Raw genomic sequence first — 132,256 nt, 5'->3', positions numbered from 1 at the left:
GACACTGCGGATGGACAGTGAATGAGATGCTGCTAGAAGATTTGGCTGGTAAATTTGACATATGCTCTTCTTATATATATATATATATATGTATATATATATATATATATATATATATATATATATATAGTGAATTTCAGTTAATATGTTCTTATTATGGTCTGTCAATGTGCACACAGACTACAGGGGACTAAAAGGAGGTCATATGTATTCTGCATTACATTCTAGGTGCGCCTATAAATGTATACACCTTGCTTGCTTACAATTGCCTATATTTTGTGTATATATATATATATATATATATATATATATATATATATATATATGATATCCCAAGATCATTAAGATATATATATATATATATATATATATATATATATATATATATATATATATATAGATAGATATTTGTGTCCAAGCGTGTGTGTGCTTATAAATACATATATTTGCATACATGTAGTTTTCATACACACAAATAATGTATTCATATATGAATGCATAGATGTGATGTAATTATATATACACTTATCTATCTATCTATCTATCTATCTATCTATCTATCTATCTATCTATCTATCTATCTATCTATCTATCTATCTATCCCATATCTATCTATATATCTATCTATATGTATATATGTATGTGTCTATCTATCTATCTATCTATCTATCTATCTATCTATCTATCTATCTATCTATATACATATATATTTATATATATTTATGTATATATATATACATGAACCTATTTTTTATTCATTGTACATATATATGTATGTATGTGTGTTCACCTTCCTCTTATCTGCCATTGTGTGCATAACATTAGGCTTTTGCTTTTGTTATAATAACAACATGATAGGCATTTTGTTTGAGGGGTCATTGCCAAGTCTATTCTTTGTAGAATTAGGATATTTTTTGGGGGTGGATTTTTTTCAAATTTATTTATTTTATTTTTTTTCCACACTAGAAGAAATCAAGTCTGATACTCCAACCAGCAATTGGTTAACTGCAAAGAGTGGCAGGAAGAAGAGGTGCCCGTATACTAAACACCAGACACTGGAGTTAGAGAAAGAATTCTTGTTTAATATGTATCTGACTCGAGAGCGCCGCCTAGAGATCAGTAAGAGCGTCAACCTCACTGACAGGCAGGTCAAAATCTGGTTTCAAAATCGCAGAATGAAGCTTAAGAAGATGAGTAGAGAGAACCGAATCCGCGAACTGACCGCCAACCTGACTTTTTCTTAAAAGCAACTCTTGCTCCCCTTGAGGAGAGACTGTGACCCCCCACATCCCATCATTTCCTGTGATCTAGAATGTGATTCCTCATTTTATAGTGCTGCAAGTGTCTCTATGTATTTTCATGGGTATATAAATAATAATAAAGATCCAGCACATGTAATTTATTATTATTATTTTCACCGTATGGCAGGGTAAAAAGAAAATAAAGTTTATCATTTTAGTCTTAAATTATTGGGACTGGTCAAACATCCAAACAATGTGACTTTTTTCATGATTTTTTCTAAGGAATAGTCTTTCTGCGTGTTACTTTATGGACCTCAGCATTTTAACATTCATGTTTATTCTTATTGACTTTTGGGGACAAAATAAGCACATTTTCTGTAAATGTCTCTGCTCCAAGTAACTGAGAATCTGTTCGTCAATGTGTAGTTTATTTGAGTCGTATTCCTGGTAGAACTTTTCTTGTGATATGTGGCAATATCATGGAGACAGCTGTGTCCATATTGTGCATGTTCTGTGCATGTCTTATGCAATAAACTGTCTGAACGCTTCATGTTCTCAGCCTATTTGTATGTAACATGTAGATAAATATAATTACTGTAAATGTTGTGTATGTAAGGACACTCAGTGCTAGCAGTAACCTCAGTGTGCTCAGCATGGTCACCACAATGGCTATCCCTGCAGACTAACGTATTGATGAGTGTTCTCAGATATTACACTCACAAAGCAGTGGATACTGGTGGTAGGAACCACTTACAGGTAAGTCTGTGCCACTGAAAATTCAATTTATATTATCCGATGTGTAATGAGTATACGTCACTGCTCTGAACTTGTATTAATTTTAATTTGTGAAAATGTATACACAAATATTAGATATATAGATAGATAGACAGATAGATAGATAGATAGATAGATAGATAGATAGATAGATAGATAGATAGATAGATAGATAGATATGGGATAGATAGAAAGATATTAGATAGATAGATAGATAGATAGATAGATAGATAGATAGATAGATACATACATACATACATACATACATACATACATACATGATAGATAGATAGATAGATAGATACATACATACATACATGATAGATAGATAGATAGATAGATAGATAGATGGATAGATGAATAGATAGATAGATATGAGATAAAAATTTTAGTAAATAAATATGAGATAGATAGATATAAAACATAACAAGATAGATAGATGGATAAAAAAAAATATAGATATGAGATACCTGGATATATAGATAGATTTTAAATAAATGTTTAGATAGATATGAGAGGTAGTTAGATATAGAAAAAAAAATAATGTAAGATATATAGATATATAGAAAATCTTTAGATATTAGATAGATAGATACATAGATAGATAGATAGATAGATAGATAGATAGATAGATAGATAGATAGATAGAAAAGAAAAAAAAAATAGAGCAGCACAAAAGAAAAAAAATCCGGGTGCAACGTTACCCAAGGCAAATACCAAACCTCAAATTGTAGAACTCCAACAAATCAGAGGCAGCACACCTTAGTGCTGCCTCTGATTTTTTTTTAGCTCTAGATAGATAGATACATAGATAGATAGATAGATAGATAGATAGATAATAGTGTATTTAGTAAATATAGAGCAGCCTTTTATTTTAAGAAATGAGGGTGTAAAGCTTCTCTGATACATACCAAATCATCCAGATTTAAAAAAAAAAGAAAAAGAAAAAAAAGTGAAGGCAGCCACCAAAAGAGTGTGCAAAAGTTGATTGTTAATATATAAGACCATTGTGGCGACGTTTGGTTTCAATATGTGACCCTTTTTCAAGCTTGTCAGTAACTTCGCCACAATGGGCTTATACATAAACAATCAACTTTTGTACACTCTTTTGGTGCTCTGCTTCCAGTTTTTATATTTTTTCTTAATCTAGATCATACGTAGATAACGTACCAGACGTTAGCTAGAAATTAATTTATAAATACATTAATTTAGATAGATATTGCGCATATAGTGGTAAGACAGCAAAAACTAAACAAATAAATTCATAGAAGTCAACACAATAATTAACATGTATCATTGTGTTTAATTTTAACATCTTTTCTTATTATAAGTTTTGAAAGTATCTGCAGCATTTGGCGACCTTTCCTTTACTGCAGTAAATCCTATGTGATGTGTTAGTATTTTATACTGTATATAAAGTGCAGAAAAAAAGTAGTTTGTAAACAAAAGTAAATGGCATAGAAATAATCCTGGTCATGGTTCCTGACATTGCTCTCTGTTGAATGCTGCACATTATGAATTTGTATGTTTAGCACTATCATGGGCGAATTGTGATATCTGCATTGCTAACAAGTCCATTGTGAGATACAATTCCATTATATTTCATGCAAAACAAATCTCTATGTATTATTATTTATTTCTATAGCACCATTAATTCTATGGTGCTGTACATGAGAAGGGGCTACATACAAACTATGTCTGTGCATTGATCTGATCCCCTGGCTAATAGAACATACACATGGGGAGAGGCTGGAATTGGTCATCGCTCTCAGCTCTCCTTATATCCGAGCATCATAATAGAAAAGCTTCAGATGAGGACTTTGTAACATGATTTTACAGCATTCATCTCCTTCTGTGTAAATTGTGGACACTGCCTGGAGTGTTTTTTTTTTTTTTTCTTTTTATTTTTTTACATTTGTTGTTGCCAAGCATGGTCGTTTATGACAGAACTCCATAGACCTTCTGTAGCTTCAGATAAACTCTCTTTTATTCCAGGAAACAGCCCCAATAAACTTAGAGTCTTCCTGAAAAAAAGGACATCACAGCCTCACTTAACGCTGAGTTTAAAAATTCTTTATAGCTGAGATCCTCAGGGACAATGATTAAATCCTATTTACTCCAGTGTTTCATGTAACAGTAAAACAGGTTCCATAAAAAAAAAAAAAATCTCAGATCTGCTTTCTCTGTCTGGTCACCTTCATTCTGTTGTATATTGAAATGTGAAGGGAAAAAAGTTAATGTATTTATTGTAATTGTCTGTGTGTATTATACTATCACTGTGTATTCTATGGGTGTGTATTATATCACTGTGTGTATTATACTATCACTGTGTATTCTATGGCTGTGTGTTATATGGGTGTGTGTTATATCTGTGTGTTTTATACTATAACTGTGTATTCTATGGCTGTGGTTATATGGGTGTGTGTTATATCAGTGTGTATTCTATGACAGTGTGTATTATATCACTGTGCATTCTATGGCTGTGTGTTATATGGCTGTGTATATTATACTATCACTGTGCATTCTATGGCTGTGTGTATTATATCAATGTGTATTCTATGGCTGTGTGTTATATCACTGTGCATTCTATGGCTGTGTGTTATATGGCTGTGTATATTATACTATCACTGTGTATTCTATGGCTGTGTGTTATATCACTGTGTATTCTATGGCTGTGGTTATATGGGTGTGTGTTATATCACTGTGTGTATTATACAATTAGTGTGTATTATAGGGCTGTGTATTCTATGGCTGTGTGTTATATGGCTGTGTGTATTATACTATCACTGTGTATTCTATGGGTGTGTATTATATCACTGTGTATTCTATGGCTGTGTGTTATATCACTGTGTATTCTATGGCTGTGTGTTATATGGCTGTGTATATTATACTATCACTGTGTATTCTATGGCTGTGTGTATTATATCACTGTGTATTCTATGGCTGTGTGTTATATGGGTGTGTGTTATATCACTGTGTGTATTATACAATCAGTGTGTATTATAGGGCTGTGTATTCTATGGCTGTGTGTTATATGGGTGTGTGAGTGCATACACTAAATAAAAGGAGTAAACGATTGATGAGATATTGGGCCAAACAATAGCAGGGTCCAGTAGCAGATGATTTCAGCAGAGGTTTTAATGTTCTTCTTTAGACCATTTGATTACAGGGCACATTAATGTATAATCAAATGCACCTCATAAAATTTTTTATTGAATCCCATAAAAATCATGATAGTTCTCTTCCACCTGTTTCTCTTTTTTTTGAAGGTTTTATGCATTTCACACATTACAGCCTCTTCTATGTAAATATGAACTGTTGCTGAACGAGAGGGCAACAACAATGTGCTCCTGCCCCTCTCCCTTCCTTTCTTTCTCCCTCCCTTTAATTTCACGATGGCTTCTTGTTTGTGGCTAGTAAAACAAGTTTTATACCCAAAGGTCAATAATCAGAACATGCTCCCCCCTAGTTCTCGTGTGAGGGTCCCCACAGTTTAAAGGGTAATTAAACAAATTCTGCAAAGTGATTAAAAAAATGAATGGCAGGGGAAGCAGGGCTGGGAGCTGAGGAAGAAATAGTCCCTGGTAGCCCTGCTCCAGTGCTGAGCCAGAAGCTGCGCTTCTACGCCCCAAGGTGGCCTCAGCCCTTGCAGCCCTCCCCTGGGCGCCTCCTTCCATACATCTCGGCATAGTTACACTTTTAGTTTTAATTGTATGTGTTTTTAATCACATCAGCCCCGTTAAGCGGATTGATTTACTCTGTATTGGTAAATATGATCACGTGGAGCCCACAACCAATGGATGGAGGATGCAGCCTGCAAAATACTATGATTGTTCTCAGGGAGGGTATTCCATACAGTTAAGAGGGTAACCTTTTATATGACTGAGAGGGGAGCCTAAAATGTCCACCGGTGGTGCCATAAGTAACTACTATGTGGATTCTCTCATAGGACATGAGAATGAAGAGGTGTACGGGGCCAGATTCTCCCAGGGAGGTCACACGACGATCTCTAGGCCACCACCAGGTGTTGGGGACACTTCAGACTTCTCTTCTTGCAGCTTTGCGTCCAAATCCAGCGTGTTCCCAGGTTCTTGGTCTGCGGTGCATCCTCAGCCCTCTCCAGGAATGACCGGGATCTACCACCCCTACATGGGCCAGTCCCACCTGGGCTCAGACAGCAGCAGATACACGGTGCGATCCTGGCTGGAGCCCCTCTCCAGCACCGCCACCTCCTTCTCTGGATTTCACCCCAACGGGCGCAGCTATGGCATCAAACCCGAGAGCGCCCCAAAAAGGACCGAGTGCTCCTCGTTCGACTCCCAGGGGATGAGTCTGGCCGAGTACTCGTGTCATTCCTTCACAGAAAGCCCAGAGAAGCCTCCACTCAAAGACAGCACTGCCCCTGCAGCAGCTGCGGCAGCAGCTCCCAGCGAGGAGCCAGAGACCACCGAGCTCAAAGAAGAGAAGCAGCAGCCGCAGCAGCCGCAGCAGCAACAGCCGAATCCACAAATTGATCCAAGTAAGTACAAAAAAAAAGAGAGAGAAGGAAAGAAATTGCTGTTTGATTTATAGCCTAAACCTGCAAGGCTCTAAATGTGCAAAACTGATAGTTTTACTAACCTATAAAACCGTCTAGACGGCCAGCATATAGCCCGAGCTGCAACAAGAGGCTATAAAATGATTCTATTACTCACATAACCGCCTAAGATCAAGACATCATGGCTACTGTAAACACTCCGGCCGCATTAAGACGATTTTAGATGATAATTCTTTATAAAAGTGCAATGAGTAAGGTCGTCACATCTCCAATGCACATCCGCTCGGTTCTAATTCCAAACCTCAGCCTGTTCTTTTTTTTGTTTGTTTCTTTTCTATTCCTTCCTTTTTTAGATAACCCTGCAGCAAACTGGATCCACGCTCGATCCACCAGGAAGAAGAGATGTCCCTACACCAAATACCAGACTCTGGAGCTAGAGAAAGAATTCCTGTTCAATATGTATCTCACCAGGGATCGTCGCTATGAAGTCGCCAGAATACTGAACCTCACAGAGAGACAGGTCAAAATCTGGTTTCAGAACAGAAGGATGAAAATGAAGAAAATGAACAAGGAAAAAGGCAACAAGGACCAGTAACAACCACATTCTTACCACATTGGGATACGCACTGAGTCTTCTCTGTATTATCCGGAACACTGAAATATATATATATTTAGGGCTTTTTTTTTCTTCTTGGAAATAGATGTAAATGTTGTTGTGTATTTTGCAAACTTGCCAGTCAGTGCGCATCTGAAGATGCAACATTTTGGGACTATTTCTGATAATATTGTGGTTGCACGCTAGACATTGCCGGTAGGTACTGCGACATTTCTGAAGCATTTTATGGATCTGTAGGAAGTAGTGTAGTTCCTTAATATTAGCACTAAAAGAAATGTAATGTAAAAGTTCCATTTGGCCGAAATCGGTAATAATCGTGTTTATAGCCTACACAACAGATCTATGACAAAATGCTTGTTACTGAAGGAATATTTGGTCTGCATGTGACATGACACTAATATTCATTGTATTAGTGGAAAGAAATAAGGCGCATGCATAAACTAGATCGTTTTAGCAAAGGCCTAGGATTCAGTTTACAAATTATTTTTTTTAGTTCATATATATATATATATATATATATATATATATATATATATATATATATATATATATATATATATATATCAAATGTTTGTGTTTTTCCTCGATAGCAAAAAAAAGGACTATACTTAATTGTGATAATATTCTTGATTTAAATTATAAAGCAACACCTATCATGGAGATAACAAAAGTGTGCGGGAATGATCACAGCAGTGTTAAGTGTTTAGAAATAGATTTTTGTTCCTATATTTGTGTTTAGATTGGGAGCCGATTTTATTATTTAATTGCAGAGGAGAATTCAGGGATACTGCACTTAGCAAATTGATGTTGTCACCCAAAAAATCTAATTTTATTGTCACCCAACCAATACACCCAATGCATTGTTATAGGGTGACATTTTACAGTTAGTTTTATATAGGCAGAATGCACCTTTGTTGACACCATTGACTTCTCATATGTGTATATATATATATATATATATATATATATATATATATATATATATATATATATATATATATATATATATATATATATATATATATATATTCTGATTTTGACTAGTCCACTTCCACTCATGCTCCTTTCCATGACAAAGCACCGCTCCTCTCATTATCTGGTTATGAATTATGTTTACATTGAATTGTAGCTTACATGCCTATGTTGGACAATCTGAAATTCTAAAGGAAAAAAATAAAAGTTTTTGTCCTTGTCTAAGAATAAGGTGTTGTATTTAGAATGCCTCCATTGCCGGCTATATACCTCTAAATTCTTTTAAAACAGGAAGAGCTGTGGTGTAATAAAGTAATTTAAACGGCTAGACGTCTGGACTTAATGGTTTTATGGTGGTCCAGGGCGCTTTTTTTTTCCTTTCAAAGGGTCTTATTTGGATGTTTGTGTCACTTCAAAACAAAAAAAAAATTCTGGGAAACTTGGACTATTCTTTGACTCGTCCAGATGTCCAGAAACAACACCAGGTTTAAGGATAAGTAAACGAATTCACATTCAAATGCGAGCAGGCCCTTCATTCTGATAATAGATTCTGAACTAATATTCTGACATTACCACCTCAATTACATTTTTTGAGCACCTGATTTTTTTTTTATTATCACATTTATATATTTATTCATACTTTCACATGTGGGAACTCTAACCAAGGTTTGTATATTATATGTGTGTGTGTGTGTGTGTGCGTATATATATATATATATATATATATGTATATATATATATATATATATATATATATATATATATATATTTATTTATTTATTTCTATATAGTGCTAACATATTCGCTTTACAGTTAGTATACATTATCATTGCTGTCCCCATTGGGGCTCACTATATATATATATATATATATATATATATATATATATATATATATATATATATATATATATATATCTACATATAAACACATATGTGTATGTATATAGATATAAATATATATATATATATATATATATATATATATATACTCACATTTGGTACAGGCATGTTTGTTATACAGTGGTATAGATGTATTGACAGATAGGTACGTATTTATATATGGGTTGGTATAGATATGCATATAAATACATAGATATATTTGAATGTGTGTTTGTGCATATATGAACAGAAAAAATCTACATATGTATATATATATATATATATATATATATATATATATATATATATATATACATACACACACACATTAATGAGGTCAATGTGGACCAGAGTTCATTTGGCGTTCACTGCATATATGTATATATATATATATATATATATATATATATATATATATATATATATATATATATATATATATATATATATATATATATATATATATATATATAAGAAAATGAAACTAGTGAAAGTAAAGAACTGGCAGCATATGGTTTTAAACCTCGTCATTTGAAAGTTATAAAAATGACAGGGTTTGTAGCGTTATTCCTGCAATCCTGATACCAGCAATAATTTCAATTGCTGTGAAATAAACATTTATGGTAAGATAAACAAATTTATGACACGCGAGAACTCTACGTGACCGCTAGGTAGCGCTCCTACTCCATTTGTTTTATTGTGGAACTGTCATGTTCTTTTCTTTAGTGTCACTGCTAACAATGACTACTCATTAATCTCATCTGCTAAAATCACTTCTTATATATGCATGGTTATTCTATAGGATACTTCTAATATATATTACATATAAATATATATATATATATATATATATATATATATATATATATATATATATATATAATAGATATTAGCAGCATCCTACAGAATATCCATGCATATATAAGAAGTGATTTTATATCATATACTAGACTCTCTCTATATATTATATACTATATATTACTTTATACTATGATTATATTACCGTATACCATATATACTATATATTGCACTAAATACTATACTGTATAACTATAGGCTATGCTAGTTATAGCGTATATATAGTTATTAGAAATCCACAGAAATCATATATATATATATATATATATATATATATATATATATATATATATATATATATATATATATATATATATATATATATATATTTAAGAAATCCATGCACAGTTGATTGCACAATTCTAGGGTATCTATTATTTACACTGCTCATGTTCTCCCGCACCCCCTGCACATATCACATTACTGGAAGTCCCTGCATTATGCCTATGTCGCATAGTCTTTGTAGCCTTACATCATAGTTATCTGATATTTTGAATTAATTTGTCATAATTATTTAACCTTCATCTCAAACATGGTCACTATTTTCTACATGAAAACCATTCCTGCATCACACTCATTTTTTTCATCATTCTTTTCATGGCACTTATGTGTCCCAACTACCAGGACCCACACTGTAACTATTTACATCATTTGCATGAAAGCTTACTTTTTTTTTACATAATCTACATTCTAGCTCTGACAGAGTAGATGGATTGCCTTTAGGATATTACTAGAATTTCTTCTTCAGAGCAATGTAACATTCTTAACATTGCCTACATCACAATTATACCACATGGCTGGTGTTACCTACATCACACCTGAGACAGTCTACATAAGTAGTGGAATCTGTCCCATTGCTTTTTCATAAATCTGACATCATACTTAGCTGCCATAACCTATCATTAATGCTTCACTTGACACCAAGTACTTGTGGTACATAGCATACATCTTAAGTTTACATATATGATAACTTCCTGGTGATACAGCTGGCATTGTTCACATAATAACTATGGCATAGACAGTACCATCTACCTTATAAGAAGATGATATTACTAGCATTGTCTGCTTTATAAATGTATGCCATAACTTGTGTAACTGACATTATAACTTCACGACATAACTGGCATTATCTTTATTATAACAATATGGCATAGTTAGCAATACCTGCATTATAACTAAATGGCGTAGAAGTTACCATTATCTACATTATAGCTATTTGAAACAACTAGTATAATCTGTATTGTAAGGTGCTTTTATCATTACAATAACTACATGGCCTAGCAAGTATCTACATTATAACGTTATGTCATAACTCTTATTATCTGCCTTGTACTATAAGTTACACCTAACATAACCTGCATTAGAACTCTATAATCATTATATTATACAATACATATCATTATATTCTATAATAATTAGTTATCACTATTTGGCATTACTACTATTTTTTACATGATACAATATTATATACTGGCTTTATTTGCATTATAACGTAGCTAGTATGATCTGTGATATATCTATATTGCATAACATGTATTAAGTTCATTATTATTACAGTATATGCTGCATCTAGCATTATATACCTCTTACATAACAGGTTTAGTATTAACTGCATTATAGTTACATTATCTACTTGGTACGAGCTCCATAATAAACATATAGTGTAACTGGTGCATTATAGCTACATGATGTACCTGGCATAATCTATATTAGAGCCATATAGCATAACTAGTGCATTATAGCTACATGATGTACCTGGCATAATCTATATTAGAGCCATATAGCATAACTAGTGCATTATAGCTGCATGATGTACCTGGCATATTCTACATTATAACCATATAGCATAACTAGTGCATTATAGCTACATGATATACCTGGCATAATCTATATTAGAGCCATATAGCATAACTGGTGCATTATAGCTACATGATGTACCTGGCATAATCTATATTAGAGCCATATAGCATAACTAGTGCATTATAGCTACATTATGTACCTGGCATAATCTATATTAGAGCCATATAGCATAACTAGTGCATTATAGCTACATGATATACCTGGCATAATCTATATTAGAGCCATATAGCATAACTGGTGCATTATAGCTACATGATGTACCTGGCATAATCTATATTATAACCATATAGGATAACTAGTGTATTATAGCTACATGATATACCTGGCATAATCTATATTAGAGCCATATAGCATAACTAGTGCATTATAGATACATATACCTGGCATAATCTACATTATAACCATATAGCATAACTAGTGCATTATAGCTACATGATGTACCTGGCATAATCTATATTAGAGCCATATAGCATAACTAGTGCATTATAGCTGCATGATGTACCTGGCATATTCTACATTATAACCATATAGCATTACTAGTGCATTATAGCTACATGATGTACCTGGCATAATCTATATTAGAGCCATATAGCATAACTAGTGCATTATAGCTACATGATGTACCTGGCATAATCTATATTAGAGCCATATAGCATAACTGGTGCATTATAGCTACATGATGTACCTGGCATAATCTATATTAGAGCCATATAGCATAACTAGTGCATTATAGCTACATGATATACCTGGCATAATCTATATTAGAGCCATATAGCATAACTGGTGCATTATAGCTACATGATGTACCTGGCATAATCTATATTATAACCATATAGGATAACTAGTGTATTATAGCTACATGATATACCTGGCATAATCTATATTAGAGCCATATAGCATAACTAGTGCATTATAGATACATATACCTGGCATAATCTACATTATAACCATATAGCATAACTAGTGCATTATAGCTACATGATGTACCTGGCATAATCTATATTAGAGCCATATAGCATAACTAGTGCATTATAGCTGCATGATGTACCTGGCATATTCTACATTATAACCATATAGCATTACTAGTGCATTATAGCTACATGATGTACCTGGCATAATCTATATTAGAGCCATATAGCATAACTAGTGCATTATAGCTACATGATGTACCTGGCATAATCTATATTAGAGCCATATAGCATAACTAGTGCATTATAGCTACATGATATACCTGGCATAATCTATATTAGAGCCATATAGCATAACTGGTGCATTATAGCTACATGATGTACCTGGCATAATCTATATTAGAGCCATATAGCATAACTGGTGCATTATAGCTACATGATGTACCTGGCATATTCTACATTATAACCATATAGCATAACTAGTGCATTATAGCTACATGATGTACCTGGCATAATCTATATTATAACCATATAGGATAACTAGTGTATTATAGCTACATGATATACCTGGCATAATCTATATTAGAGCCATATAGCATAACTAGAGCATTATAGCTACATATACCTGGCATAATCTATATTAGAGCCATATAGCATAACTAGTGTATTATACCTACATATACCTGGCATTATCTACTTTATAACTATATAGCATAACTAGTGCATTATAGCTACATATATCTGGCATAATCTACATTATAACCATATAGCATAACTAGTGCATTATAGCTACATGATGTATCTGGCATAATCTATATTATAACCATATAGCATAACTAGTGCATTATAGCTACATATATCTGGCATAATCTACATTATAACCATATAGCATAACTAGTGCATTATAGCTACATGATGTACCTGGCATAATCTATATTATAGCCATATAGCATAACTAGTGCATTATAGCTACATGATGTACCTGGCATAATCTATATTAGAGCCATATAGCATAACTAGTGCACTATAGCTACATGATGTACCTGGCATAATCTACATTATAACCATATAGCATAACTAGTGCATTATAACTACATGATGTACCTGGCATAATCTATATTATAGCCATATAGCATAACTAGTGCATTATAGCTACATGATGTACCTGGCATAATCTATATTAGAGCCATATAGCATAACTAGTGCACTATAGCTACATATATCTGGCATAATCTACATTATAACCATATAGCATAACTAGTGCATTATAACTACATGATGTACCTGGCATAATCTATATTATAACCATATAGCATAACTAGTGCATTATAGCTACATATATCTGGCATAATCTACATTATAACCATATAGCATAACTAGTGCATTATAGCTACATGATGTACCTGGCATTATCTACATTATAACCATATAGCATAACTAGTGCATTATAGCTACATGATGTACCTGGCATAATCTACATTATAACCATATAGCATAACTAGTGCATTATAGCTACATGATGTACCTGGCATAATCTACATTATAACCATATAGCATAACTAGTGCATTATAGCTACATATACCTGGCATAATCTGCATTATAGCCATATAGCATAACTAGTGCATTATAGCTACATGATGTACCTGGCATTATCTACATTATAACCATATAGCATAACTAGTGCATTATAGCTACATGATGTACCTGGCATAATCTACATTATAACCATATAGCATAACTAGTGCATTATAGCTACATATACCTGGCATAATCTGCATTATAGCCATATAGCATAACTAGTGCATTATAGCTACATGATATACCTGGCATATTCTACATTATAACTATATAGCATAACTAATGTATTATAGCTACATGATGTACCTGGCATAATCTATATTATAACCATATAGCATAACTAGTGCATCATAGCTACATATACCTGGCATTATCTACATTATAGCCATATAGCATAACTAGTGCATTATAGCTACATGATGTACCTGGCATAATCTGCATTATAGCCATATAGCATAACTAGTGCATTATAGCTACATGATGTACCTGGCATAATCTGCATTATAGCCATATAGCATAACTAGTGCATTATAGCTACATGATATACCTGGCATAATCTACATTATAACCATATAGCATAACTAGTGCATTATAGCTACATGATGTACCTGGCATAATCTATATTAGAGCCATATAGCATAACTAGTGCATTATAGCTACATGATGTACCTGGCATAATCTGCATTATAGCCATATAGCATAACTAGTGCATTATAGCTACATGATGTACCTGGCATAATCTGCATTATAGCCATATAGCATAACTAGTGCATTATAGCTACATGATATACCTGGCATAATCTACATTATAACCATATAGCATAACTAGTGCATTATAGCTACATGATGTACCTGGCATAATCTATATTAGAGCCATATAGCATAACTAGTGCATTATAGCTACATGATATACCTGGCATAATCTATATTAGAGCCATATAGCATAACTGGTGCATTATAGCTACATGATGTACCTGGCATAATCTATATTAGAGCCATATAGCATAACTAGTGCATTATAGCTACATGATATACCTGGCATAATCTATATTAGAGCCATATAGCATAACTAGTGCATTATAGCTACATGATATACCTGGCATAATCTACATTATAACCATATAGCATAACTAGTGCATTATAGCTACATATACCTGGCATTATCTACATTATAGCCATATAGCATAACTAGTGCATTATAGCTACATGATGTACCTGGCATAATCTGCATTATAGCCATATAGCATAACTAGTGCATTATAGCTACATGATATACCTGGCATAATCTACATTAGAGCCATATAGCATAACTAGTGCATTATAGCTACATATATCTGGCATAATCTACATTATAACCATATAGCATAACTAGTGCATTATAGCTACATATATCTGGCATAATCTACATTATAACCATATAGCATAACTAGTGCATTATAGCAACATGATGTACCTGGCATAATCTATATTATAACCATATAGCATAACTAGTGTATTATAGCTACATGATGTACCTGGCATATTCTACATTATAACTATATAGCATAACTAGTGCATTATAGCTACATGATATACCTGGCATAATCTATATTATAACCATATAGCATAACTAGTGCATTATAGCTACATGATGTACCTGGCATATTCTACATTATAACTATATAGCATAACTAGTGTATTATAGCTACATGATGTACCTGGCATAATCTATATTAGAGCCATATAGGATAACTAGTGCATTATAGCTACATATACCTGGCATTATCTACATTATAGCCATATAGCATAACTAGTGCATTATAGCTACATGATGTACCTGGCATAATCTATATTATAACCATATAGCATAACTAGTGTATTATAGCTACATGATGTACCTGGCATAATCTGCATTATAGCCATATAGCATAACTAGTGCATTATAGCTACATGATGTACCTGGCATAATCTGCATTATAGCCATATAGCATAACTAGTGCATTATAGCTACATGATGTACCTGGCATAATCTACATTATAGCCATATAGCATAACTAGTGCATTATAGCTACATATACCTGGCATAATCTATATTATAGCTATGTAGCATGACTAGTGTATTATAGCTACATGATGTACCCGACATAATCTATATTAGAGCCATATAGCATAACTAGTGCATTATAGCTACATGATGTACCTGGCATAATCTACATTATCGCCATATAGCATAACTAGTGCATTATAGCTACATGATGTACCTGGCATAATTAATCTGCATTATAACCATATAGGATAACTAGTGCATTATAGCTACATGATATACCTGGCATAATCTGCATTATAACCATATAGCATAACTAGTGTAATCTGCAGTATAACCTCATGGTGCACCCAACATTACCTGCATTATAACTATATGGAGCAGCTAGTATTACCTATATTCAGGCCCTTGTGCAGATCTGGGCCCCCAACCCCACTGTATGGGCAGTACTGGGCAAAATTCACTTGATTAATTCTTTACAGGAAAAAGCAGCATCTCATCATTCATTAATATAACTACCCAGTTTATTATTATATAGAGGTATAGGTAAATTTGTGAATTAGGGTAGAGTAATATTTACATGCAGGTGAAAAGTGGACCCCCAAAGTCAATACTACTGGTGGGCCCTTGTCACCCCAGTCCGATACTGCCAATATTATATCTATAAGATATAACCAGAAATAGCTCCATCATAATATAACATATAATCTAATAGGGTCATACAGAGACAATTTTGTTTGCATTTCTTATCATAGAAATAATTGCAGAATGGACCTTTACCCAGTGAACCTCATCGTATAATCCCCCACATAATCACATCCCATGTGTGTCTGTGCCTTTATTTGCACTGATAAATAATAAATTCCAGACTGTAAATCATTCCCCAGGTTGATTCTTATGCATAATTCACTATTTTAGGCTCTCCTAGGTTTTTTTTTTTTTTTTGTCAAGGGCTAATGATGGGAAATATATTCAAGAGCATGAATTTCATTTAGTATCAATTAACCTGCAAATTCCAGTCAAGCGTTCCACAAGTCAAGGGTAAATTGCTCATTGGGATTGCAAATGTGGAGATGTGTTTTCTTCCTTTTCAGGTTTGAATGAGCTACACAATTGCACAAACATAAAATAAATGTCATGGACTTCTAGATGTGAGTGTAAATGCACAAGGCTCAGAGCCTGGAGAATGGAGGCAGAAGGGATTTGATTAGAATAAATGAGGAAAGTGCTCCTGCTCTGCAGTCCTGGGCTCAGCGCGCATGAATCTGTGGATCGAACCCACAGAAAACTTGGCAGTATCCCTCCGCCGACTATCTTGCTCAATCACTCAGCCCACTGGTTTGTGGACTGGATCTACGTCCTGGTGGGGGGGTTGGTGCCTCAGGAGGGGTAAATGTAAACTACAGCCAAACATCTAAACTGGGTGAAGTTTTTTGTGTGTGCTATGTGCCTAGTAGGAAATGGCAAAGGCAGTGAGGCAAGACCTGAGTGTGGCTCCACATCCCCCAGTAAGCAGCAGAGTACAGTGGGATTGCTGCTATGGTTAGTGGGATTGCAGGGCTGTAGAAAAAGGGCAGTCACTTTTGCTCTCAGCTTTTTTTTCCTTCCTTCTCCTTACTGTCTCCTGATCTAACCCAGATGAGTTCCTATTTTGTAAATCCGCTGTACTCCAAATACAAAGCAGGAGACGCCATAAATCCGGCTTACTACGACTGTCACTTCGCCCAAGATGTCAGCAGCAGGCACTCCCTGGTGTTCAGTGCCAGCCCAAGCCTCCAGCACCCAACCCAGGACTTCTACCACCACCACCATGGAACCCCAGCAGCAGGCATCCCGAGCCCTGCAGGCTACCAGCAGCCTCCTTGTGGGATTACTTGTCATGGTGACCCCACTAAATTTTACGGATACGATAACTTACAGAGACAGCAGATTTTTACGACACATCAAGAGGCCGAGCTGGTCCAATATCCTGACTGTAAATCGTCCAGTGGTAATATTGGAGGAGATCCAGAGCACTTAAATCAGAACTCTCCTGCTTCTCAAATGTTCCCCTGGATGAGACCACAAGGTTGGATGCAGCTTACCATGTAACTAGAATAAAATGCACTGAGGTCACCCAAATTCTAGCTTACATTCTGGAAACATGGAGTGTAGCTAGATATGAGATAGATAGATAGATGGATGGATGGATGGATGGATGGATAATAGATAGATAGATAGATATGGGATAGATAGATAGATAGATAGATAGATAGATAGATAGATAGATAGATAGATGGATGGATGGATGGATGGATGGATGGATGGATGGATGGATGGATGGATAGATAGATAGATAGATAGATAGATAGATAGATAGATAGATAGATAGATAGATAGATAGAATGGAAGGAAGGAGGGATGGATGGATATTAAATAGATGTAGATAAATGTAGATAGATGGATGGATAAAGTGAGTCCTTTATTCTAACTCTGTGTGTACCGGTTTATTTTTAAAATTTAAGCATATTTACAAATATACAGATAACTTTATGTTGAAGTTCTATCCATATAGTTATATATTATTATGGCTTATCATTATTTTTCCCCCCACATAGTCTGTCCATATAGCTATATAGTATTAAGGCTTATCATTATTTTTCCCCCCACATAGTCTGTCCATATACTTATATAGTATTATGGCTTATCATTATTTTTTCCCCCACATAGTCTGTCCATATAGTTATATAGTATTATGGCTTATCATTATTTGTCCCCCCACATAGTATATCCATATAGTTATATAGTATTAAGGCTTATCATTATTTTTTCCCCCACATAGTCTATCCATATAGTTATATAGTATTAAGGCTTATCATTATTAGTCCCCCCCACATAGTATATCCATATAGTTATATAGTATTATGGCTTATCATTATCCCTCCCCCCCCCCCATAGTCTGTCCATATGGTTATAGAGTATTAAGGCTAATCATTACTTTTCCCCCCACATAGTATATCCATATAGTTATATAGTATTATGGCTTATCATTATTTGTCCCCTCACATAGTATATCCATATAGTTATAGAGTATTAAGGCTTATGATTATTTTTCCCCCCACATAGTCTATCCACATAGTTATATAGTATTAAGTCTTATCATTATTTGTCCCCCCACATAGTATATCCATATAGTTATATAGTATTATGGCTTATCATTATTTGTCCCCTCACATAGTATATCCATATAGTTATAGAGTATTAAGGCTTATGATTATTTTCCCCCCACATAGTATATCCATATAGTTATATAGTATTAAGGCTTATCATTATTTGTCCACCCACATAGTTGATAACACCTTTTTTTAATAGCTACCATACTCGTGTATTGCAGTGGGAATATTGCAGTGGATGTTTGAATTAATTAATTTATTTGTATTTATTTATTTTGCCCTCTGTATGCCACTAAAGTCAGGGTTCCCCCCTAGTGTGTATAGGTTTATTTATAAGATATTTACGATTTGGGCGTCTGCTGATCCCAATAAAATCTTTTACGACTCTTTAGATCCCTGAGCTTCCCATGCAGCAGCCTTGTGACTGCAGAAGGGGGTTGATGCTGATGTGCAAACATCCTAAATAAAATACTGTTGTTACTGGAGAGGGGGTGGAGAGATTGTCAAAAATACAAATTATTTTTGTTATTTTTTTAGTTTTGTTTGCTTTGTTTTCATTAGTAGTCCCTGGTAGAAGGAGAGGGAGACAGACATACAGCCGATTCCAAACGCTGGAGCTGGAAAAGGAGTTCTTATTTAACCCTTATCTGACCAGGAAGAGGCGAATTGAGGTTTCTCATGCACTAGGACTGACTGAAAGACAGGTCAAAATTTGGTTTCAAAACAGAAGAATGAAATGGAAAAAGGAGAATAATAAAGAAAAATTCCCAGTCTCCTCCCAAGAGGGCAAAGAAGATGCAAAAGCAGAAGCAGACAGAGGAGGAGACACTAACTGACTTTGCTATTTCAAGACTTGACATTTATTAAATGGTATGGGGAGTATACAATTGTGTAATCGAAACCTAATCTGCTAATCTACAAAATCGCCATGAATTGTACTACCTATTTTATCAACCAGCAGCACCACTACGGATTTCTCAGTACTATGGAACTACAAGTCATACTGGGAGTTGTAGTTCCACAACTGCTGTGAATGCTGCTGATTTAACGACTGCTGTAAACCCATGTCCTTAAAATTTCACATTTTACTATCTATAAAGAAAAAATAGCACAATATAGAAAATATGCATTTTTTTATTGTTATTACAAACCAGAATAAATATTTTAATTATGAATGTTAAAGAATAGATAACTTATATATCTATATAATTTAAAAATTAGACAGATTTACAATCAGATCAATGTGCACTCTTTAATGATTTAGTGCATTTGTTAAAATATACAATATCGACTTTGAATGGATATTATTTGTATTTTTATATTATTATTTTTTTCAATGGTGTTTAATCAAGAAAATGGCATGAAACACTGTCAATTAAAAGGGTATATAAATTAAATTTTATAAAAACAAAAATTAAATAACACATGTATGTATTTTTTTTATATTTGTTTGCATTTTTCTAGGCCTCGGTGCACACTACAGATTGACCCAATATGGAGACAATATGTAGTCTGCAGAAACTATACTACCAAAAAAATCACCTGTCTTATGAGGTCTATGAGGTACATATAGATACATATAAAAGCTGATATACTGATTTGGTGCACATATTTATACTTATGCTCTGATTGCTCCACTCCTAATTTTGTCTTACTAAGGCTGCCGTCACACTAGCAGTATTTGGTCAGTATTTCACATCAGTATTTGTAAGCCAAAACCAGGAGTGGAACAAATAGAGGAAAAGTATAATAGAAACATATGCATCACTTCTGCATTTATCACCCACTCCTGGTTTTGGCTTACAAATACTGAGGTAAATACTGACCAAATACTGAAGGTGTGAACGAGGCCTAAGTTCGCTGGTTAGAAAAACGCAGCAATGCGCAGTCTGGGGCAGCGAAACAAACGCACCAAGAAACACGAGATCAGCTCTCCTGGCTGCCATACGTGACTGAAGCTGGACTTATTTTTTCTTATTAAATGGATTATGTACAATATTGGAAAATATAAAACACAGAAACAACACAAAGCTAAATAAGTCTGCCACATTGACATAAACACATATGAGAGACATGAATCATTCATATGTCATGTCCAAATGCTCTATACTCTGCTCTGCTATGTATGATTATCACTCATGTGCGTGAGACTTTCCTTATTTTAAGTCCAATATTCCTACCAATGTTCCTATCTATCTATCTATCTATCTATCCATCCATCCATCCATCCATCCATCCATCCATCCATCCATCCATCCATCTATCTATCTATCTATCTATCTATCTATCTATCTATCTATCTATCTATCTATCTATCTATCTATTTATCTTGGAAAAGAAAACAAAGAACAGCACTTTATAAAAATAGCAGGGTGCAAAGCTCTTTAGGTACATACCAGTCCTTATAATATATAGAAAAATGTAAGGCTCACACACAGAGCCGAAACGTGGCATGATGGGCTATTAAAAGCTACCTTCTTTTGCACAATGATGGTGTGCTGCTTCAATTTTTTCTATAAATCTATCTATCTATCATCTATTTATATATTATGTATCTATTTTTGTCCATCCATCTATCTATATGTAATCTATCTATCTATCTATCTATCTATCTATCTATCTATCCCATATCTATCTATCTATCTATCTATCTATCTATCTATCTATCTATCTATCTATCTATCTATCTATCTATCTATCAATCTATCCATCCATCTATCTGTCTATCTATCCTCACCCTTTATTCTCTTTGTCTTCCTAGCTGTGTAGTCCATGTACACGCCTCTCTTCCCCTGTCTTATTCTCTCCCTCTCTCCATGTTTATATATTCTCTCCATATCACAATACACACACATATTTTGCTATATCTATAGCTTATGGATGAGTTGGGAAGCCACGATCTTTCACAGGCCTTGGTCATTGTATTGCAGTAATAGTTTGCTTGAAAGAAATCAGTAAAGTATATATAAAAACATATAAAAGGTTAAACAATAAAGCTTACATTTAGCAAAGTCTTCAAAAAGCTGCCCACTACTCCTGCAGTGCAAAATATATTCTCCTATATATTCTCCTCTATCTTATTCTCTGTAAACCTGCATTTACCCACACATTACATGTTAATGTAAAGCTAATAATAATTAGGATTAGTATAAATAAATACACACGGTATGCTTTTTTTTTCTGTAGCAAACACAAGGGCTACTTTATTATCAATCTTATTATTTATATGCAGAAGTCCTTATTCTGATAATCTCCTACACAATGAATGAGACTACTGCTGATAAATAAATCTATAAATGTCACAGAAATAAAGGAAATAAAACTTTTCTAAATTAAACATAATGAGAGTTTGGTCATATTGCTACAACTCGTTATAACCAGGCAATAAACTGGGGGAGTGAATGCTGTATTTATGTCCTGGAGAGAGCAGAGCTCTCTATGGCTTTCCCACACTGAGGCCTCATGAAGGAGAATTAACAAGAAACACAATATAGTTGTATTAAAGTAATCTTATTATTAGTTTAATAAATGTTAGAAAACTGGAGCTATAATATGTGCCATAGTCACCCTCTACCACATTATTACAGTGCAGCATTGCACATAACAAAGACTCTGCGTCTCTCTGCCGCACACTCTGCGGCACCGCTGCGGCTTCACCCCGCCTCTGATCGCCATCTTATCGCCATAGTACAGATGTACGCACACAAAATCTATGTGTGTGTGTGTGTGTGTGTGTGTGTATATATATAGTAAAATAAAGGTTCTAAATCACACAACAGATGTGACAAGCACACAAACACATATATACATATACATATAGATAGATATTCTGTGCAAATATATATACAATGTACACACAGCATGTATGATGTGTGTATATATATGTTTATATATAAAATTAAGTGAACAAATAGCAATCAATAACTAAAAAACAATAGTTCTACATCATACTTACTATGTATATATATGCACATACTCACATACATATATACATACATTCACACACATAAATATATACTGTATATACACACACATATATGTGCGCACCCGTACTGTATACATTAAATAGTCTGTATTTGTATGTATTTTATAATTTAATGTATTTTAATAATCAGTGCTACTAATTAATATTGCAATACTCTCCTCACCTACCACACATATTTCTTCTCCTGATAATCAGCATCTCTTTTACCTCATTCTTTTTCAGTGTGTAAAAGTTGGATGGATTTTACAGTTTTTTGTTTTTTTTTGTTTTTTTTTTAACTTTTTCATTAATTTTCCACAATTTCTGTCACTAACATAATTGTCATATTAACATATTAACTTTTAATCTCAATTTATTTAATATTCCAACCACTAAAATAAATTAATCTGAGATTTCCAGCAATTGTTTTCTTATTTCTTGTGCTTTTTTTTTTTCGGAGGGTGGGTGTAGTGAAAATCATTTGAAGGTCATTTTGTTTATAGTCTTAAAAAAAAAACAACAAAAGAGACAGTGACACAGAGATGCTGTTCTGAACAAATATACACTTTATATATATAGTTCACATATATATACATTTAACATAATATATCACTTTATTTATTATTTTTTTACATCCCACACACAATCTATATACACAGACACACGGCTTTTCTCTCTTTATTCTTTCTGTATATCTGCAGCACATATTATGGATTCCCAATGTTACAAGTGTTTGCTCTTCTTGCTGCCTGGTGTCTGTGTCCTCTCTACTGCATCACTGCATATGGATGGTTCAGAGCTCCCTGTAATTCAATGGAAAAAAATACTAAATATAATATGATGTAATAACACAAGCAGCAGCTCACAGCCAGTAAATATTAAATGTGTTTATGCCCTTGTTAAATGATCCTGCAGAGCCCTGTGTTCGGGGTTTATCCACTTTTCTATGAATCTGAAAAAAAAAAAGCCTATAACAAGAGGTTTATACAAGAGCCAAGAAAAATGGCGCTGGCTGGCAATATGTCCAAAATCCGCAAGGAATTGCAGTAAATTCCTTTTTTGTTTGAAGAAAATTTACAACTTGGTAATAGCCCTGGTTATGACCTCCCTGGCTCCCCCATTGGCTGCTGCCGGTCACATGGCGCCTGTGAGATTCTTCATGGCCTTCTGCCTGGGTTCCCTGGATGAGTTTTGCTGCCTTCTGCCTTTAGAGAGTCTCAAACCTCCTTTTTGTAACCTTTGTCTCAGATGAGGTGCATGTAGTGTTATGTGCGATCCTGAACCCCTCCTTCCCCTCTTTATTTTATCTCCTGCTTCCTGTTGTGGTTTGTTTTCTGCTGCTGATCCCTTCCCAGAGTCACCAGCACCACTGACTGATCAGTCTGATGCTCCTTCCCACTGACGACGTTTCTCTGCTGGTGCAATAGAGAAGGAATCTGGAAAAGCTCAACTAGAGTCTAGTCTGGGAACCACCAAAATGCCACCTGGATTACAGCTCCATCCCCTGCCCTGCCTGCCTGCCTGTGCTCAGCAAGGGTAAGTGCTGCCTGCAGCCCATTATCTGCACAACACCCTGCTATAGCGCTCTGCTCAGCCACACTGTCAGAGTCAGCTACATTCGTCTGCAGCTGTGTGCTGGACATTCGTCTGCAGCTGTGTGCTGGACATTCGTCTGCAGCTGTGTGCTGGACATTCGTCTGCAGCTGTGTGCTGGACATTCGTCTGCAGCTGTGTGCTGGACATTCGTCTGCAGCTGTGTGCTGGACATTCGTCTGCAGCTGTGTGCTGGACATTCGTCTGCAGCTATGTGCTGGGCTGCTGCACTGTATGTAGATCACAGCTGAGGCAATGGGCAGAGAGTGAGATACTGATCAATACAAGGCATTGCTGGGAAGATGTAATATTATAATTAAAGGTTCATTTCTTATGGAACTTATTGGTGGTCATCCACCTTTAGATAATGCTACCATATATGATAGATATATAGATATGGGATAGATAGATACTAGACAGATAATAGATATATAGATAATAGATCGATAGATAGATAGATAACAGAGAGATATTTCATTTCAAGCATACAGTGAGCATAATTACTAATTACACTGATTATGTTGCAATGTTTCTCAAGTGTAAATGATCGTTAATAAACTAATTTGCAGACAATCATTTCATGCAGGGGGCAATCTGCTTATGAAAAATGCACAAATGCTTCTCCACCAGATAGTAAGCATACTTTGTATTATAGATAGACAGAAAAATGATTGACAGATGATAGATGAGCTTTTATATATATATATATATATATATATATATATATATATATATATATATATATATATAATAATTAGGTATATATAAAAAGGTAACTTCATGAAGCGATGCATTGATAAGTTAATAGTGTAGCTGCATGCATTTTCCTTATATATATATATATATATATATATATATATATATATATATATAATGAGGAAATTGATTATATATATATATATATATATATATATATATATATATTAATGGGGAAATGTTTTATGTACATATATTTATTCAGTTTCTGTAAAGAATCGTTTGTTTGTTTTTTAATGTAATATAATGGCTAGTGTTGTAGAAGACGAAAATAATCGGTTCCATATTGGTTTGCTTTTATCTGAGTGCATAAAATACATCTTCACAAACATCTTCAACTTTCACATTGAGCAGCGAATGTCTAGACGTGCCTGGAGGAATAAGAATGAAATGTCTCATTCTGCAGCATGCAGTCAATTCACTGGCTTCATACAGATGCTATAGTTTTAATTTTGTACAGAAGTTTCAAATTTTTCATACCATTGTGTATTGGTATCTATCTATCTATCTATCTATCTATCTATCTATCTATCTATCTATCTATCTATCTATCTATCTATCTATTTGTTTTTAACACTATATGACATGTAAACCCCCCCATTATCTGGAATGACACAGTGTGGCCCCCCGTGTGCAGTGCTGTAATATTGGGTTATTAGCTAGTGAAGGTTGTGCTGCAGGAAAAGCAGAACAAAGAAAGTATTTCAGCCTTGTTCGTCAGACAGCTGGGAAAGGTATTTACTGCTCCTCTGCAGTGCGGCAGAACAGAGCAGCTGGCATCATCACAGGAAATAGAGGAAGTCCAAGAGACAGAGGAAGCCTCCATTCACACTAGTGGCGATGAGGTGTAATCCGCAATAAAGCACTTCACAAAGTAGACAAAGGAATTCACCAGTTAACTCACATTGCAAATCTCCGTAAAGGGGCAATATGGGCAATAAGAAGTCTCATTATATCCCTTTCCTACATGGTAACCTACACTAGAAACCTTCAATTACTTCCTTTTATCCCATTGTTGAATACCTCTAGATTCATAGATTAATTACATCGAATTAGTCAAGTGGGTGGACTTTAAGATTCTGTGTAGAATTATGGAGTCTATGGAAAATTAGATACATGACAGACAGATAGATAGATACATACATAGATAGATACATACATAGATAGATAGATAGATAGATAGATAGATAGATAGATAGATAGATAGCTATATAGATACAAATAGACAAATATAAATTGATACATTGCTAGCTATACATGGGTAGGCAAGTGAAAGAAGATAGATAGATAGATAGATAGATAGATAGATAGATAGATAGATAGATAGATAGATAGATAAGGCAGAGAAATACAAAACAGGTATCGATCTATCTATCTATCTATCTATCTATCTATCTATCTATCTATCTATCTAGAATTGGTCTATTTCTAGATACATAATAAATGCTAAATAGAATATAGACAGATACATTTGAAGAGGTCACTATCATGCAGCATACATTACATTATTTATGCTCTCTTCGCTGTATTTTCACTGCAGAGCTTTTATACAATGTCATATGCTTTATTAACAATGGGCTTACAAACTTGTGGAATAGATTGGTTGAATGATTGTGCAAATGTGCATTGATTGTGTATTAAATATGCTGTTATTGATAAGTAATCTACCCCAGGATGGTGGATAGACAGATGGTCAAATAATTAGAAAGATATTCTGCTAGTAATAATATATAATAGGTAAATTTTAATATAAAGCAAGGAAAGTCTTATGCATATATCCATAAATGGCAACGTGTGCAGTAAAATAGGACATGCAACATGTATGATTAAAGTGTATATATACATATATATATATATATATATATATATATATATAGCCACTATTCAAAGTGATTTATATTATGACATAACATGTATATATATATATATATATATATATATATATATATATATATATATATATATATATATATATATATATATAATGCTAATGCATGTTATGTTAATATATTATAGGTCAATTTAAATAGTGGCCATGTATATATATATATATATATATATATATATATATATATATATATATATATACAGATATTAATCATACATATTGCATGTTCTATTGCATATATACACATATATATATATACCCATCACACATTGAAAAAAATATATATGTATTGACACATAATCACAGTGGAGACAGAGTAACAAATAAACACACAGTTGATATATATATATATATATATCAAGATTCTATTGAGTCAGAGACAATACTGTGCAGCATACTTAATGTTACATATATGAAAGATTTGAATAGAAAGCATATAGAAAACTGAAATATATAATTGGGTAGCAGTAATTATGGCCACATTCTTATTTACCAGTTTCTGCTTATTTTTATATATGAAGTCTTCATAACTGATTAAAAAAGAGTAAAAATGTCTTGGTTGCCATCATTTTTGGTGCAGCACTTTATGGGGGGTGAATAGGATGGACAAAGTATCTGGTGTGATGTGGGGTGTAACCTTACTGGGAATCTGTAGTGGGGGTCTCTGCTGCTCACCCCATCTTCCTTGCAATGCAGATTCAGATCTGGGGGTAGACAGAGCCTATTGTATCCTCGGGCACAATGGCCAAAGCAGCAAGTGCCCACTACAGGTTTTCCTCACTACACAGAGAAGCAATGCATACAACCTTTTTTTTTGTTATGTGCAAGTGTGTTGATTATTCTGTGTAATTTGGGGTAAAATTGATTTTTCCTAAAAGCTCTTTCACAATTGCTGACCATTGTGAACTCTCTCCTGGTAGATATGTACCCACATTGATGAGAGCAATATAATGATAATTGTGTGTACAGAATTGTGTTCAGAGACAAAGCACTAATGCAAACTGGTCCTGTTGAAATGAACAGGATTCATTAATGTTCCCACCACTTTCATTATGTTAAAACTAGCATTTACGACCTGAGTGTAAATTCAACCTGAGGCCACTTTCACCTTCAGGCCTTTTTACCTCTTATAAAGTTATTAGACATTGAAAAATAAATAATTAAGAAACATATTTCACTCTTGTCAATGATGTGCTACTTTACATGTCATGATGTACTATGTATTTTGTTGTTGTTACTAAATTAGTTAAATGGATACTTATTCCAATTTTTTTACAGCACGCCCCATATTCTCATCTAGATCCTTACACCCATATATTACTATGTACTATGTACTGGAATCACACATAGAATTGACAAATGCACAAAACACATTCAATATATGTTTTTTTTTAGCAGGGCTTAAAGCCAATGCACACATTTCAGAAGAGGATGTGAAGATGCCTATACTGTAGAGGAGACTTTTTTTCACTGCAGTTATTGTAATGAGGACCATGTGAGCTACAGACCTGACTCCTATGAAGATCACAATGTTGTGTCCCCTGAGTTCTCTGGTCTGCAGATAATCATCAATCCCCATGTTGACATTATGGAATTTTCAAAGTGCAACTCTGATCTCTTTAGGTTCCTAGCTGTGTGTAAAATAACCAGAATTTCCTTACCAGGACACAACTATCACTGAAGAATGTTTATAAGGAATCTTGTAATAGTTTGCATACAATCCTCATTGGGCTGGAGATGTCTATCCTGACAGGGTAAAACATAAACAGATTCCTCTCCTGTAGACCAGGTGTTTGTATGGCTGCCAGAAAACTAGCTCCTTCCAAGGATCAAAGATTCTCATTTAAGCATGACCTCTACCTCTAATCCTTCCAAAATCTATCTATCTATCTATCTATCTATCTATCTATCTATCTATCTATCTATCTATCTATCTATCTATCTAACATCTATCTATCTAATATCTATCTATCTATTTATCTATCTAACATCTATCTATCTATCTATCTATCTATCTATCTATCTATCTATCTAACATCTATCTATCTATCTATCTATCTATCTATCTATCTATCTATTATCTATCTATCTATTATCTATCTATCTATTTATCTATCTAACATCTATCTATCTATCTATCTATCTATCTATCTATCTATCTATTATCTATCTAACATCTATCTATCTATCTATCTATCTATCTATTATCTATCTATCTATTATCTATCTATCTATCTATCTATCTATCTATCTATCTAACATCTATCTATCTAACATCTATCTATCTATCTATCTATCTATCTATCTATCTATCTATCCCATATCTATCTATCTATCTATCTATCTATCTATCTATCTATCTATCTATCTATCTATCCATTATCTATCTATCTATCTATCTATCTATCTATCTATCTATCTATCTATCTATCTACGTATCTATCTATCTATCTATCTATCTATCTATCTATCTATCTATCTATCTCATATATATCTATCTTTTTATCTAATGTTCTATCAATATCTGTCTAATTTTTTTACATTATTATTTTTCTCTATAACTCTATATTTCTATGTTCTGATATGTCACTGATTGCCTAAAGGCTACTATAAAAAAAAGCCCCCCTTTTGGCAAAAATGCCATACATAGTATGAACAGTTTCAGTGTGAAAACCAAGAAAGAAACAACTGAGTGAGGGACAAATCTAAACAACAAAATTTTCTTTATTGGTATATTAGTATATGTATGATTAAAAAAAAAAAAAACAATAAAACCAAGCTACAAAATAGACACAAAGGAGAGAGGTTGAAGGATTACACAGGGTTACATAAGGCAATACCCATATAAGTAGTTACACAGTTAAAGTACTGAAGTCAGGCATGAAAGAAAACAATTCATTGCTAAAGAGAAAGTGCTAAAGTATATTATACAACTTCAGATAATAGTAAAGAATGAAAAACACTAACTCATAAAAACCTGTGAGGGTATGTGTCCACGTCCAGGAAACGCTGCGTGTTTGACGCTGCGTGGGGCCGCAGCGTCAAACACGCAGCGTCCAGATGTTCCAGCATAGTGGAGGGGATTTTATGAAATCCCGTCTCCACTATGCATGGTTAGGGCTGACCCACACGTCCAGATAATTCCGGTACCGGAATAAATCGGTACCGGAGTTATCCGTGTCCGTGTGCCTGGGAACTCACGGAGGCCATACCTGCGGCACACGTGTGCCGCCCGTATGGCGAGTGGGTACCACACGGAGCGTGTGGTACCCACTCTGCATGGTGCTGAAGCTGCGATTCATATCATCCCTGCAGCAACGTTTGCTGCAGGGAAAATATGAAGAATAGTGTTTAAAATAAAGATCCATGTGTCCGCCGCCCCCCCACCCCCTGTGCGCCCCCCCCGCTGGTCAGAAAATACTCACCCGGATCCCCCGTCGGCAGTCGCTCCTTCCTGGTCTGGCCGCGGCTTACTGTATGCGGTCACGTGGGGCCGCTCATTTACACTCATGAATAGGCGGCTCCGCCCCTATTGGAGGTGGAGCCACATATTCATGAGTGTAATCGGCCGCATACAGTAGGAGGCGCGGCCAGACCAGGAAGGAGCGACAGCCGACGGGGGACCCGGATAAGTATTTTCTGACCAGCGGGGGGGGCGCACAGGGGGTGGGGGGGCGGCGGACACATGGATCTTTATTTTAAACACTATCATTCATATTTTCTCTGTAGCAAACGCTGCTACAGGGAACATATGAATGGCGGCTTCAGCACCATGTGGGGGGGGACAGCGCTTACTGTAGCGCTGTCTCCGGCACGCCACACGGACCCCAGACGGAGAATGTCCGTGTGAGGTGCGTGTTTTACACGGACCCATTGACTCTATTGGGTCCGTGTAATCCGTGCGCTCCCACGAACACTGACATGTCTCCGTGTTTGGCACACGGAGACACGGTCCGCACACGGTCCGCACAAAATCAATGACATCTGAACAGATGCATTGATTTTTATGGGTCTACGTGTGTCAGTGTCTCCGGTACGGGAGGAAACTGTCACCTCACGTACCGGAGCCACTGACGTGTGAAACCGGCCTAACACGCATCCGGCGGCCCTGCGACTCCAGACATGCTGCGCGTCTTTTAAGATCGCAGCATGTCCGTGTTTCTTGCGGCGACGCTGCGCCGCCGCAAGGAATAACACAGGGCCCTATGCGAGGGGTGCGATGATGCCGGATGTGTGCAATTAACACATCCGGCATCATCACGTCCCAGAAGGGGGCGGGGCTTAGCGCCAAGCGGGTTTGCCGCTCCGACGATACCGCCGGCCATCCTGATCGTGGACACGTACCCTAAGAGTAAGAGGTAAGTAGAACCAAGTGGCTGAGATCCTGGCTTCACTCACCAAGCACACTAGATATGTTTCGCCAATAGTTTCGCCGGCCAAACATACCATATACACACAGTTTCAATGTAGCAACCAGCTAAAAAGCTTGTGAGTTTGTCATCACCCATTGCAAGCGATTGTTCACATACATTTTGCAAATTAGTCAAAATTGGATTTGTATTTGATGTAAATCACCTGTTCAAAGGTTGAATGACACAATGCGCATGCGTAAACAGATCAAGTCCAACCACATCTAACAATCATAGTGGCTTGCGATTAAAATGTATCAGACATGAAAATAATGTTTGCTGTTTTTATATAATTCTATTGCAAGAGGTATTTTGACAAAATAACATAAGCTCATAAAAGTCCCATATCTATTTGAGAACACCGTCATATCCACCTTACATATAATACCCTACCTTACCCCATACCCATTAAATGAAAAGTGTCTGCCAATGGCCACCCATCTAATATGTATGGAGACCTCCTGACATTGCCTCTCACAGATGATTTTGGGGTAAAGGAGGAGCAAGCATTTGAAATTTCAACAGCCAATTCCTTTGTTTTCAGGAAAAATAAGCCTCTGTCAGGGGCTTCTGCCAGTGGATTTCTCCTCTCTCCCCATTGAAAACATTAAACTTTCAGCCACGCTGAGCACATTTGTATAGCAGGTCATGAGTGATGGTTGTCTGATGGATTCATTTTTTGCTGACCGTTATCTCATGAGTATGGAAAACTTTAGAAAAATAGGAAGCGATTACTTAAAGAGTAATCATCATTTTAATTTTTATTTCATAAATCAATAGTACATATGAAAATAAGCAACTTTGTAATAAACAGTGGTGTAAAAAAGTGTTTGCCCCTTCCTGATTTCCTATTCTTTTGCATGTTTCTCACATTTAAATGTTTCAGATTAGCAGACAAGTGTAGATATTAGACAAAGATAACACAAGTAAACACAGAATGTAGTTTTTTAAAGGAAGGTCTTTATTATTAAGGGAAAAAAAATTCCAAACCTACAGGGCTTTGTGCGAAAAAGTGATTGCCCCCCTCCCATTAAAATATAAATTAACTAGTGTATCACGTCTTTGGAAGCTGAGTTTGTATTCTCTAGCAACACTGAGGCCTGATTAATGCCTGTTCTCAATCAAAAAGTCACTAAAATAGGACCTGCCTGACAAAGTGAAGTAGACCAAGAGATCCTCAAAAGCTAGACATGCCGCGAAAATCTAAAAAAAAATCTAGAACGAATGAGAAACAAAATAATTGAGATCTATCAGTTCTGAAAAGGCAATAAAGCCATTTTGAAAGCTTTGGGACTCCAGCGAACCACAGTGAGTGTCATTATTCACAAATGGCGAAAACATGGAACAGAGGTGAACCTTCTCAGGAGAGGCCAGCTGACAAAAACTACCACAAGAGCACAGTAATGTCTCAACAAAGAGGTCGCAAACAACATCCAAAGAACTGCAGGCCTCACTTGCCTCAGTAAAGGTCAGGGTTCATGACTCCACCATAAGAAAAAGACTGGGCAAAAATGACATGCATGGCAGAATTTCAAAATGAAACCACTGCTGAGCAATAAGAACATAAAGGCTCTACTCAGTTTTTCCACAAAACATCTTGATGATCCCCAATACTTTTGGATGAATACTCTGTGGACAGATGAGACAAAAGTTTAACTTTATGGAAGGTGTATGTCCCATTATATATGGCATAGAAGTTACACAGCATTTCAGAAAAGGAACATCATACCAACAGTAAAATATGGTGGTTGTAGTGTGATGGTCTGGGGCTGTTTTGCAGCTTCAGAACCTGGAAGACTTGCTGTGGTAAATGGAACCATGAGTTCTGCTGTCTACCAAAAAATCCTGAAGGACAATGTCCTGCCATCTGTTAGTGACCGCAAGCTGAAGCGCACTTGGGTTATACAGCAGGACAATGATCCAAAACACACCAGTAAGTCCACCTCTGAATGGCTTAAGAAGAACAAAGAAGAACACAATTAAGACTTTGGAGTGGCCTAGTCAAAGTCCTGGCCTTAATCCGATTGAGATTGAGATGCTGCGGCATGACCTTAAAAAGACGTTCATGCTCAGAAACACTCAATTCTGGCTGAATTACAACAATTCTAAAAAGATGAGTGGGCCAAAATTCCTCCAGAGCGTTGTCAAAGGCTCATTGCCAGTTATCACAAAAGCTGACTGCAGTTGTTGCTGCTAAGGGCGGCCCAACCAGTTATTAGGTTTACGAGGCAATCATTTTTCACACAGGGCCCTGTAGGTTTGGATTTCTTTTCCCCTTAATAATAAAGACCTTCATTTAATAACTGCCTTTTGTGTTACTTGTGTTATCTTTGTCTAATGTTTAAATTAGTTTGGTGATCTGAAACATTTAAGTGTGACAAACATGCAAAAGAATAGGAACTCAGGAAGGGGGAAAACACTTTTTCACACAACTGTATGTTATCAGAAAAAGTAGTTGCTTCTTTCTCAGCTAGAATTGATAATTGATTGTTAGAGATAAATATATCAGTGAAAGTTTGGGTTCTGGTACCCGACCAAAACTTTAGCCAAAAGTTCGATTTGGGCACCAGAACTGTACCTGAACTTAAACCAGATCCTGAACACAATTGAAAACAATGGAGACCGGAACTTTGGATCTGTAACTAAAAAATACTCTCTCTCTCTCTTCCTCCGGAACTCTGAACATTGCAATGGGCTTCCAGGAGAAATCCATGTTCGGCATTTGACACCGGACACTAATTGTCCTGTACCCCGAACTTTTAAGTTTGGGTTCTCTCATCTATATTCAGTATCAAAATTCTCAATTCACAGGTAAAATCTGTATTCAATAAAGCCAGACTCCCGTTACTGACATAGGAGATGGCAGCTGCTTCTAATGAATTTCTAAGTAGATGGGAAGTGGAGGAGCTAGAGACAGCGCTCCACCCTCCTTCTACCCTAGATACAATCTTAGGCCGGTTTCACACGTCAGTGGCTCCGGTACGTGAGGTGACAGTTTCCTCCCGTACCGGAGACACTGACACACGTAGACCCATAAAAATCAATGCATCTGTGCAGATGTCATTGATTTTTTGCGGACCGTGTCTCCGTGTGCCAAACACGGAGACATGTCAGTGTTCGTGGGAGCGCACGTTTTACACGGACCCAATAGAGTCAATGGGTCCGCGTAAAACACGCACCTCACACGGACATTCTCCGTCTGGGGTCCGTGTGCGTGCAGGAGACAGCGCTACAGTAAGCGCTGTCCCCCCCACATGGTGCTGAAGCCGCGATTCATATCTTCCCTGTAGCAGCGTTTGCTATAGAGAAAATATGAAGAATAGTGTTAAAAATAAAGATTTAGGTGTCCGCCGCCCTCCCACCCCCTGTGCGCCCCCCCGCTGGTCAGAAAATACTTACCCGCTCCCTCGCTCCTTCCTGGTCTGGCCGCGCCTCCTACTGTATGCGGTCACGTGGGGCCGATCAATTACAATCATGAATAGTCGGCTCCGCCCCTATGGGAGGTGGAGCCACATATTCATGACTGTAAATGATCGGGCCCACGTGACCGCATGCAGGAGAAGCCGCGGCCAGACCAGGAAGGAGCGACAGCCGACGGGGGACCCGGGTAAGTATTTTCTGACCAGCGGGGGGGGCGCACAGGGGGTGGGGGGGCGGCGGACACCTAAATCTTTATTTTTAACACTATTCTTCATATTTTCTCTGCAGCAAACGCTACTGCAGAGAGGATATGAATCGCAGCTTCAGCACCATGCAGAGTGGGTACCACACGCTCCGTGTGGTACCCACTCGCCATACGGGCGGCACACGTGTGCCGCAGGTATGGCCTCCGTGAGTTCCCAGGCACACGGACACGGATAACTCCGGTACCGATTTATTCCGGTACCGGAATTATCTGGACGTGTGGGACAGCCCTTATCAGTGGCAGCAGCCATCTTCTCTCAGTAATGAGAAAATCTGTCTTCGCTGAATACAGATTTTACCTGTGAATTGAGAATTTTGATAATGACTGATCAGTCAGAAGCAGTATTCTCTGATAAGATATATGATAAAGTTGCTTATTTTCATGTCTACTATTGATTTATCGAATAAAAATTAAAATAAAGGTCACTCTTTTTTTTTTTTTTTTTACTATGTTCAAGTCCAAAATGCTACCACTTTCTACACAACAGCTAACTGGTTGCATGTTAAAATAAAAAGTAGTCTATTACGTTAAAGGGAACCTGTCAGCAGGATTGTGCACAGTAACCTACAGACAGTGTCAGGTCGGCGCCGTTATACTGATTACAGTGATACCTGGTGATGGAATCCGTCTTGTGGTTGTGGTTTCATCTTTATTTGCAGCTTTCAGTTAATGATCTGCTCGTGCTCCGGGGCGACCTGTGGGGGGGGGGGTCTTCATGTGTTGCTCTGATTAGGTAGTCATCTGTATGGCTTCTGACTGGTCACTGATCCCTCACTGACCTGCACGCTAGTTTCCATAATTAATTTTATATTTATTTAAAAAAAAATCACCTTCAGCAGGCAGGTGCTGGAGCCAGAGCCTGGGCTCATGTATAATGTGCATTTAATTCTTTAACTTGCTTGTATAAATAAATAAATAAATAAATAAATAAATAAAAAATCTGTCTCTAAACGGCGCCAGCTGCGCCTGTGCAGTATTAGCTATAGATGATGCAATAGATGCTACTGCACAGGCGCCATCAGCGCCATCTTGCTAGACAAAAAAAGTGTCTCCTCCAAGCCGGCGCTGACTGCACCTGCACAGTAGCATCCATCACATCACCTATAGCTAGCTGGCGCCGTTTTGAGACAGATTTTTTTTTAAATTAATTTATGTATGTATCAACTTTGTAATTAAAACCAATTTTATTTATTTATCTTTTTTTACTCAGAGATTTTCAGTATAGTCTGGGTTTCCATTTTTCAGTTGTGTCCTATGTGAGCTCCAATGGGGACAGTGATAATGATGTGGTCTGTAAAGTACTGTGGAATTAATGGCAACATATAAGGCTGGTTTCACACTTGCGTAGGGCAGAGCTGCGGAGGGCTGCGTACTTCCTCGTACTTCCTATGTTAAGCCCCGCCCCCTGCTGCGCCTCTTCCATTCAGCTCCGCCTACATCGGCATGCGTCCTGCGCACCTATCTTATCTTTAACATTGGGTACGCAGGCCCTGTGGATGTATGCAGATGCCTTCGCTAGCGTTGTCATGACGCTGCGGTGACCGCAACAAAATGCAAAATGTTGCGTTCGGCGCAGTTCAGCGCAGCGTCATAACAACGCATGCAGAGGCATCCGCACACATCCACATGGCCTGCGTACCCAATGTTAAAGATAACAGAAAAGCAGGTGTGTCCAGCGAGTGGTGAAGGTAAAAAATAACTTTTAAGGAAAATATATTAAAAATATCTACGCGTTTCGACCTGGTGGTCTTAGTCATGATCGTCATTAGGTTCTATAGCCAGAGTGTACTGAGTGCTGGATACCATATATATGGATGCATTTTTAATATATTTTCATTAAAAGTTATTTTTACTTTCACCACTCGCTGGACACACCTGCTTTTCTGTTATCTTTAACATTGGGTACGCAGGCCATGCGGATGTGTGCGGATGCCTCTGCATGCGTTGTTATGAAGCTGCTCTGAACTGCGCCGAACGCAACATGTTTCATTTTGTTGCGGTCGGTGCAGCGTCAAAAAAATGTATGCAGAGGCATCCGCATACATCCACATGGCCTGCGTACCCAATGTTAAAGATAAGATAGGTACGCAGGACGCTTGCCGATGTAGGCGGAGCTGAATGGAAGAGGCGCGGCAGTGGGCGGGGCATAATGGAGGAGGAAATACGCAGCCCTCCGCAGCTATGACCTACGCAAGTGTGAAACCAGCCTAAGAGAGTAAAATAAATGCATTTTTAAGTCTGAGCGAGACACGACTGATGCAAAATGTGTGCACTTTGTGAATATTGGGCTCGTGCGTTGAGGTTTATTTGATGTTTTTGGGCTTAGGCACAACTACCAGTGAGAGTCCTCTTAAATTCCATTTGTTCTTTACATTCATCAATAACTACCGTACTAACTTTTCTTTGGCAGTTCTTGATTTTGAAGTTGATCAACCAAAGATTCCTTCATCAAGATTTATGATCAGCTCAGCATTGCTGCAGGAAAATCTATTATTATATGGCACCTACTGACATCAATGGCTTCTATGTAAGATGTGGTTGTGATACGTTCTCTAGAGCGAGGGATGATTTTGCTGTTGCTTTGAGTCCCTGAGTGTGGAATATCTCCCGATAATCTTTATATTGTTAGTTCTTGCCCTGATGTGACATCCCCCTTATACTACCGTGTCTTAGACACTTTTTATACTTCCTTATATATTTCTTAGAAGTGACCAAAAAGAGGATGTGGCTAATTGGAGTTCTGTCGAGTTAATGTCCTTGGGTCGTTTAGATTGAGGTGTATGACATGTATCTATATACTTAATTTGTTTTGCAAATAAAAACGAAGCAGGATTCTGTCCTCAGATTTTTGAAACCTAATCTCAGTACAGCAGTCTAGCGATATGTCCCTTACTGGACTGCTTGCTGTAGTTTTGATAAAATAATTTATCAGGAAGAGATTATCACCAGAGGATTAGAAAACCTGCTGCCCTGTACCCCTTCATATTCGCGAGCGCTGCATAGCCCCACCCCCACCACTGATTGGCTTATTTCTGCCTATGCACAGTGTACACAGGAAGCTGCTAATCAGTGTTGTGGGCGGGGCTATACAGAGCTCAGCATTGGGAGAACTGCTAGATCAGGGTTATACAGAGCTCAGCATTGGGAGAACTGCTAGATCCGGGGTTATACAGAGCTCAGCATTGGGAGAACTGCTAGATCCGGGGTTATACAGAGCTCAGCTTTGGGAGAACTGCTAGATCCGGGGTTATACAGAGCTCAGCATTGGGAGAACTGCTAGATCTGGGGTTATACAGAGCTCAGCTTTGGGAGAACTGCTAGATCCGGGGTTATACAGAGCTCAGCATTGGGAGAACTGCTAGATCCGGGGTTATGTAGATCTCAGCATTCAGAGAACTGCTAGATCCGGGGTTATACAGAGCTCAGCTTTGGGAGAACTGCTAGATCCGGGGTTATACAGAGCTCAGCATTGGGAGAACTGCTAGATCCGGGGTTATACAGAGCTCAGCTTTGGGAGAACTGCTAGATCCGGGGTTATACAGAGCTCAGCTTTGGGAAAACTGCTAGATCCGGGGTTATACAGAGCTCAGCTTTGGGAGAACTGCTAGATCTGGGGTTATACAGAGCTCAGCATTCAGAGAACTGCTAGATCTGCAGCAGATTAAACAAAGTTGTTAGCAAAACTACAGCAAGCAGCCCAGTAAGTGATACATTGCTGCAATCAGGATCTCTGCCTCTACATCATGCTGCTCTCAGGTGGGTTGGCAAAAACCATGTGACAGATTCCCTTTAAAGAAACACTACCTAAAAATGACTTATAAAAGAAAATAAGACAAATTGCTTGCGCTGATAGTAATTTTACAGGGTTTCCTACATGTACCTGAAACAAACAGTCCTGCAGAACTCCTGCAAAAAAAAAATAAATTACAGGGTTAATTTCCTGCTGATCTCTTTTATTTGTAGCTTTGAGTCTTGGCTTTGACAAGGAGTGAGACTTCATTACCTTTGGGATATATTTATTATTAATATTTTAAAAATAAAGGGGCTTATTAATTATTACTGGTGCTTTGAATGCCAGTTTAAATAGAGGAAGTGCTGAAGATGCTCCAAATTCATTAAGAAGCGTGTACTTTAGAAATTTGCCATATTAAATGGTCAAGGATGTGCAATCTACATTTTGCATAAGAGTAAATATATAGGAAGGAACAAATTAGAATTCTCTGCGCCCTTCTGTATGAACCCATTAAATATTTGGTATGGGCTAAATAAATTGTGTCAATATCATAATATTCTTCTTTTTTTTTAATCAGTGGATCATTACACTGGTATAAGGTTTAATGCTACATTCCCATGTTGTAGAATTTCTACAGCAATTTCTGCACCAGTTAGATACATTATGTTCCCCACAAAATTTCTTCATTGCATTTTTAGTTCATTTTTTACCGTGCTTTTATCACTGCGGGGTTTTTTTTTGTCTTTTTTTGCATGTAATGTTTTAAATAAAGCTGTTTATTTTTCTTTCTTTTTTATATTTCTGGTTTTGGAAATGCACTAAAAATGCTTAGGTGTTTTTTTACTTGCAGATTTTGTGCTTCTTATGCCATTCTATAGGGAAAATCTACGTGCCTGCAATAAAAATTGACATGTTGCGGATTACAAACACACGTCGTGGGTCAGTTTACGCAGTGTAAAAGTGAAGCACTGTGGGCATGATATTTTTTAAAAATCCCATCAACTTTGCTGGAGCTGTAAGATTCTGCATTTTTTTTTTGTGCAACGAACATACACAGTGTTAAAAGCTTGCCAAAAACTTATCACGGGAACTAAACCTAAGTCCTTCCTCTGATGGCCACCAAATGTATTTATTTATTTTACTCACTTATATAGCACCATTAATTCCACAGCGCTTTACAGGCATTATCGTCACTGTCCCCATTGGGGCTCACAATCGTATGCTAAAGAATGGGTCAAGGAGGCTATTACGAAATTGGTGGACTTCATATATCTGGACCATGGGCACTTTGTGGCCCAAATATTTCTGATAGCAACTGAAGTGAGAAGTATTGACTTCACCAATCAATAAAACATTGCATGGCACAGGTGAGAAGTGATTCCCTGAATAGTTACTATAGGCTTCTCCTCCACTTCTCCACTTGCACTTGTTTTCATACACATAGCCTATTATATTATACCATACCATATATTCCCACATTCTGTTCCATCCGAACCACGCACATTATCAGTCTTCAACACTGGAGAAAGCTCCCTTTGTTTTCTGTGGAATTCATCAGAAAGCTGGGTTGAATATTTTATCCTAAGCCCTCTTCAATAAACTTTATAATTACAGTTCATAAGAATCCTGTAAAATCAGATTGAGAAAAAAAAAATCATCAAAATGCTTGGGAATGTTTGTTGGCCCTAATATAGCAGATTCCTAGTCTTTGCATATTGACTTCATTTGCACATAATCACTTACATGTGACTGGGAATCTGTGGGTTTAATGTCATGTCCTGATCCAGTTTAATTGTGTCTTTTTTTTTTTTTTTTACATGGAAAACATGTAGGGAACGTGATAACTGAATGGTCCCTATATTTTCCTATGTATTTTATTTTTATTGTAAAAATGGTATTAACATCAGACATATTTTTAGCAGTTTTGCTTGCTGTTTCATGCTCCATTTCCATCAGGTGGAGCTTTAAGCCATTAGTTTTGATGCTCCACTGGACAGAAACAACCTGCAACACATATGGATCCATTGTACTCATCCAGCAGGATTTTTAAAGGCATAGAGAACCCATGCCCCACCAGACAGATCCTAACAATTCAAGATCTCACTGACCCAACTATGATGTTTTAGCTACAGGAGCCTTCCTCAAGCTGAATGAAGCCATGCATTACTTACTGTGCATTTTGCAAGAAAGTTACAATTCTTAAGAACAACTTTTACTTGGTGCTGAAATATGTAAATGACCACCAGCCTAGGACAGACCTGAAAATGGAGCACTGTCCTGTTTGATGTCAGAATGCAATAGTTCACCAACACCATTCCAACATGAGCAATAGTGGAGAAATGATATTATTAATGGTATTTAATGCTAATGGTAAACCATAGTGCTTTTACAAACTACTTTTTTTTTAATTAAATAGTAAATTACTCTCCATATACTCCAGAACACATGTTGGAGATAGTAAGAAAGCAAAAGTAATCACTTTTTTTTTTTTTTGCAAAAACAGTTGTTTATAAGTATGGTATATCACACATATAAGCATGGGATGAAATCATGTGGCTTTTATATGAGCCACAAACCTTATTAATAGTTATAAACTGAAATAGTATCTCCAATCTATTGTTAATTATGCCAAGATTTACTGTGCAGAGCAATGGAAGTTTTCATACCTGTACATCTCTGGAGAGAGAATGGTTGCTAAAGTCAAGCAAATCCTTGAGTTAAGTCAAAGATGAAGTGAATGAAGTGCATGTTCCTTTTTGTTTTATGGTGTTATTCCTTTCTGTGCCCATAGGAAGGCGCTGTTGGACAATTCTCTTGTATTCTGTGAATTAGTGTGTGACTTGCCCTTTGGTTAACCTGAAGGGGAATGGAGAGCACATGATCCCTGCTAATGTCCTTTATTCATTATCTTTAAGACTTGGCATAACCCAAGGAGTTTAATCTCTTAAGCATCAGTTAAACTGCTCCATAAAAAAAAATGTTGGAGAAGAAGATTCTTCCTTCTACTTACTGTACTGTTTTACAATGCAGAAATATATGATATAATTGTGAATGATAGATAGCACAAAATGCTGCTCTGCTGCTGACAATAATTAATGTTCTGGTTAAATAATGCACCTGCTTTGCCTATGTGCAGAGTTGTCTTCAAACATGATGGCATACATTAATTCCCATACCTTTCAAAGGAAATAATACCCTTCAGTTACTAAATGATTTGCTGTACAGAGCAAAAGGGAAATGCAAGCGCTGAACAATATATATATATATATATATATATATATATATATATATATATATATATATATACAGAATGCTATCAGTTACTTTACAAAACAAATAGTCACACACACTTTAATCATTAATGAATCCATTAGTTATAATGTTCAATTCTTAGTCACAAACTCACTGATTAATAAATCTGTCCAATTAGTGGAGAAATTACATAAAAAATATAGATTTAACATCGAGACTAAACAAACTGTCCATAAATCCCCAATGTATCTAACCGCCTAATGACTAGTTATAAAGGGCAATAAATGCATAAACATAATTTTTGTAATTTTCAGTTCTGGTTGGCCATATATTATAGGTATATATTCTCCTGGATCATAATTGAGATGCATGTTCAGCCTCACATATGGTGCTTCTGAATCGTGTGATAAATTGTGCTTCTTCTGTATCCTGGGGTCTCCTACTTCACACTCGCCCTTTAAATTCATTCTTGTGGAACCTTGAGTGAAAAAAAATAAACACGAAAACTATTCACACTGTTTGTTTTATGACGTTACACCAGATTCTTCCCAACCTCCAAAGTTCAAAGATGTTTCTCACTACTAGAAGTTGTAAACAGTTTGTTGCCTTGTAATTACAAGTGACACCAAAAGCACTAAATAAATATTTTAGCTTTCTTGGGCTATCGCCCATTTGCCACTTCTTTATATACTTCTTTTCCTAGGCTGAATTCTTCCTCAGATGCTTATCTGATTCCTTTCTTGAACAATGCCTGTATAATAAGAGTTAAAGAAAAGAAACATTAGAAACAAGAACATAAGAGACAATATAGAAAACAACAACATAAAAACTTGTGCATTCTCCCCTACTGCCCTCATCATGTTCACAGAAAAAAAAAGAACATAACATTCTAAATGGAAATATCCTTCATCTTGTTTGTAAATATTGATAAATTATTAATTGTTAGAACAAGAAATCTATTATCTATCTATCTATCTAATATCTATCTCATATCTATCTATCTTTCTATTTTTCTATCTATCTATCTATCTATCTATCTATCTATCTATCTATCTATCTATCTATCTAATATCTATCTCATATCTATCTATCTTTCTATTTTTCTATCTATCTATCTATCTATCTATCTATCTATCTATCTATCTATCTATCTATCTATCTATCTATCATCTATCTTATCTATCCTGGCTTTACATTTATATATTTATATATCATACTTTTTCTCTTGGCTCTGTATGACCTGCACTGCAGTAGAACTTTCACTTTTTAATATTCCTCCTTTTATTTGGTGTTACTATTAGAGGCTTCTGGGAATCTCAATCTAGTGAATAGAAGTTTAAAGCTGATGGTTATTTATGGTTCCATTGAGATGAGTCCTGAGTGGCTGGATGGGAACACGTGATTCCAATAAACTTTGTTTTATGGCTTGAGAGTTGACAAGCTAAAATATAATTCCCACCATAAATTAGTTTAACAGCATACAAGTGCAGATGCGTTGTGTTCCTGCATGTAGTAATAAGGATCAGTGTTTAGAAAGGATCATTTCTGTCTGGATCTCCTAGCACTGAAGCCTTTCTATCTGCTGGATCTACTTTACAAGAAGAAGAAGGAGAAAAAAAGAATAGAAAGTAAGTGGTTCTCCATGTAATCCTGGGCTAGATGGGGGAGCTGGAGCAGGGTATACACGTGTTTATTATGGTCATGCTTTACTTTTCGATAAAGTACAGATCCCCCATTGTGGCTAGTTCTAGATCTGTAATTACATTTGATCAGGTTTATTTCAACTGTGAACTTGAAAGGAATATAATGTAAGCAGACAATGCATTTTATAGCGTTGCTGAAAACAATCCTCATGATTATTATTATATTATTTTATGTTCTCTTTTTTTTTCTTTATTACCCCAATTACATAAAGACTTTTTTTTTTGCATTTTTTTTTAAATGTTATACTAAATATATATATTTTTTTGCAACAGGTTACACACAATGGAAGGACAAATTGGGTGAGTTTACTACTCTGAATTGTAATTGTTTTCATACATAGTGTCAGTGTGATTTGTCAGAAATTGTATCTATTATTATCTGTGTGATATCATGCACCAATGCAATCTATTATACATATATTGGAGTGATCTTCTTAGATCCCTTGTTTTATTTTTGGGCATACTAAATAAAGTTGGGGTTTGAGAATAGCTGATGTGAAATATGAAATGTATGAAATGACTTAGTAGTTAATAACTGAAGATGTAAATGAGCTTGGAGCATTCTGGGAGTTTATATGATCCCATATGGCTGGGTTATTTGATGGGGTACAGTATTGACTGGAAGTGATGTAATTATATTGAAGACTTTTATTGATTCTGGACATTTTCCAGATGTCTGTCTTGTTGGGTTTGGATGAACTATAAGTCACTGCTTGTTGGTTCTGTTGTACTGTATAGCGCCTCCCACAGTTTGGAGTGATGATATGCATTATAGCACAGATTCATAGCACGACTTTATGTGAATGAATGATTATATTTGATAAAGTGCATAAGTGGCTATAGGATTATAATCTGTGCAGTCTTTATAATGGGATTAGCTGATTTCTGGGGCTACCTGCAGCGGTACAATGCGGGCAGCACTGGCTTCCTATTGTTGCAGAGTATATAAATACAGATTGGAGCAACTTCTTCATAATAATATGAATAAACAGAGATATTTAATACACGATATTCGTTTCCTTCTATTTTTATAACACATCTTTTACATAAATATCCATAAGAAAACTTGTCAGTTACAAAAAAAAAAATACATGAATATGTCTGTCATTTTCTAACTTTATGAAAATATATATAAAATCAGACATTAAAAAAAACAACCAATTATATTTATTTCCCATTTATATACTTGGATATATATTGTCATTTTGCCTCATTTAGTTTTTTTTTTTTTTTTTTTTTTTTTGCATCTCATCATTTTCATCAGCGGCAAGGAATTAGTCCTATGAAATAAAACATTAAATGATAGAATTTTTGTATGAATTAGACCCCAGAAAAATAAGTTAGATCAAAAGCAGCTCTATCGGCTGAGGAGCAGGAGGTGAATATTTAACGCTTTTGTTCATCAATAACACTGTGGCTTTGACCTGTCTGAGCAAGTCTTCCCATAAGGTGAAATGCAGGTCACAACGTCTAACTAATATGAAAATGTCAGCTCTCTGATAGCTTTTCTTTACTAAATTGTGTTAAGTAAAATCCTAACATAACATATAAATTCAATATGTAATACTTGAAAAAAAATGGCCTCTTTTAAAAGAATCTCAGCTGCAAAGATATTGTAGCTTTTACCATTAATATTCTAGAATGTAGAATCTTTGTGTGCAAAAGAAAGGTTTGTGCAGATAGATATATAGATAGATATGAGACAGATGATTATATATATAGACAAATAGATAGATATTTATTAGTTAGATATGCATACATGATAGTGTCTGTATATTATATTATATATATATATATATATATATATATATATATATATATATATATATATATTTGTGTGTATATCTCTATTTGTGAATCTATAAATACACACAAATGCATTATATATACATAATGATATGTATGTATAAGCATACAAATTTATATATACTTGTATATATGTATAGATCTCTCTCTCTCTATATATATATATATATGTGTAAACATATATATAATGTGATAGGGATACATACAGTAGATATATTCTCATATAATAATATAATTATCATACATGCAAAGTGTTTGTATCAAACCACATCAGAACAAAACAAAACAAATATTTTACAAATAAGTAAATGATTGAATGAATGAATGAATGCATGCATGAGAATTTGGCAATACACACTTACCTAACAAGTGTAGAGCGGTCTCATGTTTGAGGAATCCCTGGTTGGATTATTGAGGATTTCTGGCTTCGGAAGAGGGGAGGACATTGAGTTTGCACATGAGTCAGGAACAAATCGTGAACTTTTGTCCTCTGCTGTGTGACTGTCGAGCACTAAAAATAATGAAACTTTGGGATATGTTTGCTAATGCCCTCTGACCTGCCCTTCACCATAAACGCTACCACACTCAGTTCTGGGCATAGTGCAACGTTTGGCTGCTCACAAGAAACATATCTGGTATGTAATGCACCATGTATATTTTTAATTTCTATTATTATAATCATTGTCTGATGGAAATGATGTGACGTTTCTACACATTGAAACTGCTGGATGTAGGAAATACTGAAGTCTGATTACTGATTATTATTGGGGCATTTGATATAATTTTGTATCAAACTATATCACTGTGGTTGTTTTGTGAGTATCTTTGGGTATTTCTGCATTCACATAATGTGCATACAGAGGAGGTAGAGCTGAATTGAAGAGCTTTGTGAAGGCGTCCTAAATTAGGATCTCAACAGTCTATCTGATCTGCAGTCCTATGTAAAAGCATATATTGCTGCAGCTTAATAATTTCACTATGAGTTGTCCTAAATGAAAACTGAACACTGCTGTATGAACAACCTTAGCTCTGCTAAATCTGCTTTTTTTAAATTAATATTTTACACTGTATGAATTTCTACTGCTGCATTGTATCTAAGGGTTTAGCTTGCCTTTCGGGCATATGTACCTGTGCAGTAAAAAAACATTGACCATGTCTATCAAATATTTACGGATTTGAGATGAAATATGGTCGTTGTGGATTTCGTTTTACATAATAACATATAATGGCTGTATATAATAGAGTGTTCATTTTAATAGGATTTCCATGAAGTGTAGAGGTCAATACCAGCGTCGGGTTACCTGCTGAAAACTGACCTAGTATCATCACACATCCTATGGAATCAGCATTTATTTATCTGTTTCCCCCCATATATTGGACCCAATGTATGTATATATATATATATATATATATATATATATATATATATATATATATTTATTTATTGTGTACACACAATCTTGTCCTTTTTGCCTCCATCATCTCACACCTGCCACCATCCTTGTCACATAGGTGATTCATAGTTGATTCCTATGAGAACACTGCACTAGGTAGAAGGATTGTCTATACGTTGTCTATATGTACCCTGTAGAACCGAATTTGTGTGGTGTTTACATAGTCACAGATTCGATTCTAGGGGAATATATGGTCGATGCAAAAACTTCGAATCCGCCTAGAATAGTTATAATATTTTGCGGCCATTTATATGAGAATAGAAAAACAAACACAGATTCACTCTCATATTCTTGTTTTCCTTTCAGTCTATAGTTAATATTTCTTCTAGCTTTGTTGTTTGTGGTCATATGTATCCTTTATCATATAAACACACCATCCCCTATCATATTTATCCTATATACCATCTTTACCTTATCACATATATACATACACACTCATAAACAGCATTTCATGGATATATAATCTAATCCCTGTGAAACATCTCATTGTATCCATATTACACAGTATGTAACGCCTCCTATATATACTATCTAGTCCTAATTTTTAATGTATATACATCTCTTTCCCTATTATATATATATATATATATATATATATATATATATATATATATATATATATATATATATATATATATATACTGGGCATTTTACTTTATTTCTGTTGATTTGCATGCCCTAAACATTTTTTTTTCATAAGTAATGCATCACTTAAACTTGAATTACATTAATTTATTGTAGACTGATTTATGCTTCAACTCCCTCATGTAAGGGTCAAAAGTAAAATAAGTTTATACTTTGGGGAATCTTGGTAGATATTAAATAATTGTTTCTTGTTTTATTGAACCCTGTGAAAAGTAAACCACAAGTTACTGATTATCTAATTTATTTTCAACCTGACTAGATTCTGGTAACTTTTAGATGACCCCTTGAAAGACAAAGGCAAGACAGGTCTATTGTACATGTTATAGAGCCCCTGATGTCCCCCTGACAACATAAGAGCACTGGCTCTCCCTCCTCACATTAGATACCAGCAATAACTACACAGACATGTATCTGTTTATAAAACCTATGCTTGTGGCAAACATTCTTGTAAAAGAATAAAAGGTGAATTATTTGTGTAAAACAATATTTTCTATTCAATAGTTACTACATGCAGTTGTAATCTAGGGATCAAGGAAAGATTTCTTGCATTAAGACATGCAATGTGTGATTAAGGGCAGGAGAGGGGATGGAATGTTCATAATGATCCAATTAAATCAATATTATTTTGTTATTTTCTGGAAATTATGAGCTACAATTAAAATCCAGTGATAAAGTTCCTGCCCTGTGATTGGCTGGATTGGTCACGTGGCCTCCTAACTTTATTCAGTTGACAGCAAGTAGGAGGGCTTTATGGAGGCAAGAAAAAAAAGACAAGAGCAGAAAAATTAGTATTTTCTATCCTGAGAAATTAATGGCCATGAGTTCTTATATGGTAAACTCTAAGTATGTGGATCCTAAATTCCCTCCATGCGAGGAGTATGTGCAGAGCAGCTACCTAGCAGAGCAAGCCCCTGATTTCTACAGCTCCCAGCAGGGCTCTGACTATAACCAGCATCCAGCTCTCTACACCTCCCGGCCAAACTACAGCGAGGAGTCCTCCTTCAGCTGTGGCCACCATGCACCAGGCTCCTCTGCACTGCAGCCCCGGGGCCACCATGGGCAGGAGCCACAGAACCCTTACCCTGCTGCAGAGGAGCCCTGCCCAGCTCCTGCCCAGATCCCCAGAGCCTGCAGCCAGCAGCAGCACCCTAAAAATGGAAGCCTGGCCAAGCAGCCTGCAATAGTGTACCCCTGGATGAAGAAAGTCCACGTGAACTCAGGTAAGGAGACACTTCTTCCTATTACAGGGTATAATTCTAGGAAACTAGACGAGAAAGCTGCTGAAATTATTATTTATGGCCATTTAAGCCTAGGAAGCCATTACACTCATCATAAATTTTTATGGTTGAGGGAATAGGCCATGTGGCTTTGTTGTTTCTACTGAGGAGCAAACTCCATCATCAAAGTGTGTGCATGCTTTAAGAATTTAAGAATAGTAGTCCTACTTACATACAAACATATATATATATTATATACTCACATACATATATAAACATGTATGGTTTAAGCATAGTAGTGTTACTTACATACAAATATATATATATATTATATACACACATACATATATAAACATGCATGCATGCTTTAAGCATAGTAGTGCTACTTACTTACAAATATATATATATATATATATATATATATATATATATATACATTATATACACACATACATATATAAACATGCATGCTTTAAGCATAGTAGTGCTACTTACTTACAAATAATAATATATATTATATACACACATACATATTTAAACATGCATGCTTTAAGCATAGTAGTGCTACTTACTTACAAATAATAATATATATTATATACACACATACATATATAAACATGTATGCTTTAAGAATAGTAGTGCTACTTACACACGCACATACACCTATATACCTATATACATATATATATAGATACACACATGCACCTATATATATATATATATACGTTTATATATGTATGTGTGTGTGTATATGTGTGTGTAAGTAGCACTACTATTCTTAAAGCATGCATGTTTATATATGTATGTGTGTATATATATATATATATATATATATATATATATATATATATATATATATATATGTGTATATGTATCATTTATTTGTAGCTCCTTCTATAAGGATTACATTTTTACAGATCCATTAGATTTCACAAAGTATATTTTTCGTTGCTTTGTTTCAGTCAACCCCAACTACACAGGTGGAGAACCCAAACGTTCCAGGACTGCATACACCAGGCAGCAAGTTCTGGAATTGGAGAAAGAATTTCATTTTAACAGGTATCTGACCAGACGTCGGAGGATAGAGATTGCCCACAGTCTGTGCCTCTCTGAGCGCCAGATAAAAATCTGGTTTCAGAACAGGAGGATGAAATGGAAAAAAGACCACAAGTTGCCCAATACAAAAGGGAGATCTTCCTCTGCTTCTTCTCAGCACATACAAACTCTTACCAAGGAGCATCAGACAGACCTCACCTCTTTATAAGAAGAATTGCAGATTATTATTATTATTTTTTTTATTGTTATTTTTCTGGGCTGTAATTTACATAAAATATTGCCAGGACTTTAAGTGTGCAGCAGAATCAGAACTAGAATGCTCACAGCTATCAAGAATGTCTTCTCAGTAGAAATTCTGGACATCATAAACTGTGAGGAGGACATGTTTCTATTCTTTTTTTTTTCGATATCAAGAGGATTCTACAAAAGAGACCTATGGAAATATGTCTTAGGTAAATCTGTCTGTATGTTCTGTCTAATAGCACAGGGCAGCATTGGGTTAACAAGGAAATTGGAGAGATAAAACATAAATGTGGGGACCATATGGGAAAGCTCTGCCTTCATTTCGTTGTTTCTTCTTTGTTACTGCCAGGATTATAAATGACACGATGCCAAATTACAGGAAAATTATTATTATTATGAAATAAACGGGTTATTTTATTTGTAAAGTGTGTTCACTTATTTATTTAAAGGGAAACTGATCTCATAAAACACACACAAAAATTAATCAAAATAATAATAATACAAGTACAAAGCCAAATATACACAAAGGAGAATTGTTCTCATGAATAGTGTGGCGGGAGGACTCTCTCTACCTGACTATTCTATATATTTATGGTTGGTTTAGTATAAGATTCCTGCTTGAAGGTAATTCAGAAATAGGATTTTAGTTTGTAGAATAAACAAATGTAATTTTGGGGGTTTTAAATGAGAGAAATTTGATAAATGTGATATTTTTATGGGAAAAGAATCCACAGGAACAATAAAATGTCCTAGCAAACTGTACAGTTACATGTAGCATATTCTGTTTTATTTGTATTATTTTATGTAGCAATATAAACTTACAATAAAATAAAAGTATTCTATAATTCACACTGTAGAATGAGTCTTCTTTAAGGTAGAAAGCGTTCAGGTTCATCCATTGGAAAATAGTTGTACCTTAAATATGAAAATAAAATGTATTTTCTGCTTATAATTTTTTTTCCAGGTTAGATTTCTTTTTTTTTTTTAAGCAAATTTGTAAAAATGTAGATATTAGCTATTCACCTATGTGAGCAGCAGAAGGAAAAGAAAAATGACCGTACTTGCAAAGATTGTTTTTCATTGTTATAGAGCAGCAGAATGTTCTTATTTTTATTAACAAATAAAACATTTTAACATGTATGGATTTGTTACACTTTTGTTGATTTGATTGTGACAAGAAATTTCCAGGGAACCTTTATTGGTTTATTAGATGCATTTTGTAACGATTGTAGTCTAGAAGTAACAATCAGTAGCTGTTTATATATAAAAATATAAATTGATGCATAAGACAGGAAACTAATTGTACATGGGGTGTGTGAGGAATCCTTATCTGGGGCATAGAGTATTTGCTCTCACATCTGTAACACACGGACAGGAAGATATGGGGGAATTCTTTGTTTGCTCCTAAACTGGAGCTCTGAGGTCTCAGGCTGCCGAAAGCTGCAGATAATATTAGAGATGTCTCATCCATGTGTTATAGGAGCATCATTGTCCCCATGACAGATCATACAGGGGAGAAGCAGCTCCATGTTGAGAGGGTGAAAAGGTATTTTTACTAAAGTTCTGCTCAGCCAAAAACCACAGGTTCATCCTGAGGACACATTTTCTATGCGATTAGTTGGATTTCAGCCGAAGGATCTGACCTCTAAACCCTTGACCTCTTGGACCTTAACTCCCTACTTTAGACATAGGAGCCTTTTAGATTTACTGTGTATAAAGGACTTCTTTGTACATGGGTTACCCTGATAAAAGGGGTTCACCAGGTATATAGATACAGATCCAGGATCAATGATGCAGCTCGCATCTATCTATCTATCTATCTATCTATCTATCTATCTATCTATCTATCATGTATGTATCTATCATCTATCTCTCTATCTATCTATCTATCTATCTATCTATCTATCTATCTATCTATCTATCTATCTATCATGTATGTATCTATCTATCTTTTATCTATGTATCTATTATCTATCTATCTATCTATCTATCTATCTATCTATCTATCTATCTATCTATCATGTATGTATGTATCTATTTATCTATCTATTATTTATCTATCTATCTAATTATATATCTATTATTTATCTATCTATCATGTATGTATCTATCTATCTATCTATCTTTTATCTATCTATCTATCTATCTATCTATCTATCATGTATGTATCTATCTATTATCTATCTATCTATCTATCTATCTATCTATCTATCTATCTATCTATCTATCATGTATGTATGCATGTATCTATCATGTATGTATGCATCTATCTATCTATCTATCTATCTATCTATCTATCATCTATCTATCATCTATTATCTATCTATGTATCTATCTATCTATCATCTATTATCTATCTATCTATCATCTATCTATCTATCTATCTATCTATCTATCTATCTATCTATCTATCTATAATCTATCTATTATCTATCTATATCTCTATCTATCTAATATCTATCTATCTATCAATCACCTACGTTTGTGCATATTATAGACAGACAAATAGATAGATATTAAATAGAGAGATGGATAGATAGATATTCCCATAGATAGATAGATAGATAGATAGATAGATAGATAGATAGATAGATAGAGAACACGGTATTTCAGAAAATAAATCAATCCCAATTTGCTATAAAATAATGTAACTTTATGATCATTATAAATATAGTGGACTAAACTTTGGTGCATTTCATGAAGGTTCTGATTAAAGCCTTATCAAGGAAAAAAAAGATGAAAATTAAACTAGTTACAGATTGTCCTGTGATAAAACATATCAAGATGGGGGAGGGGGTGTAATAAAGGAATACATGGGCTGGGCAGGTTCATTCCTGCATGCACATACAGTATGTAGGCTGTGTGTGCACACAATACATACGAGAAGGTGAACTCTTCCTGATATATGTACAGTGAAGCTGAATATATAGATATATATATTTGGCACCTATTGTACAGTTTGCTGCCTGCATTTATTTTGTATATGTCTTTGTGCCTCTAAGTTAATAAAATAATGTGAATAATTGTCTCATCAATCTTTATTCACTGTTGTTGGATGTAGTAGATATGTAATAATGATCACACCTGCACTGTGTTACCAATAGATATAGAGATGCAATGTTCTCCTATATGTTGTATGGGTTTTTTTTTAGAAAATTTGAAGTTATATAGACTGACTTATGTATAAATACTCAACATATCTTTAAAGTAGAGGAGACAAAACCCAGGGAAATGCTGGTTAATATGGAGGTATCACACACACACACACACACACACACACACACACACACACACACACACACACACACACACACACACACACACACACACACACACACACACACACACACACACGTATTGTAGACTTTGTAACCTCAATAGAAACGTACTTATTTTACTTATTTCACTTTATAAAAACAATCAAATTATAATTTAACTGTACATAATCAATAAACAAAGATTATAATACACACTCATATGTGTGTCTTTATATATGTGTATGTGTGTATATATGTGCATATGTACATATATGTATGTGTATATATAGATATGTGTATGTATAAGTGTATATATGTGTGTATATGTAGACATATGTATATGTGTGTGTATCTATAGATATGTGCATGTATATATGTGTATATATGGATATATGTGTGTATATGTAGATATATGTATGTATGTATGTATGTGTGTATATATATACACGTATATATATGTGTGTATGTAAATGTGTGTATATATGTGTGCAGGTGTATATATGTGGATATGTATATATTTGCATGTGTATATCTATGTGTATATATGTGTATATATATATGTGTATATGTATGTGTGTATCTATAGATATGGGTATGTATATGTGTGTATATGTAGCTATATGTATGTGTGTATATATACACGTGTATATATGTATGTAAATGTGTGTTTATATGTGTATGTGTGTATAGATATGTGTATGTATATGTGTGTATATATGTGTATGTATATGTGTGCATATATGTGTGTTTATATATAAACAAACACACATCTATTTATAAACATATATGCATATATATATATATATATATACCTCTCTCATATATATATATATATATATATATATATACAGTGTTTGTGTGTATGTATGTGTGTATCTATAGATATGCGTGTGTATATATATATATATATATATATATATATATATGTGCATATGTGTATATGTATGTGTGTATCTATAGATATGTGTATGTATATGTGTGTATATGTAGATATATGTATGTGTGTATATATATGTGTATGTTTGTATATAAACAAACACATCTATGTATAAACATATATGCATATATATATCTATCTATCTATACCTCTCTCATATATATATATATATATATATATATATATATATATATATATATTTACAGTGTTTGTGTGTATGTGTGTGAAGCAGCTGTGTCTGTGCTGTTTAATGGCTCCTCCTCTGCTACTAACAATACATCAATAAAATAGTGTGTATTATATCACCACTAGTCGTTATGGAAGGAATGAAGGGCAGGCTGAGTGAGTAGCCAGCAGCTCCCACTGTACAGTACAGTAAATCCTGGCTGCAGAGCCTCGCATCTTCCCTGCCATCTTCCACCATGAGGCTTCTGCATTGATTTACTAGCACCCATAGAGGAGGCATCAGCAGCACAGGGGGCTCTAGAAATGTTCCTTACATGTTCAATATCAAAGTGGATGCAAGATGCCAGGAATAGGTTTCTTCAACTCCTGACCCACGTGATCCAGCAAATAATTAATTCAGCACGTCCCTTAAGAAACACAGCGTCGTCATTAATTTGCCAAGCAAAGGACTCTATCAGACTTGAAAACTGAAGAGATCCCAAGAATATTATATACAAAGAGAGCAGACTGTATACTGTGCACTGTGTGTGTCATATAGCTGAGGAGAGGAGCCCTGTGCTGCTGGTGGGTATGTTCTTACCATCATCATCATCATCCTTATTATTATTATTATTCTTACTATTTCTATTTGTATTATTGTTACTTTTATTTCATTTCTTCTTCTCTGATCCAGGACTTGGCTGTCATCACTGGGGTGATAAATAGGAGCCTTTGCCTGTTCCTTGCAGTAGTCAGGAGATGGAGTGACCTTTGTTTCACAATGCTTAGGGTTTATAAGAAAATTAGGATGATGTATGCAACTGCTCCTGGAGCCCTGCTTTGGGGAGAGCCTGGGCAGTAAAGGGAATTGAATGGATTTACTTTAGATTTGTATGAGGGCTCAGATTTAGTGCAAGCCCTGGGAACAATACTGAACTGTCAGGGCATCTGCTGCCTTTTCTTGAGACACTGAGAAAGGGGCCCTGAACTTCTTTTCATTCTGAATCCTGGGTCGTAAATTTTATCTTGCGTCATAATAATAGAATTGGGGAGAAAGCTGAAATGTTACCCAAGGCAAACGTTAGAGCCCATAACGATTTCCGAGTGTCCGCCATAGTCATTACTATTACACTTAGAGGGGATCATTTTCTGCCGGACACCGCCATTTATTCCCACCATTTGCTGCAATCTATAAAAGTAAATGGATATTTACTGATCTGCCTGTGGATCCCAACAGAGAGGGAGAGACAGCAGAATAGATATCTTTCCTGATTTCCAACATTTTTCACATTAAATAACCCCGACAATTCCTATATATAGCTGATAAATGGCTCACTGATCACATCCATTCATTGTATCATTGGGCAGTTTATTAATCTGGACAATTTCTTAACTTGTACATTTTGCACTTTTTTTTAAGAATATATTACTATTATAATAATTATTGTTATTATTCTTTGCATTGTCACGCATTTGTTCAAATGTATTTTTTTCTACATTTTTGATCATTTATGCAGCATCATCCAATGTTTATTGTACGTGAAATATCAATCTTTTTTTGTTTGTTTATCCCTGCATTTAGAATAATAGAAATAATTTTAAAATGAGAAGAAAATGTATGCACAAAATAGTAATCATATAATCTAATAATATCTTGGGCTCGGGATAGAGAATTTCAGCCCTTGTAATAATACCATTTATTTCCTAGCTGTAGCCATGGAGGTTTTATCTGTTGACAATGGGCCAAGTTGTTGTTATAAATCATAGTAAGTAAAGGGTTCTAGGCTGTTGGGGGCGGCTGAGGGGTGTAAATCTTGCAGTTTTATTGCCCTGTGCACATTATGCTGCGGTTCATTTACTGTGGATCTTCTGCTTGAATTGGATTGTGTAAAGTTGCATTCTCACCATCGGGCAGGAGAACACAGCACTTTATTTTGGGTTCTTCTCTGCTGGAAGCTGTTGGAGCCTTTTTTTTTAACATATGCGGCTCTGCTGTCAGCACCACTGATAAAGTGTTATTTTTATTGCTCTTTATATTTCGGTGCAATCATTCTGCAATTTTAAAATTAGGAATATTTTACAGGTAGCAAACAAGAAATAGTTAACAAGTCGTCGGTATAACAATATATTTAATATAATATCTGTACAATTCACCATCGATCTCCACACACAACAAAAGAAAGGAGACATCAACATAGGAACCATATTTATTAGATTAATACATTTGCATTCGATTGTGCATCAAAATCAACAAAAGATATTTATTTCTGTGAATATAGAGTGATTATAGGACTACCTGCAGAGACTGGATTTTGTCTCATATTAATCCATTGCATTGTTCGATTGTAACAATTATTATTTTTGGTGCAATATTTGCATTCAGATCAATAAGGATTATGCATAAGGGATTGAAAATATGTAAATTGTTTTGATTGGCAAAGTCGGTGCAATCCTGCACTGCGATGTGACATTTCTTATTGTATATATTGGCATCAAATAACAATCGGAGGAGGTGAGAAAGATGAAGGCAGATTGGGAATGGGCTGGAAATATATAGGTTATATACAAACCCACAGCTGCAGGGTTTAGTGTAGAGATCACGTGAACAAATAGGTTTAGACGTTAAGGCAGAGCCTGGGACTTGTAGTGATTATTAGGAGGACATCAGCAGCCTAGAAATGGTTCCTCATTAAACCCTTCACAATGGAGACTCTCGATTAATTTGGCCAAGTAGTTTGATTTCAAGCAGTATGAGAGAAGTTCATTGCCCTGACTGTAATTGGTAGGTGAGTGCTAGCCCATTGCCTCTCTATGGGAATACTGTGCTGTGCTGCTACTGTAGGTGGAAATGTCTGCAAATCCGCAAGATCAGGGTCAGGACAGAATCTTCCACACACACAAAGGGTGAAGGATACATCTTAGCTCCATCCAACAACCAACCATAGAGACTGGAGCAGCCCAGGGTTATGATAAATTGATACACAGGTAAGATCTTGCATGACAAGCCAGAGCCTTTGTATGGAGCCTTTATGGAGCTTTATTGGAGCTCACATTTATTGTGTTTTCAGCATTTTTTGTAGGCATAGGGGATTTTTACAGGAAAGCACAAATAAGCATTTTATCATGATTAATCCAGGTATATGCTATGTTCACATGTGTACTGCACAGAGCACTGACAGCAAGGACTTTACATTTTACAAGTGAATATGTGTTATAATGACAGACTATGTAATACATAGAGGACATCCTATTACATTTAAGGGATGATACTTTGAAATACATTGAAATAAAATTGCCTTTATTTTCTCTCTGTCAAAAGAAGATTGAACATCACATTAACAAAGTGTCTTGGGCTATTGGGCTTGCAAAAGACAAGCTGATTTATGTATATGTACAGTCGGTATAATGCTAACATCTTTTCAATAGGTGGAGGGGTTTCAAAACAATATAGCAGATATATGGTAAAATGTTGTAAATGCATTGTTAGTGGTTGCAATTAATTGTCAACATAGTTTGTGTAAGCAGTAGCTTTATAGATATTATATGTTTATATATATATATGTTTTTAAATATAAATATATATATATATATATATATATATATACCTATATATAGTTTGTGTAGTCAGTAGCTTTATAGATATTATATGGGATAAATATATATATATATATATATATATATATATATATATATATATATATATATATATATATATATACACATATATATATATATGTATATATTGCCCATATAATATCTTTAAAACTACTGCCTACACAAACTATATTGACAATTAATTGCAACCACTAAAAAAATATATATACAGATGCGCACACTGTGCCTTATATTATATTATATCAGGTCAGTACTTGCCACATTGTCGGTCTGCAAATGGGCAAATAGTGTGCGATACATAAATATATACATAGTTAATAGCATTTCTGTGTATATTTTATATATTCCTGGACAATTTGATCTAATAATTAATATAATTGCTTAACATTATACAATTGTCCATTGACTTATAATCACATAATTTATCTTTCCAGAATTGACCAAAAATAGTTTATTTAATAAAGGCCCTAGCAACCCAAATTCCAATGTGATGCTGAGTGTGTATTAACACTAACCAGCGTAGGTGGGCAAATCCAACATTTTTTTTTTTTTACACAAGCCAGTGGCCACTCCAGTGCCATTGTTTGCCCTCCAGCCCTCATCAGGCCAGTTAAATCACATTGCAGCAAGCCCCCTTCATTTAATTTGGCTGAACCTACACCCACACCATATTATTAATACACAAAATAATGAACTGCCTTCTAACTTTCACACTTGTAGGGGTTTTTTTTCTTTGTAATCTTCAGGATTGTGTCCAATTTGAATTATACAATTAAATCAGGACTCTATTACACAGGAATATATATATATACATTGTATGTATACACAGCTGTAGAATTTTAAGCTTAGAGGTTTGGAATGATGCAGCAACAGATGACACCAGCCCACCATATAATTTGCTTCTAGGAATACATTTGGTTATAATAAACAACCATGATAAAAAAAAAAAAAGAACATTGACCTCCGCCCACCTGAATTGGGAATATCTAGTGTTTTGGGCTGGCCTCCTACCAGGGACCCTCCACAGTTCCCAGTCCTTGACTAATCCTCCTGCACAAGCCGCACTCCTGTACAGTCATTTTTACCTGGTTTCATGGGGTGTCTGAGCTGAGATAATGAGGATTTGCAGGAAAGTTGTTAGCACTATTCTGCTAGAAGCTACTGCTCACTGCTCACTTGGTTGTTCATTAAGTGGTGAGTTATTACTATACAAGCCAAAGGTCATTGGAATGGCTTATGGTAGCTGAATTTGTCTCTTATGTGGCCTAGCTTGTCTTTGTGTGGGATTTTTTAAAGCTACTTAGTCAACACATTAAGGATAAGATACATTTTTTTTACTCTGCATTGTTGCTTATTATAGTCTTCTGGATTTTTGCATGTTGAGATTACTCACTTCTTTGACAAATATGTAACATTGAACAATATACATAGAAATTCTCTTTATGTAACATTGACCAATATACACAGAAATTCTCTTTATGTTACATTGTCCAATATACATAGAAATTTTATTTATGTTACATTGTCCAATGTACATAGAAATTCTCTTTATGTTACATTGTCCAATATACATAGAAATTATCTTTATGTAACATTGTCCAATGTACATAGAAATTCTCTTTATGTTACATTGTCCAATATACATAGAAATTCTCTTTATGTAACATTGTCCAATGTACATAGAAATTCTCTTTATGTAACATTGTCCAATATACATAGAAATTCTCTTTATGTTACATTGTCCAATATACATAGAAATTCTCTTTATGTTACATTGTCCAATATACATAGAAATTCTCTTTATGTTACATTGTCCAATATACATAGAAATTCTCTTTATCTATATTGTCAGACATAAAAAGCTACAATTTAACTTTGTGTTTATTTATATTTACAAACAATGAGCTTCCGGTGTATGACACATTCTGTATGGCTTCTTCTATATATGTATATGCACCTATAAATGACACATCACATTGTATGATGCAATGAAAATTGTAATATTTTGCAGCCCTCCATGTGGGATTGGCAGAAATAAGAAGACAGGGCGTCATCTAAAAAAAGTCAGATACAAGACTAGAGCCTAGAAAGCCAAGGTAAGTCCCTGACTACAATTACCATTGAATATAAATGATGTATAATCTGCTATAATGATTCCACTATAGAGGCGCCCTGCAGACTACACAGCGGTAGAGCTGCGATAGCGCACCACTATGCAATGAATGTAAACCTCTATGTATCGGTACATCAGCAACATCATACTAATAAAACGAAAAATTGGGGGAATATTAGGTGATCCTCTGCAGAATTACATTTATAATTTTTGAGCTACTCTTAAAAAAAAAATAAATAAAATTAGAGCAATTTTCTTATTTTACTATCTGTAGAATAACATAACAATAACACAGCGACAATAATGACAATGACATAAACATCCCCAGGTATTGTACATTTCATCTCAGCGCAAATATAAAACAATTGTATTTATTCCAATGGAAGCAAATATATTCCCAAAGAAGCACTAGAATATTCTGTTGGTGGTATCATGAAATCCTGCACATGTGGAGAGCAGATCCCTTTAGATCCGGTTATCTGATGATGGCAGACTCCCATTATGAGGCCAGAAGTTTAATCCAAGATTTTTTTTCCTCCATATTTTATCCATTTGTGTTTATATCTATATTTTTGTATGTAATCCAGGAAAGGGTCAGAACTTTGTGCGCGTCCTAGGAAAGTGCTGCCGAGTTCTAGTTACACACAGGGCTCAGGGCAGCTTTTATAATTCTGCTCTACAGGCCTTTAAAAGAGAAAAATTTGCGGAGTAGGGGATTCTTTTCTGTCTTCCTCCTACGCTTGGCCTGTTTTACATTTGTGAAACTTCTAGGGATCTTTTCCCCCCCTTAGTAAAACACTAGGAGTCATAAATTTCTTTCCAAACCCCAATGACAGGTGCATTGATATGCTCTGTGTGGACTCAGCCTGTTTAATAATCAAAAGACTCCTGCTACTTATATTGAATAAATCTCATATTTATTATAAAATATTTCCCATACATTTCACTACTAGTTTTGATCGTTAGATTTCATTGAAATAAAAAAAGAAAAAATATGTAGAGTTTAGCTGATCATGCAAAGGAAAAACTGGAACCAATGTTTGAATGTTGAATTCTAAAAAATAAATAAATCACATTATATTCTCCCACAATGGTGCTTGAAGGCACAGAAGTGGGAAAGTGATGTCTTAAGTCTTGAGAGGCCCCTTTTCGCAATGGTTATATATCAGCTCATGAAGTATGTTGATTATATTGCCCAGATTAGATCTGTATGTTGATTTCAGTAGTATGCATATATATGTGTACTCTAGGCTTCTGCTTTTTTTTTTAATCTGTATTTTGCTTGTGGTGGTAAAGAAGAAGCACAATGCATTTGCCCATTGTCCAAGTGATTTATTGCACATTGCTCCTTATTTAGGTTCAAGCAGAGTTCAGTAACAGTTGGATCTTTCTGAACAAGAATAAGCCTATTGCCAGTCTGTTACTAAATATGATTCTATGGAAGAATCCATGCATTGTTTGTGTTGTGCAGGCAATATCGAAGGAAGCTGTGCATAGCTGATAGCAACCCATTCTGCAATGCAATCAATTCATACCACTCACTAATGAAGTTTACTTTAATTTATTTCATAATATCTTACGAGAGTAGATGTATGATGCCACTTATAATGATCTACTTGTTTATAATAGCCCCAGTATCACTATAAGATCATGCAGATCAAATCATAATGTTTACATTGACTCAATGTTGTTGTAAACAAACATTAATTCTCAGGATAGATTCAGAATATTCCCCTTATATTCAGTTTATTGTGGGATATTATTGTACACTAATCAGAATTGGACATAAAAATATGCAGTTAAAGTAATAATTAAAATTACACTTGTGACAAGTCCTAGGCTGGCCTGGCACTATTGAAACAGTCACTAAATAAAAGGTGAATTAGACTGTATCACCTAGAAGTAACTCAGTAATAATGTAAAGAGGAGCTTGCATTAGGCTTTACAGTTTGATGTGATTACACTATACTGTTTGTATAATTGCTTTCCATTTTCCTTCAAACCTTATGCTAATATGGACAAGATAATAAATCTTCTGTATATTGGCAATGGTGCTGCTATTAAAACAATTACTGTCACAACACACAGGCTCTGCTTGTACCTTGCAGTGAGAATACACAACGCACAGTTTAGTGCAAATCTCTTATAAAATACATCAAATAATTACATTTCACAAAAGCTGACATAGCATTTTCTCCCCCCCCCCCCCCCCCCAAATGGATCAAACAAAAAGATGTTGAATAGAAGTAGTTATATTTTAACTGGGCAGTAACAAGGCTTGGCTTACAATGGCCATAGAAGGGTTTTCTCTGCTAGTTTTTCGGGTTCTGAATGTAGTTCAATCCATCAAGCTATATACAGCTCACCCAAGCTGGAGGGTGGCGGGCAAGTTAATCTTTATCCAAATTTTCTAAGGCATTTCAAGTCTGGGCAATGGGAACTATTGCAAAACATATTCTCTATCTGGGAAATGAAGAGTGTTTGATCACAGAGAAGAGAAGAGGTTTAACAGTTGTTGAAAGAAGCAGAGACACATATTCATATTAGTGAACAAAAACACAATATATACAACAGTGCACGCATATAATACATGCTATAAGCCCCACACATAATACCCATATAATACATGCTATAACCCCCACACATAATACCCATATAATACATGCTATAAGCCCCACACATAATACACATATAATACATGCTATAAGCCCCACACATAATACCCATATAATACATGCTATAAGCCCCACACATAATACCCATATAATTCATGCTATAAGCCCCACACATAATACCCATATAATACATGCTATAAGCCCCACACATAATACCTATATAATACATGCTATAAGCCCCACACATAATACCCATATAATTCATGCTATAAGCCCCACACATAATACCCATATAATACATGCTATAAGCCCCACACATAATACACATATAATACATGCTATAAGCCCCACACATAATACCCATGTAATACATGCTATAAGCCCCACACATAATACCCATATAATTCATGCTATAAGCCCCACACATAATACCCACATAATACATGCTATAACCCCCACACATAATACCCATATAATACATGCTATAAGCCCCACACATAATACCCATATAATGCATGCTATAACCCCCACACATAATACCCATATAATACATGCTATAATCCCCACACATAATACGCATATAATACATGCTATAAGCCCCACACATAATACCCATATAATTCATGCTATAACCCCCACACATAATACCCATATAATGCATGCTATAACCCCCACAGATAATACCCTTATAATACATGCTATAACCCCCACAGATAATACCCATATAATACATGCTATAACCACTACAGATAATACCCTTATAATACATGCTATAACCCCCACACATAATACCCATATACTACATGCTATAACCCCCACACATAATACCCATATACTACATGCTATAACCCCCACACATAATACCCATATAATGCATGCTATAACCCACACAGATAATACCCATATAATGCATGCTATAACCCCAACAGATAATACCCATATACTACATGCTATAACCCCCACACATAATACCCATATAACACATGCTATAATACATATCACTATAACATACAACTACTGATTACATGCTATAGTTGAAACCCATTTAATATATGCTATAATACATATATATATATATATATATATATATATATATATATATATATATATATATATATAGTTACTATGTCAATGCATAAATACAATAGTGTTGTATTAGGGATAGCAAATGTATCTGCAGGGACTGGTGTTCTGACCGGTCAGAAAACATATGCATATAAACCTATAAAAGAAAACAGGAAAGATGGTCAATGATGAGGTGCATAAAATACATGGTAGAATACACACATATGATTCATGCTATACGAACCAACCATGTAGTAAATACTATAAAACACACAGATTATAGATGCAATAATACACATTAATAATTGCTATAACACACACTGATTACATGCTATAATTCATATCCATTTAGTACATGCTATAAAACACACATTTAACATATGATACAATATACATATATATGATATATGCAATAATCCACAGCCATAATACAGTGAAATAAATGCAGGCCCTACATAGGCATATATGGGATTTTCCTATACACAGTAAGGGGGCCTTTGTAGCCACTTTGACTACATTGTCAGGAATAGACAAAATACTTTGAATGTAAGAAAACAAGGACACAGTGCACAATGTTATAGAATGAAGGAATATATGATTTGATTAGTAATGCATCTTTTCTATTTTATTTTTTCTTAAGGGTTTACACTAAGAATATTGGACAGAAGAAGTCAATGCTTATTGATAAGGGTGCAGAGTCCCTATCACTGAGAGACAGCAGGATGCAGAAGACAGCCTACTATGAAAACTCTGGACTTTTTGGGGGTTACACCTATGCCAAGCCTGAGTCCTACAGTTATGGCTCTAACCACCAACCTTACTCCCAATCTTCTCTAGAGAATGATTATCCAGGTTCAGCCTGTTCCATTCAACCATCTGCTATCAGGCCCCCAAACCATAAAACTAGTGACATTAGTGGCAGTTGCATGAGGACATCTTCTACCCAGAATGCCAGCCAGACCACCAATATGAACGACCAAACTCACCAAGCTTCATCTCTGCCTCCCTCCTCTCCCAGCCAGGGTAACACCTCAACACATAAAAAGAGCAAATCCTCCGGCTCATCTAATTCTTCCCAACCTACTATGACCAAGCAAATATTCCCTTGGATGAAGGAATCAAGACAAAATGCCAAGCAGAAGAATGCCAGCACTCCTCCAGGTATGTAACTCAACCACTAATTTCTAATGGAAGCTGCAAAACTGAATCTATAAACCAAAGTAACTACCAATGTATATAACAATCTCACTTATTTCCAAGTAAGGAGAAAGAATGTAAAGGCCCTATGGTGTAGAGCCCAAGATAAGAAGGCCAGTACTAATCCTGCCTTCTGGGAGTATTAATTACTTAAATAATAAATAGGGATTGTGTGGATGGGCCAGGAGAGATAAATACAGATATAAAAAGAATATTCTATCTATCTATCTATCTATCTATCTATCTATCTATCTATCTATCTATCTATCTATCTATCTATCTGTGTCTGTCTATCTATCATCTATCTATGTGTCTGCCTGTCTATCTCTCTATTATCTATCTAGGGACCAAAAAAAATGGAAGACAGCACTCCAGGTTTTAGCAAAAATATAAGTGGACTTTATTGGGCCCACACTGCATGGATTAGTTGCTTGAAGGCCTGTGCACCCATTTAATTGTATGTGCTGTTCCATTTTTTTCTATCTATCTATCTATCTATCTATCTATCTATCTATCTATCTATCTATCTATCTATCTATCTATCTATCTATCTATCTGTCTATCTGTCTATCTATCCATCTATATTTCTATATTTCTATTTATCTGTGTCTGCCCGTCTATCTATCTTTTTATCTAGCTATCGATCACATTCTGAAAACCAAAATTTGCTTTTAGAACATCACATGGTCAGAAATAAAACAAACAAACAAATGTTTACCCCATTTGTGGTAAACATAGCAATAAGTAGTTCCTTTAAATATTTATCTTTTGAGTAGCTTTAAATAAAATTACCTATTGGAAGGCTGATGCAAAAGTGGAATGTTATTACTAAAGCAGTTAATATGTCTGGAATATTTTCCCTAATATACATTTACTATGACATATTACAACCAGCGTTAATTCATTACTTTTTTTTTTCATAACGCCTTATCCTTTATTGGACTGTAAAGCCTGAAAATGTCCTAAACGTAAATTCAGTAAATAAATGAAATAAATGTCTGACGCTTGCAGATAGTTAACTATTAACCCTTGCAGTCGGGATGCTCTGTGCCACGCACAATGCTGGGTGGACAATGGGGCATCCTCGGTGCTGCTGCTGCTGTGTATGGACTTTGCTGATGCAAGTAAAATCTTTGTTTAATGTTTTTTTTTTTGTGCGTTTTGATTCCAAACCCAGGAGGAGACAACTGCGAGGAGAAGAGCCCAACTGGCCCCGCATCCAAAAGAGTGCGCACGGCATATACCAGCGCGCAGCTGGTGGAGCTGGAGAAGGAGTTCCACTTCAACCGCTACCTGTGTCGCCCACGCAGGGTGGAGATGGCGAATTTGCTGAACCTGACCGAGCGCCAGATTAAGATCTGGTTCCAGAATCGCAGGATGAAATACAAGAAGGACCAGAAAGCTAAAGGGATCATGCACTCCCCTGCGGGCCAGTCTCCAGACCGCAGCCCCCCGCTCAGTGGCTCCAGCCATGTAGGATACTCCAGCCAGCTGCCCACTGTGAACAGTCTCAGCTATGATGCCCCATCTCCGACATCATTTGCCAAATCACAGCAAAACATGTATGGCCTGGCAGCTTACACAGCCCCCCTGAGCAGCTGCCTGCCCCAGCAGAAGAGATACCCTGGTGCAGAGTATGAACACCACCCCATGCAGAGCAACAGTGGCTTTGCCAATCCCAATTTGCAGGGCAGCCCTGTTTATGTTGGAGGGAACTTTGTGGATTCCATGCCAGCTTCTGGCCCTATGTTTAACGTGGGTCACCTCTCCCACCCATCATCTGCCAGTGTGGACTACAGCTGCGCTGCCCAGATCCCAGGCAGCCATCACCATGGACCTTGTGACCCACATCCCACATACACAGACCTAACTTCTCACCATACAACTCAGGGAAGGATGCCAGAAGCGCCCAAGCTCACACATTTGTAACTTTCACACGTGGGATGGAGAGAAAGAAAGAGAGAAAGAAAAAGAAAGAAAGAGAGAAAGGGAGTGAGAGAGAAGATAACTGTTGTTCACCTTTTAATTACCTCAATTTTTCTGCAAGAACATTGTTAGGATCCTTATTGTGAGTGCCAACTGCTATAAGGAATGTCTTACCATGCAGCAGCTCTAAGTGTATGAGAAGGAACCTTAGAAGTATTTTTAGCATGACAGTGCAATAAACTGCAAAGCAAGGCACAATATAGACTATTAATGATGATGTACTTGAAGGTAAGTCTAGATTAGCATTAGCCAGTGTCATGCTTTTGTTTTTGTTTTTTTTGTATTACTTTTCCTTTTTTTTTGTACCAAATTGAAATGAAGGGGAAATGACTTGCATATGAGATTTTTTTTTATTTTATTTTATTTATGAATTATTTAGTGATGTTGGAATTGCATTCGGCTATGTGACACCTATTTATTATTATTATTGTTGTTATTATTATTTTAGAATCAACACAACTTTTTTTTTTTGTACCATGCATTATTTATCCTTGTCTTGATGTATTTATGTGAATATGTGGAATTTTTTTTACTCTAAAAACTTGGAAGAATGATTTCAGTCCATTGTAACTACCTGATTATTTTTCACTCTTAGGTGTGAGATTTAGTCCCAGATGATCAGTAGTGACTGTGGCTTGTGTGTCTAGTTTTTGTAAAGGGTTAATTAAAGACAGCAAATACAATGTAGTGAATCACAATGGACATCTGACATTTTTTTTTTAAAGTTTTTTTTTTCTTCTTATTTGTCTAGTTCCATTCCAGCAATATTTAGAATAAACTATATCTGAATTGTAGTGTATTTGTTTCAATAGACAAGACGACTAGAAAGTGGCAGAGATATGTCAGACACAAGCTGCAGTTATAGGACCATGTGTTGTTGTTTTTTTTTTTTTTTTACTACCAATGCAACTAATGCCACCCTTTAATCTTGTTTTTTGTCCTGTGATTTTCCATTCCTGAGTGTTTGCAATAACCTGTTCTTTGCTCGGTTCATAGTTTTTTTTGTGGCTTTCATTGTAATTCTTTGTATATTAGATGTACATTTGGAATTCAAGGCGTTAACAATTTTAGAAAAAAAAAATCAAATAATTAAAAAAATAAGAAAAAAAAATGACAATCACCATGAAAAAAAAAAAAAAGATGTCTAGAGCCCATTGTTTTCAAGCGTCAAAGGGCTTTCACACAATGGCAATTGGTTTACAGGGTATGGCCCATAGTAGGGTTAATAAATAATATTATTATTATTAAGGATAGAAATGATTTATTTTATTTATGGACATTGGCTGATGTGGAGATGAATGAGGAGCCCGCAGTTATTATTAGGATTCATCATTTTGTACTCAGAGTGATCCTCTTCCTACGCATTCCTGTTTGTTTGGAGAACACAACTCCTACTCCTGAGCTGTGACAAGAGATCACATTCCCTCCTCCTAGGAAAGATCTGACCCTTAATGTTCTGCAAATAAAGAAAACACAGACTAAGGTACCGTCACATTAAGCGACGCTGCAGCGATAGCGACAACGATGTCGATCGCTGCAGCGTCGCTGTTTGATCGCTGGAGAGCTGTCACACAGACCGCTCTCCAGCGACCAACGATGCCGAGGTCCCGGGTAACCAGGGTAAACATCGGGTTGCTAAGCGCAGGGCCGCGCTTAGTAACCCGGTGTTTACCCTGGTTACCAGCTTAAAAGTAAAAAAAACAAACAGTACATGCTCACCTGCGCGTCTCCCAGCGTCTGCTTCCTGACACTGACTGAGCTCCGGCCCTAACAGCACAGCGGTGCTTTCACTTTCTCTTTAGGGCCGGATCTCAGTCAGAGCAGGAAGCAGACGCTGGGAGACGCGCAGGTGAGCATGTACTGTTTGTTTTTTTTACTTTTACGCTGGTAACCAGGGTAAACATCGGGTTACTAAGCGCGGCCCTGCGCTTAGTAACCCGATGTTTACCCTGGTTACCAGTGTAAAACATCGCTGGTATCGTTGCTTTTGGTGTCAAACACAACGATACACGGCGATCGGACGACCAAATAAAGTTCTGGACTTTATTCAGCGACCAGCGACATCACAGCAGGATCCTGATCGCTGCTGCGTGTCAAACTAAACGATATCGCTAGCGAGGACGCTGCAACGTCACGGATCGCTAGCGATATCGTTTAGTGTGACGGTACCTTAAAGGTACCGTCACACTAAGCGACGCTGCAGCGATAGCGACAGCAATGCCGATCGCTGCAGCGTCGCTGTGTGGTCGCTGGAGAGCTGTCACACAGACCGCTCTCCAGCGACCAGCGATGCCGAGGTCCCCGGGTAACCAGGGTAAACATCGGGTTGCTAAGCGCAGGGCCGCGCTTAGTAACCCGATGTTTACCCTGGTTACCAGCGTAAAAGTTAAAAAAACAAACAGTACATGCTCACCTGCGCGTCCCCCAGCCTCTGCATCCTGACGCTGACTGAGCTCCGGCCCTAACAGCAGAGCGGTGACGTCACCGCTGTTGCTTTCACTTTCAGTTTAGGGCCGGCGCTTTAGTGCCAGGAAGCAGAGGCTGGGGGACGCGCAGGTGAGTATGTACTGTTTGTTTTTTTAACTTTTACGCTGGTAACCAGGGTAAACATCGGGTTACTAAGCGCGGCCCTGCGCTTAGTAACCCGATGTTTACCCTGGTTACCAGTGTAAAATATCGCTGGTATCGTCGCTTTTGCTGTCAAACACGGCGATACACGGCGACCTAGCGACCAAATAATGTGCAGACCTTCTAGCAGCGACCAGCAATTTCACAGCGGGATCCAGATCGCTGCTGCGTGTCAAATACAGCGATATCGCCATCCAGGTCGCTGCAACGTCACGGATTGCTGGCGATATCGCCTAGTGTGACGGTACCTTAAGAGCACTCCAAAAATCCACGGAAAATGAGGCTGCCAGAGCCAAGGAGCCCAACCTGCAGGGAGAGCACAGCAATGATCATGACACTGTACAGTTATTGTCCCAATAAAATCCATTTATAATTCTGACTGCGAAGCTTCTGTGTATTATTATTAATTTTTTATTATTATTGCTATTTTTATTATTATTATTATTGTTACTATTGCTGTTATTTCAAGGAGAGGTTTGAAACACCTCCCATTAAAATAATTTAATGCTACCGCATTGAATAATAACAGGCGAGCAGAAGATATTTACAATTATTTACATCATCAAACTAATTAGATTGTAATAAAAAATACAAATTGTGTATATAAATATATACAAATATGTTTTTAAATACATATATATATATATATATATACTTAAAAAATGTAAATTGATTTGTATATATTTATATATACATACACACTTATTTAATTAAAATATTTAATCAGTTTGATTAGATATAGAGGGCATAAAAAAGTCAATGCAAAGCAAGCAACATTTTTATTTTGAGTTCTATGGAACTCTACCATGTATTTTTGTTTTCTGTTTGACCTCATAGGACTCATATGCTCCCAAAGGAAACAGACCACAAATATATTTTTTCGGCATGTTATTCGGTCAAGTTTTATACAGACACACACATTCAGACTTTGAGTACATATATCGGATATAATTTGGAAAGAGAACTGTAATATCTCTCTATCTATCTATCTATCTATCTATCTATCTATCTATCTATCTATCTATCTATCTATCTATCTATCTATCTATCTCTATTATATATACACATATGTGTGCATATATATACATACAGATATATATATGTATACAGTAAATATATATATATATATATATATATATATATATATATATATACACACACATACACACACACACACACACACTTTAAAAAAAACAAACAATAGAATGGACACAGACATCCATCCACAGAGGACCAAGAAAGCGAAATACATAAAAAAGGCTAGAAATGTAAATGTGAAGAGAGAAAATAGGTTAAGTGTATGCAGCAGAAGTCCAAGTGCCAGGGAGAATGCAACATTGCGTCCTGATTTTTCAGTTAATTAAAACTCCTTTTTTTCTCTCTGCCAGAGGGAGCAGCTCTTACCACTGGCCCTTGCAGCAACGAAGTGGTTAAATAAGTGAGAGGCTTCACTGATTCCAGCAATGTGAATGCTCCATGCTCCCTCATCTCAGCATCTCTCCATGTACTGTGTGCAATAACATCCTACACATTACAAGGGCAAACAATGCTGTGTGTGGGAGAGGAGCCCTCCCTACCAGTCCATTGATTAACTATAGCATACCAACCACAAATGGCCATACCTACAATGTATGACGGTCAACAAACAGGATTAAAGACCCACTTTACCATTAATCATGTGCTGTGCTGCTGCTGTAAGTAACCACACAGGCATCCACCTCAGCATATACTGCAGTGCCCATCTCTGTACCCCTATTCTGTGGTTTCCTGACACCCCATTGTCATTGCTCCCAGCTAGTTAGTATTTGCTTAATAGATACACATAAACCTATTGCTTCAGTATTTAATGGTCTATAACACCATAACACCAACCATTAGACATTGCAGCTGTTTAGGACTTTAAGTGCTTTTCAGCATAATCAATTCAAAGTGGGTTAAGAAAAAGAAAAAGACAACATTGATTTAGTTTATTGGGCTGCCCAGGAAACCTCAGGATTAACCATTGCAGGCCAAGAAATGATAAATGGATAAATGAACCCCCATTAACCATTGTGTTCTGGGAAGTCTATGGATTTTCATATTTAAGATTCTATACAATATATATGCAGTATATAAATATATATATATATATATATATATATATATATAATATGTAGTAGCGGTGGCATGTGTATGCTCTGAGTACTATGGCACAGATGCTTGCAGCCATCTCTATTGCATTGCTAGGAGAAGAACACACCGCCCTGGTCGCCATTTTAAGATAATCCTTGTATAAGGGGTTCCATTATATTCCTATATCATCCAGCTCTCTTTTTGTTCATCAGATGGGCTGTTGCAGTCCAGAGAAGAAAAGCTGAAGCCTCATTTTATCACAAGTTTTTTCTATTTTTTTTTTTTTTATCAGTGATGTGGCTGGAGGAGGCTGATCTGCAATGATTTAATCTTTGGAAATTGTAGTGATTCGAACGATTAAATCGAATTTAAGAATCACCGATCTGATCTCAGGCCTGCACACTGTCATGAGCCGGCACACTTCATACTCTGCTCATTGTAGGCAGCAAATGACTGTGCAATCCTTTTGCTCTGGGTTGTTTTGCGGGTACAGTTCCAATGTTTATTTATTTGTTTATTGTTTTATTTATTATATTGTTACATTGTATCCAACCTACTGTAGTGCATGTAGGATAACCACAAAGTATGCAGATGGGGTTACTACTATAAGTATTATGTGCTGCATTTCCTTACTTACCCCAATATAATGTCCCTACTGTGTTAAGAGCAACAATTAAAAAAAAAATCAGCTACCATAGGAAATGTAGAGCCTTCCCTCAGACACTGAACAATCCCACATTATACGATGGCACCATGCTAGCTGGAGGGATACATCTAATAAGAGGAGATCATTTGCACAGCAGTAGTGAGGCTTTAGAAATGATTTAGGTAATCTTTTGCCAGGGCTGGACCAATAAGCCAAGCAATGCCCTAAGCTGCTCTGATTTACAGCACATGGCTGGGGAAAGGTTCTAGCATCTTGATACATATGGAAGTGATATTCGGAGAATTTGGAGAACTCTGCTGACAGTGACCGGAATGAGAAGAATGAGATGAGGACAGCAAACGCTTTGGAGCAAGATTATAAATGAAGTGCCTTGTATATTTATTAGGAGACCTCGCCCAGGTAAGTAAAAGTGCTCCTAGCAATTAAACTAATGGTTATAAATTACAAGTGGAGCCATAAATCAACTACATGAGAGGTATCTCCTGGAAGACTCATTTGGTTTCCAACATTGCAAATAAAGTGAATGATCCCTACTGCTATCATGTCTACTCTATTAATATTAGTTTATGGGATATGCAGCGTCAATCTGAGCCTTAGTTAGGACTGTGTTTTAAAGAAACATTATATAATGTTCTTTACTGATTTTTATTCTAGCTTCCCGCTCGTGCCATATAATGGTCATTTTTATTTACTAACTCCCATGTGACACATGACTCCAGTAGACTATGTTCTCCTACACACACACACACACACGCACACACACACACACACGCACGGCCACACACACGCACGCACGCACGCACGCACGCACGCACACACACACATTATTGTACTTGTTTTTATTATGTACACCCCTCCTCACATGTAAAGCGCCATGGAATAAATGGAGCTATAATAATAAATAATAATAACATATATTTGCATTATAATTTTTTTTAAATCCTATAGAGATACCCATGGGAACATTTCCAGGAAAATGGCATACCCAAAGCTGACTGCCTTTTGTAAAAAAAAAAAACAAAAAAAAAAACACACCAAAAATAGCACAAAATATCTCAAAAAGTAATTTTGTGTATGTACAACTTCAATAATTTTCTATGGCCTTAAAAGCAATCCCTTGCTGCAAAAAATTGAATCCAACCTTCTGAGTATTTATTTGCATAACCTACATAACTGTCCAATGTAATTCAGAAACATAATTTTACAACCTTATATGAGGGACAAGTTACATTTAATGTCCCTTTTTTGTTATTTGGTCCAAAATATATCAGTTCAGTCTTTGACGATTTTCTGTCCAAAAGTAGCATTTCTGTGCTCACCTTGTCCCTTTTTGTATACACATATGTGTTTCCTTTTGTTAAGCTGGCCAAATACCTAAAGATTTCCACTCAATATCATATGGGTTCTTCATTATATTGTGTTGGGATCACTGATTGGGAAAAGGGCATACAAAAATAAATTTCTCTTGGTCGGAATGATGCTTCTCTTTGGAAAAACATTAGTTAATTAATTATATATATATTGACATTGCTCAACACATGTATTTCTCTACTGAAAACAAACACTATAGGAGAGATTCAGCATTTTTTTTTGCCAGAAAACTGGGGTAAAACACCTAAAACCCCCCACATTTTTGTGCAATAAAGATTTTTCAAAGTACTTTACCCCAGTTTGAAGCAGTTCCGCAAAAATGGGCAAAGATGGGGAGGAGTCGGGGCGTGACATGGTGTGGCTATGCCCACACGTCAAATTAATTGAAAGTGATGGTGTTTTGCATACCAGAAATGTTGCTCCAGTTCCTGACTGGAGTAACATTTCTGGAAAGGTGCCTGCCACTTAGAAGATTTGATGAATTCATTAAGTAGCATGAGGCACTTAATGAATTCAGCACATCCTACTAAAGTGAGTCTCTCATTAGGACTGGTGCGTGCAACACTAGTCTTAATGAAGGCACCACTGGAGTAAGGTGAACCTAATTCATTAAGACGTGCATCTTACAACTGCACAAATGTTACTCCAGTAAGGGACTTTAATATATGTCAGGTGCAATTTATACCACTAAAGTGGCATACATTTGTGATGAATTTGTCAGGCTGGTCCATGCCGCATCCCACCTAAGCTTCATCCACTTTGATGGTATTGGCAGGTCTGGAATAAAAATGCCAAAAGTTGCAAAATGTTTCACATACCGATGTGTTTTATGCCAGAAAACTGTCAATACCTTGATAAATCTGACCCAATGTGTCACATTTACTTATCTTGTGTAATAGTTAGGCAATGTACTATTGGACTGGACAGTTATCAAATGCATCAAATTTATCAAAGTGGTTCATAAATCTGGTGCAATTTTTAGATTATCTTGTCTAAGTAGTTTACACCACCTATTAGTTGGCTTAAACTAAAATTGTATGAACCTGCCACTACTGGCTGGATCTGCCAGCTATCTACTGTGTATGGTGCTATCTAGAGAGGAATGGATTGATTTGTGGGACTCCACTTCAGTGTCCAGATCAGTGGTGTCTAGTTGCTAGACTGGAGTCTCACAAATAGCTTCCCTTTTGGGAACACCGGAAGATAAGAGACTCGCGGCACTCCCTTCCAACCGCCAGTTACCACTGACCAGAACGCTGGACCAGAGACCCTCAAATCGATCCGCTCATCACTAGTGGTGTCACAACTGTCCCCTGACTAAGGCTGTCAGGGGAGAGACGGTTCAGCCTGTTGAATTCAAAGGTTGATCCATTTCTTCTTCCTGGAGATAAGATGATGCCCGAAGAGTGTGGCACTGGCTCTGTCATAGAGAAGATTGGAATGCTCTGGCACAATGTGGGGTGGCTGTCTAACTTCAATGTCAAACAAAAGATAAGGAAACATATGACTAAGGTAGGCCAAATTAGTATAAATGCAACACACGGGTAATCTGAACAGCCCTTTATAATTGCTGTCTTGAGGTGTAGTCTGGGACATTGCCTATAATAACAGCCTGGCTGTGTCCTTAGGAACCTTCCCTTATTTTTCCATAATCCAGTAGTCTGTGTATGTAGTCTGGACCGCCCCTTATAACTGCAGTCTGTGTATGTAGTCTGGACCGCCCCTTATAACTGCAGTCTGTGTATCTAGTTGGGACTGCCCCTTATAACTGCAGTCTGTGTATGTAGTCTGGACCGCCCCTTATAACTGCATTCTGTGTATGTAGTCTGGACCGCCCCTTATAACTGCAGTCTGTGTATGTAGTTTGGACCGCCCCTTATAACTGCATCCTGTGTATCTAGTTTGGACTGCCCCTTATAACTGCAGCCTGTGTATGTAGTCTGGACCGCCCCTTATAACTGCAGTCTGTGTATGTAGTCTGGACCGCCCCTTATAACTGCAGCCTGTGTATGTAGTCTGGACTGCCCCTTATAACTGCAGTCTGTGTATGTAGTCTGGACCGCCCCTTATAACTGCAGTCTGTGTATGTAGTCTGGACTGCCCCTTATAACTGCAGCCTGTGTATCTAGTTTGGACTGCAACTTTTAACTGCAGTCTGTGTATGTACTCTGGACTGCCCCTTATAACTGCAGTCTGTGTATTTAGTCTGGACTGCCCCTTATAACTGAAGCCTGTGTATGTAGTCTGGACTGCCCCTTATAACTGCAGTCTGTGTATTTAGTCTGGACTGCCCCTTATAACTGAAGCCTGTGTATGTAGTCTGGACTGCCCCTTATAACTGCAGTCTGTGTATGTAGTCTGGACTGCCCCTTATAACTGCAGTCTGTGTATGTAGTCTGGACTGCCCCTTATAACTGCAGGCTCTGTATGTAGTCTGGACTGCCCCTTATAACTGCAGTCTGTGTATGTAGTCTGGACCGCCCCTTATAACTGCAGGCTCTGTATGTAGTCTGGACTGCCCCTTATAACTGCAGGCTCTGTATGCAGTCTGGACCGCCCCTTATAACTGCAGTCTGTGTATGTAGTCTGGACTGCCCCTTATAACTGCAGTCTGTGTATTTAGTCTGGACCGCCCCTTATAACTGCAGGCTCTGTATGTAGTCTGGACTGCCCCTTATAACTGCAGGCTCTGTATGCAGTCTGGACTGCCCCTTATACCTGCAGTCTGTGTATATAGTCTGGTCTGCCCCTTATAACTGCAGTCTGTGTATTTAGTCTGGACCGCCCCTTATAACTGCAGTCTGTGTATTTAGTCTGGACCGCCCCTTATAACTGCAGGCTCTGTATGTAGTCTGGACTGCCCCTTATAACTGCAGGCTCTGTATGCAGTCTGGACTGCCCCTTATACCTGCAGTCTGTGTATATAGTCTGGTCTGCCCCTTATAACTGCAGTCTGTGTATTTAGTCTGGACTGCCCCTTATAACTGCAGTCTGTGTATTTAGTCTGGACCGCCACTTATAACTGCAGGCTCTGCATGTAATCTGGACCGCCCCTTATAACTGCAGGCTCTGTATGTAGTCTGGTCCGCCCCTTATAACTGCAGGCTCTGTATGTAGTCTGGTCCGCCCCTTATAACTGCAGTCTGTGTATGTAGTCTGGACCACCCCTTATAACTGCAGTCTGTGTATGTAGTCTGGACTTCCTTTTATACAGTTGTGTGAAAAAGTGTTTGCCCCCTTCCTGATTTCCTATTCTTTTCCATGTTTGTCACACTTAAATGTTTCAGATCACCAAACAAATTTAAATATTAGACAAAGAAGAGCACAAGTAATCACAACATGCAGTTTCTAAATGAAGGTCTTTATTATTAAGGAAAAAAAATCTAAACCTACAGGGCCCTGTGTGAAAAAGTGATTGCCCCTAAATCTAATAACTGGTTGGGCCAACCCATAGCAGCAGCAACTGCAATCAAGCATTTGTGATAACTGACAATGAGTCTTATACAATGCTCTGGAGGAATTTTGACCCACTCATCTTTGCAGAATTGTTGTAATTCAGCCACTTTGGAGGGTTTCCGAGCACTTCAAAGTCTTATTTTTTTAAAAGTCATTCAGAGGTGGACTTGCTGTGGTGTTTTGGATCATTGCCCTGCTACATAACCTAAGTGTGCTTCAGCTTGAGGTCATGAGCAGTTGGACGGACATTCTACTTCAGAATTTTTTGGTAGACAACAGAATTCATGGTTACATTTACCACAGCAAGTCTTTCAAGTCCTGAAGCAGCAAAACAGCCCAAGATCATGACACTACCACCACATTTTACTGTTGGTATGATGTTCCTTTTCCAAAATGCTGTGTTACTTCTACGCCAGGTGTAATGGGACATACACCTTCTAAAAAGTTCAACTTCTGTTTTATTCTCTCAAAAGTCTGGGGGATCATCAAGATGTTTTCTGGCAAAACTGAGACGAGCCTGTATGTTCTAATTGCTCAGCAGTGGTTTTCGTCTTGGAACTCTGCCATGCAGGCCATTTTTGCACAGTCTCTTTCTTATGGTGGAATCATGAACACTGACCTTAACTGAGTCACGTGAGGCCTGCAGTTCTTCGGATGTTGTTGTGGGGTCCTTTGTGACCCATTGGATGAGTCTTGCTGAGCTCTTGGAGTAATTTTGGTAGGCTGGCCCCTATAATATTCTGCCTGCGTAGTCTGGACCCACCCCTATAATATTCTAGCTGCGTAGTCTGGACCCACTCCTATAGCAGTAGACTGGCATTGTGGATGGCACATCCTCCTAATACAACAATATGGATGTGCATTCTGGATCCTTCCTTATAACAACCATCTGGTTGTGTAGTCTGTACCTCCCCTATAAGAGCAGTCTGCCTGTATAGCCTGGACCACCCCTACAACAACCGTCAGTCCTTTAACTGTGTGAATGGTAATACATTATTTATAATAGTTCATCTACTCAGTTTTTCTGATAAAAACAAGGATTTTTTTTATATCAGAGACATTTATGACCACACACCCTTCCACTCCAAAAAGCACGGTATCTGACATGGGCCATATTCAGCCACAGACTTAATATGAAGAGGTGGCTGCAACTCCCGTAGACTTGATTGGAGGCAGTCATGAGCCTGTGCCACCTTTCCGGTCAATCTGTAGCTTGCCTGGGGGAATGAGGGTCTGGGGTCCCTGTTGTCATGATGGTGGATGAGGTGGATCCACTATTTATCAAACAATAAAGGGCAGTCTGTAAATAACCCATAAACATATGCCATGACTGTCCTTGATACATTTGCTTCACATTTATTTCGTGTCACACTGAGACTGAAACATGAGGGAGACTATTGCTCTCTGTTTCAGAAAAATTTAAGCATAATTGCCACTCAATTAAAAGCATGTTATAACTGGAGTAATTGCTTCTTAATCACTAAGCAGCACATCAGGGCAACAATCATTTATTTTTCCCTAACATTAATGTATATGTATATTGATTTAGTAGGAAATGGAGGGATACAAATTACAATCACAATGTACTTTTTTTTAACTCCTGTAAATAGCAAGAGAGACCGACAGAGGCTCCAAACGAATTGTGAGCACTCGAGGATCCCCTGCAGAACATCTTGGCATACAAAAGCAATCAACCTTTTCTCTGCACCTGGGTTAAAGGTTGCATCAGGTAGTGCAATAAATTAGTAACTCTGGATGCCCTGAGGCAGCAGCAGGCAGCACCCATCTCCTGACTGATTACATTTTGCTTGCAGCATGTGATCCTTGATGAGATATGTAACGTCATCTAAGTACAAATATGAGTGTGTTTAAAGGGAAGAAGCAGGATTTCACTCCCCCCCCAAATTGTGTGTATGCACATGCGGCTCTTGCTAAGAAATGTCCATCTATACTCTTAGCTAGTCATTGCTGTGTTTAATAGATGTGTAAATAAAGCTGAAGTGCTTTCTGCAAGTGGAAACACTTCCCAAGCCTTTGCTTTCTCCAACTCTATTCCCCACCTTCTGCTCTTGACTAACTAGTTCCTATGTTGGAGTCAGGCAGCAGAGAAGCTGTCAGTCTAACATAGTGTGATGGTGGGCGTCAAATCCAGCCGCAGTGACATAGGCTTGGGAAGTGCTTCTGGAGCGGCCCCCAGTCGCAGGACAGCGGGGTACTCGGTACCGGGTCTATCGGTTCTGAGGATGTCACGGTGGCCTGACCCGGTCCGTGGTCCTGCTAAGCGGCGCCCAATAAAAGGTGTATGTGACGGTGTAGGTCGCAGTAAATAACGAGGACACAGGGTTGCAGTCTCTTTACCTCTTTACTGAAGGCTTCGGCATCCACAATCCAGAGCACTGCTAACAGGGCTGGCTGAGACCGGCCGGTCCAAAGGCACATCCAGAGTTCCCTTTGCAGGTGGAAATCACTGCCTACCTACTAGCGCCTGGGTGTTGTAGTACTTCCCTGCTGAGCACCACGGGATAGTCCTCACAACTGTCGTGTATGTTTCTGTTCTTTCTCTCCGTCCCCCAGATGATATGGATAGGACGCACCCGTATGACAGGGTAGGCCTGGAGTTATTTTATAGGGACCCTAGAGACGCCCCTCTCCCACAATTGCCTCCGTTGTCTTCATTAGGTGATTTAGGTGAGACAGCCAACCTATAATTGACTGCCCTGCCGTTGGTTTGAAGTAATGCATAGAGCCCAATACTTCCTCGGCGTTCCGGCCACCGGCTACGTGCCTCAGTAGGATGTTGCTGATCTCGGGGCACGACTCCTTCTGGTTCTATCGCCTTTGTGCTGTGATCTCGTTTCTCACTTCTCCACAATAAACCTCGCTTCTTATCCTTTCTTAAGATGCCGCCGCAATGAAGTGCAGGTGCGGCTCCGTAACGATCTGTCCTTTTCGCTAGGCCTCTGTCAGGATCCCACCCCTGACAGGGACCCCCCTGAATCTTCCCAAGCAACCTCTTCTCTCACTAGGTGTTGCCTGGGCAAAACCCAGTCAGCTTCTCCCTAACTTCCTATCCAGCCCCCAGTTTTACCAGAGTGTGAGGAGTGGCCTAATACATAGAACCCTTTGCTCCCCCTGGTGGCCGGAGTGTGAAGTGTAATGTGTGACTGTGATACCTGGTCAGGTGAACTCCTTTAGTGCCATCAGACGTACCATCACTCCCCTTAGTGGCGGAGCGACAGTACTGCAACGACCAGGACTCTGGGGCGCTGCACTTCCACATTCTGAAAGCACTTCAGTCTAATTTGCATACCGATACAAACACCAATTTCTCGATAACAGAGGAATACGCTGCCTAGATAAAAATATGGATGCACTTGTCTTTGCAAGAGCTACATGTGCATTTAAACAGTTGGGGAGGGGCGGCGAAATTCTGCAGACAGATTATCTTTAATCCATAAAAGTGCACTAGATTTCCAAATGTATTTATTTGGACATTACTAGGATTCTCAGTTTTGAGTTTTTCTTTCATGCATAACTGCATAGTTTTTGGCCTCACGCACAAGGTGCAATCTAGGTGTTCATGCTATAGTGCCCATAGGCATCGGCTCGTATATACTGTATATGTTACATAAAGGAGGCGTCGCATTAGCACCACTGCCACAAAGAGACAATACAATGCCCGGGGATTTGTATGGTGACAGTACAAACTGGATTCAAATGCTTTCAAAGGGCAACATCTGCAAGGCGTTTATATACATTCGCCCCGATTTTGTATGGGTTTCCTCCGGGTTCTCCGTTTTTCTCCACTGGGTTTCCACCACTTTCCAAAGACATACTGATAGGGAATTTAGATTGTGAGCCCCTATGGGGACAGCGATGATAATGTGAGTGAAGCGCTGAGGAATATGAGGGCACTATATAAGTAAAATAAATAAATACTGACACATGAAATCTCACATCTCTTCACTGTTCGGCCAGTATGTTGCACATTATCTTCCAATTACATGAAGAATGTGCATCATTTTATGTAACGATTTCTACTAACCAGACAGAACATTGTGAACACATGGAAGGAAACACTGTGGGTTCTAATGTTAGGAAAGTTTTCTTACCAAGTTGTAGAACAAATATACTCCTTGTGATTAATGCTGTTCTAATCAGGAGAAATCATTTTCTGGGGAATTATCTCAATTGTGCAAATTACCAGCTTCTAATTATGTATGGATACAAAGAAGCTTCTTTGTAAACTTTTGTGAGACTTTGTTTGTTTAGTCCGCCTATTACACAACTAGCCCTGAAGTAGAAGGAACACCTGTAATTCTAAAATGTGCTACTTCTTGTGAAGGGACGCTACAGCTTAGGATGCAGCTACATCAGTGATGCTTTATTGTGTTCTTAGCATACGCAGGAATCCTGACAGCATACGTAGGAGTCCTGACTAAACTGCTACAAATTGATACAAACAGATGGATCTTATATATATATATACTGTATATACAGCTCTGGCAAAAATTAAGAGACCACTGCAAAATGTTCAGTTTGTCTGATTTTTCTCTTTATAGGTATATTTGTGAGTAAAATGTAAATTGTTCTTTTATTCTATAAACTTCTGACAACATGTCTCCGAATTTCCAAGCAATACATTTTGTATTTTATTTCCTGACAAAGAAAAATGATCAAAATTAAAAAAAACCCCAGTGCTTTCAGTCCTCAAATAATGCAAAAAAACAAGTTCACAATCATTTAGAAACAACAACAATACTAATGTTTTAGCTCAGGAAGAGTTCAGAAATCAATATTTTGTGGAATAACTATGATTTTTAATCACAGCTTTCATGCGTCTTGGCATGCTTTCCACCAGTCTTTCACACTGCTCCTGGCACACAAATGTAAGCAGTTCTTCTTTGTTTGATGGCTTGTGACTATCCATCATCCTCTTGATTACATTCCAGAGGTTTTCAGTGGGGTTCAGGTCTGGAGATTGGGCTGCCCATGACAGGGTTTTGATGTGGTGGTCTCTTAATTTTTGCCAGAGCTGTATATATACACACTTGCCCACACATTGGTTAATATAAATGAGTACACCCTCTCTGAAAAGTATGATTTTAATCATGAGAACATTTTACAAAATTTTGACAATACTGAGTTTCATGCATAATTTTTTAAAACCACAACCTGAAACTAAGATTATTAATATAACTTTCATTATAAAATCTTCAGTTCTTCTGAAATAGTTGATGCAAAAATGAATACACCCCACATAAAAACTACTACATGTAGCATTTTTTTAGGACTTCTATGATATTTAAGGACAGCACCAAGTCGTCTAGGCATGGAATGAACAAGTTGGCGACATTGCAACATCTGTCTTTCTCCATTCTTCAAGAACAACCTTTTTAGAGCCTAGATCCTGGATGGAGAGTGATGCTCTTCTTGTTTCTTTAGTATTCCCCATAGGTGTATGACTGGGATCAGATTATGAGACACTTGGCCACTGAATCACTTACCCTGTTCCTCTTCAGGAATGCAACAGATGTGTTTTTTTTGGATCGTTATCATGATGGAAAAGTGTACGTCTACCAGGGGCATGGAGTGATGGTAGCATCTTCTTCAATATAGAGCAGTACATCTGTGAATTCATGATGCCATCAATGCAATGTAGCTCACTGACACCAGCTGCACTCATGCAACCCTACATAAGGACACTGCCACCACCATGTTTCACTGTGTGCACCATGCATTTGGAAAAACAAGAAAGTCCAATCAGGTTAAATTTGTGACTTGCTAGTCTTGGTCACGGTGCCCTAGGTGTCCCAATGCCCCCCAATTAATTTATATTGCATTGTAATGCATCTACACATTGCGATCTTTGGCCATGCTCATGTTTCTTAAGTTGGCCATATGCAAAATATAGGCTGACCCATTGTTTAACTGGCAGCTATCTCTCTCTATTCCCCCATATACAAGTGCTGTCTCAGTTGAGCATATAGAGGTTTTCACCCTGATAACAAAAGGATTGGTTGTTGAAATGCCAATTGCCCGATCCTTCTCTCATCTGACATCATCCGTCAGGGGAGAGTTGGGAGACTCAAATACAAATCAGATGGTCAGCCAAAATTGGCGGCTTCAACTAACTATCTTCAGCTGTGTATGGTGGGGACTGTAATCAGCAAGGTGGCTCAGTGGTTAGCATTGTTGCCTTACAGTGTGGGGTCCTGGACTCAGATCCCATCAAGAACAACATCTGAAGAATTTGTATGTTCTCCCTGTGTTTGCGTGGGTTTCCTCCAGGAACTTTAGTTTCATTCCACACTCCAAAGGCATACTGATAGCAGAGGTGTCAAACTGCATTCCTCGAGGGCCGCCAACAGGTCATGTTTTCAGGATTTCCTTGTATTGCACAGGTGATAATTTAATCACCTGCACAGAATGATTCCAGCACCTTGTGGAATGCTAAGGAAATCCTGAAAACATGACCTGTTGGTGGCCCTCGAGGAATGCAGTTTGACACCTCTGCTGATAGGGAATTTAGATTGTGAACCCCAATGGGGATAGTGATGATGTCTGTTAAGCACTGTAGGTTATGATGGCGCAAAATAAGCATTAAAATAAATAAATAACAGTAAAATACACTGATAAATTATTTTTTCCAGATTCCATTGGATTCCTAATTTCTACAAGTCATCATCTGTCAATGATCTTACATAGAAAACCATATTGAAACACTAATGCCAATGCCCCTGCATGATTCCCCTTCCCCCTCCATGCAGGGAACTGGCATTGGCACTGGTCTGAGTGAAGCCAGAGCCTGAACCTACCTCTCCTGGTCTGTGTGTGTCCAGAACCTGAACCTGCCTCCCCTGGTCTGTGTGTGGCCAGAACATGAACCTGCCTCTCCTGGACCGTGTGTGGCCAGAGCCTGAAACTACCTCCCCTGGTCCGTGTCTGGCCAGAACCTGAACCTGCCTCCCCTGGTCCGTGTGTGGCCAGAACATGAACCAACCTCTCCTGGACCATGTGTGGCCAGAGCCTGAACCTACCTCCCCTGGTCCGTGTGCGGCCAGAGCCTGAACCTGCCTCCCCTGGTCTGTGTGTGGCCAGAACCTAACCTGCCTCCCCTGGTCTGTGTGTGGCCAGAACATGAACCAACCTCTCCTGGACCGTGTGTGGCCAGAACCTGAACCTGCCTCCCCTGGTCTGTGTGTGGCCAGAACCTGAACCTGCCTCCCCTGGTCCGTGTGTGGCCAGAACCTGAACCTGCCTCTCCTGGTCTGTGTGTGGCCAGAACCTGATCCTGCCTCCCCTGGTCCGTGTGTGGCCAGAGCCTGAACCTGCCTCCCCTGGTCCGTGTTTGGCCAGAACCTGAAACTGCCTCCCCTGGTCTCTGTGTGGCCAGAGCCTGAACCTACCTCCCCTGGTCTGTGTTTGGCCAGAACCTGAACCTACCTCCCCTGGTCTGTGTGTGGCCAGAGCCTGAACCTGCCTCCCCTGGTCCGTTTGCGGCCAGAGCCTGAACCTGCCTCCCCTGGTCTGTGTGTGGCCAGAACCTAACCTGCCTCCCCTGGTCTGTGTGTGGCCAGAACATGAACCAACCTCTCCTGGACCGTGTGTGGCCAGAACCTGAACCTACCTCCCCTGGTCCGTGTGCGGCCAGAGCCTGAACCTGCCTCCCCTGGTCTGTGTGTGGCCAGAACCTAACCTGCCTCCCCTGGTCCGTGTGTGGCCAGAACATGAACCAACCTCTCCTGGACCATGTGTGGCCAGAGCCTGAACCTACCTCCCCTGGTCCGTGTGCGGCCAGAGCCTGAACCTGCCTCCCCTGGTCTGTGTGTGGCCAGAACCTAACCTGCCTCCCCTGGTCTGTGTGTGGCCAGAACATGAACCAACCTCTCCTGGACCGTGTGTGGCCAGAACCTGAACCTGCCTCCCCTGGTCTGTGTGTGGCCAGAACCTGAACCTGCCTCCCCTGGTCCGTGTGTGGCCAGAACCTGAACCTGCCTCCCCTGGTCTGTGTGTGGCCAGAACCTGATCCTGCCTCCCCTGGTCCGTGTGTGGGCAGAACCTGAACCTGCCTCCCCTGGTCCGTGTTTGGCCAGAACCTGAACCTGCCTCCCCTGGTCTCTGTGTGGCCAGAGCCTGAACCTACCTCCCCTGGTCTGTGTTTGGCCAGAACCTGAACCTACCTCCCATGGTCTGTGTGTGGCCAGAGCCTGAACCTGCCTCCCCTGGACCATGTGTGGCTAGAGCCTGAACATGCCTCTCCTGGTCCGTGTTTGGCCAGAACCTGAACCTGCCTCCCCTGGTCTCTGTGTGGCCAGAGCCTGAACCTACCTCCCCTGGTCTGTGTTTGGCCAGAACCTGAACCTACCTCCCCTGGTCTGTGTGTGGCCAGAGCCTGAACCTGCCTCCCCTGGACCATGTGTGGCTAGAGCCTGAACATGCCTCTCCTGGTCCGTGTGTGGCCAGAACCTGAGCCGGCCTCCCCTGGTCTGTGTGTGGCCAGAGCCTGATCCTGCCTCCCCTGGTCCGTGTGTGACAGGGCCTGAACCTTCCTCCCCTGGTCTGTGTGTGGCCAAAGCCTGAACCTGCCTCCCCTGGTCCGTGTGTGGCTAGAGCCTGAACCTGCCTCCCCTGGTCCATGTGTGGCCAGAGCCTGAAACTACCTCCCCTGGTCCGTGTGTGGACAGAACCTGAACCTGCCTCTCCTGGACCGTGTGTGGCCAGAGCCTGAAACCTACCTCCCCTGGTCCGTGTGTGGCCAGAACCTGATCCTGCCTCCCCTGCTCTGCGTTTGGCCAGAGCCTGAACCTGCCTCCCCTGGTCCGTGTGTGGCTAGAGCCTGAACCTGCCTCCCCTGGTCCATGTGTGGCCAGAGCCTGATCCTGCCTCCCCTGGTCTGTGAGTGGCCAAAGCCTGAACCTGCCTCCCCTGGTCTGTGTGTGGCCAAAGCCTGAATCTACCTCCCCTGGTCCATGTGTGGCCAGTCCCTGTAATGCAGTGACAGAAGCAGAGCAGAGAGCTGCCACAAACAGTGGACTTTGCGCAGCAGAAATGCAGCATTACCATGCATTATATGGGCAGACCTTTAATATTAAAGGGTGTCTGTTAGCACAAAACACAAGATGATTGTTCAAAACAAGCGCAGGTGGTTGGCGCACCATTGCCTTGGCCAAGCAGTACAAGTCACTTTCCTGCCCACTTCTTTCCCATACATCTTCACCCTTCTATGGATCCTGTAAAGCCAAGAAAGAGCTTGGTTTGAGCAGTCATTTTATTCTTTTTGCTGCTAGCCTCCCTCTATTGTGTAATGCATGATTTATACCTGTGTGATGCTGCAGGGAACCAAACACTTGCTACTGATTCCCCACACAGGACAGCTACCTCTGCACCCCACCAGCTGTATACCGAGCAAAGTTTGATCAATCCCAGTGTTGGGGTCGTTTGCCTCGTCTCAGGGTTGCATTTAATTTAAGGAGTTTTTTCCTTTAAACCAGCGACTCTGCTTAGATGATTTTGATGACTGCAGGTCGTTGATGGCGGAGCACTGCAGGTTACCCACCAAATACATGTACACTTTCAATAAATTAGCAGTTGAAGTAACTGCTGCAGTCCTGCCAGGGATCAGTGGGGTTCTATTAAACCACCATCAATCATGCCATGTTCTCTCTATTCTCTCCATCCATCCCTCCTACACCAGAGCATGCCCAGGCCAGCTGGGATCCGTCCAGGAACCACAGCAGAAGAGACCAGTACTTGCCAGATTTCATTTCAATACTCCATGGACAACACCGATATTTCATTTATTAAAGATCATGAAGTTGGTAATTAGTTATCTTCGTAACAAAGAATTAAGAGGATCTGCCTGCTGCAAGTGTAACGAGTCACGTGTAAGCGTAAATATTATATGTTACTGTACATAATAAAGGAAATGTTAAAGATAAGATAATAAATGTATAAATCATTTTCATGATCTCTGCGCTGTTCTCTGGCGAAGAAATAAAACTCCATCTTAAGCGCAAGTGCAGACAAGAGTATTTTTGGTCCAAGTGCGATCCGACAAAACTTTGTATCGCACTCGGACCAATGTTAGTGTAAGATCCTGTCCGAGGAAAAATGGCAACATGCCCGAGTTTGATCCGATATTCAGATCGCACTGTGCAAGTCAGTGAGGGCGTGGAAACCATCTGACGTCACTCGGATGACATCTGAGTGCAGTCCTATTTCCACAGACTGATAGAATGGAGAAGATGGATAAATATTTTTCTCCATTTTCTTCTCATCCAGGAAAATCGAATCGCACTCTGATGACAGTCTGATCCATCTCTGATCAGAGTTTGATCAGAGTGTCATTTGCATCATCGTCCCCATTCTCTCGGATGAGAGAATCTACGTTTGTCCGCACATGCCCTAAAAGAACACCTGTCAAAATACTGAATTCCAAATTTTGAAACATTTATTGAAAAAAAAGGGGGATTTACAAAAAGTGTCTAAAAGAAAAAAAAAGTTTTTGTTGTCCATATCAACCAATCACAGTGCAGCTTTCCCTTTTTAAGAGCTGAATACACAATTAAAGCTGTTCTGCAATTGGTTGGTATTGGCAAGACAAACCAAACAGGTCTTCTGTTAGTAAGTTTCATAATTTCCCTCCCCATTGTGTGAAAAAAGGTTATTTTTTTGTGATTATATGACACAGTGGCCCACATTGATCAAAAACGGCAAAATTTACACCAAATCTTTAATGCACTCGCTGTAATGCTGCCACTGCATATTTATTAAATATAAATAGTTACATATTTAGTGGAATTGGAACAAGTTTCTAGTACACTTCCAAAAGTTACAGAAGCACCTGAGACCAATGAGGGGGATTTATTAATTTGGTACAGCACTTTTCTGTCTTGAAAAAAGCTGCAAATCATGGAACAAGCTATATCTAATGCCAAATTGTGCGATAGACACCTCATCATCACTAACCCCTGGGCTTGATGTCAGTGCAGCGCCCCAGAGTCCTGGTCGTTGCAGTACTGATGCTCCGCCGCTAAGGGGGGCTATGGTACGTCTGATGGCACTGAAGGAGTTCACCTGACCCGGTATCACAGACACCAATACACTTCACAGTCTGGCCTCCAGGGGGAGCTAAGGGTACTATGTATTAGGCCACTCCTCACAATCTGGTAAAACTGGGGGTTGGATAGGAAGTTAGGGAGAAGCTGACTGGGTTGGAACCAGGCAACATCCTGTGGCAGAGGGTGTTGCAGGGGAAGATTCAGGGGGGTCCCTGTCAGGGGTGGGATCCTGACAGAGGCCTAGCGAACAGAAAGAACGTTACGGGACCGCGCCTGCACTTCATTGCGGCGGTACCTCAAGAAAGGACAAGAAGCGAGGTTTATTGTGCTGAGTGAGAAACGAGATCAACGCAACAAGGAGAAACACCAGTAGGAGTCGTGCTGTAAGACGAGGCAACATCCTACTGAGGCGCATAACCGGTGGCCGGAACGCCGAGGAAGTATTGAGCTCCAGGCCTTACTTCAAACCTACGGCAGGACAGTCAGTTATAGGCGGGCTGTCTCACTCAAATCACCTAAGAAGACATAGGGGGCAACAGTTGGAGAGGGGCGACACTAGGGTCCCGGAAGACCTCCGAGCCTACCCGTCACACGGGTGCGTCCTAGCCATATCATCTGGGGGGGACGAAGAAGAACATCAAAATCGAGTTGTGAGGGAACTTCAGAAACAGACACAACAGTTGTGGGGACTATCCCGTAAGCACAGCAGGGGAGGACCACAACACAAGCGCTAGAAGGTAGGCACAGATTTCCACCTGCGAAGTGAACTCTGGAGGTGCCATCGGACCGGCCGGACTTGCGCAGCCCGGTTAACCATATTCCGGACTGAGGATCCTGAAGCCTTCAGTAAAGAGGTAAAGAGACTGCAACCTGGTGTCCTCGTTATTTACTGCGACCTGCACCGCACCATAACATCATCACCATCCACACCTTTCATTGGGCGCCCCTCAGCAGGGTCACGGCCCGGGTCTAGCCACCGTGACAACCCCAGGACAGAGACCCAGAGGCCCGGTACCGGGTACCCCTCGGCCCTGCGGCAGTGGGGGCGCTACAACTTGGCGTCACGAACAGGATCTACTTAAGCCTGAAGAATCAGGTCATGTGTGCCTTGGAACTGTGATTTATTATACTTGGACTGTGACTTATTGCAAAGATTATGCATTGCCACTTGCCGCCAAAAAAAAAAAAAAAAACTGCCGCCATTACAGCGCTGAGGAGAGCGCAGGAGGAGAAGAAGGGCGTGGAAGTGGGCGTAGACAAGCTGAAGAGCGCGAAAGACTAAGGCCGCCCAATCTAAATATTTTTGCATCCTGAGGACGTGTCCGTCAGCAGCCGAGGTCCGCCTTCTCATCCTCTTTGGAGGGTGGAGACCATGGAGACAGGGCCACCCACGAAAGAGACCGCGGGAAGAAGACACTGGAGAGGAAGCAAAGATGGCGACGCCGGGAGCGCCGCGTGGGGACGACCCGACCCAGCATGAGGCTGTACCACCCGACACAGCCCCAGATGCGCCATCGTTGCAGGGACTGTCCCTTACGGAGCTACCGATGGGCAGACCCAACTGGCCGCCGTCTGAGGAGTGTGTGGCCGCAGCCGAGGCCTGGCAGATAGCACGCCGCCGGGAGGCCGATGCTCGTGTGACCGCTCGGCTGGGCCAGCCTACGGAGGTCCGCCTAACTCCAGTGTCCCCTGCTTCCTCCATCCCGGCCGCGGCAGAGTGCGAGCTGCAGGCACAGGGCCTGAGGATCCTGCCGGAGGCAGAACATCTGCGGCGCCTGATGACGGCGTGGAGGAATAGACCCCAACCTGCGGTCCAGATCGACCTGACGGATGCTGAGGAGGTCCCCCCGTCACCCTGGGGCGTGGTGGTGTTCTTCAACTCCCAGGAAGGACGGGGAGTTATACAAGAAATTGGAGAGCCACTGCGGGTCCGTGTGGATCGGGAAGGAGTGGAGCTCGGCGGAGGAAGGTATGACCGTGACCTGGAGCCCGGGATGCAGTGACTTACACCCGGTGGAGGAGGGAGGTTGGCTGGATAGCTCGGGGCGTCCAGCGGTGCGACGCACTCCAGGCCGCTGCCGGAACGTCGGAGGACGAGCCTCCTGCAGAGAAGGTGCCGGAACCTGCCCCCGCGGAACCCCAGGGAATCCAGGCCCACCGTGTAGCTACAGGTCGTGCGCACCCACGAACGAGGAGGGTGTCCCGATGAGGAATCCTGTCGTTGGTGAATCCAGGACCGGTCCTTGTTACACCACCACGACCCGTTTGCCAGGTGAGACCCGGAAGGAGGCCGCCACCTGCCCAGCCAGAAACTGAGTAAGCAAGAAAGCTTCATCATGTGTATATAGTTAACTGTCCGTCCTTCTATGTGTCTTCTTGCTGCTACAACCCGATTGGGGTTAACTCTTAAAAGGATCCCTTTGTTTACCCGGGATCCCTTCTTTTTCTTTTGTTTTTGTTTCTCGTCTTATCATTGTTGAAAAGAACTGCTGGATCATGAACACTGCATGATTACAAACTTATTGTAAATAGTTTGCACCTTCTTAAAGGTGCCCTCTACTGGTTTTACACAGGAAAGGACTCTTTGCAAAGAAACTGTTCCTGGAAGCAGTATCTGAGTCCTTGCTGCATACGGATTTGCAGCTTGAGAAGTTGCACTACCTCATAGAGATGAGTGTAATTCACAGTCTGTATATGGACCGCATTGCCTGGATTCTCCATCTAGGGCATGCAGCCTCACATGTGTCAGTGGTCATTACGGGTAACATAAAACCCGCACGTGACACTTTCATTTTTGCGCAAAATGCACTGTGAATTTGTATCTGCAGCCTTGTGCATTAACCCCGACTCCGGCATTGTCTGAGCGCACCATCACCATGTGGCGACTGCTGCTGCAACCTACAGATATCACTCCCCTCAGCAGTCACGTCCCTCTCTTCTCCAGTTTGCGATTCTCCTAATTAGCGGCAGCCATAATCCTATTACACAACTTCATGTTCCGCATTTAACGATACGAGAAGATATTTGGGTTAACGGTTCTCATAATATTTCTAGTAGATTCACTTAGAGTTTTGGTTTAAAGAAAAGAAAATTACAGCAAAATAAATGAGAAAAACAGTCATAAAAATAAGCAATTAGGAAAGGAGGCATGCTGGGAATAATCCCCATAGTAAAGCCTCCCAAACTGAACGTGGTCACCGCTATATGATGATCAGGCTGAGAATCGAGCTGGGTGGTGGGGAAACAGTCAGTAATTCAGCTGCGATGTGCTTGATATTGCACACAGAGATGTTTGTTGGCAATTCTCCATGTGATGACCCGCTACTTAGAAGATGGAAGCCACAGACTCCAGCTGCACAACCACCACAATGGGGGTCCGAGGACGGCCAGATGTGTCACAAGTGTGAGGCGTCTATCCATGTGCTTTATATCATTTGTGACTGGAGACATGGAAGAATATACATTTAGTAGCCACACTGTATATTCAGAATATACATCACACATTGTAGATTCAGTGACTGGAGCTACTGTGATATAACAAGAATGAAGCCTTCTCTCCATTAAGTCTTATGCTACAATGACACTATACAGTTAAATAAATACTCTTAACGGGGTTGTCAAGCCTTTAGGGTTAAATTCTGCAGTCATTCTATGTGACTGTAATCTTGTGAGTCCTCACAGTGCGCAGTGTTAGCACTGTCAGGGTTCTCTGTTGCTGGGCAGAAGTGGGCGAGCGCATGACAACTAGTATGTGACTTGCATACATGTGGTCATGTGCCAACTAGACTAGCTTGGCCTTAATACAAGTGAATTGAGCAACGCTGGATATGTCTAGTTGGAATGTGTCCAGATGTATGCAAAGCACATACCTGCGATCACGTGACTACCAGTTCCTGGCGCCAACACCGGAGAATCCTGACAACGAGCACTGTGTGCGCTGTAAAGATTCACAAGTCTACAGCCACATAGACTAACTGCAGACTTGAGCTCCAAGCCTGGACAGTCACTTTAAAATAAACCTATCACACTGAACATGCTGCCTTACCAACAGGAGGTAGAATATTATTAGCTGGAAAAATTGATTGTAATTTTAGTTGTACAAAATATAGCATAACTACAAATTTATTGATTTAATTCCCCACACACCCTGAGCTTAAGAGTCCAGTGGGTGGGCAGTCCTGATAAATGATTGCAAGCTAATTCTGTATAAACATTTACACATGGAATGCTGTCAATTGTAAGGAGATGGAAATGCTGCCCATGTGGAAGAATATGTGTATTGTTGATGTGTAATGTGAACTGTGAAATGTGTTATGATGTTGGTATTGGTAGTTGAGAGGGACAGTTAGAGTCAATAGTTTTGACTAGCCCAGAGTGGGGGGCGCTGTCATGATCTCTGCAGGCAGAGATCATAGCAAGCCTATAGAGGGACAAGCTCTCGGAAGATGGAACTATACTGACCATGAACTAAGCCTGCCGCGCAACTAGAAATAGCCAGGTAGCATTTCCTATTTATCGCTAGATGCCCAGCTCTGGCCTAAGACCTAAATAGCTAGCAGAGGGAAATATAAGACCTGGCTCACCTCTAGAGAAATATTTCAAAGAAGACAGTAGCCCCCCACATATAATGACGGTGAGTTCAGATGAAACAACAAACGCAGCAGGAAAATAGTCTTAGCAAATTTGAGGTCCGCTTACTAGATAGCAGAAGACAGATAGTATACTTTCATGGTCAGCAGAAAAACACTAACAAAACACCATCCAGAGATTACCTTAAACTCTGGCATTAACTCATAACGCCAGAGTAGCAATCCCTGATCAACGAGAGCTTTCCAGACACAGTAACAAAACTTCAGCTGTGAACTGGAACAAATAGGCAAAACAAAACATGGACAAAAGTCCAACTTATCTAGTAGTTGTCTAGAAGCAGGAACAAGCACTGAGAGGCATCAGATAACATTGTTGACCGGCAAGAAACCACCAGAGAAATGAGCTTAAATAGCGACACCCACTACAGATGGAACCAGGTGAAACAGGAAAGAGGATGACAAGTCCAATTCCACAAGCGGCCACCGGGGGAGCCCAGAATCCAAATTCACAACAGTACCCCCCCCTCAAGGAGGGGGCACCGAACCCTCACCAGATCCACCAGGGCGACCAGGATGAGCCCTATGGAAGGCACGAACAAGATCAGAAGCATGAACATCAGATGCATTGACCCAAGAATTATCCTCCTGGCCGTAACCCTTCCAGTTGACCAGATACTGGAGTTTCCGTCTGGAAACACGAGAGTCCAAAATTTTCTCCACAACGTACTCCAACTCACCCTCAACCAACACCGGAGCAGGAGGCTCAACTGAAGGTACAACAGGTACCTCATACCTGCGCAATAACGACCGATGAAAAACGTTATGAATGGAAAAGGACGCAGGGAGGTCCAAACGGAAAGAAACAGGATTAAGAATCTCCAATATTCTATAAGGGCCGATGAACCGAGGTTTAAACTTAGGAGAAGAGACCCTCATAGGGACAAAACGAGAAGACAACCACACTAAATCTCCAACACAAAGCCGAGAACCAACACGACGATGACGGTTGGCAAAACGCTGAGTCTTCTCCTGGGACAACTTCAAATTGTCCATAACCTGCCCCCAGATGTGATGCAATCTCTCCACCACCGCATCCACTCCAGGACAATCCGAGGACTCCACCTGACCGGAGGAAAATCGAGGGTGAAACCCCGAATTACAGAAAAACGGGGACACCAAGGTGGAAGAACTGGCCCGATTATTGAGGGCGAACTCTGCCAATGGCAAAAAAGCAACCCAATCATCCTGGTCAGCAGAGACAAAACACCTCAGATATGTCTCAAGGGTCTGATTAGTCCGCTCGGTCTGGCCATTAGTCTGAGGGTGAAAAGCAGACGAAAAAGACAAATCTATGCCCATCCTAGCACAGAATGCCCGCCAAAATCTAGACACAAATTGGGTACCTCTGTCAGAAACAATATTCTCAGGAATACCGTGCAATCGGACAACATTCTGAAAAAACAGAGGAACCAACTCAGAAGAAGAAGGCAACTTGGGCAGAGGAACCAAATGGACCATTTTAGAGAAACGGTCACAGACCACCCAGATGACAGACATCTTCTGGGAAACAGGCAGATCTGAAATAAAATCCATCGAGATGTGTGTCCAAGGCCTCTTAGGAATAGGCAAGGGCAACAGCAGTCCGCTAGCCCGAGAACTACAAGACTTGGCCCGAGCACAAACATCACATGACTGCACAAAGACTCGCACATCTCGTGACAGGGAAGGCCACCAGAAGGATCTTGCCACCAAATCCCTGGTACCAAAAATTCCGGGATGACCTGCCAATGCAGAAGAATGTACCTCAGAGATGACTCTGCTGGTCCAATCATCCGGAACAAACAGTCTATCAGGCGGACAACGATCCGGTCTATCCGCCTGAAACTCTTGCAAGGACCGCCGCAGATCAGGAGAAACGGCCGACAAAATTACTCCCTCCCTAAGGATACCTGTGGGTTCAGAATTACCAGGAGAGTCCGGGTCAAAACTCCTAGAAAGGGCATCTGCCTTAACATTCTTAGAACCCGGTAGGTATGACACCACAAAATTAAAGCGAGAAAAAAATAAAGACCAGCGCGCCTGTCTAGGATTCAGGCGTCTGGCAGTCTCAAGATAAATCAAATTTTTGTGGTCAGTCAATACCACCACCTGATGCCTAGCCCCCTCGAGCCAATGGCGCCACTCCTCAAACGCCCACTTCATGGCCAAAAGCTCCCGATTCCCAACATCATAATTCCGCTCTGCGGGCGAAAATTTGCGAGAAAAGAAGGCACAAGGCCTAATGACGGAGCAGTCGGAACCTTTCTGCGACAACACTGCCCCAGCTCCGATCTCCGAAGCGTCAACCTCAACCTGAAAAGGCAGATTCACATCAGGCTGACGCAACACAGGGGCAGAGGCAAAACGGCGCTTAAGCTCCTGAAAGGCCTCTACAGCATGAGGGGACCAATTAGCAACATCAGCGCCTTGTCTGGTCAAATCAGTCAGTGGTTTAACGACATCCGAAAAACCAGCAATAAATCGGCGGTAAAAGTTGGCAAAGCCCAAAAATCTCTGAAGACCCTTAAGAGAGGAGGGCTGAGTCCAGTCACAAATAGCTTGCACCTTGACGGGATCCATCTCAATGGAAGAGGGAGAAAAAATATACCCCAAAAAGGAAATTTTCTGGACCCCAAAAACGCACTTAGACCCCTTCACACATAAAGAATTAGACCGCAGAACCTGAAAAACTCTCCTGACCTGCTGGACATGAGAGTCCCAGTCATCAGAAAAAATCAGAATATCATCCAGATATATTATCATAAATTTATCCAGAAAATCGCGGAAAATATCATGCATAAAAGACTGGAAAACTGAAGGGGCATTAGAAAGACCAAAAGGCATGACCAAATACTCAAAGTGGCCCTCGGGCGTATTAAATGCGGTCTTCCACTCATCCCCCTGCCTGATCCGCACCAAATTATACGCCCCACGAAGATCAATTTTAGAGAACCACTTAGCACCCTCTATACGAGCAAACAAATCAGTAAGCAATGGCAATGGGTATTGATACTTAACAGTGATCTTATTCAGAAGCCGATAATCAATACATGGTCTCAAAGAGCCGTCTTTTTTTGAGACAAAGAAAAACCCAGCTCCCAAGGGAGAAGAAGATGGACGAATATGTCCCTTTTCCAAAGACTCCTTTATATATTCCCGCATAGCAGCATGTTCCGGCACAGACAAATTAAACAAACGACCCTTTGGATATTTACAACCCGGTATCAAATCTATGGCACAATCGCACTCACGGTGCGGAGGTAACGACCCAAGCTTGGGTTCGTCAAAGACGTCTTGATAATCAGAGAGGAACTCAGGGACTTCAGAGGGAATGGACGACGAAATAGAAACCAAAGGTACGTCCCCATGAATACCCTTACATCCCCAGCTCAACACAGACATTGCTCTCCAGTCCAAGACTGGGTTGTGAGACTGCAACCATGGCAATCCCAGTACCAAATCGTCATGTAAATTATACAGCACCAGGAAACGAATAATCTCCTGGTGATCCGGATTGATACGCATGGTTACTTGTGTCCAGTATTGTGGTTTATTATTAGCCAATGGGGTGGAGTCAATCCCCTTCAGAGGAATAAGAGTCTCCAAAGGCTCTAAATCAAAACCACAACGATTGGCAAAGGACCAATCCATAAGACTCAGAGCGGCGCCAGAGTCAACATAGGCGTCCGTGGCAATGGATGACAAAGAGCAAATCAGGGTTACAGACAAAATAAACTTAGACTGAATGGTGCCAATGGAAACAGACTTATCAAGCTTCTTTGTACGCCTAGAGCATGCTGATATAACATGAGTAGAATCCCCACAATAGAAACACAATCCATTCTTCCGTCTAAAATTCTGTCGCTCGCTCCTGGACAGAATTCTATCACACTGCATACTTTCTGGCGTCTTTTCCATAGACACCGCCAGATGGTGCACCGGTTTGCGCTCCCGCAGACGCCTATCAATCTGAATAGCCATTGTCATGGACTCATTCAGACCTGCAGGCAAAGGGAACCCCACCATAACATCCTTAACGGCATCAGAGAGACCTTCTCTGAAAGTTGCCGCCAAGGCGCACTCATTCCACTGAGTAAGCACAGACCATTTACGGAATTTTTGGCAGAAAACTTCAGCTTCGTCTTGCCCCTGAGATAGTGCCATCAAAGTTTTTTCTGCCTGAAGTTCCAAATGAGGTTCCTCATAAAGCAAGCCCAAGGCCAGAAAAAACGCATCCACATCGCGTAACGCAGGATCCCCTGCTGGCAATGAGAAGGCCCAATCTTGAGGGTCACCCCTGAGCAAGGAAATCACAATCCTAACCTGCTGAGCAGGGTCTCCAGCTGAACGAGACTTCAGGGACAAATAAAGCTTACAATTATTTCGGAAATTCTGGAAGCTAGCTCTATTCCCTGTGAAGAACTCCGGCAAAGGAATTCTCGGCTCAGATACCGGAGCATGTACCACAAAATCTTGTAAATTTTGTACTTTCGTGATGAGATTATTCAAACCCGCAGTTACACTCTGGAGATCCATTATTGTCAGGTGCACACAGAGCATACAGAGATTAGGAGGAGAGAGAGAAAAAAGACTGCAGCAAGGCAGACTGGAGGAAAAAAAAAAAAAAAAAAATTCCAGCAGACTTCTTATAACTCTCCTTTCTCAACCTGGGTCTTTAACACTTTATTGTCCGGTCAAACTGTCATGATCTCTGCAGGCAGAGATCATAGCAAGCCTATAGAGGGACAAGCTCTCGGAAGATGGAACTATACTGACCATGAACTAAGCCTGCCGCGCAACTAGAAATAGCCAGGTAGCATTTCCTATTTATCGCTAGATGCCCAGCTCTGGCCTAAGACCTAAATAGCTAGCAGAGGGAAATATAAGACCTGGCTCACCTCTAGAGAAATATTTCAAAGAAGACAGTAGCCCCCCACATATAATGACGGTGAGTTCAGATGAAACAACAAACGCAGCAGGAAAATAGTCTTAGCAAATTTGAGGTCCGCTTACTAGATAGCAGAAGACAGATAGTATACTTTCATGGTCAGCAGAAAAACACTAACAAAACACCATCCAGAGATTACCTTAAACTCTGGCATTAACTCATAACGCCAGAGTAGCAATCCCTGATCAACGAGAGCTTTCCAGACACAGTAACAAAACTTCAGCTGTGAACTGGAACAAATAGGCAAAACAAAACATGGACAAAAGTCCAACTTATCTAGTAGTTGTCTAGAAGCAGGAACAAGCACTGAGAGGCATCAGATAACATTGTTGACCGGCAAGAAACCACCAGAGAAATGAGCTTAAATAGCGACACCCACTACAGATGGAACCAGGTGAAACAGGAAAGAGGATGACAAGTCCAATTCCACAAGCGGCCACCGGGGGAGCCCAGAATCCAAATTCACAACAGGGCGCTAAGTTGAAGGGAAAGTGACAGTTACAATGTTAGATAGGGCGTAGAGTGCATAAAGAAATGACCTAAGGTTCAAAGTGGGCAGTGCTGCACTCTGGCGTGAGTGGAAGTGAGAGGAGACCAAGAAAAAAAGGGATAGCGTGATCTGGAGAAGAAGTGACTGAGAGACAGACTGATTTTTCGGATATTGGTCCTGGGAGAGTACGCTTAGCAAAATGGCCCAGAGTTTATAACTCCTGTGGGTAAAGGGCCTGGACAAGACTGAGTATATGAGATAAGTAGAATGTCCCGAGCGGGAGTTCCAGAGAGTCAGCACTAGCGAAGGTAAGTACAGGCCATACTGGCACCATAACTCCCTTAAGGGGAGAGAAGATGTGGAGCTGGGCTGTGGTGAAGTAGTGAGGAGCAGTAAGGGTGAAAATAGTGGACAAGAAGGTAAAGCGGAAGGAATCTGTGTGCAGAAAATGCTCTGAGTTGTGAAGGAATACTGTGTACCCGCTATCTCTTGTATATATTCCCTACCAAGTTCCAGTTTAGCAAAAAGTGTATTTTTGAATGGTGGTGTCCCTTATTGAACTGTCCAACATCTGGTCCTGGCAAACCAGCAACATCGGTTACATGTGGCCTTTACGAACATAGCGCCCTCACAGCCCAAGACCACACGCCCAGCCAGAGCCTCCACTTTCATGTAACGTGCCAGGGTGTAAGAGATGACTGCCTCGCCCATGGCTATTAACTATTGATCAGGACCGTCCACTGGATTTCTAAGGGAAGGTTGTGTGGGATATACATCCACAAACTATAAGTTATACTGAACATTGTCCAACAAATATACATATCAGTCTGCTCGGCTCCTCCTGCTCTATAATCAGCGGAGCACCATGTTATACACACTGTAGGACCAATTGGAATTTATGGTACAAACAAGATTCCCATTGTGGAATATGTTTGGTTGGCTTCCTACCAAGAGATGTTCAATGTCATTTTTCTCTTAATTTATTCCAGCTGCTCCCCTATGCATTCTGTTTTTTTATCTGCCATATGGTTACAGAGAAATGTGCCTATTTATTTATCGATAATTTTTCTGTTTTTACCAACTGGCTACTTCTCACAGGGTAATAATGCCGAGCAGCCTAAAGAGACGCCCCCATAGAATTTTGTCAGCAACACCCCGTTGTAAAGACCATAAAATGCAGCATTAAATAAAGAGGTCCATACCTCTGGAACTGTATGGCAGATTTAAAAGTAAAATAATGGAATACGCAGGTGGACAGCGGAAATAGAGTATGAGAAAAACTATTGACTCAGCGACAGGTAGAAACCGGGAGAGTGTTTCTTTTTGAATATTTGGTTAGTAGAGCATGATACTGATGTGTAGTGTGCTTGATGCAACACATTTAATGCAACAGTAACGTTAAAGGGGTTGTCTGAGACTTTAACATTGATGGCCTATCCTTAGGATAGGTCATCAATGTCTGACGTTGGGGGTTCAGCACTCAACACCCCGTCAATCAGCTGTTCCAGATGTCAGCAGCGGCGGGAACTGCTCAGTTACGGAGTTGCACAGCTCCATCGACAGATAGTGGCCATGGCCGGGCACTGCACATCCACTCCCTACTGATTTGAATATGGGACAGATGTGCAGTACCCGGCCATGGCCACTATACAGTCGACTGAGTTGTGCAACTCCATAACTGAGCAGTTCAAGCCGCCGTCGACACCGGGAACAGGTTATCAGCAGTGGTACGGGGTGTCACACCTCCAGCGAAAAGACATCGATGACCTATCCTAAGGACAGGCCACCAATGTTATAGTCCTGGACAACCCCTTTAAGCTCTGATCCGAATCTGTGACCATGCAGAAGAAATTTATTATAGTTAATGCTTCCTACGTAGGCATACTGTATGTTCTCTAGGTTTTAGCCATCTCAGGCTGTAGCTTGACACTGGGCATGACTGTTACTTGTCTGCTTATAGCATTTTACTATCTATTGGATCTTCCACCCCTACGGCTGTGACATGGAGGACTAGTCACTTGTACTGGGGACCTCTACTGGAGAACTTCTGAATGGGGACCTCTACTGGTGACGTGGGGAATGCTGAGCCAAAGTAGACAAGTTGAATGCACTGAGATGACAGCTGGATCCTGAACGATCATGTGTTTCTTGCTGTACATTTCCAGGATGTCATAGGAGTTCATTGAATATTGTGCTTTGTGTCTTAATCCTGCAAGTAACTACACATTTAGATATTCTACACTAATACATAAGTGAGAGGATGGCTGACTCGAGAAAGAAACGCATCTCTTTTTGAGTTTCTGACACCTGACAGCTCTGTATTTTATGGCATCTATGAAATGGTTGACCATAGGTGAACCACTAAACGGACCCCGAGAAAGAAAGATTCCCTGTGCTGTGTATGCAAAAGTTATGATTTTAATTACCGCCAGCATCATTTCCTATCTGACAAAATTCTGCAATTTTTCATAAATTGAATGAAAAAAGCACGTATAGGAATTGTCACGGAAATATGACCATGGAAAAAGCATTAATTCACTCTGTTCCTCATGGTAAAACAAGGTGCCCCGATCCATTTTGATCTCTGCTCTTGGTCCCCCTCTTCTCTTTGTTTTCTAGCTATAGATTGCTACGGAAAAGCAGCTTCTAACACTGGACCACTCGGAAGTGTCGAGCATTTTTTTTTACAACTCTGTTTTCATTATGGATCACTGATAGGTTAGGGTTACACGATCATATTCTTTCTGAGAAAATCAGTCTGATCATGCTAATCTGACGCTGATAAGAGTTTGATCAGCGTTTGAGGAGAGTGGCATTGAATTTTCTTGGGGGTGAAGAGAACAACAACAACAAAAAACGTTTCTCCACCTTTTCTATTATGTCAGTCTTCAAAAATCGGACCACCGTTGGATATCATTGAGTGTGGTCCGTTTTTTTTTCACGGACCCATGAACATCTGATTCTCAAAGGCAAATCGTGCATACTGTGTTTTGTTCCTCAAACGACTCAGTTAAAGTAAAAAAAATTGGATGTGCACAACCCAAAATAATAGCATGGGTACGAATACTATCCATCAAAACACAGACAGCAATCGTCCGATTTATATGGCGGTCTGCACAAGCCCATAAAGGTAATGATTGATAGATTTGGTTGTTTGTAAAATTTCCTAATTTGGGGTGCCACAAAGTGTACACAATTATTCATCTACATCCTGGAAAGGAACGCCACGTGATGTCACAGTGCAGGAAAAATGTGCTCAATGATGCCATGGTAGAGGGATAGTGATGTTACAATGCATGACTAATGTGCCCAATGATGCCACGGTAGAGGGACAGTGATGTCACAGTGCAGGAAAAATGTGACCAATGATGCCACAGTAGAGGGACATTGATGTCACAATGCAGGAATAATGTACCCAATGATTCCATAGTAGAGGGACAGTGATGTTACAATGCAGGAATAATGTGCACAATGATGCCACGGTAGAGGTACATTGATGTCACAGTGCAGGAATAATGTGCACAATGATGCCACGGTAGAGAGACAGTGATGTCACAGTGCAGGAAAAATGTGCCCAATGATGCCACAGGAGAGGGACAGTGATGTTGCAGCGCCCCAGAGTCCTGGTCGTTGCAGTACTGATCCTCTGCCGCTAAGGGGGGCTATGGTACGTCTGATGGCACTGAAGGAGTTCATCTGACCAGGTATCACAGACACCAATACACTTCACAGTCTGGCCTCCAGGGGGAGCTAAGGGTACTATACATTAGGCCACTCCTCACAGTCTGGTAAAACTGGGGGTTAGGCAGGAAGTTAGATCAGAAAGCTGACTGGGTTGGAACCAGGCAACACCTTGTGGCAGAGGGTGTTGTAGGGGAAGATTCAGAGGGGTCCCTGTCAGGGGTGGGATCCTGACAGAGGCCTAGCAACCAGAAAGAACGTTACGGGACCGCGCCTGCACGATATAGCGGCGGTACCCTAAGAAAGGACAAGAAGCGAGGTTTATTGTGCTGAGTGAGAAACGAGATCAACGCAACAAGGAGAATACCAGTAGGAGTCGTGCTGTAAGACGAGGCAACATCCTATTGAGGCACATAACCGGTGGCCGGAACGCCGAGGAAGTATAGAGCTCCAAGCCAAACTTCAAACCTACGGCAGGACAGTCAGTCAGAGGCGGGCTGTCTCACCCAATTGACCTAGGAAGACACAGGGGGGTAACAACAGGAGTGGGGCGACGCTAGAGTCCCGGAAGAGCTCCGAGCCTCCCTGTCATACGGGTGTGTCCTAACCATAAGATCTGGGGGACGTGGAAGAACATCAGAATCGAGTTGTGAGGGAACACGAGAAACAGACACAACAGTTGTGGGGTACTATCCCGTAAGCACAGCAGGGGAGGACCACAACACACAAGCGCTAGACGGTAGGCACAGATTTCCACCTGCAAAGGGAACTCTGGAGGTGCCATCGGACCGGCCAGGCTTGCGCAGCCCGGTTAACCGTATTCCGGATTGAGGACCCAGAAGCCTTCAGTAAAGAGGTAAAGAGACTGCAACCTGGTGTCCTTGTTATTTACTGCGACCGGCACTTCACCGCACCATAACATCATCACCATACCCACACCTTTTATTGGGCGCCCCTCAGCAGGGTCACGGACCGGGTCCAGCCACCGTGACAACCCCAGAACAGAGACTCAGAGGCCCGGTACCGGGTACCCCTCGACCCTGCGACAGTGGGGGCGCTGCAATGTCACAGTGCAGGAATAATGTGCCCAATGATGCCACGGTAGAGGGACAATGATGTCACAATGCAGGAATAAAGTGCCCAATGATGCCACGGTAGAGGGACATTGATGTCACAGTGCAGGAATAATGTGCCCAATGATGCCACGGTAGAGGTAGAGTGATGTCACAGTTCAGTAATAATATGCCTAATGATGCCACGGTAGAGAGACAGTGATGTCACAGTGCAGGAATAATGTACCCAATGATGCCACGGTAGAGAGACAGTGATGTCACAGTGCAGGAATAATGTGCCCAATGATGCCACGGTAGAGGTAGAGTGATGTCACAGTGCAGGAATAATGTGCCCAATGATGTCACGGTAGAGGGACAGTGATGTCACAGTGCAGGAATAATGTGCCCAATGATGCCACGGTAGAGGTAGAGTGATGTCACAGTGCAGGAATAATGTGCCCAATGATGCCACGGTAGAGGTAGAGTGATGTCACAGTGCAGGAATAATGTGCCCAATGATGCCACGGTAGAGGGACATTGATGTCACAGTGCAGGAATAATGTGCCCAATGATGCCACGGTAGAGGTAGAGTGATGTCACAGTGCAGGAATAATGTGCCCAATGATGTCACGGTAGAGGGACAGTGATGTCACAGTGCAGGAATAATGTACCCAATGATGCCACGGTAGAGAGACAGTGATGTCACAGTGCAGGAATAATGTACCCAATGATGCCACGGTAGAGGGAGAGTGATGTCACAGTGCAGGAATAATGTGCCCAATGATGCCACGGTAGAGGGACAGTGATGTCACAGTGCAGGAATAATGTACCCAATGATGCCACGGTAGAGAGACAGTGATGTCACAGTGCAGGAATAATGTACCCAATGATGCCACGGTAGAGGGAGAGTGATGTCACAGTGCAGGAATAATGTGCCCAATGATGCCACGGTAGAGGGAGAGTGATGTCACAGTGCAGGAATAATGTACCCAATGATGTCACGGTAGAGGGACAGTGATGTCACAGTGCAGGAATAATGTACCCAATGATGCCACGGTAGAGAGACAGTGATGTCACAGTGCAGGAATAATGTACCCAATGATGCCACGGTAGAGGGAGAGTGATGTCACAGTGCAGGAATAATGTGCCCAATGATGCCATGGTAGAGGGAGAGTGATGTCACAGTGCAGGAATAATGTGCCCAATGATGCCACGGTAGAGGGAGAGTGATGTCACAGTGCAGGAATAATGTGCCCAATGATGCCACGGTAGAGAGATATAATGAACACAGTGATTTCTATAGTATACACATAATGCACACAATGATAAGAAAGCGCAGGAAAAAAACACATTGTGATGTTACACTACAGGCAGAATACTCACATAGATAGCACAGAAGTAATGCAAAATAATTCTACAGTATTGTGATGCTGAAGGTGAAAACACAGAATAGTAATGGTGTAGGATATGGACACAAAAGATTGGAAAAATATAAAGATTTCCTGTTCACTTATGATTCCTTTATGATCCATTTCTGATGTTTTAAAACAACCTATTCCATAAAAGACTTCAAAGATTGCATTTGTGCGTCCAGCACATGGTGTTCAAACAAAATATTTATGAACCTTATTATATAAAAATCAATAAGCAAATATACAGTTGATAAAACAAAGGATAAATAAATAATACTACGACTAATATTAATAATAATAATAATAATAGTAAAGTGTTTGATGAGTGATTTCATGTAAATTGCAAGTGATTAGCTCCACACTGAGAATACTTACTTTCCCTGCCAGAAAGCTGTCCTGGTGCAATAAAATATTACAATGCCGAAGAATGGGATACATTAGCCACACAAAATACTTACTGCAGTCAAAAATAATAGAGCTCAGTAGTCTCTGGAGATGTGTTATAAGCTGACCTTATCTTTTTGTTACTTAAATGTTATTGTACAGTGATGCAATAGGAAAAAGCAATGTATTTAGAGAGGAAGCTGAATAATTAACATCATTGTGTGATCTTTTACATAGACGTTTGTCACAACTTTTAACGTAACATTAGGAGGTTGTAGGGATTGCTGAAATTCTGAACCTCCTACACTCAAAAGGACCTGGCTGATGGACCCCTTCATGTATGCCATTCCCCATCTTGTAGCCCATTCTGTTCATTCCATTGGTGTTTGGAGCAAGACAGAAGATTGTGGTATACGAACACCTAGAAAGAAGTAGAAACTGCCTCTTCAGAGAGGAAAAGGACTTGAACTCTATCTCCACACATTGGATGTGCCAATCCTAAAAGTCAATATCGACCCCACTATAAGCCTTTGCCACATGACTTAGGATAATAAACCAAACCAGAATTCCATTTTGAGAAACGTGTTTCACAGTGTTTGCCACTCATCAGTGCAAAACACAAGATCTGATTTGGCTCAGTGAGAGATCTCTGAGATGGGGTCTAAGGTGGAATGGATCTCCTTGTGGAGAATTCCAACCCGGCATAAGGAGACTTATAGGCCATGCAATGCTCCTCTGGGAATTTAGATATGCAAGTAGCCTCTTCAGAGAGGAAGAGGACAGGAACTCTAATGATACCTATTGAATGCAGCAATCCTAAAAAATCAACATCGACCATTTAAAGTGGTTGTCTACTACTAGGACCATCCCTACTTATTTCTCATGTTTGGTCCCATTAAAATAAGAACACCTACACTCACCTCCCGTGCAGGCGCCATTCCAGAGGTGTTGGCAATCGCGATCCTGGGGCTCATGTGAGGTTAGGTCACGTGAGCCTTATGCCCAATCAGCACCGGCTTCACAATCATTTCCTTCAGACAAATCGACACCAAGAGGAAGTCGGATAATAGCCACAGTCCTGACTTCCTCATGATTACGTATACATCCGAATGCGGGATCAGTTAAGTCAGCAATGATTGGGGGCAATCACACGTGAGCCTCGGGAGAGTGAGTCCAGACATTGCTGGAACAGCGTTGGCACTGGACTCCAGTTTCAGATTTCTTTTACACTACATATCAGTCATTATATGATGAAGAGGCATCAGAGTGTCGCTGATGGGGTGTATAATTTTTTCACCTGACTCAATTAAATTTGACCAATCATTGCATGTAAATTGCTCCAAGAGATGATTTTCAACTGACTATAAATATAGACTAAATACATGATAGCATATTACAATACATGCTGTCAGAAGTGTCAGTCCCAAGCACTGATCACTCAGGGTATACAGGAAGCTTAGGCAGGGTTTTCATACAGCAGTTACATCCGGTCAGTTTTTTATGCCAGAGCCGGACAAAAGCAATGCAAACTTCAGCACTTTGTGTGCTGGTCTTGTATCTGTAGCTGATGAAGATAATGCTACATTACATACAACTCCAAGAGCAATCTCCAAGATCATTACTGAGAATAATTTCACAGAAACCTATGTGTTCCCATATCTATGAGTTTCCTTACCACTACAGAGGAAAAAAACCCAAAACAGATAGATGCGTAAATCCCTAAATCCAGTCACTTGCCTCTTCAGACAGGAAAATGACTTGAACTCTACTGCCACCTATTGAAGGTAGCAATCCTACAACTCAATATATGACCCTTTAACAGGCCTTGCAATATGACATAGGATAAAAGCCAAACCAGAATCTCAATTTGCAGACACGGTGTTTCGGGGTATTGCCCCTCGTGACATCCCTGGCATGTCACTCTCCACAGGGATAAATCTTACCCCTTAGATCTAAATCCAGTCACTCGCTCACTCAAGTCACCTTCAGGTTCAAAACATCACCAAAATCCAACCTTCTCACCTTTGGCATTGCAAAAACACATACTGTTGCTTTAATTCATTCGAGTCTGGACTATTGCAACTCTCTACTAATTGGTCTCCCACTTACTAAACTCTCCCCAATATATCCTGAATGCATCCCTGCAGCAAAGCATCACGCAGCTAAGCATACAGACGCCGCAGTTATTTCAACGGCAGTTAGTCACGGCAGGAGTCAGGACCCCACTCTATGTATCAGTCTCTTTTGGGTATGTCTGCTGAATAAGCAGTTCTTATTACTTGGATCTAGCTTTTCTATTAACCCACCTTACTCCTTCACCATGTTTACATATGCCCTTACAGTGTTTGCTCCACTAATCCTGACTCTCCTATCCACAAACCCCAGCACTCTCTAACCTAATAATCATCTCCCTTTCCCTCTTACCTACCCACCTGTCCTCCTGTGCTGACCTGCTCCTCAGCCTCAAATCTGTCCTAATAAAACACAAAACAAGCCGGCCACTCTCCTTCTCCCACCTGCTCTCCCTTTCTCTGCTTCTCCTCACTGCTGGAGACATATCTCCCAATCCTGGACCCCCACAGATCATACCTCCCATTACTACCCCCTCCTAACGCTCCCTATCTAATATGAACTACTGCAATCTTTCCAACATAAAACCCGTGCCCCTGATGCCCACTCCCCTGCTCCCTCTCTCTGGAACATGCTGGAATGCCTGCTAAATCTGCAATAAGCTTCATGTGATTCATGATCTTTTTCTCTCCCACAAGCTTGCCTTCCTCGGACTCACAGAAACATGGCTAACACCCTCTGACACCGCCTCCCCTGCTGCGCTGTGTTACGGTGGCCTCCATTTCACCCACACCCCTCGCACTGGCAGCAGACATGGTGGAGGAGTGGGTCTTCTTTCTTCAAACTGCACCTTTAACGCAATCCCACCTCTTCCCTCCCTTATCCTCCACTCTGTCCACATCTACTCTCCCTCCAACCTCCAAGTGGCCGTCATATACCGACCTCCAGGCCCGGCCACTGCCTTTATTGACCAATTCTCCACCTGGATTCTTCACTTTCTCTCTACTGACATTCCCACCATCATCATGGGTGACTTCAACATCCCCATTGATACCCTTCAGTCAACAGCCTCCAAACTTCTGTCCCTTACTTCATCTTTTGGACTTACTCAGTGGTCCTCCTCAGCCACCCACACAGACGGACACACATTAGACCTTGTCTTCACCCGTCTCTGCTCTCTATCTAACTTCCCCACCTCCCCTCTCCCTCTATCCGACCACCATCTGCTTACCTTCTCATCCCTGTCCTCCTCACTGGTCACCCATGTCCAGCAACATGCGCACCCCCGCAGAAACCTTGCACATCTAGACCCTCGCACACTCTCTGACTCTATCCTACCACTGGCATCCATATCCTCACTCCACGACACAGACACTGCCACTGCTTTCTACAATGCCACTCTCGCATCAGCTATTGAAACGGTTGCCCCTCTCATCCATGGCAGAGTGCGACATATCAATAGACAACCTTGGCACAATAACACCACTAAATAGCACCGGCAAGTGTCCAGGGTTGCAGAGCGGCGTTGGAGGAAAACACACTTGCAAGATGACTTCACTGCATTCAACACTCACAGGCAACACTCACTTTTAAATCTACTCTCACCTCTGCTAAACAGGCCTACTTCACAACCCTCATATCTTTCCTATCCTACAACCCCAAACAGTTATTCAAAACCTTTAACTCCCTCCTCCACCCCCCACTGCCCCTCCAAACTCCCTCATCTCTGCTGAGGACTTTGCCACACACTTTAAAAATAAGATCGACCAGACAAGGCAAATCTTCATTGTTCAACCACCACAACCCCTTTGTATTCCAGACCAATGCCCAAACCCCATAACCTCCCTCTCCAAGATCACTGGAGGGGGGTTTAATTGTCTCCTCTCCAAATCGCACCTCACCACCTGTGCGCTCGACTCCATCCCATCCCACCTCCTCCCCAACCTCACCACCACACTTATCCCATTCCTAACCCACCTCTTCAACCTATCACTAACTTCTGGCACCTTCCCTTCTGCTTTCAAACATGCCACAATCACGCCTATCCTTAAAAAGCCAACCCTTGATCCAACTGCTATGTCCAGCTATTGCCCAATATCGCTGCTCCCATTCGCTTCTAAACTCCTGGAGCAGCACGTCAACGTTGAACTTTCCTCCCACCTCTCATCTAACTTGCTCTTTGACAATCTACAATCTGGTTTCCGCCCCCATCACTCAACTGAGACAGCCCTGACCAAAATCACTAATGACCTACTTACAGCCAAAGCTAACGGACAATACTCTGTACTCCTCCTTTTAGACCTGTCCTCTGCTTTTGACACAGTTGACCACTGCCTCCTACTGCAGATCCTCTCCTCCTTTGGCATCAAAGACCTCGCCCTATCCTGGATCTCCTCTTACCTTTCCAACCGCACATTCAGCGTCTCCCACACTATCTCCTCATCCCACCCACTCTCTGTTGGAGTTCCCCAAGGCTCTGTTCTAAGACCCCTTCTCTTCTCAATCTATACACTTGGCCTGGGATAACTCATAAAGTCTCATGGATTCCAGTACCACCTTTATGCTGATGACACTCAGATCTACCTTTCTGGCCCAGAAGTCATCTCGCTGCTGTCCAGAATCCCGGAGTGTCTATCAGCTATATCTTCCATCTTCTCCTCTTGCTTCCTCAAACTCAATGTGGACAAATCTGAACTCATCATCTTCCCTCCATCCCATAGATCTTCCTTACCTGACCTATCGCAATTAACGACATCATGCTTTCCCCCGTACCGGAAGTCAGCTGCCTCGGAGTAACCTTTGACTCTGCCCTGTCCTTCAAACCACACATCCAAGCTCTGTCCACCTCCTGTCACCTCCAGCTCAAAAATATCTCCAGAATCCATCCTTTTCTCAACCGTCAAGCTACTAAAATGCTTGTGCATGCCTTCATCATCTCCTTGACTACTGCAACATCCTTTTCTGTGGCCTCCCTGGTAACACCCTTGCACCTCTCCAGTCCATCCTTAAGTCTGATGCCCGACTAATTCATCTCTCTCCTCGCTTCTCCTCCACTTCCCCCCTCTGCAAATCTCATTAGCTCCCAATCCCTCAGCGTATCCAGTTCAAATTACTAACACTGGCCTACAGAGCCATCCATAACCTGTCTCCTCCTATTATCTCTGAACTAATCTCCCGGTATCTTCCCTCACGTAATCTCCGGTCCTCCCAAGACTTCCTTCTCTCCTCCACACTTATCCGCTCCTCACCCAACCGCCTCCAAGACTTCTCCAGAATATCCCCCTTCCTCTGGAATTCTTTGCCCCAACATCTCCGACTATCAACCACATTCGGATCCTTCAGATGGAACCTGAAAACCCATCTCTTCAGGAAAGCCTACAGCCTGCACTGACCCCGCTGCCTCCTCATCACTACTGGAGATACTGCCTCACCAACACCGGAGCTCCTGCAACCCTCAACCTATTGTATGGGCAGGGTCCTCGCCCCTATCAGTCGGTCATTGTTAGTTTGTTTACTGTAAGTGATATCTGTAACTTGTATGTAACCCATTCTCATGTACAGCACCATGGAATCAATGGTGCTATATAAATAAATAATAATAATAATAATGCAGTAGTCAGGATCATATTTCTGTCCAACCGCTACACCAATGCCTGTACCCTGTGCCAGTCATTGCACTGGTTATCCATCCGATACAGAATCCAATAGAAACGTATTACTCTCACCCACACAGCGCTCCTCAGTTCTGCACCACCTTATATCTCCTCCCTCATCTCTGTCTGCCACGGTAGATCTGCTATCAGCTCCACTAATGACCTAAGACTAACATTTTCTATATTTTGAACTCCCACTACCATCTCTAAGGCTGCTCTACTGCTGTGCCGGTATCCACAGTTTCAAGCGTGTTCTAAAAACACTTCTCATTAAACTGACCTATCACCTCACTGATATAACTGTTCCATGCTCTCCCTTCCTAAATGTTCTTTCGAAATCTGGTCCCTTGTATCACCTGTTCCCACAGTCTCAATGCGCTCAATAGCACTTTGTATCTGTACTTATACAGATACTGACTGATGCAAAAGAAGAAAAAAGAACCGAGGATGCAAGTCCAATTGTGTAGTTAAAAAATATACAACTTTTTTTAGTCAAATACATTAAAGGGAATCTGTCACCCCATTTTTGGCCTATTAGGTGAGTATAATCTAACTTGTTTTTCTTATCTTTCAGGATACATCGGCGGGGGTGGGGGTGGGCTTATCTACAGCATTACAGGATGCTGTAGATAAGCCCCCCCCCCCCCCCCCCCCCCGATGGCGGTGGCCGCAGCTTATAGGCGAAAAATGGGATGACAGATTCCCTTTAACAGGTACGGGGTGGGGAGAAAAAGAACTGGTAGTACAACCGATGCAGTTTCAAGACAACACTCACAAAAAATATGGACATATACTTAATTGTGATAATTACCATAGATGATAAACATTGGTATGGAGACCAATATAAATCCAGATAAGAAAGGTGATTTATTAAAGTGCAAGTAGTGCTATAGCTTAAATTGGTATAATGGTAGCAGCACTCTGTGTGTATTGACCATGAGGCTCCATCAATGCATGCAGGTAATCTTAAGGCCCCGTCTCACATAGCGAGATCGCTAGCGAGATCGCTGCTGAGTCACAAGTTTTGTGACGCAACAGCTACCTCAGTAGCGATCTCGCTATGTGTGACACGTACCAGCGATCAGGCCCCTGCTGCGAGATCGCTGGTCGTGTCGGAATGGCCTGGGCCGTTTTTTGGTCGTTGAGGTCCCGCTGACATCGCTGAATCGGTGTGTGTGACACCGATCCAGCGATGTCTTCACTGGTAACCAGGGTAAACATCGGGTTACTAAGCACAGGACCGCGCTTAGTAACCCGATGTTTACCCTGGTTACCAGCGTAAATGTAAAAAAAACCAAACAGTACATACTCACCATCTGATGTCCGTCAGGTCCCTTGCCGTCTGCTTCCTGCTCTGGCTGAGTGCCGCCGTACAGTGAGAGCACAGCACAGCAGTGACGTCACCGCTGCACTCTGCTCTCACTGTACGGCGGCACTCAGTCAGAGCGGGAAGCAGACGGCAAGGGACCTGACGGACATCAGATGGTCAGTATGTACTGTTTGTTTTTTTTGGTAACCAGGGTAAACATCGGGTTACTAAGCGCGGCCCTGTGCTTAGTAACCCGATGTTTACCCTGGTTACCCGGGTGCTGCAGGGGGACTTCGGCATCGTTGAAGACAGTTTCAACGATGCCGAAGTCGTTCCCCTGATCGTTGGTCGCTGGAGAGAGCTGTCTGTGTGACAGCTCCCCAGCGACCACACAGCGACTTACCAACGATCACGGCCAGGTCGTATCGCTGGTCGTGATCGTTGGTAAATCGCTATGTGTGACGGGGCCTTTAGGCGCAGAGGCTATGTTGTAAGCAGCAAACCAAATATACAAAAATAAATACAAACTAAATTGCAGTACACACGTACACAAACATACACTGCTAAGCACTTACATACACTACACAAAAATGCTACACACTAGTGATGAGCGAACGAGCTGGATGAGGTGTTATCTGAGCATGCTTGGGTGCTAACTGAATGACTTTGGTGTGTTCAAAATCTATGTTCGAGTCCCCGCGACAGCATGTCTCATGGCTGTTAGAGAGATGCAACACATGCAGGGTTTACCTAATAAACAGGCAATTCCTGCATGTGTTGCAGCTGTAGAACAGCCCAGAGACATGTAGCCGCGGGGACTCAAACATAGTATTCGAGCACGCTGAAGACACTCGATTAGAACCCGAGCATGCTCAGATAACACCTTATCCGAGCACGTTCGCTTATCACTACTACTGACATATATTACATAGAAACACATCTATACTTAACATTTTATAATATATGCACACCTTAACGTACTAGACAATATACATAGATACATACACACCTACAATTACACATATACACTCATGTTCACTACCCATATACACACAGATCGCATACACATTCTGAAACAATCTCTTACACACAACTCATGTCTTCATGCAAAAACCAAAGGACATATAACACAATACATACTTAATATTACAATCATAACATTGACACACAAGCATTTATATAAAAAATGCACTGTTTATTTACTTCTTTCTTTATGTACTGTATAAATATGAAAGATTTGGCTTACAATGTGGTGGATGCACTGCACACTGTGCCAGTGAATGTGCCATAAAATGCCAACAGATAGCTGCCATAGCCCAGGCCCCATGCACAAATGCTCATATAGCAGAACTCCAGGTACAGATAGATTTATGCAGCTTAATCATCTGCTGCACTGTGATATCAGCACAGGGAAGATACATCATCCAGCACATGTGTGATTTAATGCAGGGTCAGGCACTGAGTATAATGACATAAGGGAAGTTTGTGTCTCCAGTGCATTGTAATCACATTGTTTTATTGTTCTCTATAAAGCCTGAGATCCAGAGATCCCTGACTGCTCTCCAGTGTCCTCCTCCCACAGCCCAATGCATTCTACCTTACAGGGAGACGTAGTATTACCAGGGGACAGCAGACAAGCCATTAGCATCCTGAACCTTACACCACATCCATTAGCTGCAGTCACTGCTAAAAAGGGAGCTTGGAGCAAAGCATTTAACCGCCACAATCATCATCATCACCATCCTATAAACTATAGTTCCTTGAAAGCAGGAACACACATTGCACTTTAAGCACACAGCTCAATCCACAGAGTGTGCAGCATCTTCTGAGGACTTGCTGATGCCTGGGACTTATTACAAATGCATCTGTCTGCAAATAATGAACTATAATTAATAATGTAAAGTGTAAGATCGACCGTCAAATACGTCTCATAAGAGTTTTCAAGATATTGATCTGCAGAGAAATTCTCCAGAACTACAGGCTGATCAGTGCTCTTCATCACAAGCAGAGGTGCTGTCAGGGAGGTTGCCTTCTACTGTGCTGGAGTTCAGTGGTAAGAGGAGCAGATCTGAGAATGTTGGAGGAGACCTGCTGAAGGCAGCTGATGGTGAGAGGGGGTATGGTGAGGAGACCACTTGATGAAGAAGACCTACAGATCTGTTGAGTTGTGTAAGCAGCAGTGCTTGGATGAGATGCCATAGACGTCTGGTTACTTCATTTAGAAAGTTTAAAAGTCCAGTCAGTGCACCACCAGCTGAGAGCTCCACCTGGACCCCAGGCATCCAACGCTTCTGATTGGATGATAGGAAGCTTGTGACCACCTCTCCACACAGGGCAACATTTACTTCCTCAGCAATGAGACAAGTCCAGAAGACAAGATCAGGTGAAGCTCCAAGAGCTCAGTGAGGTCACCACCAAAGGACTTCTAGCTGCTCCTTAAAGGACTTTGAAATGAATTCATACTTGGATTATTCTGGGGATGTTGTAGCTTTCTCACCCAAGTTCTGCCGCAGTGACCAGAGAAGTGCTCCTGTACAGTCTTATCCTGGACCTACCTCTGACAATCAGTGCATGGGGAATTTACCACTTAGTGTCCACCCGGCATCTACTCATCAGCCTCCACACCAGGCTCCAGCACTTTATGCACCATGCAGTCTAGATATTCCCTATGACAAAGGTCCACCTGCAGATTATAACTATCTACCTGTCAGCTCTGACTATGACTATTCCTATGGATCTACCCATCCGATGGAGGATACAGGAGGACACATGCAATACACCAGCTCGGTCTTTCCAGGAAATGGACCTTTCCTTCTCAATGGACAGCTGACTTACAAAACTCTTGGAGAAGACAATCAGTTGGCTCCACGTAAGGAACATCTATTAGACATATATTCGGGAAACTTTCAGAACTACTCACCTTCTCCTGGATCTTATCCTAAACCAAACTCTCCAGTATCTGAGACCCTGGCTGCGCTAAACACTTTTGATTGGATGAAAGTTAAACGAAGTGCTCCAAAGAAAAGTAAGTCACCTCATTTATCTATCTATCTATCTATCTATCTATCTATCTATCTATCTATCTATCTATCTATCTATCTATCATCTGTCTATCTATCTGTCTATCTACCTATCTATCTTCTATCTATTATCTATCTATCTATCTATCTATCTATCTATCTATCTATCTATCTATCTTCTATCTTCTATCTATCTATCTATCTATCTATCTATCTATCTATCTATCTATCTAAAAAATAATAGATCAGTGACACAATTACATACAGGGGGTGCCAGGCCTCCAAACAAATGTTCAATTGTTGTATGGTATAAAATAAAAAAAGAGATGCAGCACTCAAATAAATACAGAAAAATGTTGACTTTATTAACGTTTCGGTTCACAGAACCTTTCTCTATTTAGAACTTCCAGGTTCCAATTCAATTAACTTAATAATATAGAAAACACAGGAAAAGCATACAATATGTTAGTTATGTTTCCAGTAATGAAACACTTATGTTTAGGCTACTTAGAAACACAATGATTTGTTTCCTTCTTTCTATAAAATTGAAGCAAATTGTAACCTTTTGTGTCGTTCGATTTGTAGCAATGCCTTCAGAGTGTGGAGTCATCAGTTCTCACAGCACGATGAGGACAAATTTCACAACCAAACAACTAACAGAACTGGAAAAAGAATTCCATTTTAACAAGTATCTGACCAGAGCCAGGCGTGTAGAGATTGCGAACTCTCTTCAACTGAATGACACTCAGGTCAAGATCTGGTTCCAAAATCGGAGGATGAAACAGAAGAAGAGGGAAAGGGAAGGGGTTCTGCCAAGCTCCCCATCTTCAGGACCTTCTTCTAATGTTTGTGTGGACCAAAAGCACAAGCCCCTACATAAGACAGAACCCCAATCGCCTTCCAGTGATGCCTCATCATAGAGGAACCTTTTACAACTCAGGGTTGAAATGTGTGCAGACTTTGCACTATGCAGCGACTTTTGCTATATGAATGGCATTTACCACATAGTTGTACATATAATAGTAATGGTTGCTATTTCATTGTATACTATGCCCGGTGCAGTATGTACTATATGCAGATCATATCGCATGCGACAGAATGAATATTATTGCTGATGAATTTCGTTTGATATAATGGCCTTAATTACTGTGTTTACTATAGGGGGTCATGCCATGTATGTACTCCTGTATAATCCCAATACACTGACATCTATGCAGCCTATGACCAAAGAGCGACTACTCACTCAGCTACCTTCTGCTATTTAAATTTGCACTATTACATAAGAAATTGCTTTGTTTTCCTGTGCCTGATTGATTATATGCAATTTTCAGGAAACAAAGGACAGGAATTTGGGGACTTCAGGTATTATTTTGGCCATAGGGCAGAATTCATAAGATTGTATTTGTTGTAAATATATATATTTTAATACAAAAATAAAGTTGGAATAATTCTAAATAAATAGAATGCAACTTCTGGTTATTAAAAATTGGTGTGGTCAGAAAATCATGAGAATATATGGAATATTTGTAGGGGTACAGCTTAGAGAAGTGTACCCCCTTCTATGGCCTTGTGTGGTTAGTGAGATGAAAAGGTCACCAGGAGTGGAGCCTGGGAACAGGAACATTATCTACTTTGTAATCCAAAAGAAAACCAAGAGTATGTGTTAGGTTGGTTGTTCTTTTAGATTCATCCTCACGCATATAAAAAAAGACTGATACACTTCAAAAGGGGATCTGACTGGGAGAATTACAAATTCTCACTTTTGAAAGTGGGAAAGTGGGAATGACAAAAGCTTGATCAAATCAAAGACACACGTGTCAACAAGTTCAGGGGGTCAGTAGAGGACTCAGTGGAGATCCCAAAAGATACAAAATATCTAATATATATGTTATATAAAGTCCACAAAGTAATATGTGCAACACGTGTTAATATGTGTAATAGATAATTTAGCAACAACGTACATTCATATATTTATTTATGACAGTGTATATAGACAAATTCCTTTAATCCGACATCTAGTACTTCATTCTGATATTCCGACAATTGCTCCTAGCTCAGAACTGCCGATAGTTATATATGTGTAGGATCGTAAGGGTTAAGTTTATGGACATGCCATCACTTCGTTGCATAATTATTTGGACACTTTATAGGCACTGTATAATGCTGATGTCCATCTCTTTATTTGTCACCATCTGCCTTTGGCAATCTCATGTAAATGACCTGTTGACTGCAACAACAGAATTTCTGATTGGTGAGTGACATCAAAGAGAGTCACCTCAGTCATGACCCCAGGTTTCCCCTGGTGGCCTTTGATATTGCAATGTCTCTTTCTTTGATAAACATCACAATCCTCTCCTTACAAAATAAGACACATTTAGGAAACAAGACGCCCCTGGTTTACTGGGACCCAAAAAGTGCAGCAATGTATACACGGCTTGTGAAACTTTAGAGGGACTTGTGTCGGAGAAAGGAGGCAGCCCACTTGTGAATATCGTCTCAGGTGTCCTTTGTGCAGATCAAATGTGTCAAGAGACAAAAGTGTATTTGGCAAAGGAAGTTTCAGTGTACACGCTGCCATTTAAATGTTTATTTCTGTAGAAAACCGAGTCCACCCTATCTGTGACACTTTGTGACAACAGGATGGCATCTTCCCTCCCACAGTCCACGCAGGACGCCAGGGTCACACAAAGTTCGCAAAAGGCAACTCAAGACCTATACCTGGGAATAAGTGTGGTCAGCTGAATAGTATCTGATCACTACATGTGAACAAATTCCCAAATAATGCAGTTATTGTCAGCAATGTGACCTAATCTATCTGTCTATTATTTCATCTATTCATCCATATAATGTATATATTATCATCTATCTAAAAAATGTCCACTATTTATTATATTACATACAGAAATTGCTTAGCTATTATTCTATCTATTCCCTATCTATCTATCTATCTATCTATCTATCTATCTATCTATCTATCTATCTATCTATCTATCTATCTATCTATTCCATATATGTCCTAGATCTATCTATCTATCTATCTATCTATCTATCTATCTATCTATCTATCTATCTATCTATCTATCTATCTATCTATCTATCTATCATCCATCTTATATGCATCATAGTATTTGTTCCAGATCTGAAGTTAATCATATGTTCACTTTAATGGAAAAAAATGATATCAGTACATACTTCATAACATTGATGAAAAAATAATTATAATTATTTTTATGCTAAGTGTAGATAAATAATAGTGCAGTACACATTGATGTTACCCAATATAAGTCTTATTTGTATCTCTAACGCTAACATAGTTTTTATTGCTTTCATTGGTCTCTATTTACATTTATTAATCTCCCAAGTACATATTTATTTTCTGCAGATTTTGTCTTAAATGTAAAGAGTAATTATTGTTTTTTCCCCCCATAGTACACATGAAACTAAGCAACTTTATAATATATCTTATGAGAAATGGTGATACAGCAGGCTGCAGATGATGGTGATACAGCAGGCTGCACATTATGGTGATACAGCATGCTGCACATAATGGTAATACAGCATTCTGCACATGATGGTGATACAGCAGGCTGCAGATGATGGTGATACAGCAGGCTGCACATGATGGTGATACAGCAGGCTGCACATGATGGTAACAGCTGGCTGCACATGATGGTGATACAGCAGGCTGCACATTATGGTGATACAGCATGCTGCACATAATGGTAATACAGCATTCTGCACATGATGGTGATACAGCAGGCTGCATATGATGGTGATACAGCAGGCTGCAGATGATGGTGATACAGCAGGCTGCACATGATGGTGATACAGCAGGCTGCACATGATGGTAACAGCTGGCTGCACATGATGGTGATACAGCAGGCTGCACATTATGGTGATACAGCATGCTGCACATAATGGTAATACAGCATTCTGCAGATGATGGTGATACAGCAGGCTGCAGATGATGGTGATACAGCAGGCTGCACATGATGGTGATACAGCAGGCTGCACATGATGGTAACAGCTGGCTGCACATGATGGTGATACAGCAGGCTGCACATTATGGTGATACAGCATGCTGCACATAATGGTAATACAGCATTCTGCACATGATGGTGATACAGCAGGCTGCACATCATGGTAATACAGCAGGCTGCACATAATGGTAATACAGCATTCTGCACATGATGGTGATACAGCATTCTGCACATGATGGTGATACAGCAGGCTGCACATGATGGTAATACAGCAGGCTGCACATAATGGTAATACAGCAGGCTGCACATAATGGTAATACAGCATTCTGCACATGATGGTGATACAGCATTCTGCACATGATGGTGATACAGCAGGCTGCACATGATGGTGATACAGCAGGCTGCACATGATGGTGATACAGTAGGCTGCACATGATGATGATACAGCAGGCTGCACATGATGGTGATACAGCAGGCTGCAAATGATGGTGATACAGCAGGCTGCACATGATGGTGATACAGCAGGCTGCAGATGATGGTGATACAGTAGGCTGCACATGATGATGATACAGCAGGCTGCACATGATGGTGATACAGCAGACTGCACATGATGGTGATACAGATGGTGATACAGCAGACTGCACAAGATGGTGATACAGAAGCCTGCACATGATGGTGATGCAGCAGGCTGCAAATGATGGTAATACAGCAGGCTGCCCATGATGGTGATACAGCAGGCTGCATATGATGGCGATACAGCAGGCTGCACATGATGGTTATACAGCAGGCTGCAAATAATGGTAATACAGCATTCTACACATGATGGTGATACAGCAGGCTGCACATGATGGTGATACAGCAGGCTGCACATGATGGTGATACAGTAGGCTGCACATGATGGTGATACAGCAGGCTGCACATGATGGTGATACAGCAGGCTGCAAATGATGGTGATACAGCAGGCTGCACATGATGGTGATACAGCAGGCTGCAGATGATGGTGATACAGCAGGCTGCACATGATGGTAACAGCTGGCTGCACATGATGGTGATACAGCAGGCTGCACATGATGGCGATACAGCATGCTGCACATAATGGTGATACAGCATTCTGCACATGATGGTGATACAGCAGGCTGCAGATGATGGTGATACAGCAGGCTGCACATGATGGTGATACAGCAGGCTGCACATGATGGTAACAGATGGCTGCACATGATGGTGATACAGCAGGTTGCACATGATGGTGATACAGCAGGCTGCACATTATGGTGATACAGCATGCTGCACATAATGGTAATACAGCATTCTGCACATGATGGTGATACAGCAGGCTGCAGATGATGGTGATAAAGCAGGCTGCACATGATGGTGATACAGCAGGCTGCACATGATGGTAACAGCTGGCTGCACATGATGGTGATACAGCAGGCTGCACATTATGGTGATACAGCATGCTGCACATAATGGTAATACAGCATTCTGCACATGATGGTGATACAGCAGGCTGCATATGATGGTGATACAGCAGGCTGCAGATGATGGTGATACAGCAGGCTGCACATGATGGTGATACAGCAGGCTGCACATGATGGTAACAGCTGGCTGCACATGATGGTGATACAGCAGGCTGCACATTATGGTGATACAGCATGCTGCACATAATGGTAATACAGCATTCTGCAGATGATGGTGATACAGCAGGCTGCAGATGATGGTGATACAGCAGGCTGCACATGATGGTGATACAGCAGGCTGCACATGATGGTAACAGCTGGCTGCACATGATGGTGATACAGCAGGCTGCACATTATGGTGATACAGCATGCTGCACATAATGGTAATACAGCATTCTGCACATGATGGTGATACAGCAGGCTGCACATCATGGTAATACAGCAGGCTGCACATAATGGTAATACAGCATTCTGCACATGATGGTGATACAGCATTCTGCACATGATGGTGATACAGCAGGCTGCACATGATGGTAATACAGCAGGCTGCACATAATGGTAATACAGCAGGCTGCACATAATGGTAATACAGCATTCTGCACATGATGGTGATACAGCATTCTGCACATGATGGTGATACAGCAGGCTGCACATGATGGTGATACAGCAGGCTGCACATGATGGTGATACAGTAGGCTGCACATGATGATGATACAGCAGGCTGCACATGATGGTGATACAGCAGGCTGCAAATGATGGTGATACAGCAGGCTGCACATGATGGTGATACAGCAGGCTGCAGATGATGGTGATACAGTAGGCTGCACATGATGATGATACAGCAGGCTGCACATGATGGTGATACAGCAGACTGCACATGATGGTGATACAGATGGTGATACAGCAGACTGCACAAGATGGTGATACAGAAGCCTGCACATGATGGTGATGCAGCAGGCTGCAAATGATGGTAATACAGCAGGCTGCCCATGATGGTGATACAGCAGGCTGCATATGATGGCGATACAGCAGGCTGCACATGATGGTTATACAGCAGGCTGCAAATAATGGTAATACAGCATTCTACACATGATGGTGATACAGCAGGCTGCACATGATGGTGATACAGCAGGCTGCACATGATGGTGATACAGCAGGCTGCACATGATGGTGATACAGTAGGCTGCACATGATGGTGATACAGCAGGCTGCACATGATGGTGATACAGCAGGCTGCAAATGATGGTGATACAGCAGGCTGCACATGATGGTGATACAGCAGGCTGCAGATGATGGTGATACAGCAGGCTGCACATGATGGTAACAGCTGGCTGCACATGATGGTAATACAGCAGGCTGCACATGATGGCGATACAGCATGCTGCACATAATGGTGATACAGCATTCTGCACATGATGGTGATACAGCAGGCTGCAGATGATGGTGATACAGCAGGCTGCACATGATGGTGATACAGCAGGCTGCACATGATGGTAACAGATGGCTGCACATGATGGTGATACAGCAGGTTGCACATGATGGTGATACAGCAGGCTGCACATTATGGTGATACAGCATGCTGCACATAATGGTAATACAGCATTCTGCACATGATGGTGATACAGCAGGCTGCACCTCATGGTAATGCAGCAGGCTGCACATAATGGTAATACAGCATTCTGCACATGATGGTGATACAGCATTCTGCACATGATGGTGATATAGCAGGCTGCATATGATGGTGATACAGCAGGCTGCAGATGATGGTGATACAGCAGCCTGCACATGATGGTGATACAGCAGGCTGCACATGAAGGTAACAGCTGGCTGCACATGATGGTGATACAGCAGGCTGCACATTATGGTGATACAGCATGCTGCACATAATGGTAATACAGCATTCTGCACATGATGGTGATACAGCAGGCTGCAGATGATGGTGATACAGCAGGCTGCACATGATGGTGATACAGCAGGCTGCACATGATGGTAACAGCTGGCTGCACATGATGGTGATACAGCAGGCTGCACATTATGGTGATACAGCATGCTGCACATAATGGTAATACAGCATTCTGCACATGATGGTGATACAGCAGGCTGCACATCATGGTAATACAGCAGGCTGCACATAATGGTAATACAGCATTCTGCACATGATGGTGATACAGCATTCTGCACATGATGGTGATACAGCAGGCTGCACATGATGGTAATACAGCAGGCTGCACATAATGGTAATACAGCAGGCTGCACATAATGGTAATACAGCATTCTGCACATGATGGTGATACAGCATTCTGCACATGATGGTGATACAGCAGGCTGCATATGATGGTGATACAGCAGGCTGCACATGATGGTGATACAGCAGGCTGCACATGATGGTGATACAGTAGGCTGCACATGATGATGATACAGCAGGCTGCACATGATGGTGATACAGCAGACTGCACATGATGGTGATACAGATGGTGATACAGCAGACTGCACATGATGGTGATACAGAAGCCTGCACATGATGGTGATGCAGCAGGCTGCAAATGATGGTAATACAGCAGGCTGCCCATGATGGTGATACAGCAGGCTGCATATGATGGCGATACAGCAGGCTGCACATGATGGTTATACAGTAGGCTGCACATGATGGCTACAGCCAAACTCAGTACAGCCATGCTGCAGGAGTTTTACTTATTTTAATTTCTTACACAGCTCCTTCATATTCCACAGCACTTTATTATTATTATTATTATTATTATTATTGCGCCATTTATTCCATGGCGCTTTACATGTGAGGAGGGGTATACATAATAAAAAACAAGTACAGTAATCTTAATCAGTTCAACTCATGATTGGTACAGGAGGAGAGAGGACCCTGCCCACGAGGGCTCACAATCTACAAGGGATGGGTGAGGATACAGTAGGTGAGGGTAGAGCTGGTCGTGCAGCGGTTTGGTTGATCGGTGGTTACTACAGGTTGTAGGCTTGTCGGAAGAGGTAGGTCTTCAGGCTCTTTTTGAAGGTTTCCACGGTAGGCGAGAGTCTAATATGTTGGGATACAGAGTTCCAGAGTAGGGGGGATGCGCGGGAGAAATCTTGTATGCAATTATGGGAAGAGGAGATAAGAGGGGAATATAGAAGAAGATCTTGTGAGGATCGGAGATTGCGCACAGGTAAGTTCCAGGAGACGAGGTCACAGATGTATGGAGGAGACAGGTTGTGGATGGCCTTGTATGACATGGTTAGGGTTTTGAACTGGAGTCTTTGGGTAATGGGGAGCCAGTGCAGGGACTGACAAAGGGGAGAGGCTGGGGAATAGCGGGGGGACAGGTGGATTAGTCGGGCAGCAGAGTTTAGAATAGATTGGAGGGGTGCGAGAGTGTTAGAGGGGAGTCCACAGAGCAGGAGGTTGCAGCAGTCAAGGCTGGAAATGATGAGGGCATGGACTAGGGGTTTTGCAGATTCTTGGTTGAGGAATGTACAGATCCCGGAAATATTTTTGAGTTGAAGTTGGCAGGAAGTGGAAAGGGCTTGGATATGTGGTTTGAAGGAGAGATCAGTGTCAAGGATTACGCCGAGGCAGCGAGCTTGTGGGGCTGGAGAGAGTGGGCAGCCATTTACTTTAATGGATAGGTCTGTTGGGGGGGTCGCGTGAGATGGGGGAAAGATGATGAATTATGTTTTGTCCATATTAAGTTTTAGAAATCTAGCGAAGAAGAAGGCTGAAATAGCAGACAAACATTGTGGGATTCTGGTTAGTAGGGTGGTGATATCTGGTCCAGAGATGTAGATCTGTGTGTCATCAGCATAGAGGTGATACTGAAAGCCATGAGATTCTATGAGCTGTCCCAGGCCAAAGGTGTAAATGGAGAAGAGCAGGGGCCCTAGGACTGAACCTTGCAGGAATCCGACAGATGGGGGCGAGGTGAGGAGGTGGTGTGTGAGTGGGAGACGCTGAATGTCCGGTCTGTTAGGTATGACAAGATCCAAGATAGGGCCAAGTCTGTGATGACAAGGGATGAGAGGGTCTGTAATAATAAGGAATTGTCCACTGTGTTAAAGGCAGAAGACAGGTCCAGGAGGAGGAGGACAGAGTAGATTCGCTTGGCCTTGGTGGTTAATAGGTCATTGGTGACCTTAGTTAGGGCAGTTTCAGTGGAGTGGTGTGACCGGAAGTCAGATTGTAAGTGGTCGAAGAGGGAGCAAGAAGAGAGATGGGAGGACAGTTCAAGGTAGACGTGTTGTTCCAGTAGTTTTGAGGCATAGGGGAGAAGTGATAAAGGGTGATAGCTAGATACAGAGGATGAGTCAAGAGAGGGCTTTTTGAGGTTAGGTGTGACTGAGGCATGTTTAAAGCTTGAGGGGAAAACACCAGTTGTTAGTGATAGGTTGGAAACATGGGTTAGGTTTTGGATGAAGAGTGTGGTGAGGTTTGGGATGAAGTGGGATTGGATCGGGTCAAGTGCACAGGTGGTGAGATGCGATCTTGAGAGCAGAGTGGAGACAGACATTTTAGCATGACTCACTGTCCCCATTGGGGTCATAATCCCTATCCGTTTGTCTTTGGGGAGTAGGAGGAAACCCTCACAAACATAGAGAGAACATACAAATTTCTTGCAGATATTGTCCTTGGTTTAGGAATTGAACTAAGTACTAACCACTGAGCCACTTAACTGCACTCTATTGGGGGAGCTAGTTGGTGATTTTATGGCAACTCCTACTAATATTTAGAGTTAGATACAAATAATTTGTCCAGATTTTGTCACCTTTAATTTGGAAGAAATTCATGACAAATAACATGAGCAAATTCAGAGAAGAGCTACAAGGATGGTGAGCGGATTGCAAAGTATGTCCCATAAGGAATGGTTAAAGGATCTGTGAATGTTTCGCTTGCAAAACATAAGACTGAGCGGAGACTTAATAGCTGTCTACAAATTTCTGAAGGGCTGTCACAGTGTAGAGGGATCATCCTTATTCTGATTTGCACATGGAAACATGAGAAGCAATGGAATGAAACTGAAAGGGAGAAGATACAGATTAGATATTAGAAAAAACTTTTTGACACTGAGGGTAATCAATGAGTGGGACAGGCTGCCACAAAAGGTGGTGAGTTCTCCTTCAATGGAAGTCTTCAAACAGAGGATGGACAGACATCTGTCTGAGATGGTTTAGTGAATCCTGCACTGAGCACGATGGACACTATGACCCTGGAGGTTCCTTCCAACTCTAACATTCTATGATTCTATGAGTAACGCATGTCTTAATAAAAAGAATTAAAAAAAATCTAAATCTCTTGCCTTGTATTGTACTTTGCTGTGGATTTTCTCTTTAGAATCTGCACAGAAAATATGCAATATCTAAAGGTCCCAATACACATTAGTGTACAGGATAGGCCGGATTGTCCTATAGTCTGAAGTGTATGGGCGCTTCCTGATGCTTCCCCAACAAATGTCAGGGGAGAGAAGCATCTGGCCTGTTGGATTTCCAATGGCAGATCATTTTGTCCTTCAAGACATAAACGTCCATTTACATTGCAAGATTACCATAATCAAGTGTGGCGCCCCTAGGGGTATTTGCCACAAAAATAGTTATTGACACAAATAAATGTTAAAATAACAAGACTGCACTACCATCTCCGGCCAGAAGGGGGAGCTCCAGAGATTCCCCTTGATCTATTCTGGTCTGAGAAAAAGATTGGCAGTTGGGTTGAGGAGCTGAAAGTGAGAGGTCGTATAACTGAGCTCCTAACAGCCCTATGACGGATTATAGGCCCGTAATACCGATAGTAAGAAAAGAGGAATAGATAAAAAGGACATTGTGAGAACCGGGTAGCAATAACCTCTACCCAGAATAGGCACAGAGACGGATACCGGATCCGTGGCTATATTCATTATATATAATACAGCAACCGGAAGGAAGTGAGGTGATATCAGCTTCACCAGGGTAAGACGCAGCAACAGACACAGAGTTCAGCAGTACTCCCAGAGGGGGTAAGCCGACAAAAAGGGACTCGGGTTGTCCGTCGAACCAGAGCACAGAAGGGACAGATTGGGTTGGCAGCCAGTTCACAAACAGCAGCAGGACCATACAGAAACTGCGCATAATAAGAGGTGGAAATCCTGACAGGGTCAAAGTAATTCAGGGTTCTTATACAGACTCCGGTGACAGTATTGGTGGCAAATCCCTTTTTGTTGAAGTAAATTGGTTAAACGTTTCAACGCCTCAGTCTTTCATTTGGACAATAGCCATCGGTCCAGGATCGGGGCCATCACAGCTGAGAAGACCTGCTGCTGACCAAGTAAGTGTCTGTTCCTTCATGATATCCCTTACACTGTGCATCGCCTGAGGCCACAGCACCGGGTCAAGCCACTAGTGACATCCCCCTTAAGAGACGGACCTCATTGATCTGGTGCTGGGTACCTCGGTCTCCCGGGCGTCACAACTGGCGTCACGAACAGGATCGGGCCAGCCCGTACACTGGGTATTGTGTGCCGTAATTGGAGTCTGAAACTGTGAAAATTTGGATGAAAAATCTTGGAAATTGACTTTGTTAAAGAAAATCCCGTTCCCCATTGAAAACTATTGAAATTGAAAGTGACTTTTCTCCATTGGTTATAATGGGGTAAAAATGGCTGCCATCCTCTGAAGTAATCATCTCATAACTGTCAGGCACAAAACTGTTAATCGAGTTACGTCATTACCCAAGCCCCAGTCTAACTGAAAAACTTCAAAATCCACCATCACAGAGCGTGCGGCAGTTAGAGGCAGCAGGGGGCATGTCATTGTCATCCTGCTGCACAGAGGAACGAATCTACATTATCTAGACAGAAGCTGGGACCGGAGGGGTCTGGATTAACTAAGGGGGTACAGTATGTCGCAGCACGGAGACGCCGCAGCACCCGGCGACGCTAATGCAGCTGAAAGACAGAGTGTCGATAGAGAGCCTGGCAGCGCAGCAGTGCAAGGAGTGGCGCCCATCATGCCGGTGTTGATGCCATATACCCCGGGTGGCCCGTGGCTTCCAATGTATGAAGGTGAACCTAATACCCTTGACGGTTTCAGAGAAAAGATGCTGGCTCATTTTGATATGTTCCCCGTGGGTGAAGCTCAGCGTGTTAGTCTCCTGATGATGCAGTTAAGTGGCCATGCTAAGCGAGAAGTCACGGCATGGGCAACTGATCTAAAAGGTACTATTGAACGCATATTTGCTGGATTAAAAGCTACATTTGAAACCACTGCCAGCAGCAAAGCTAAAGTACGATTCTTTAATTGCAAACAAAAAGCTAATGAGGGCGTGAGAGATTTTGCCTTAAACCTGCAGGAAGCCCTTAAATCACTTACACTGGCTGAACCCATTTTTAACACAGGAGCCGATAAACTGCTAAGAGATCAATTTATTGAGGGACTCTACACCCCTTCTCACCGGGGGCATGTGAGTATGCTTGTTTTTAAGAACCCTGAATTGACATTTGCCCAATTAAAGGAGAGTGCTATACGTCTCCAGCTGGCAGAGGCACCTCGGGATCAGGATCTCACACAACCCATGGCAGATGCACTTCAGCAACGGGGAATGCCAGTGACATCAGCTACGTCCGGTGTCAGTGCTAAGTCCCTGGGGCCCATTACTAATGAGGCTCTTCAGCAAAAGCTTGACTCTTTAACTGATGTTGTTGCTTCAATGGCTAAAACCATGCAGGAGATGAGAGAACCCAAGATGGAGTTGGAAAACCGTAGAGAGGATGTTCCATGGATGAGGTCCCGGAGATACCCGACATGGAGAGGACGACCCCGTGACCGCTACCAACCGGATGGACAGCCCATTTGCCGCCGTTGCCAGCAGCCAGGCCACTTCGCACGAAATTGTGATTTAAACGGGAATCCCCTGGGAATGCGGGCCGCTTCGCAGGAATGAATTTTCAAGGCCCAACACCCTGGCATGACAGGTACATCGGAGGACGACCTATCATCCCTATCGTGCTGGACGGAATTCCCCTCAACGCTTTGCTGGATACAGGTTCCCAGATTTCATCTATACCATATATCCTTTTAAGAGGTACTGGGCTGAGGTAGATATTGATAAACGACCCTCTGATGTTGAACTAAATATATGGGCCAGTAATGGTAAGTTGGTACCGAAACTAGGATTCAGGGAGATGACCATAAAGATTGGTAAAGCAGAATTGAAGAAACAGGGTATAATTGTCGTTGATGTTGACCGGCAGAACTGTGAACCAACTGTATTGATAGGAATGAATGTGTTAGAGAACTGCTTTTCCGAAGTTATTTCTGTCTTACAACAAATTGCTGAAACCACCCGATCCTGCCAGCAGAGAGTTCTCCGGAGGGAAATAAAAGTATTAATGTTAAGGCAACAGATAGAAGTTGCAGGTGGAGAAATCGGCAGTGTGAGGGTGAGTGATCCAACGTCTATTGTAATCCCACCAAAAACAGAAATGCTGGTATGGTGTAGAGCGGCCATTGGTACTAAAGGACGAGACTATCAAGCCTTAATAGAACCATCATACACTGACAGCAGACCCACTTTACTCACAGCACGAGGGGTGGTCGAGGTACACCGGGGACGGGTGCCGGTACGACTTTTGAACTGTGGAGAGGAAGAGGTCACTTTGCCAAGGTACGCTACAGTGGCAAAGTTATATACTGTTGACAACAATGCCATCACAACCGTTGAGCCTTTAGAATCGACCTGTCAGGTGGAAAATAACGGCTCAGATGGAAAATCGGAGGATTGGTGCCAACAGCTAGACGTGGGTGTAGATTTAACACCTACCCATCAAAGACAAGGGGTATATAGATTAGTGACGGAATATGAACAGGTCTTCAGTAAACATCCATTGGACTTCGGACGGATAGAAGGGGTGGAACATACAATCCCCACCGGTGACCATCCCCCGATAAAAGAAAGATATAGGCCCATACCGCCCGCTCACTATCAATGCGCGAAGGACATGCTGAGAGAGATGAAACAGGCCGGGGTAATAAGAGATAGTTGTAGCCCTTGGGCGGCCCCTCTGGTGATTGTCAAAAAAAAGGACGGAACCATGAGAATGTGCGTAGACTACCGGCGGATTAATAACATCACCCATAAAGACGCCTATCCCTTGCCTAGGATAGAAGAGTCCTTGACTGCTTTGAAATCTGCTAATTATTTTTCCACCTTAGACTTAACAAGCGGGTATTGGCAAGTACCTGTGGCTGAGAGAGATAAAGAAAAAACGGCATTCACCACACCAATGGGTTTAAGCGAATTTAATCGCATGCCGTTCGGACTCTGCAACGCATCCGGTACTTTCCAGCAACTGATGGAATGTTGCCTCGGACACAAGAACTTCGAGACCGTTCTCCTGTACCTAGATGATGTGATCGTCTACTCAAAGACTTACGAACAGCACTTAACAGACCTGGCAGAGGTGTTCGAAGCCTTATCCAAGTATGGTATGAAAATCAAACCATCCAAATGTCACCTTTTCAAGCCAAAGGTACAATACTTAGGGCACATCGTGAGTTCGGAGGGAGTAGCACCGGATCCTGAGAAAATAACTGCCATAAGGGATTGGCCAAGACCTACCAACACAAAAGAAGTGAGGCAATTCTTGGGATTAGTGGGTTACTATCATAGATTTATAAAAGGATTTACCAAATTGACAGCGCCCTTGCAAGATACTTTGATAGGGCAGACGAAGAAACCTTCAAACCGAAAACCTCTTTTTCAGTGGAACGACGAAAGAGAAGACTCCTTTGAACAACTAAAGAAGGCACTAACCGGAGAAGAAGTTCTGGCGTACCCGGATTACCATCAACCTTTCATCCTCTACACCGATGCCAGTAATGTGGGATTGGGAGCGGTGCTGTCACAAAAGCAAGGAGGTCGGGAGAAAGTCATCGCCTTTGCAAGTAGAAAACTCCGGCCTACTGAAAGAAATTTTGAAAATTATAGTTCCTTCAAATTGGAGCTACTGGCAGTAGTTTGGGCTGTGACTGAACGTTTCAAACACTATTTGACCGGTGCAGAATTTATTGTCTATACTGACAACAATCCATTGACCCACCTAGACACGGCTAAATTAGGTGCGTTAGAACAGCGATGGATAGCCCGGTTATCTAATTACAACTTCGTGATCAAGTATCGAGCAGGTCGCAAGAATGGAAATGCCGATGCCCTATCCCGGATGCCACACTTGAGAGATGTAGAAGAAGAAACAGGGGAGCTTGAAGAAATTGAACTACCAGCCTTTCATCAGCCCAAGGCAAAACATCGTCAGCCAAATACCTATCAGAAACAACAAGAAGTGAATTTTAATCCGTTAGCACACCATAGATGGGCTGATACCCAAGATAGCAATCCGGCTGTGAAGATAGTGAAGGAACTATTGATTGAGCAAAGTGCATATCCCGATGAGGATGCCCCAGAAGAGACGCATCAACTCTGGAAAGAGAGAGGCAAAATGTTCCTGTATCAAGGGAAACTCTGTAGAAGATACACCAATCCGAAGACACATGAATTGGTCTGGCAGATTATCGTGCCTAAACAAGATGTGAGGATGGTCCTCGAGGCTTACCACAATGGTGCTGGTCACTTTGGTTGGAAAAAGCTAGAAGTACTTCTGAGAGAGAGATTTTATTGGGTCGGGATGAGAAAATCAATCGAACAGTGGTGTACAAACTGTGGCCCATGCAACCTCAGAAGGAACGATCAAAAGAGCCAAAGAGCACCACTGCAGCCCATAATCACCAAACAACCACTCGAACTGGTAGCCATGGACCACGTGAAGTTGACACCGAGCCGGTCCGGTTACGTCTATGCCTTGACCATCGTGGACCATTATTCGCGCTTCTTGGTAGTAGTACCTGTAAAAAATCTGACTGCAAAAACAGCAGCCAAAGCGTTCCAAACGTACTTTTGTAGACCCCATGGATATCCGGAACAAGTTCTCACTGACCAGGGTACAGCCTTTGAATCAGAGATCTTCAGAGAATTCTGTAATACAGTGGGGCAAAAAAGTATTTAGTCATTCAGCAATAGTGCAAGTTCCACCACTTAAAAAGATGAGAGGCGTCTGTAATTTACATCATAGGTAGACCTCAACTATGGGAGACAA

The 132,256-nt window shown here is 40.2% G+C and overlaps 6 protein-coding genes across 13 annotated transcripts in view; all 6 read left to right on the top strand.

Moving 5' to 3' along the window:
* HOXD10 (homeobox D10) overlaps positions 1-1,784 on the top strand; it is a 3,428-nt gene extending 1,644 nt beyond the window's left edge. The window contains exon 2 of the mRNA XM_077275097.1: positions 967-1,784. Coding sequence (XP_077131212.1) covers positions 967-1,244 — 278 coding nt within the window. The 3' untranslated portion in view covers positions 1,245-1,784. The remainder of the gene's footprint in view (positions 1-966) is intronic.
* A 4,048-nt stretch (positions 1,785-5,832) lies between these two features.
* HOXD9 (homeobox D9) lies at positions 5,833-7,685 on the top strand. The gene is made up of 2 exons (XM_077275096.1): positions 5,833-6,534; positions 6,906-7,685. The coding sequence occupies exons 1-2, from the start codon at positions 5,916-5,918 to the stop codon at positions 7,145-7,147; spliced, it is 861 nt and encodes a 286-aa protein (XP_077131211.1). The 5' UTR covers positions 5,833-5,915; the 3' UTR covers positions 7,148-7,685.
* A 9,952-nt stretch (positions 7,686-17,637) lies between these two features.
* On the top strand, positions 17,638-21,587 carry HOXD8 (homeobox D8). 2 transcript variants are annotated; one of them, XM_077275095.1, is made up of 2 exons: positions 17,638-18,317; positions 19,963-21,587. In XM_077275095.1, exons 1-2 carry the CDS (start codon positions 17,888-17,890, stop codon positions 20,235-20,237), a joined length of 705 nt encoding a protein of 234 aa, XP_077131210.1. In that variant the 5' UTR covers positions 17,638-17,887; the 3' UTR covers positions 20,238-21,587. The 2 variants fall into 2 exon arrangements, with proteins under 2 accessions (XP_077131210.1, XP_077131209.1); XM_077275094.1 differs by having other exon boundaries at positions 17,661-18,317; positions 19,939-21,587.
* A 2,951-nt stretch (positions 21,588-24,538) lies between these two features.
* On the top strand, positions 24,539-70,935 carry HOXD3 (homeobox D3). Of its 7 annotated transcripts, none has more exons than XM_077272632.1 (6): positions 24,539-24,901; positions 44,658-44,684; positions 60,791-60,875; positions 65,213-65,733; positions 66,947-69,238; positions 70,638-70,935. In XM_077272632.1, exons 4-5 carry the CDS (start codon positions 65,247-65,249, stop codon positions 67,696-67,698), a joined length of 1,239 nt encoding a protein of 412 aa, XP_077128747.1. In that variant the 5' UTR covers positions 24,539-24,901; positions 44,658-44,684; positions 60,791-60,875; positions 65,213-65,246; the 3' UTR covers positions 67,699-69,238; positions 70,638-70,935. The 7 variants fall into 7 exon arrangements, with proteins under 7 accessions (XP_077128747.1, XP_077128750.1, XP_077128749.1 ...); XM_077272634.1 differs by lacking the exon at positions 24,539-24,901 and adding an exon at positions 43,960-44,309; XM_077272635.1 differs by lacking the exon at positions 44,658-44,684.
* Positions 48,354-51,654, top strand: HOXD4 (homeobox D4). Its single transcript, XM_077272640.1, has 2 exons — positions 48,354-49,509; positions 50,469-51,654. The coding sequence occupies exons 1-2, from the start codon at positions 49,101-49,103 to the stop codon at positions 50,768-50,770; spliced, it is 711 nt and encodes a 236-aa protein (XP_077128755.1). The 5' UTR covers positions 48,354-49,100; the 3' UTR covers positions 50,771-51,654.
* A 44,195-nt stretch (positions 70,936-115,130) lies between the features above and the next one.
* Positions 115,131-116,619, top strand: HOXD1 (homeobox D1). Its single transcript, XM_077275565.1, has 2 exons — positions 115,131-115,704; positions 116,285-116,619. The coding sequence occupies exons 1-2, from the start codon at positions 115,131-115,133 to the stop codon at positions 116,617-116,619; spliced, it is 909 nt and encodes a 302-aa protein (XP_077131680.1).
* Positions 116,620-132,256: the final 15,637 nt, after the last annotated feature.

Source organism: Ranitomeya variabilis, chromosome 7 (genome assembly GCF_051348905.1).
Source record: "Ranitomeya variabilis isolate aRanVar5 chromosome 7, aRanVar5.hap1, whole genome shotgun sequence".
Taxonomy (NCBI): domain Eukaryota; kingdom Metazoa; phylum Chordata; class Amphibia; order Anura; family Dendrobatidae; genus Ranitomeya; species Ranitomeya variabilis.
The sequence above is the reverse complement of the archived record's forward strand: the minus strand, read 5'-3'. Positions and strand labels throughout refer to the sequence as shown.

What these genes read in the sequence shown, in the direction of transcription:
- HOXD9 (XM_077275096.1), top strand. Translation starts at nt 5,916, where the DNA reads ATGTCCACCGGTGGTGCCATAAGTAACTACTATGTGGATTCTCTCATA. An exon ending in GAATCCACAAATTGATCCAA is followed by an intron (nt 6,535 to 6,905) that starts GTAAGTACAAAA and finishes TTCCTTTTTTAG; the next exon opens with ATAACCCTGCAGCAAACTGG.
- HOXD8 (XM_077275094.1), top strand. Translation starts at nt 17,888, where the DNA reads ATGAGTTCCTATTTTGTAAATCCGCTGTACTCCAAATACAAAGCAGGA. An exon ending in CCCCTGGATGAGACCACAAG is followed by an intron (nt 18,318 to 19,938) that starts GTTGGATGCAGC and finishes TTATTTTTTTAG; the next exon opens with TTTTGTTTGCTTTGTTTTCA.
- HOXD4 (XM_077272640.1), top strand. Translation starts at nt 49,101, where the DNA reads ATGGCCATGAGTTCTTATATGGTAAACTCTAAGTATGTGGATCCTAAA. An exon ending in GAAAGTCCACGTGAACTCAG is followed by an intron (nt 49,510 to 50,468) that starts GTAAGGAGACAC and finishes GCTTTGTTTCAG; the next exon opens with TCAACCCCAACTACACAGGT.
- HOXD3 (XM_077272635.1), top strand. Translation starts at nt 65,247, where the DNA reads ATGCTTATTGATAAGGGTGCAGAGTCCCTATCACTGAGAGACAGCAGG. An exon ending in GAATGCCAGCACTCCTCCAG is followed by an intron (nt 65,734 to 66,946) that starts GTATGTAACTCA and finishes TTCCAAACCCAG; the next exon opens with GAGGAGACAACTGCGAGGAG.
- HOXD1 (XM_077275565.1), top strand. Translation starts at nt 115,131, where the DNA reads ATGAATTCATACTTGGATTATTCTGGGGATGTTGTAGCTTTCTCACCC. An exon ending in ACGAAGTGCTCCAAAGAAAA is followed by an intron (nt 115,705 to 116,284) that starts GTAAGTCACCTC and finishes TTCGATTTGTAG; the next exon opens with CAATGCCTTCAGAGTGTGGA.